This window comes from Bos indicus, chromosome 1, assembly GCF_029378745.1.
Source record: "Bos indicus isolate NIAB-ARS_2022 breed Sahiwal x Tharparkar chromosome 1, NIAB-ARS_B.indTharparkar_mat_pri_1.0, whole genome shotgun sequence".
Taxonomy (NCBI): domain Eukaryota; kingdom Metazoa; phylum Chordata; class Mammalia; order Artiodactyla; family Bovidae; genus Bos; species Bos indicus.
The window spans coordinates 85,604,987-85,749,165 of record NC_091760.1 but is presented as its reverse complement, the minus strand read 5'-3'; the positions used below and the strand labels follow the sequence as shown (position 1 = coordinate 85,749,165).

At 40.8% G+C, this 144,179-nt stretch overlaps 2 long non-coding RNA genes and 1 other non-coding gene across 4 annotated transcripts; 1 reads left to right on the top strand and 2 right to left on the bottom strand.

Moving 5' to 3' along the window:
* Nucleotides 1–16,146: 16,146 nt before the first annotated feature.
* TRNAR-UCU (transfer RNA arginine (anticodon UCU)) lies at nt 16,147–16,219 on the bottom strand. Its single transcript has one exon. It is a non-coding gene; the product is annotated as a tRNA-Arg (tRNA).
* An 8,309-nt stretch (nt 16,220–24,528) lies between these two features.
* LOC139183622 (uncharacterized) lies at nt 24,529–130,294 on the top strand. 2 transcript variants are annotated; one of them, XR_011567172.1, is made up of 4 exons: nt 24,529–24,635; nt 27,042–27,136; nt 120,031–120,148; nt 123,484–130,294. It is a non-coding gene; the product is annotated as an uncharacterized lncRNA (long non-coding RNA). The 2 variants fall into 2 exon arrangements; XR_011567171.1 differs by having other exon boundaries at nt 119,999–120,148.
* LOC139183621 (uncharacterized) lies at nt 85,781–97,069 on the bottom strand. Its single transcript, XR_011567170.1, has 3 exons — nt 96,931–97,069; nt 89,181–89,499; nt 85,781–85,901 (listed from the first exon to the last, which is right to left on the bottom strand). It is a non-coding gene; the product is annotated as an uncharacterized lncRNA (long non-coding RNA).
* Nucleotides 130,295–144,179: the final 13,885 nt, after the last annotated feature.

Sequence of the window (144,179 nt, the reverse complement as noted above, 5' to 3'; positions counted from 1 at the left end):
AGTCAGCTGCCCTACCAATACAGGTGGTCTCTCAGGCAGCTTTTTCTGTGTGAACAAATGAACAAGTGGAGGAATCTGACTGTTCCATTAGCGAATAAGCTGCTTTTGCGGAAAAATGCAAACCGGATTAAGGCTGGATTTTCTAAGAAAGAGGATAGGATCTAAGACCTGGAGATTGGTATTTGGTTTTGACATCCCCAATCCCCTTTTAGCAATTGGTCCAGTAGATGACAGTAGATCTGGAAAGGAAGTCTGGCCAACTCTCGTCTCCTTGAGAGAAGGCCCTGAACCTGGTACCAAGGGAAGCCTGGATAGGCTTGAGGGTTAAAAGGTTTGGCAGGGCTGGACCAGGGCAAAATTGTGAGAAGGGAAAGCTTGACTTTTCAGGTGCTCTATCACTCCCAACGCAGGCATCCAGGAACGTGGGGGAACCACAACTGTCATTTCCTACCTGAGCCTGAAGTACTTGGTTGAGATCCAGATTTCAAAAGACACAAGAAAATAGCAAAACAATGAAACTCAACAATTTATGTGCTTACTTGTTATTATAAAGATAGTAGAATTGCAGACAACTTGGAATATTCATTAAAGAATAAAGACAATGAATTACTCTCCATATGTCACTCAGAGATAAATTACTTACTAGCTTTTTTGATTACTGTATTTCTATTATATGTCACACACATTTTGGGTTGGGGAGGGGAGCATTACAGTTGACCATTAAGATTATTTTCTACCCTTCTACCCATCAAGATTTATTCATTCTAATCTTATTCCTTGAAGATCTTGTTGAATGTCAGAGGTACAGTCAGTTCTTTTATAATGTGATCTATATGCACACCTGAGAATATCCATGATCTGCATAAATGCACAATAAAAAGCATAGAACTTATGGGATAATGAGATTAAAGGGACAGGACTCAAAAGCTTTGTCAGTAAAGATGAGAACTTACAAAGATGAGAACTTTCAAAGATAAGAACTTAATAAAACTTCAGTTCAGTTCAGCCGCTCAGTCATGTCCGACTCTTTGTGACCGCATGAACTGCAACATGCCAGGCATTCCTGTCCATCACCAACTCCCGGAGTCCACCCAAACCCATGTCCATCGAGTCAGTGATGCCATCCAACCATCTCATTCTCTGTTTTCCCTTCTCCTCCTGCCCTCAATCTTTCCCAGCATCAGCGTCTTTTCAAATGAATCAGTTCTTTGCATCAGGTGGCCAAAGGATTGGCGTTTCAGCCTCAACATCAGTCCTTCCAATGAACACCCAGGACTTATCTCCTTTAGGATGGACTGGTTGGATATCCTTGCAGTCCAAGGGACTCTCAAGAGTCTTCTCCAACACCACAGTTCAAAAAAATTAATTCTTCAGCACTCAGCTTTCTTTATAGTCCAATTCTCACATCCATACATGACCACTGGAAAAACCATAGCCTTGGGGTTGTACCATGTCAAATGGTTATGACATTCATAAATATTAAAATACATATGGCACTTTAGTTTGAAAAATAATTGATGTTTACTTGAAGTGGGCATTGGGAGGGTTGCCTCTTGTGAGTTATTGTGAAGTGCCAGAAGGAGGTTTTTCTGAAATCCACAAAAAGTCGTAATAGTAGGATGTGAATGGCTGCAACTCATTGTCCTCAGTTTCTGATCCAAAGATTGCAGTTAAGTGATCATTCACAGCTTTAAATTATGGAGCATGGTTTTCTGTCTTTGACATGCAGATCTTTCCAAACATTTGTTTACAAAAAAATCTTCCATCAAAATTAAAAAATTGGATCTAATGTACAACTTTCTTCGATTAAATTTGTATGATGGTTAGAAATTCTTTTGTAGTTTTCTCATTTTCTTGCAGTTTCACTGGGCAGCTGAAAGCTTTGGAAAATTGTACTGATGTTTGAAGCAACTGAAGCAGCCACTACTAGCATAAAGTGGAGCCATTTTGCAGGGTCTGGGGTCTTCCGTTTGAGGTCCTCAAGTGTATGTGCCACTTTCCTTTGTGTGTGCACTGCTTGGTGTTTTGAATCAGGATTCTTAGGTTTGGGATGTTGAATGAGTATTTATACAGAAAAGCTCACAAGTGTGAAAGAACAGAAAGCACAACCTCATAGAATAGCACATGTGATGAATTCAGGTAGTTGATAGTTTGAGATATGTGTGTTTTGTGTATTCCTACCTTGTTGGTTCAGCTGGATGCAGTTTTCTATGTTCACCTAAGCTGAACACTGAAGAATTGATGCTTTTGAACTGTGATGTTGGAGAAGACTCTTGAGAGTCCCTTGGACTGCAAGGAGATCCAACCAGTCCATTCTGAAGGAGATCAGCCCTGGGATTTCTTTGGAAGGAATGATGCTAAAGCTGAAACTCCAGTCCTTTGGCCACCTTATGCGAAGAGTTGACTCCTTGGAAAAGACTCTGATTCTGGGGGGGATTGGGGGCAGGAGGGGAAGGGGACGACAGAGGATGAGATGGTTGGATGGCATTACCGACTCGATGGACATGAGTTTGGGTGAACTCCAGGAGTTGGTGATGGACAGGGTGGCCTGGCGTGCTGTAATTCATGGGGTTGCAAAGAGTCAGACACGACTGAGCGACTGAACTGAAGAATATGCAAAAATAAATGTGAAATTTGAGTTATGCTCAGACTGTTCCCTAGTATATCAATGGTATTAAAATAAATTGGTGTTGTCAAAACAAATGTTATAGCAAAATTAACTGTGGTCTGACAAACACATTCCATAGAAGGCATGATCAGGTGGCAGAGATCCATGAACTTTTATCTACAGTTTTGAAATCTTTAAAACTCTGAGAACTAAAGGGAAGTTTTATTTTATTTTATTTTTTGGTTGCTTTGCTTGTTTTTGTAACTCAGCTTAGGGTAAAAGTTAATTTAACTTAGCTTCATTTGTCACCTGGCTTAAACTGATACGAGACTATTTTCTTTATTTGTATTGCTCAGTATAAATATTTATACATTTTGTTGCAGAAGTATTTTTGTATCTGGCAATTAGATATTATCTCAGACCCCGATGGAGACTTAAATAATATATGGAATAAGCAGGCTTCTAATATCCTCCAAATTCTTTTTTTTTTTGGTTTGTTTTTGTTTTTTGACTGCATGTCCTGCGTCCTGCGGGATCTTAGTTCCTGACCGGAAGTCAGACTCGAGCCCTCTGCAGTGGTAGCGCAGTGTCCTAAACACTGGACTGCCAGGGAATTCCAGTACCTCCCAAATTTTGGATTTGCAAACACATATGGACCCAAGACTGTGGATCTGCAAGTACCAAAAAGGTATGACTCATTTTAGGTGACACATTCCCATTTTGACAGGACCTTCTGGGGTGTTACACTTAAGGGTGACCGGTGCAAGCAGGCTGATGGAGAGATGGTGGACAGGCCCCTCCCTCTCTTGTTGGAGCTGTCTTCTTTGCTCCACAACTAGTCCCTCTCCTTCCACTCCCGCTGCTCTTTCTTGGATTTCCCTGAGCATTTCTCTTCCCCTTCCCTTCTCTGAAATCAGTGTTTTTCAAGTATTGTTCCCAGTCCATCCACCTCAGAATCGTCCAATGAAATAAAAGGCCCCGGCTTCCCTGGCGGCTCAGTGGTAAAGAATTCACCTGCCAAAGCAGGAAACATGGGTTCCATCTCTCATCCGGGAAGATCTCCCTATCATGGAACCACCAATTCCGTGAGCCACAACTACCGAGCCTGTGCTCTGGAGCCGGCGAGCCACAACTACTGAAGCCTGAACGTTCTAGAGCCTGTGCTCTTCGGCAAGAGGGGCCACCGCAGCGAGAAGCCTGCGTACCACATCTAGAGAGTAGCCCCGGTTCGCAGCAACTAAAGAAAAGCCCGAGTAGAAATGAAGACCCAGCACAGCCCAAAATAAATAATAATGAAAAGCAAGGCCTCAGGTTAGACTTTCTAAATGAGAAACTCACAGGATGGGGCCCTGTATATTTTAACAATTTCCTCCATGATTCAGATACATTATTAAGTTTGGAGTCAGCTGCCTGAAATAAATGTATTCCTCAATATCCTTCATTATATTCACTTTCTAGTCTCACTCAATCAATGATCATGCATATGCTGACAACTTTACTGCATTATCACAGGTCAGTACATAATGTCTTTACTTCTACTTTTGGGCTTCAGACTCAATATGCAGCTGCTAACTCAGGTGTCCCCGGGGCATTACAAAATAAACGTATTAAAACCTGGGCTCATCCTTTTACATTTCAATGAATGGAACCACAGTCATCTCAGTTTCCCTGTCAAAACCCATGGCTCCTCTCTGATTGTTGTCTCACTCTCATCTTCCACATCTGACCTCCCCTTTCAAAATAGATGTCCAGTCTTTCCACTTTTCTCCTTCCCCTAGCCCAGCCACCATTCTTTCTTGCCTAGACTATTGCAGCTGTGTGAACTCCTCCAATCTGTTCTCCATAACAGAGCCCAATGGAACTTTCTAAAATGCAAACTAATCATGTCACTTCCAGTTGAAAACATTGAAGGTCTTCCTATTATCACTTACCAGAACCCAGACTCTTTACCCAGGCCTGAAGGCCCTCAATTTCATCTCGAAGGACCCTGTACTCTGGGATACTGTCTCTCCACTGTTTTATTTAGGTCTACCTGACATGTGCTCCTGGGGTTACCTCCTACTTTGCTCTCTGAGCACTCTTCCTGCTGTATGTAATTACTTCCTTAATTATCCATTTTCTCCATCATCAGACTCTAAGCTCCATGATAGCAGGACCCTGCCCATCTTGCTTATTATGGAGCACTCCCATGGAAAGCACTGACGAACCAGTGAATAAATGGGTTATTTCAGCATGTGTGGTTTTGGGGTTGGGGGTGGAGGCTTTCATGTTTCTCAAGTAATACCAGTGAGGATGGCTGGCCAGTTCAATTTAGTTCAAGACAACTCAATTTAACAAACAGTTATTATTGAGTATTTATTATGCTCTATTGGGCATGTCACAGGAGTTGGAGAAGACAAGCCTCTGCCCTCAAAGACGGCTGCCCTAACCTAACCTGTCACTTGCTGGCATCCTGCTGTTCCTGGGCAGATGGCTCAGAATCAGAATGCCACTGATGCCCTGACTTCAGGAACTGCCTGATGCCTCTGCTCCTCCCCTGGTCCTCTGTCTGCCGCCACTTCAGGTGTTTGCCTAGACTAGGCCTGAATTTGCCACATTCATTAGCATGAGAAAAGAACTGTGTAATGACTGAGTTCTCTAAAGGAATTCCAATCCCCCACTGCTACATGCCCTTGGTCCTGGGGAGACAAGCAATTTCCACATAAGATTACGTTTTATAACAGACGTTACAGCAGAAGCAGGAGTTGGGCAAAAATCTCAATTCCATCATTTGCCAGTTGATCTTGGACAAATCTTGATTTTTTTCATGCGTAAACAGAGATAATAGCAGATGCCTTATAGGTTTTTGTGATTATTAATGTTTTTAACAAAAAATAATAATGTCTAAGACTGAGTGCTGGCTACATGCTGGCCATTGTCCTAAGGGCTGACCTCATTTAATCTTTGCAACAATCCTAAGAGGTAGATACTAATATATTCATGTTACAGGTGAGGGTGGTGAGGCTTAAGTAACTTTCCCGTGCTAAGAGTGAGTAAGCGGAAGGGTTAGAATTTCATCCAGGCAGCCTGGCTCCAGGGTTCATGCCCTCACTCACTATACCACCTTCTCAAGGCTGAGGTTAATTGAACATATGGATAAAATTTCTATTCTCTTATTGTAAAAAAGAAATAACAAAATATTTTAAAGGAATTTATTTAATTTATCTTTAATTCTCTTGTTTTGAATTAAACAAGAATTTTTTTGAATTTCTTGTTGAATTTTTTTGAAATTTTTTTTGAATTTCTCTTGTTTTGAATGCCCTAAAAAACACATTTTCTTGTTCCATGGAATAAATAGGTACTATTAAAAAAACCCATGCCATCCTGCATGTTATTTTTTACTTTAGCTTTTTCTCCCTGCTTCTCTGATACATTAACAGTTGTGTGTATTTGGACCACATGTGGCTGGTCTCACAGATGTCCAGCCCTTTTGACAGTTGGGTGGTGTAATGGGCATATTGGGGAGGGGTGGGGGGCAAACGAACATCCTCTAGTTACTTATTAAAGGAGCTGGCTAGTTTAGCAGTCAAGATAGTTCTAAAGTCTAGTGGCTGTCTTCAATCCAAACTTTTTCTACTTAATATATTATCATTTTATAATATATTATTTATATATATTTAAAGTGATTCTAATATATCATTTCATAATATATTATCATGGTATAACTGAAGCAATTTTAAACCATGATAGCAGTTTTTTCTAAGTGCTTGCCGGCAGTGACTATAAAGGAATATGATAATTTAGAGGGTGGTCAAAAGGGAATTATATTGTTTTTTAAAAGATCATTTTATTCACAAACACACAGTATTGACTAGTTGCTAATAATATCTAGAGTCTAAGAATTTTAGGATAAAGAGAGTATATTACTGATTGAATGTGGCTTACATCCGTTAAGATGTTCCTGTAGCCTTACTTCTGTGGGCTTTGAGCTTTTTGGTACAAGTATAGCGTTCCACTGTGATGAGACACATCTGTTGTTGTTGTTCTTTAGTCACTCAGTCATGTCTGACTCTTTGTGACCCCATGGACTGTCCTCCAGGGGGATCTTCCCCACCCAGGGATCAAACCCAAGTCTCCTACATTGGTAGGCGGATTCTTTACTGCTGAGCCACCAGGAAAGCCCAAGACACACTTAAGGGAGAAAAATATTTGGTCCAGCGATTTATCTATAGCCTTTGTTTGACCTCACTGGAGGTCAAATAACCCAATTTCCTTAGTAACGCTTGGGTCAAGGCAACTGAGGTTATTTACCTACATAAATGGCACCCCACTCCAGTACTCTTGCCTGGAAAATCCCATGGATGGAGGAGTCTGGTAGGCTGCAGTCCATGGGGTCGCTAAGAGTCCGACACGACTGAGAGACTTCACTTTCACTTTTCACTTTCATGCATTGGAGAAGGAAATGGCAACCCACTCCAGTGTTCTTGCCTGGAGAATCCCAGGGACGGGGGAGCCTGGTGGGCTGCCGTCTATAGGGTCGCACAGAGTCGGACACAACTGAAGTGACTTAGCAGTAGCATTCATATTGTATGCTCTCAAGGAAAGATTGGGTGGAGTGGCAGAAATATAAGTAAATATGCTGTGAACTTATAAATTTTGTATATTTACATATTGATACTCATTTAAGCATAGATTAAAATATGATTTATGTAGTAATATTTACTACATATTACTTACATAATATTTACTACATATGACGAATACTACATATTCGTCCAACAGCGAAAGGTAACTTTTGTGAAATAACTGCAGAATTTAAAGAGGTTAAACACTTTAAGATTCACATTTGCACATCAACCCATTTGAAGGCAGATTCTAAAGTATAGATAGAAGTCCTTAAAAAAAAAGAATGTGAAAACACATGTGCATTAAATAAATAAGATTGCAAATCTGGTGAGATTAGAACTGAGCACTTAGAGAAACTGACATTAAAGGAACACAATCTATAATTCGGAATATGATAGAAATGTCTCAACTGGCATTGTGGGCTGATTGTTGTCAGTATGACAAGTGTCCTCATCTGAAGAGGAGATTATAATACAGACATGTACAGAGGAGAGAGCATGGGAAGACAAAGAGAGGAGGCCATCGATTAGCCAAGGAAAGAGGCCTCAGAAGACATCAACCCTTGACCTCAGATTTCTAGCCTCCAGAATTCTGAGAAACAAATGTCTAGTTTTTAAGCTACCAGTTTTTAAGTACCAGTCTGTGGTACTTTGCTATGGCAGCCCTAGCAAATTATTACTATTATACCCTTTGACACTCTTGCTTTGTGTTGGAAGACACGAGCGTTGTTTCAACTTCTTGTACTCAATTTGGCTCTGCAAATGACATGACTCAGAATAACTGACAAGCCACAAGAGCCTCATTTCTGTCTTTCAGTATGAGCTGAGTCAGGTTTGATGCTGAGAGACCTTGCATATATCTTGAAGTTTATCCTTGAGTGGGAAAAAAGAAAGGATGCTTATTATATTTAGATAGCAAGAGACCAGAGAGCACAGTCAATCCAAATCATCTTGATTAGTTGAACAAAGAGCTAAACTGAAGTAGAGGAAAATTCAAAAGATTTAACTATAAGTTCTTGAACTTGGACTTTAAAATGTCAATTGCACAAGTACAGGGGAGGCGAGAAGTTGTTAAACAGTGGTGTGTATTGAAAGCTCATAATGAGTCAACTGAATGGTGAGAATGCCCCCAAATTCAGTGTGTTTATAAGCCATCATTTATGGGATCCTTATTTTCAGGGGTTCCTGACAAGATAAAGAGCTGCCTCGTGAAGTAGTGAGTCTCCCATTGCTGAAGGTATCCAAGGAATGACCCAGTGACCAGTTTTCACTTATGTGGCAGAGGGCACATAGTTAACTTGAAGATACACAAGTGGTTGAAGTTAAAATCACACTAATGGTTGCCTGAGGAATTGAAGACCACATGCCCCCACATAATTCTGAGTTTTTACTGTAACTATCAGTGCTTAGGAAGATTCATGGAAGGAAATAGAGATAACCCTGAAAGCCAATTATGTCAATATTAATTTCTTTTTTTCTTTTTATCTCCATTTGTTTACATCTTCCTTTGGGAGAAATCATTTCTTTAGAGGGGGTTTGGAAACAGTGGTCTTTGGCTGTATTGAGAATCTGTCCAATTTGACAACTCCAGATATTGATTGAGTTTGCTTTATTCTGAAGTTAGTATCTTGAATGGGGAAATGTTGATCTTGGTTTTATCTCTAACCTCTGTTGCTTTCAAGATAACCAGAAAGAGATTAGTCTATAAAACATGCGTTTACCTGTGCAGACTAGTGAAATCTTATGCTGGGAAAAGTCCCCATTTTAATAAGCTTTAAACAAAAAATTCCACCTTAGGTGCTAATTAGAATCTAAATTCAGGTGTTAACCTCTTTGACTGAAAGTGCATGTTGAGTAATTGCAGGAAAGGGGCCAATTTCAGGCACAGCAGTAATTACTGAATTAGTAGAAAAGTTCAAGTAGGGCTTCAGATTTCAGATCATTACTGAGCTTTTTGAGGAACAGCTAATCCTGGAGTGATTGGGCTTCTCACACCTGTGTGTGTGTGCTTGTGTGTGTGTGAGTGTGAGTGAGTGTAAAGGGAGCCCACTTAAATTTCAAAGAAATAACCTTACAAATGACCACAGAATTAAGTACTAATATTTCTTGATATTTAAAAGTATAATTTTCAAATCCTCTGAAAAATCTTTAATACTTTTCATTTTTACTTCAAATAACGGGGATGGGGGAAAGCAGAATCTGTTTTATCTGACAAAACAGCTTCATCTTTAAAATTTAGTTTCTTGTATTATTTACTTCTTACTGTCCCGGCAATTAGCCTTTAGTGTGCCAGGGGGTGTGCTGTGTGTAGTTGTTCAGTTGTGTCCGACTCTTTGCAACCCCATGGACTGTATAGCCTGCCAGTCTCCTCTGTCCATGGGATTCTCCAGGCAAGAATACTGGAATGGGTTGCCATGCCCTCCTCTAGGTGATCTTCCCAACCTAGGGATCAAACCCAGGTCTCCGACATTGCAGGTGGATTCTTTACCGTCTGAGCCACCAGGGAACTCATAAATACTGGAGTGGGTAGCCTATCAGGGTCTTTCCGACTGAGGAATTGAACCGGGGTCTCCTGCATTGCAGGAGAATTCTTTACCAGCTGGACTACCAGGGAAGCCTGTGCCAGGGAGTATTCACCTCTAATATATATATACTACCTTCAGGGTCTCCCTGAATTTGGTAGTTGTTGAGGGTTTGCTAAGCTGTTGAACCAACTGCAGTGACAATCTCCAATGACATAGAAGAGGAAAACATGGGAGACTGCAGCTGCCTTGTTTGTTGTTACATGGTGTACTGTTCAATCACAGTGCTGTCTTCCTAACAAAATCTAATGGCTCTAAGGAGAAACAAAATCTACAGAGACAAAATCGACCCAAATCCTCGGGGTGTAAAGTAGCTTATGTCCTCTTCATTATGGCAACTGTTCACCTCTGAGTGTAATTTCAAGTATTAACTCTGATTTATAAAGCACTAAATGGTCTGTCCCGTAAAGAGTTTCTTGCTTCCTCTAGGAACAAAGATGAATTATTAAGTATCTGGTCACTGACCTCAAAAGTAAAGCTGTGGAAATTTAGAGTACTGAAACTCATTGTGGGCATTTTTCAAGGAGCCTTTCAAATGGAGGACCAAGTAGATGCATTGTGGAAGCAGTAGTTCGTACAGTGTGTCATTAAAGAAACGCAATAGGCTTTACACCTTAATGAAGAGTTCAGTCAATTAAGTTATAAATGTATAAAGTGAAACAGGAACACCAAATAGAAAAGATCATATAAAACTTCAATAAGCTTAGCTATTCATCAGTGTAGAACTAGATAAACCTGTTATGGATACTGTGTACCCATTCAGAAGAATTAGGGAATCTGGATATATTGGGATATAAAGAGCCTCAAAATACAGCTTTAGATTTTTTAAAATGCAAAATAATAGATATATAATTAGTTTACTCATAATTTCTTTTAGAAGAAATGGACATCTATAAATATATGTGTAAACTTAGATAAGCATACTTTTAAAAAATGTCCTACAAGGAATAGGATGAGTTCATGCTAAGTTGCTTCAGCTGTGTCTGGCTCTTTGCAACCGTATGGACTATAGCCCGACAGGCTCCTTTGTCCATGGGATCTCTAGGCAAGAATCCTGGAGTGGGTTACCATGTCCTCCTCCAGGGCATTTTCCCAATCCAGGGATCAAACCTGTGTCTCCTGCATTGCAGATGGACTCTTTACTCCTGAGCTACCTGGGAAGCCCACTGTCCTTACTGAAGATCAATTTATCCAGTCTTCAGCCAGTAGAAGCCTCCTGAAGTTGGCTTCTGAGTCCATCTGATACAACCTCAGTAATCCTTGATAGCATCTTTGCTTTCTAGTATGACATGATATTACAAGATCATCTTGTATATTTTTTGCCCCAGACCAAGAACTGAGAATCTCTAGAGAGCACTGGTCCATTTTAGTGGGAAATAGTATTTAGAGATGGAGAAGACAATGGCACCCCACTCCAGTACTCTTGCCTGGGAAATCCCATGGATGGAGGAGCCTCGTAGGCTACAGTCCATGGCATTGCTAAGAGTCGGACACGACTGAGCGACTTCACTTTAACTTTTCACTTTTCACTTTCACTTTTCACTTTTCACTTTCATGCATTGGAGGAGGAAATGGCAACCCACTCCAGTGTTCTTGCCTGGAGAATCCCAGGGACAGAGGAGCCTGGCAGGCTTTCGTCTATGGGGTCGCACAGAGTCAGACACTACTGACACGACTTAGCAGCAGCAGCAGTATTTAGAAAGCATGGTCTGGTCACTAGTGCTTATTGCTGCTGGGTTGGTCATTTTTTCTAGGCTTTTTCAGGATATATATATATATATAAATATATTTAAGATAAAATGTACATGTGTTGCAATTCAGATGTTTTTCTCAACCTCTTTGATCTTACGTATTTATCTCTTTTCATTGATACTGAAAATTTCAGTTTTCAAAACACTAGCATGATTATATAATAGTCTTGGAACAAAAATACCAACAGTGCTATTATACTGTTACTACTATAATATATGCTTACTATAATTAGCGAAAACTACTGTCCTTAGAGTCTATCCTGCTAAGAACATATAGTCAAACAACTGTGTTGTAAGAGTCATTTGAAATAGATCTGTAAGGTTATGCCATCAATTGGTTACATACTGAACTTCATTTGTTTCATTTAAATTTTGAGTTTTTTAGATTGTATTTTAAATTTTAATTTTGCTCGATGATTGTGTAAAATGTTAACTTGGATCCAAAGTCAAGTCTATAAAACAATGCCTGCGTGCATGCTCAGTCGCTTCACTTGTATCTGACTCTTTGTGACCCTATGGACTGTAGCCCGCCAGGCTCCTCTGTCTATGAGGATTCTCCAGGCAAGGATACTGAAGTAGGTTGCCATGCCCACCTCCAGGGGATCTTCCTTACCCAGGGATCGAACCTGAATCTCTTATGTCTTCTGTATTGGCAGGTGGGTTCTTAACCACTAGCGCCACCTGGGAAGCCCATAAATTCAAAAATCTCTAGCTATTATGTCACTTGCCCTACAGGTAATCTTAAAATTTTTATGTTATGATTTTTCTTTCCCGTTTTTGATTTTTAATATAATCAAATGTATATTCTTAGAGCAATGGAAGCATTTAACTTAATATATCAAGGAGATCACAAGTAGTAAGATCCTAGTAGTGAGTAAAGATATTCTTTATTTCTTTTCATAGCATCTTTCATAACTTTTTGTCTTCTCTGAAGCTGATAATAATTGCTTTTCATTTAGCTTTTTTTTTTTTTTTTTTTTGAAGTTTGGGTTACTTTTCTAGATTTTTGACACTAATTTATCTTCACATGCTCCCTGGTTGTCTAAATCTTTTGTCAGTATATTTAAGCACATTGGGTACTCAATCAAGTTCATATTCTTGGATTCATTCTTCTGGAATCTGCTGCCTGCTCTAATCTGGATGAATGATTCCCCTGTCCTGCTGCACAATGCTATCCCATTCTCTATAATCTCCCTTCTTCAGCATCCGAGAATTTTCTCTTTTTATGGAGCAAAATTGCCTGCTTACTAAGTCTCCTGTCACCTTCTTTCTTGCTTTACTCCCTCATTTTAACTCACAGTTGAACTCCATTAACTCATACTGTGATGAGGTTCATAATTCTTATTCACTGCTGCTGCTGCTACTGCTAAGTCACTTCAGTCGTGTCCGACTCTGTGTGACCCCATAGATGGCAGCCCACCAGGCCCTGCTGTCCCTGGGATTCTCCAGGCAAGAACACTGGAGTGGGTTGCCATTGCCTTCTCCAATTCATGAAAGTGAAAAGTGAAAGTGAAGTCGCTCAGTTGTGTCGGACTCTTAGCGACCCCATGGACTGCAGCCTACCAGGCTCCTCTGTCCATGGGATTTTCCAGGCAAGAGTACTGGAGTGGGGTGCCATCGCCTTCTCCCTTATTCACTCTACCATCATCCAAAGATGAGATTTCAATGGAGCATCATTTGGATGACTTGTTCTTCCCTGGTGTGTCCCATGATATGCTTTCACATGGCTCTAAGTCATGTAACATATAAATGCTCCACAACCTGATTTAGATTCCACCCTTAGTCAAAAAGGGCATGACTGAAGGCTGTCTTCATGACTTAATCAACTGGAGAATCATTTGCTCCACGTTCAGATAGCTCTTTGCCTACTATGGGCTTCCCTGATATCCCAGTTGGTCAAGAATCCACCTGCAATGCAGGAGACCCTTCCTGGGTTGGGAAGATCCCGTGGAAAAGGGAATGGCTACCCACTCCAGTATTCTTGGGCTTCCCTTGTGGCTCAGCTGGTAAAGAATCCATTGCAGTGTGGGAGATCTAGGTTTGATCTCTGGGTTGGGAAGATCCCCTGGAGAAGGGAAAGGCTACCCACTCCAGTATTCTGGCCTGGAGAAGTCCACGGATTGTATAGTTCCATGGGGTCGCAAAGAGTCGGACACGACTGGGCGACTTTCACTTTCACATTGCCTACTGCACAGTAGTTTCTGATATAACAGAAGCAAAGCCTTGCAACAGACTAGAAAAACTTGCAAGTTGTTTTATGTACATAGTAGAGGCATGAAATGCAGCCTAAACAAAGGCTTGACTGTGTCCTCAGAGCATGATTGTTTGCATCAGGTTATCAGTGCACTTGTGGGGAAGATGGGAGTCTATGAAAGTTATGATATCGATATCTTGATGCTGATGGAGCATGATTCTCTCATATAGGTAAATAAAATTCCCTGGATGAGTTTAAGATAATGAGGGGTACAAGCTACTTGCAATTATAGCAAGCAAGCAAACAAACAGTAACACTAACAAAATCGTTGTTAAGTGACAGATGCATACATGCATGGATGCAGCAGGAAGAAGAGAAAAGCAGTTCTCTGGCAGGCTTTTGGTTATATATTTCAGTAACGTATAGGGTTTGTGGTTTATAACATCATCAGAGTTGTACAATAGCATTATATCCCTGAGAGTTGTGCAGTTATCTCTCCCTTTCTCTTTCTTTTCTTTGCATACAATGGGGGATCTAAGCCTGGATCCATGCCCTACCCAGGACATTTCCTCTTTGTGGCATGTGAGCCGTTACCAAGGCTAAGATTTACTGCTTTGGGGATCGGTTCAGAACAAATGTTCCAAACAGCCTTCCGCCTCAGGCAAGGTAATTTTGGACCAATTCAACAAGACTTCAAAGGAAGCCACCTACTACAATGCCTAAGGAGGATAAAGACCTGATTTAAATGAATGTATTGCAATTAGTGGGTATTTACTTTATATGTTGCCAAGTTTTGATAGCTTTCTTTAACCCTCAGGGAAATAATATATATGTCTACTTCTGGTGAGCTGAAGAAATGGGATATGTGCTTCCCAGAGAGACAGGTGTTGAGAATATACACAGATCTAAAGGAGAGAAAAGACAAAAAGTTCATGAAAGCTGGGGACAAAGAATAGATTCAATGCTTGTTTTGGGGAAAAAAATGTTAGTGTAAGGGGTATTTTCCCAGCATCTCCTTCCCTGAAAAAGAGACATTCCTTCTTCTACAAAATTCTGTCTTCTTTGCAAATAGCTTGTATTAACTAAGGAAAATAAGAAGGAGGCAACATTTAACATAGATAAATATGGAAAAACCACTTATCAATTAAAGGAGTCTTGGACCACCAAGCTGATTGAGGTACATCCTGAAGTGCTGTGAGTTTAATCCAATCATTCAGCATGAAGCATTCCAGCAGAAGAGGAAATTAAGGATTAAATGGCGGTGGAAGAATGTGAAAGTAAGACTCTGGATGCAGAGTCTGAGTGGACTTTAATCAAATCAAGCCAGAAACAGACCAGAATGGAAATCTGATCACCCAGTGTTCTCATAACCATGCCTAGAGTTTCATTGGAGATCTTACACTTGAAAGTGAGGTTTAGTGTAAGAATTGTTACAGGGAAAGACTAGAGTGTTCTCTTAGCATTTCTCTTAGGAAGAATGAATGCTGAGAGAGACAGCCCCAAATTTAGTCAAGAAGTGTTGTCTGGAGACCTCTATATGGAGGTAAGGGGCAGGCAGAAGGAGCTACATGTCAGTTGTTCCCCAATCTGACTTATTTTGGCCCTAAAAAGATCTCAAAGAAAGGAAAAGCAAAATATACTCACTCTAATCTGTGTTCCTATGTATTTCCACAGTATCAGTTCAGTGCAGTTCAGTTCAGTCGCTCAACCATGTCCGACTCTTTGAGACACCATGAATCGAAGCACGCCAGACCTCTCTGTCCATCACCAACTCCCAGAGTTCACTCAAACTCAAGTCCATTGAGTCGGTGATGCCATCCAGCCATCTCATCCTCTGTCATCCCCTTCTCCTCCTGCCCCCAATCCCTCCCAGCATCAGGGTCTTTTCCAATGAGTCAACTCTTCGCATGAGGTGGCCAACGTACTGGAGTTTCAGCTTTAGCATCATTCCTTCCAAAGAACACCCAGGACTGATCTCCTTTAGAATGGACTGGTTGGATCTCCTTGCAGTCCAAGGGACTCTCACAGTATACAACTGAGCAAATAATCATTCACAGCAAAATGGAATCAAAGACACTGGTAAAAAACAGATCTAAAGTTAGTAGAAATCTGTTAATAACACCTTACTCAAAAATTTTTTAAACTAACTTTTTTTATGTGACTTTTTAATTAGAATATTCTTTCTACTGTAGTAGTCTGAAACAAAACCTACAGTCTCTTTGAGATATGCCTGTTCCCAACTCCAATCTAATCTAGCGATCCTGTTTCACCTGAGGGGTGAGAAAAACTGACTTTATTTTTTAAAAAATGTTTACTTAAATATCTGACTGCACTGGGTCTTAGTTGTGGCATGCAAGATCTTAAATCACTTGCCTGTGAACTCTCAGTTGCAGCATGTGGAATCTCGTTCCCTGACCAGTGATTGAACCTGGGCCCCCTGCATTAGAAGTGCAGAGTCTTAGCCACTGGACCACCAGGGAAGTCCCCCTTCTTCAGATTTAAAAATCTGATTTGTCTGGATAATTGCCAACCTTCCCTTCCATTGAAGTCAGAGCCATATACCACCATCATGTATAAAACCAACCTCTTCCTGAATTTTGGACTCAAACAAAATCATATTTTGATGTTTAAAATTTATCTGACAGATGAAAACACGTTCTAAAACTAGCCTGTACAAAAAAACTGCTCAAATCTCCTTTTGATAATGTTACTATCTTTTGCTATCTAAAACACATTTCCCCATCTTTATGACTGTGTTAGATATTCTGTGAGGCAGTTGATTGCTTTATGTTTGGTGGCACGTTTTCTCCTTGCTGTCCTGCAGCATTCTAGTTGGGACACTTTGCCATTGCCCCTGGATTTCTGGGATTTCTCAGACAATTGCTCTCTGGTTACCCATGTTTTGAGGAAGTGGGGAAAAGAAAGAGAAACTCATTCAGGGGATGGCGAGTGAGGCTTCTGATGGCATTAAGACTATCTTAATCGATCTTAAACCATCTTGACATGTGCTAATGTTTGAAATGTAGGTGTCTTTTAGGTGTGTGGCCTGGCCTGTTCTCCCCTGCTGTTTACTTTAGCAGCTTGTCTGTCTGAAAGTTGTGATACCACAAAGCCTCCTCAGGGTCTCAGGGCAAGATGCAGCACGCAGACTATGAGAAACAGCCCCCAGGGCCGGCCCTCTAAGCCACTGCAGGTAGAACCACCAGGGTGCTGGCAGGTAAGCCTCAAGGGAACAATGAAAGGGGTGGCTCAGGTGAATGGAGCCTGGCTTCACCTGGATGTCCTGGAACAATTAGACAACTTCCACCCTAAAATGCTCTCCTTAGGAAAGATAAAGGGACCTCTGTTGTTAAGTGACTACTGTCATGTTCTGAAACGCCGTGTGATGCAGAATTTTCATTTCCTGGACCTGCCATTCCACCTAAATCAGATTTTGCTCAGTATACTTGCTAGCGTCAATCCTGGTGATTGGTGGCTTTTAAGTAAGGAAACTTTCTAATTTTTAAAAACACATTAGCCATGGAATTTATTCTCAGATAAGGCAGAGTGAAGTGGCAGTGTAAACAGAATGAGCTAAAGGAAATCAGCTTTTAAAACACACACACACATACACACAGAGGAAAATAATGAATCTGAAATAATTTCTTTACTCTGTTGGTCATACTTTGGCAAATATGTTTTTGCCTAAATTATGTCTAAAATTACTTCTAACAAAATTTAAATTGTTTATTCCCCTTTGACAGTATATTTTTTATTATATAGATAATATACAACTATTATATTATTGTGAAAGGTTAAATGAATACTTTCATTCCCACCCCTCTGAGCTCTTTCATTTTACACGCAATCATGCACTCTGTCTTCCCCTCCCTAAAAGGTAAGTGGCGACTGACTGTCAGAAGTTTTCCCCATATTTTTTGAATTTCCTTTCATATTTACATACAAATATAAATTCTTTGGAGATTTTAAAAAATAAATAGAAATAGAAATACCTCTTTTTGAAACTTTTTTTTTTTTAATTTTAAAATGTTTCTTGGAGATTGTTCCAAGTTAGTGCATATTCGAGTCTGCATAGTATTTCTTAGTGTGGGGTTATACCAGCTCACCTACTCATTCCTCCATTGATGGACATTGAGGTTGTCTCTTTTTTTTTCCTATCACAGTTAAACTTCAAAAAGGGGAATGTATTTTCTAGCTGAAATTTCTATTCAGTCAAAGATGCCAATTTTGCTATCCTTTTCAAATTAATTAATTAATGCTAAATGACTTTTAATGCTTAAATAAATTTCTAGCATATGTTGTTTATCATAGGCTTCCCAAGTGGTGCAGTGGTAAAGAATCTGCCTGTCAATGCAGGGGGTGCAAGAGATGTATGCTTCATTCCTGGGTTGGGAAGATCCCCTGGAATTGGAAATGGCAACCCACTCCAGTGTTCTTGCCTGGAAGATTCCATGGACAGAGGAGCCTGGCGGGCTACAGTCCATGGGGTTGCAGAGATTGGACACGACTGAGCACGTGCACAGAGATTGTATACCTACTGTGTGCATGAGGCTTTAGCAAGACATAAACTTTACGCAAGTCTTAGTAAGAGATAGAGTAAATCCCATTTGGAACCTAGGCCTTTTCAGACAAAACTTTTAACTAATCTTGCTTTCTTTGTCACCAAAGTGTTCTCTAAAGTAATTAAAGGACATGGGCCTTTGCCATAAAGCTGATGGAGGCTACTTCATTATAACACAGTAATTTTCAGTTTAGGACTTTGCGCTACAATTGCAGTACAAGTTTGTGATTGACTTTTGGTGACGTGATTTCAAAGGACCTGTGGTTGTTTTTGCCTGGGGATTTCCAGCCTCTAAAGTATCCCTGATAAACCCTAGGCAGCCCCATCTTGAAAATGCCTAATGCTGCATCTCAGGGCTGGGGGACAGGACTCTGACAGCCCTGCCACAATGCCCAGCAGACTTTAGGGTGAGGGTGGCAGGCATGTCTGCTGGCTTCTCTCCAGGTCAGCCCAAAGTGACAGGACACCAACTCTGGGTGATGAAACTTGCTTGCAACTGGTGAGCAGTAGAGCAGGGACTTGAATTCAGGTTCTTTGACACCTGAGCCTGAGGATTTTAGTCACTAGGTTGTCCTGCAACTCTCACTACAACATTGCTGTCAGTACAAAAGGGATTCAGAGGAGGGAGTGTTTCCTATGGGCTAGGATTACCTGTAAGGGCTTTCAGGTAGGACCTGGGAATTAAATGATTTAGGTTTGGGCTATGAAGAAGAGGAAGGAAAAGGTATAAATAAAGATATGGGAAGGGAAAAGCAAAAAACAAAAGACAAACAACAGTCACAACCATAATAATAGCAATAAATTAACATTATAGATCATTTACTCTGGGCTGGGACCTTGCAAAGTGCTCCATAGGAAACATTTTATTTAATTCTTAATAAAGTCTGATGAGATAGGGACTTCCCTGGTGGTCCAGTGGTTAAGAACTCATCCTGCACTCTGTGGATATGAAGAAACTCAAAATGAGACAGATTTTTCTGAAATTTCTTTGCGAAAAGAGAAATTGTGCAGCCAGATCCTAAGCTCTAATATAAATACCAGATAAATAAATAAATCTATAAATAAATCTCTTTCTTAAAAAAGAAAATAATTCAATTTGCAGGGGATGGGGTTCCATTCCTGGTCAGGGAACTAAGATCCCATATGTCATGGAGCCTAAGGAGCTACTAAGCCTGGGAGTAGCAACTACTGAGTCCAGAGACTACAACTAGAGAGTCTGTGTGCTTCATGGAAAGGATCCCATGCGATATAACGAAGATCCTGCGTACAACAACTCAGACCCGACACAGCCAAATAAATATTTAAAAAATCCTGATGAGATACAATTCCTAGAGGGGTGGGATGGGGTGGGAGGTGGGAGGGAGGTTCAAGAGGGAGGAGACATACATATACATATGGCTGATTCATATTGATGTATGGCAGGAACCAACAGTATATTATAAAGCAATTATCCTCCAATTAAAAACAAATTAATTAAAAAAAGCATTTTGTAATGGGGAAATGGAATTTAATGATATTAAGTAAGCTGTCCAAAGCCATGGAGCTGATAAAGAGGTGTAGCTTAGTAAGTGGACTGATGCAGGGACATACTGGATGGGAGGGGGACTCACGGTTGGGATGGGGAGAAGGAGTATAGGGACAGTCAGGGGAGGACCTTGAATGACCATGCCTGTAGGCAATGGGCAACCCTTGAACAAATTTTGAGTATTAGAGTCACATGATGAAAATGGATGTATAGAAAAATTCTTTCACTTTTATTCATTCACTCTCCCCACCTCTGATGAAAGATGGAAACCCTGGGTGCAACGATGTGGGTGGTAATTGCAAAGGATGAATTAAAGATAAGAAAGCCTGAACTGTGCAGCCATACACCTTCCATGCCTGTTTTGGGGGCCCTAAAATAGTCTAATGTATCTTGAATCCATGCTTAGGAACCCCAGGGCTCTGTTGAAAAGAATCTGAGTCCTGAAAGCAGAAGGACCTGGGTACACATCCTGGCTCTGCCACTCTCCAGCTTTGAGCAAATCTGCCTCTTGAATGACCAGTCTGTGGGATCCTGACTGGGAGAGCAGAAACCTGGTCTCTCTATGACTGACTGACTCATGGGTGCTGTAAGCATCTTTTGAATAACAGGTGAATGGATTTTTCTAAGGCTTCCTCTCCATCTACACAATGAGGATCATGAAACCTATTTCATAAAGTCCTGCCTCCTGTAAACCAAGGACTTGCAAACACGTAAGGCCTACACTGGAGAAAGAGGCCAGTGTTTTTGCTGCCATAGTATCCTGCTTTCCTGTGAGTTTTGCCACTGGGAAGGGATAATAATTCCTTGTTTGTTGTTTCAAAAGGTAATTTATTTTTCTATTAAAGCAATGTGTGTTCATTTATAGAGAATTTGGAAAAATTCAGGGAAGTTAAAAATAGAAAATATTAATAGATTTTATAAGATAGTTGATATTGGTATTCCTGTTTTCACCAGTTTTTTTCTAGTCATTTATTTTTTCTCTCCATGTTTGTTTTATGTAATAAAACTGTGATCATACTAAATATAAAATTTGCTAACCTTTTTTTTTTCAAGTCCCATTTAATTATATGAACTTCCATAGCCCTTCAGTTCAGTTCAGTCACTCAGTTGTGTCTGACTCTTTGCGACCCCATGGACTGCAGCACGCCAGGCCTCCCTGTCCATCACCAACTCCCGGAGTCCACCCAAACCCATGTCCATTGAGTCGGTGATGCCATCCAACCATCTCATCCTCTGTCGTCCCCTTCTCCTCCTGCCCTCAATCTTTCCCAGCATCAGAGTCCTTTCAAATGAGTCAGCTTTTCGCATCAGGTGGCCAAAGTATTGGAGTTTCAGCTTCAACATAAGTCCTTCCAATGAACACCCAGGACTAATCTCCTTTAGGATGGACTGGTTGGATCTCCTTGCACTCAAAGGGACTCTCCAAGGGAAGTCCAAGAGTCTTCTCCAATACCACAGTTCAGAAGCATCAATTCTTCTGCGCTCAGCTTTCTTTATAGTTAGCTTGCAGTTTTTCAGAATTCAAAGGACATGGCAATGAACCACCTCACTAATAGTGCCCTGAGGCTAGTTCCAGGCTGATAATATCAGTCATCCATGCAGTTTTTAAGCCAAAGATTTCTGTCTTCCACCCTGGGGACCCTGAGCAGTAGGTTTAAGTGGAGGGAGGTAGCTTCTAAGAAATTTTAAAAAGGCCCTCTAGGTGATCCTGATGGAGATGAAGGACCTCTAATTTTGAGTTTCCCAAGGCCTGGCCTTGTGTATGACTGGGGTCCCACGCCTGGGTACCTGGCACATAGTGGGTGATCATTCAACATGTTTTAATCCTGGTTCCTCTGTCTGTAACACTGACTCTTGGGAGAAAAATTATTGGGCTAAAATTTTAATTAAAAAAAATCTTGATGGATATGTTTATAGTGCCTTCTTAAGAAATCAATGCACATTTGTTTTTTCATTAAAACAAATAATTTTCTCAAGAGCAATATAGATCCATAATAGAATAATGATAAAATGCTGATAAATTAAAAAACACTCCATGCTTCATTCCTTTTTATGAATGAGTAATATTCTGTTGTATATATAAACCAGAACTTTCATTGCTATGTTGCTTCCTCTGGGGAAGGCTCCAATCCTCTACCTGCTGAACTCTTCTTCCTTTTTGAAAGCCTAGTTCAAATGTCCTTTCCTCCGCAGAACCTTTTCCTCTTTCCCCTTCAATATTTCTAAACTGGCCAGGATTAGTTATTCTCATCTTTGTGCTCCCACAATGTTTTATTTATACCTCTGTTTTAATACATCTTTGTGGGTTTGTTTTTTGTTATTTTGGCCACACCATATGGCTTGCTGGATTTTAGTTCCCTGACCAGGGACTGAACCCAGGCTCTGGCAGTGAAAGGGCTGAGTCCTAACCATTGGACCACCAAAGCATTCCTCATCATTGTGCTTTTTCAGTGAAATGCCTGTCAAACCATCTGGGGTCCTATAACAAAATACCACAGACTGGGTCACTTGTAACAATGGACATTCATTTCTCATAGTTTTGGAGGCTGAAAGTCCAAGATCAGGGTGCCACCATGGTTGAGTGAGGGCCTTCTCCCGGGTGACTTCTCATTGTATCCTCACATGGTGGAAGGGAGGAAGGCAGCTCTCTGGGGCTTTTTTTTAAGGGCACCAATCCCATTCATAAGGGTTCCACCATCATGACCTAATTACTTCTCAAATACCCTACTTCATAACACCATCAGCTTGAGGGTTAGAATTCAATATATGAATTTTGGGGGGACTCAAGCATTAAATCTATACTAATGTATATGAGTCTATCTTCACCGCAAGGTGGAGTTTCCCAGGGGCTGGGGAGGCTTATTATTTACCTTTTCATTCTCAGTATCTGGTATAATACATGCTGTAGGGTAGGGACTCCTGATATTTGACATCTTCAGGGACCTTCTATTCAGCATCACCAGCTGTAAATACACTTAACATCTTTTTTTGTTCTCCGCGGATGCTAAGCTGCATCTGTGATGATACATAGCAAACTCAGGTTGTCCTTTGTGAATGGGCTCTATTGGCTGGGTGGTTCCCAGGCCTTCTCAGCCCATTGTCAAACTCATGAGAAGGCACTGTGGGTGGGGTGGGATGGGACTATGTAGGCAGATGCGGTACTCAAACTCTGGCTCCACACTGTTACTAAGCTGAGTGGCTTTCTTCTCACCCCATTGGTCTTCCAAACCCAAATGTATTTAATCACCTACAAGTACCACTTATTAACTGCCCCTAAAAACAATAATTAGGTACCACATTTTAATGAGAAGTGATCCATGTTACTATTGTTTCCTCCTCATAGTGACTCTCCCACTGCTGGTATTGTGACAGCTAAATAAAAAGGCCAGTAATATGTGGGTTTCTGTTTTTTGTTTTTTTACCTTGAGGAAACAAAGACTCCCCTGATGTAATGAGATACTAAGAATCTCAAAGGAGCTAAACAGAACAATATGGATTCTTTTTTTAAATATTATTATTATTATAAAGCCACGGAGAAGGAATTATTCAGCAATAATAAATGGGAGACTGGTTATTGTTAGAGCTTATATCCCATCACAGGGAGAGAAACAAAGCTGTTCAAGGCAACCTGTAAGGGGTGGGTGACCACAAATGCACACGAATTGTTAGAGTCAACACAGTGTCCCAAGTGAAGACAGACATTAAAAAACAACAGAAATACTAATAAGAATTGGCCAATGCACCTTTTCAACAAAGCTGTCTAGTATTAAAACAACTTTTTAAAAACTTTTCTTTACTATGGCTTTCTTCTTTGAGCTACTTTATTTTTATTTTTATGTAATTTTTAAAGGTTAATGTCCATTTACAGTGATTATAAAATATGTTGGCTGTATTCCCCATGTTGTAGAAGACATCCTTGAGCCTATTTTACACCCAATAGTTTGTACCTCCTACTTCCCCGGCACTATATTGCCCACCCCCACTCATAACCACTAGTCTGTTCTTTCCATCTTGAGTCTGCTTCTTTTATGTTAAATTTAGTTTGCTGTATTTTTTTAGATTTTACATATAAGTGATATAATTTATAGTGTTTATTTTTGTCTGACTTATTTCACTTAGCATAATGCTCGTCAAGTCCATCCATGTAGCTGCAAATGACAAACTTTCATTCTTTTTTTATGGCTGAGTAGTTTTCCATTATATATTTATATTCATTCTATATATTCTTTATCCATTTATCTGTTGATGGACACTTAGGCTGTTTCCATGTCTTAGCTACTGTAAATAGAGCTTCACTGAACATTGGGATGCATGTATCTTTTTGAATTAGTGTTGTTTTCTTTCAGATATATATTGGGTCACATGATTGTTTTCATTGTGCCAAATTTTTTAAAAGTAGCAAACTGCTTACTAAAAAAGCATTCTGTCAAGTATTGCTCAGTACAATGTGACTTTAGGAACCCCCACTGAAAACCTGTCTACCCTAATTTCTCAGGAACTTATTTCTTGGTTGGAAGGTTTGGAATAGGTCAGCACCAAGATTCTAATTCATTGGCTTGAGGGGTACCCTCCCCTCCTCAAAGGGACCTCCCTGTGCTGTAGGTGGAAAAGCCCTCGTCCTAATTGCCATGGAATACTCAGGGTTACACAGTGACCCTGTCACCATCTGATTGGCCTGGTGCCCAGGTGCACCATGGGAGAGAATTTGAATGCTCTTGGCAGTTGAAATTGAGACCTTGACGGTTGTAACTGATGGATTACTGGGGCACTGTTCAGGAATATCACACTCCTGAGAGAAAAATCACCCAAAGTAAGGAGCTTTGCATGATAGATTGGACTGAACTTCAAGAATTGTCACTAGAAAGATGGTGTTTCCAAGGACAGGCCTTTGAACCCACCTGGTCCCTATCCCCTAAGAGGGTTCTGTGCCTTGTGAATGAGAGGATTATGAAATAAAACTGAAAAACATGACAAATCAAATATCATTTGGGGTTCCAGCTGCCTGAGGGAGTTGGGAACTAGTAAAGGAAATGTTTGCGTAGAGAGAGGTGTTAGGGCTGGAGATTAAGAGGCAGGTGATGAAGTAGAGGCAGGGGTGAGAACTGACCCAGCAGGGTCATTAGAGGTCACAGGTGGGTCAGTGCTCCCCCATGGGGCTCTGAGTTGGTTCTGAGCATCACATTGGCAGACCCTGCTCTGAGAGTTGTGGGGATTTTTCAGAATCAAAAGAAGCTTTTTAATTTTAAAGAGAGAATAACCCACATAAAAGATGGGACATACCAACAATACAGTTGACATTTTGAAACTGTAGCAACAATAAGAGCACTAGGAGTTCAGAGGAAGGAGGGATTTCTGGGAAGGTGATTAGAGGAGCCTTAATAGAAAAGCTTTAAAAGAGAGACAACACTTAGGTAAGTTGGAGGAAGAAATAACTGGGAGCAAGAAACCTTCCTAAGAGCTGAGATGTACATTGAGTCTAAGCATCTTTGAATAACTTTGGTTTCCCACCTATTATAACTATACATTGTGCTTTCAGTTCAGTCGTTCATTGTGTCTGACTCTTTGCAACCCCATGGACTGCAGCATGGCAGGCTTCCCTGTCCATCACCAACTCCCGGAGCTTGCTCAATGTCCATCACGTTGGTGATGCCATCCAACAATCTTGTTCTCTGTCATCCCCTTCTCCTCCCACCTTCAATCTTTCCCAGCATCAAGGTCTTTTCCAGTGAGTGGCTCTTTGCATCAGGTGGCCAAAGTATTGGAGTTTCAGCATCAATCCTTCCAATGAATATTCAGGACTGATTTCCTTTAGGATGGACTGGTTGGATCTCCTTGCAGTCCAAGGGACTCTCAAGAGTCTTCTCCAATACCACAGTTCAAAAACATCAATTCTTCTCAACTTTCTTTATACTCCAACTCCCACATTCATAGATGACTACTGGAAAAACCATAGTTTTGAGTAGATGGACCTTTGTTGATAAAATAATGTCTCTGCTTTCTAATATGCTGTCTAGGTTCGTCATAGCTTTTCTTCCAAGAAGCAAGCATCTTTTAATTTCATGGCTACAGTCACCATCTGCAGTGATTTTGGAGGCCCCCCCCCCCCACAAAATAAAGTCTGTCACTGTTTCCATTGTTTCCCCATCTATTTGCCATGAAGTGATGGAGCCAGATGCTATGATCTTAGTTTTCTGAATGTTGAGTTTTAAGACAATTTTTTCACTCTCCCCTTTCACTTTCATCAAGAGGCTCTTTAGTTCTTTGCTTTCTGCCATAAGAGTGGATTTACTTACTTTGGATTTTTCAGTGTCTTCTCCATCTTTCTAAATGTTATTACTATGGGTCCTGACTAACTGGAGAGACTCATAATTCACAAGAGTGCACTTTACTATCTGAGATGAATACCTTTACTTGGTTCATGTTTGGTTCTTAGTATAGGTACAGAATCCTGTAAAATGGAATATACAAAATAATTATAAAGTTAAGAGAATTTTCAGATAGGTGCTCACCCCAACACTAGCCCCACTAGACAATTAAGATCAATACAGGGTGCACTGGAGAATGGATACTGTAGGCAGGCTAACTCTGTTCTATTCAACCCAGGAGAAGTGTTTACTATGCAATGAAAATAACTTTCCCCCAATGCCATCATTTCCCTTTGGCACCCAGTGAAGTTGGGTAAGAAGGAGGGGCCAGGTACGTCACTTGACAGATGCTCTGTTCGCATTCAGCTCATCTGGGTAGCCGTGTTGTCCTGTCTCCTGAATTATCCCCAGTGGCTGTCAGTGCCACATGAACTCACTGTTCTTTGCCAATCTTTCGGTTCCCTTGAAGGAGCAGATGGACAGAAGCCTGCTCCCTACTGCAAGCTCTGACATAACAGTGCGCCCCTCTTGGCTATGCTTCTAAATCTGGAGTTTTAGCAGCTAAACACCAGAGATGCTGCTGGTGGATAGTTTTGAATTTTGGCTTCATGTTTGGTTCAAATGTCATTTTTGAAAAGAAAATAATTCTTTGGTGTTGTTATTTACAATACCACTACTATCATTCCAACTCTACCATTCCCTATTAATGATCAGTCCCAAGCTGATACTGTTACTTTATTAACACCAATGACACTGCCAATATTCAAGTTATGTTCACTTATTTCATATTCTTCTTTCCTTCCTTTCCTCTTCCTTTCTTTTTTTAATTTTTACTTTTGTTTTTTAAACAGTCCACAGGAACATCATAACTGCATTCTCCTGGGCATTTTCCTGTGATCACCGAGCCAGAGGGGAGTACATCTCTATGACATCAAGACTTTTAGAGGTAGGTGTGGTCTGTCAGCTGGATTTCCTGGCCCTGGCTCAGTGATAAAGAATCTGTGTCTGCAGGAGACTTGCAGGAGACATGAGTTCAATTCCTGGGTCAGGAAGATCCCCTGGAGTAGGAAATGACAGCTTACTATAGTATTCTTGCCTGGGAAATCCCATGGACAGTGGAGCCTGGCAGGCTATAGTCCATGGGGTCACAGAAGCATCGGACATGATTTAGTGACTAAACAAAACCAATCAAATGAACTGTAGGTGTTAGAAGGATCTTTGCTTTTTTTACTCTAGTTGCTCTGTGACCTAACTTTTCACTTCCCCCCCAACTTTACCGCCCTTCAGACTTCTACATCCATTGTCTGATGGTCAAATGTGGAACCTCAGGGGTCAGAGAAGAATTAAACCCTTTTCTCCCCAATGTCCTTCTTCTTTAGGGAGACCATCAAAAAAGCTAGTGGAGAACTGTGTCCTAGGAATAACGTCAGACTTTATGAAAATCATGGGGATCAGGGACTTTAAGGAGGGTGACTGCTGATTTCTCTGGCACTCTTTTTCCTTCAGGACTTTTAGGAGATGGACTGAGTAGTATGTGCGGTTGTGTCTGCCAGGACATAGAGACTACAGCCACAAGCTACAAGCTCTGTAGAGAACCATTGACTGGGGAATTGGTTGTTAAAATATTAAGTGAAACAGGCAGTTGAACATGCAGTGAGTTCACTTACAAAAGGAGGAATATGTGTAGGTAAAAGATCTGAAATAAAATGAAGTATTCACAGCTGCATGTGAAATTATAGTTGATAGTTTTCTTCTTTGTTTTTTAACATTTGCCAACCCACAAAGAGCGTGGTAATTTTTATCAATAGAGGGTTAAAGAAAAAGCCTTTAAGAAGAAATAATGTAGAGGTAGGAATTGTGCTTCTTTCATTTCACCTTGTGGTTAATGAATCCTACAGTGGACATCTAGTCTTGCACCTGGGTTGTGATTTATCAGTGTGGAGTCTGGAGCCTGCTCTAGTGCTCCTGGGGCAGCAGAAATCAGGATATCTTGGAGACCTGGAAATGAATCCCTAACTTATGGAGTCCAGGGGCTTGTCATGGTAATCAAGTTAGTTAGCCCTCTTGCTCATTTCAGTAACAGGATCATAAAGTTTCAGACCTAGGAGGATCTTGAGGAATCAGCTATTTGGGTTTTTTTTTTTTTTTCATTTTTGTGGCAGAACCAGGATGAGAGTTTGATAGTAATAATGTCTACGCTTTAGTAATCATGTACCAGGAATGATACTAAGTACTTTACATAGATTACTCTTTAATCACAGCATCAAAGTAAGCATTATCCCTACCTTGATTTATAGACAAAGTAGCTGAGGCATATAGATTACTCCAAATTATCCAGTTAGAGGCCATGGCTGGTTTTGAACTCAAGTTTGTCTGGTTCTAAAATGGGCTCTTACTAGGCACAGTTCTGTCTCTTTATTTGTAGGATGAGCTACCGGATTCCCAGTCTTAGATCTTTACCTCTTGTCTCCACATAGAAAACGCAAGGTCTGTTTTAACCTGTGTGGAGCAGATCAACCCCCAAAAGGACATTGTCCTTGCTGCGGTAGCCTGTATGGTCACAAAGAAGCTCACTCTGTAGTTTAAAGGCCCATGTTTGCTATTCTTCAAAGCAGTGTGGCCTCAGGCCTTCAGCCTGAGCTCAGACTTGCTTTCCTTTACTCACGCAGTTCCCTTTCATTGTGAGAGCTCCCATTCACAGATGGTGGCAGTGACCAGCCAGAGTGAGGGTGTGGTGACCAGGAGATAGTCACCAGTGCCCCAGCTGGAGGGAGGGAGCTGGGAGAGAAGTCTTAAGGCTTCTTAAGGCTGTAGCACCCTGAGGCCTCTGCTGGTGGTGACTCAGGCCACCCCCTCCTGACCCCTTCTGTTCTCTGACTGTAGGAAGACTGAACTGACCCGGTCTTTGAGAGAAGACAGACTTGAGGGGGAAGAAATATCTTCTCTTTTAGAAGAAAGTAAAATAGTCTCAGATCATGAATGGGATCAACCTGAGAGTAAGTTCTCTATTTCACATATGGTAATGTATATGTCGGAGAAGGCAATGGCACCCAACTCCAGTACTCTTGCCTGGAAAATCCCATCAATGGAGGAGCCTGGTAGGCTGCAGTCCATGGGGTCGCTGAGAGTCGGACACGACTGAGCGACTTCACTTTCACTTTTCACTTTCATGCATTGGAGAAGGAAATGGCAACCCACTCCAAGTTCTTGCCTGGAGAATCCCAGGGATGGTGGAGCCTGATGGACTGCCATCTATGGTGTCGCACAGAGTCGGACACAACTGAAGCGACTTAGCAGCAGCAGCAGCAGCAATGTATATGTTTCAGTGTTAGGAGGGATAGGGTGGGGAGAGAGGGAGGAGGGGATTCAGGATGGAGGGGACACATGTATACCTATGGCTGATTCAAACTGATGTATGGCAAAAACCATCACAATATTGTAATTATCCTCCAATTAAAATAAATTAATTAATTAAAAAAGAATCCCAGTAAGTTCTCTGTTTTTCAGCCTGGCCAGAGGGGCCCTGTCAGCCACAGTCTTCAAACTAAGGGTGACGGTATGTGTTGTAGCGGCTGAAGACTTTTCCAGAGATTAAAACACAATAACATATGGGTAAAACCCCAACTGCACTAAATATAATTAAACCTTTCTTTGATGATTCAGAAGGCGTTTAGGATACTGTAGTGCCTGAGGGTCACCATTATGCTGATCATCATCCTTGATGAGGCAGGCAGCTGAATTAAAAGGCCAGTTTTAAAGTTAAGAGGCCTCACGCCCACTCTGCCTACCTGGGTGGGCTTGGGCAGATGACTTGACTCCTTGAGCTTCACAGTCCCCTCAAGATAGGGATGGTAGCATTGCATGGTCGTGGTGTCATAGTAGAAACCTTGTGCACAGAGAATCTTGCTGTCATTGTTATCATTTCTAGTAAGCTACCAGGACATCCACCTGCTTGCCAAAAGAGAAGTGATATTTAGTCAAGGGCCAGTAAAAAACATTTAGTGTTTTTAAACTGTAACAGTGGTACATACTTTGAAATTAAAAATGAAAAAGTTACAATATCACAGAAGAGAACTTATTAAATATAAAAGTCCCCTTCTACCCTCATTGTCTCAGTCTTCCCTGGGGTTCAGCCTGATGTAACTTTGTGTGTGGGTGCATTAGGTTTAAATTACACTAGTCATTATTGTTCTATGTCTTTTTTGTGTGTGTGTCACGTAGCATATTTTGGAGATCTTTTAATTCTTTTTTACAGCTGCATATCCATGGCCTTTCATAATGTAGATGAGTTTTTTGTTTGTTTGTTTGTTTAACCATTACCTTGTTGATGAACATTCGGTTATTTTTAGTTTTTCTATGGCCAACAATGGGGCAGTGAGTACAAGATGACAAGTTTATGGACCAATTCAGTTGTGGCCACCCAGTAATTTTTTATTGTCTCAGATTGTTTTAACCCATACTTCCTAAAACATATTCTTCTTGATCTATATGTGCCCCAAAAGAGATAGCGTCAAATGTTAATGAAGCAAGTGATCTTTTCTGGTGGTTTGGTGATTTCTAAATAAATTTATACACTTGTGCAGTTATCACCACAACCAAGATTTACAGCATTCATGTTACCCCCAAAGTTTCCTTTTGTACGTCCCTGAGATACACATCTGCTCCAGCTCTAGAACTGATCTGATTTCTAGCTCTAAAATTTTGCCTTTATCTGGAAATTTCATATGAATAAAATCACAGTATGTCGCCTTTTGTATCCGGAGTCTTTCACGTAGCAAACTATTTTTCTGAGGTTCGCGCGTGCTGATGGACCTATCAGTTAACACTGCGTAGTGTTCCATTACCCATAGGTGGACTCATTTCGTTTGTTCATTTGAACTGTTTCAGCTGGAGGCTATTTTCAGTATTTGCCTGTCACGAAAAAATGATACTATGAATATTTGCATATAAGTTTTTGTAGGGACATACATTTTTATTTCTCTTGGGTGAATACCTATGAGTGGAATCATAGGGTCTTATGATAGGTATATGTTTAACTTAAAAAAAAAAACTGCCAAATTATTCCTCAAAGTGCTTATTTCATTTTACATTTCTACCAGCAATATATGAGGGTTCCTGTTTCTCCACTTCCTCATTAACACTTGGTATTGTCAATCTTCTTTATTATAGCTCATCTAATGGTTGTGCAATGGTAGCACAGTGTCATTTTAACTTGCATTTTCCTAATAATTAATGATGCTGGGCACAACTAATGATGTTGGGCACAGTAAAGCCATTCTTATATGTTCCATGGTAAAATGTTTAATTAAATCTTTTGTCCATTTTTTAAAAAGCCAGGCCGTTTGCTTTTTATTACTGTAATCTTTTATAGATTCTGACTATAAACCATATATATATTTATATATAATATGATTTACAAATATTTTCTCCCAACTATGACTTATCTTTTCATGGTTTTTAGTTGTAACTTTTTTTCTAGATGTGACTTTCGAAGAACAAAAATATTTAATGTTGATGAAGTCTGAATTAGTCAACTTTTTCTATTATGGATTATGCTTTGGGTGTCATATCTAAGATATCTTTGCTTAACTTCCACTCACATAGATTTTATCTTCTGTTTTTTTCTAGAAGTTTGGTTAAAAAAAAACAAGGTGATTTTATAAGTTATTTAAAAGATAAGGTGAAGCTAATGTTCTATAAGCCCTTCCTAGGGTGAAATCAATGGGCCGATGGAGTTAAGTCTATATAGGGATCTTTCCTACATTTTCAGGACTGCTTTCAAAGGTTGGTTATATTGTGTACCCACAGAAGCAGCTAAGTGTTCCTTATTACTGATCCCTCAAAATCTTTTCCCAAGGAGAAAATGAGATCATGCTCATTTAAAGGGATCTGGAAAGGTTTTACTTTGAGGAGGTCATATTTATTTCCTATACCATAACTAAAATGTTCTTGGTGTGTTATTTCATTTAGCAAGTATAGGCCAATATCTTTCAAAACCAAAGCAGGAAAGAGTCATTTCCTATTACTAATGGTTTTGACATGGACTTAGTTTCACTTGCTTCTCTTTATTCCTGTGCTGTGCTTAGTTGCTCAATTGTGTCCGACTCTTTGCGACCCCATGCACTGAAGCCCGCCAGGGTCCTCTGTCCATGGGATTCTCCAGGCAAGAATACTGGGGTGGGCTGCCATGCCTTCCTCCATCTCTTTATTCCTAGTAACTCATTTTATTTCTCTAATAATGAGACGTTCTGTAATGTATTAGACATTGAAAAGTTATTTGAACTTGTGTGTGTGTGTGTTTGTGTGTACATGTGCACAATCAAGGGTTACATTGCTCTTGATTATTGGGGGAACTTACACCTCATTTCTTTCAAATCTTCATTGATCATAGCATATACAGGTCCTCATTCCTTATTTGAAACACTCAAAGTCAAAAATGGTTTCAAATGTGTAGGTTTTTAAACTTTAGAGAGACACTACAATGAATATTCTGAATGAATCTAATTTTTCCAGAGTCAAGATGACTAGTATTTCCTAATATGGACATATTCATATTTTGAAACATACTGAATATTTACAATATGTGAAATAATAAAGCCCATAAGAAGTGTCAATCAGTTCAGATTTTCTACCATTTGAGTTCAGTTCTGGGGGCAAATGAGTTGTAAAACCTTTCCATTTAGAGCATTTTTGGATCCTGAACTGAGAGTAAGGGCTAGTGGATTCATACTGCCTTTCTTAGGAGCACACTACAAGCTGCTCCTTGTGGGCTGCCGAGATCCTTAGTCTCAGTTGCCGAGTTCCTTGGTCTCAGTTGATCACTGCTGCCTCTGCATTTTCAATTGCTATGAGTGGCTGTCGCATTCCAGTAGACACAGTGAAGCATCGACTTTGGCGAGTCTTAGTGAGGCTTTCAGCTTGAAGGAGTTTTCTAAATGAACATTTTAAAGAGAGATCATTTCCACCATATACAGTGCTACAGTTTAGATTGCTTTCTAGGGAGAAGGTGTTTTACCGTTTAAAATCAATATATGCTTAAAAAAAATACTTCCTCATCCTCACTTATTTTAGGCACTAATTCTATCTGCCTCATGGCACAGGCTGTCAGAGGCAGATGCCCAATAAAGATCTGTTATCTAGGGGGCCTGGATTCCTGGCTTGGGGTGAAATTATATCCTATAAAATGGAATTGAATCAAGCTGTGATATATTTGAATCCCATTGAGAGCTAGATTATATGGTCAATGGCAGCTCAGAGGCACGTTTTAATCACTGAGCACTGTGGTGCTGACCTGACGGCACTTGTGGAAACCATTGGCCCACGTTCCTGGGGAAAGAGAGAGCCTCCTTGGTACCCAGAACTTCTTTTTTCATGAAAAGGAAGCAGCTTAGCAATTCGTCTAATGGCGCTTTATGGAAAAATTACAGTGGTAGTACACACTCGTCTTAAAATATTTACACAAGTAATTATATAGAAAGGTTTCCTAAGCATATAGAATGAAAATGCAAAAGCCCTTCCATGCTGCATTCCTATCCCATTCCTGCCACCCTCTTTAAGTGGTTGCCACTGATCATAATTAAGTGTGTGTCGCTCTAGACCTTTTCCTTTCTAGCCATGTACGGGCACACACGAATACACTTGCACAGTCACATTTAGAAACAAATTTACTCTTCAAATTGTCTTGTCACTTGCTTTTCTTAATTATATCAAGACATCTTTCCATGACACTACTATCCTTTTGATGGCTGCAGAGCATTACCAAGAATATATTTAACTGGGCCAATAGTGAAAAGCATGTAGGCAATCTTTTGGGGATGTTGCAAACTGTTTTAGTGAAATTTCTTATTTGTATATTTTTGTACACACGTATATTTGTATAAAGTAGATGGTTATGGTTCTTGGTTTATCTCCAAGGTCTCCCTCATTGCTTTAAGCCTGAATTTCAGCATTCTCCCCTGTCCATCTACTGTTTATCTAGAAATTCATTGGAGCACTGCTTTGCCATTGGGCAAAGTTGTCTTTGCTGGACACATGGGTGTCTCTTGGAGGGAGCATGGAGAGTTTCAAAGAGGAGGATTATGTATGTTACAACTTCTGATACTTCTGATTTTGCCTCCTAGCTTAAAGTCATTTAAAAAAATTTCCTCCCAAGTATAGGACAGTTTAGATAAAATAAAAGCTTGCCTTCAACTGTGTAAATTGTTATAAACTATTCACGGAGCTCTTGATAATGTCTCCTGAAATATAAAATTTTTCGAAGTAAAAATTTTTTCTCCCATGCATTTCCTCTAGTCACCTCTCGTCTCAGTTCAGCTCAGTTCAGTCACGCAATCGTGTCCGACTCTTTGCGACCCCATGGACTACAGCACACAGGCTTCCCTGTCCATCACCAACTCCCGGAGTTTACTCAAACTCATATCCATTTAGTCAGTGATACTATCCAACCATCTCATCCTCTGTCATCCCTTTCTCCTCAAGCTTTCAATCTTTCCAAGCTTCAGGGTCTTTTTAAATGAGTCAGCTCTTTGTATCAGAAGGCCAAAGTATAGGAGTTTCAGCTTCAACATCAGTCCTTCCAATGAACACCCAGGACTGATTTCCTTTAGGATGGATTGGTTGGATCTCCTTGCAGTCCAAGGGACTCTCAAGAGTCTTCTCCAACACCACACTTCAAAAGCATCAATTCTTTGGTGCTCAGCTTTCTTTATAGTCCAACTCTCACATCCACACATGACTACTGGAAAAACCATAGCTTTGACTAGTTGGACCTTTGTTGACAAAGTAATGTCTCTGCTTTTCAATATGCTGTTTAGTTTGGTCATAACTCTCCTTCCAAGGAGTAAGCATCTTTTCATTTCATGGCCGCGGTCACCATCTGCAGTGATTTGGGAGCCCCCCAAATAAAGTCTGCCACTGTTTCCACTGTTTCCCCATCTATTTGCCATGAAGTGATGGGACCAGATGCCATGATCTTTGTTTTCTGAATGTTGAGCTTTAAGCCAACTTTTTCCCTCTCCTCTTTCACTTTCATCAAGAAGCTCTTCAGTTCTTCTTCCCTTTCTGTCATAAGGGTGGTGTCAATTGCATATCTGAGGTAATTGATATTTCTCCCGGCAATTTGATTCCAGCTTGTGCTTCTTCCAGCCCAGCATTTCTCATGATTTACTCTGCATATAAGTTAAATAAGCAGGGTGACAATATACAGCCTTGATGTACTCCTTTTCCTATTTGGAACCAGTCTGTTGTTCCATGTCCAGTTCTAACTGTTGCTTCCTGACCTGCATACAGGTTTCTCAAGAGGCAGGTCAGGTGGTCTGGTATGCCCATCTCTTTCAGAATTTTCAACAGTTGATTGTGATCCACACAGTCAAAGGCTTTGGCATAGTCAATAAAAGCAGAAATAGATGTTTTTCTGGAACTCTCTTGCTTTTTTGATGATCCAACGGATGTTGGCAATTTGATCTCTGGTTCCTCTGCCTTTTCTAAAATCAGCTGGAACATCTGGAAGTTCCTGGTTCATGTATTATTGAAGCCTGGCTTGGAGAATTTTGAGCATTACTTTAGAGCGTGTGAGATGAGTGCAATTGTATGATAGTTTGAACATTCTTTGGCATTGCCTTTCTTTGGGATTGGAATGAAAACTGACCTTTTCCAGTCCCGTGGCCACTGCTGAGTTTTCCAAATTTGCTGGCATATAGAGTACTGCACTTTCACAGCATCATCTTTTAGGATTTGAAATAGCTCAACTGGAATTCCATCACCTCTACTAGTTTTGTTCATAGTGATGCTATCTAAGGCCCACTTAACTTCACATTCCAGAATGTCTGGCTCTAGGTGAATGATCAAACTATTGTGATTATCTGGGTCATGAAGATCTCTTTTTGTACAGCTCTTCTGTGTATTCTTGCCACCTTTTCTTAATATCTTCTGCTTCTGTTAGGTCCATACCATTTCTGTCCTTTATTGAGCCCATCTTTGCATGAAACGTTCCCTTGGTATCTCTAATTTTCATGAAGAGATCTCTGCTGCTGCTGCTGCTAAGTCGCTTCAGTTGTGTCCAACTCTGTGCGACCCCATAGACAGCAGCCCACCAGGCTCCACCATCCCTGGGACTCTCCAGGCAAGAATACTGGAGTGGGTTGCTATTTCCTTCTCCAATGCATGAAAGTAAAAGGGAAAGTGAAGTCACTCAGTCGTGTCTAACTCTTAGCGACCCCACGGACTGCAGCCTACCAGGCTCCTCCGACCATGGAATTTTCCAGGCAAGAGTAATGGAGTGGGGTGCCATTGCCTTCTCCAGAAGCGATCTCTAGTCTTTCCTATTTTATTGTTTTCCTCTATTTCTTTGCACTGATCACTGAGGAAGGCTTTCTTATCTCTCCTTGCTATTCTTGGGAACTCTGCATTCAAACTGATGTATCTTTCCTTTTCTGCTTTGTTTTTCACTTCTCTTCACAGCTATTTGTAAGGCCTCTTCAGACAGCCATTTTGCTTTTTTGCATTTCCTTTCTTGGGAATGGTCTTCATCCCTGTCTCCTGTACAATGTCACGAATCTCCATCTGTAGTTCATCAGGCACTCTGTCTATCAGATCTAGTTCCTTAAATCTATTTCTCACTTCCATTGTATAATCGTTAGGGATTTGATTTTGATCATATCTGAATGGTCTGGTGGTTTTCCCTACTTTCTTCAATTTAAGTCTGAATTTGGCAATAAGGTGTTCATGATTTGAGCCACAGTAAGCTCCTGGTCTTGTTTTTGCTTACTGTATATAGCTTCTTCATCTTTGGCTGCAAAGAATATAATCAACCTGATTTCAGTGTTGATCATTTGGTTATATCCATGTGTAGTCTTCTCTTGTGATATTGGAAGAGGGTGTTTGCTATGACCTGTGCATTCTCTTGGCAGAACTCTGTTAGCCTTTGCCCTGCTTCATTCTGTACTCCAAGGCCAAATTTGCCTGTTACTCCAGGTGTTTCTTGACTTTCTACTTTTGCATTCCAGTCCCCTATAATGAAAAGGACATCTCTTTTGGGTGTTAGTTCTAGAAGATCTTGTAGGTCTTCATAGAGCTGTTCAACTTCAGCTTCTTCAGCATTATTGGTCAGGGCATAGACTGGGATTACTGTGAAATTGAATGGTTTGCCTTGGAAACGAACAGAGATCATTCTGTCATTTTTGAGACTGCATCCAAGTACTGCATTTCAGACTCTTTGGTTGACTGTGATAGCTACTCCATTTCTTCTAAGGGATTCTTGCCCACAGTAGTAGATAAAATGGTCATCTGAGTTAAATTCACCCATTCCAGTCCATTTTAGTTCCCTGATTCCTAAAATATTGATGTTCACTCTTGCCTTCGCTTGTTTTACCACTTCCAATTCACCTTGATTCATGGGCTTAACATTCCAGGTTCCTATGCAATATTGCTCTTTACAGCACTGGACCTTGCTTCCATCACCAGTCTCATCCACAACTGGGTGTTGTTTTTGCTTTGACTCCGTCTCTTCATTCTTTCTGGAGTTATTTCTCCACTGATCGCCATTAGCATATTGGGCACCTACTGACCCAGGTGAGGAGCTACTCCATGCCCAAGGTCAGGGTCGGCAGCAGAGAGAAGCTACCCCATGCCTTTGACTGTGTGGATCACAATAAACTGTGGAAAATTCTGAAAGAGATGGGCATACCAGACCACCTGACCTGCCTCTTGAGAAACCTGTATGCAGGTCAGGAAGCAACAGTTAGAACTGGACATGGAACAACAGACTGGTTCCAAATAGGAAAAGGAGTGCATCAAGGCTGTATATTGTCACCCTGCTTATTTAACTTATATGCAGAGTACATCATGAGAAATGCTGGGCTGGAAGAAGCACAAGCTGGAATCAAGATTGCTGGGAGAAATATCAATAACCTCAGATATGCAGATGACACCACCCTTATGGCAGAAAGTGAAGAATGAAAGAGCTTCTTGATGAAAGTGAAAGAGGAGAGTGAAAAAGTTGGCTTAAAGCTCAACATTCAGAAAACAAAGATCATGGCATCTGGTCCCATCACTTCATGGCAAATAGAAGGGGAAAGCATGGAAACAGTGGCTGACTTTATTTTTCTGGGCTCCAAAATCACTGCAGATGGTAATTGCAGCCATGAAATTAAAAGACGCTTACTCCTTGGAAGGAAAGTTATGACCAACCTACACAGCATATTAAAAAGCAGAGACATTACTTTGTCAACATAGGTCCGTCTAGTCAAGGCTATGGTTTTTCCAGTGGTCATGTATGGATGTGTGAGTTGGACTATAAAGAAAGCTAAGCACCAAAGAATTGATGCTTTTGAAGTGTGGTGTTGGAGAAGACTCTTGAGAGTCCCTTGGACTGCAAGGAGATCCAGCCAGTTCATCCTAAAGGGGATCAGTCCTGGGTGTTCATTGGAAGGACTGATGTTGAAGCTGAAACTCAAATATTTTGGCTACCTGATGGGAAGAGCTGACTCATTTGAAAAGACGATGATGCTGGGAAAGATTGAGGGCAGGAGGAGAAAGGGATGACAGAGGATGAGATGGTTGGATGGCATCACTGACTCAATGGACATGGGTTTGGGTGAACTCTGGGAGTTGGTGATGGACAGGGAGGCCTGGTGTGCTGCGGTTCATGGGGTGGCAAAGAGTCGGACACGACTGAGTGTCTGAACTGAACTGAGCTGAACTGACCTGGGGAGTTCATCTTTCAGTGTCCTATCTTTTGCCTTTTCATACTGTTCATGGTGTCTCAAGGCAAGGATACTGAAGTGATTTGCCATTCCCTTCTCCAATGGACCACATTTTGTCAGAACTCTCCATCATGACCCGTCCATCTTGGGTGGCCCTACACGGCGTGGCTCATAGTTTCATTGAGTTAGACAAGGCTGTGGTCCATGTGATTAGGTTGGTTAGTTTTCTGTGATTGTGGTTTTCAGTCTACACTTTGCTGGAGCAGCCGTGAAGAGATATCCCATGTCCAAGGTCAGAGAAATCCCAGTAAGATGGTAAGCATTGGAGCAGCTGTGAGGAGATACCCCACATCCAAGGGCAAAGGAGAAGCTCTGGCAAGATGGTAGGAGGGGCGAATGTCTAGACAGATATTTTATATCTATTGACACAAATTTACTTCAGATTACAGTCAAAGAGAGCGTGTAGATAAACTTAAAAAGTTTTTAGCACTTTAGGCAAGGTCAAAGCAGACTGATTTGTTTAGGAGAAAACTTTTAATCTTGGTCTCATTAGTTTTATGTTCTAAATACTGAGCTTATTATCCTGGACAAGAGTTCCTGATTGTTCACAAACCAGCCAGCCTTCAGAGCTCTGCCTTAAAATATTTTAGCAGCATTTGAATCTGGTGGTTGGCTTCTGAGGGTGCTGTGACTATGCTGGGGACCTCCCCATGATGGTCCAGAAGTGAGTCAGAGCCAATGGCCAGGAGGTAGAGGTTGGGGGGGAGGGGCTGAAGCACCAGGAAACCAAGCACAAACACCCCAGGCTCCAGGCAGGTAAGCAACATGTGTCCATGTCCAGATTAGCTTAAAGGGTCAAAGGTTTATGGGAAAAATATACTCCCAACATTTAACTCAACCAGTGAAACAGCTAAGAGAACTCAAGTCCCTCTCAAGCAATAGAAAACCTGGGTACTTCTGTGTGACCAAAAAAACCTTTCAGGTTATAATAAAGCTTCTAGCTGATTTTATGTCATAATGTTCGAAAACTGATCCATAAGAAGAAGGATTGAGTGCAAAAAGTGAATGACATTCATGGTTTTCTTTCAGTGAACACTTTGTTATTCCTCTTTCTACATGATGTGATATTTTATTAATTGATGATTTCCCTCAGTTTTTTGATATACAATGAAAGTCTCTCAATCATGTCTGACTCTTTGTGACCCCATGGTCTGTAGCCCACTGGGTTCCTCTGTTCATGAGATTCTCCAGGCAAGAATACTGGAGGGGGTTGCCATTTCCTACTCCAGGGGATCTTTCCAGCCCAGGGATCAAACCAGTGTCTCTTGCATCTCCTGCATTGGCAGGCAGACTTTTTACCTCTACCACCACCTGGGAAGCCTGGGCCAGAGTCTAGAAGAAAGAAAAGGGATACTGGAAGTGACCACTCATTTGACACCGGCATGAATTGTGCAGCTTCCTGCCGTGAGTGGGGAAACATGGCGGGTGCTGTGAGCAAGACTGGGGTCCAGGGACCTGTGTGCCCAGGGGGTGGAGCTTGCTTGATGATGGAGATCCTGGGGTTGCTGTAGCAACAGAATGAAGTTCAGATTGAGGACAGGGTGAGAAGGGGTAGGGACAGTGCTTAGGAGACCAGAGCCATCATCAGACACCCTCTTTTAACTTCGAATCTCTTTCCCTTGTCCCACTGCCCCTCTCACCAGCACTTCTCAGAGGCATGCTCTGGCCCCACAGTCTCCTCTTTTATCCTTCTGGTCACCTCTTAACCTGTTCACGAAGGCTCCCAACACCTCCCATTCCAGGCCCTCAATACAGGGTTTTATTTTTAATTTTTTTCCAATGAAAGGTAGAGTACATGGTCTCTGCAGAATATTAAGACAGTACAGGAGGTATTAAAAAGCAAAGAAGATCATTCATAATCCCACCACTCTATTTCAAACACTGCTACCATTTTTTATTATTCCCTTCCAGTCTTCTCCATGTATTTTAACTGAGTTGAGAAGAGACCAAATGAGTCATTATAGGCTCTGTTTTTGCACATACAGAGAATTGGCTCCAGCATCTGTCCCTGCATTAATCACCAGGGTTGATTTGGCTGATCTAATTGGCTAGACCCCTTCCTCCCTCACTGCTCCCTGGGTGTTTCTCCATATGGAGTAATTTAATTAGACAGAGATAAAACTTCTCATTCATTCATTCAACAAATATTTATTAGTTGTCTGCCATGTGCACTGTGTTAGTTGCTGAAGGATGGAGCAGTGAAGCAGACAGACATTTATCATCTCCTCATATTTGAACAGTGTCATCTGCAGAGGGACTTGACTTCCTCCTACGGTAACAGGGACTGCATTCACCTGCTAGATCTTCAGACAAGCTTTCAATTCCATTTGTATAACTTTCTCACTTGATAACTCCTCCAACATTAAAAACTCTTCAGAATTGTTACTCTCAATGGCTGATGTTAAATACTCAGTTTTTCTTTTTCTCTTTCCCCATAACAATGCTGCTAGAAATATTTTTGAAACTAAGCTTGGTCCATATTTATTTTGTACTATTTTCCTGGAACTGATTCCTAGAGGAGGAATGTATCCGGTAAAAGATCTGAGCCTTTTTAAGGCACTTACATACCTTTTGCCAAATTGCTTTTCAGAAAGCACCTACTAATTCACCTGAGAGAGGGTTCATTTGTTTATATGAGTTGGATGAACCAATATGAAATGTTGAAGACAAGATGGAAAAAGGTCCCTGAGACGCAGTGTTGGTGAGATCTGGAGAAGATGCTAGGAGGTAGTTATGTAAAGGAAGAGAGAAAACTGTCCTGTTGGGACAGGAGTTAAGGAGGGTGCAGCTACAAGGAGTGTTTATGTATGTACTGAGAGAGTGGGATCTGATAGCCTCCATCTTCTTCACATGCCAGGAGGCAAGATCATCTTGGGGAAGATGACTGACATCTTAGGGGAGAATGAGGGGGTTCGGAAGGGCCATGTAGCAAGGGGAACACCAGCTACAAGGTACAAATGACCAGATAATGTAATGTCACATTTTGTTTATGATTGTAAGTGAAAACTTGATCATTGATACTAAGACCCTGTTTACCAGAGTATAGTGAAATTGAGGATTGGCAATTATTTGATTAATTGATGAATGTTCCAAATTAGAAACACCAGGTCGGAGTATGTTTCTGACCTAAATTATACAGTGCAGTTGTCTGCAGTGATCACATTAACTAGCTGATTGCCAAATCACTATTTCTCCCTGTCCCCTGTGGACACAGCTTAAAGAACTAATAAGTGAACTGGACTCTGCCCCAATCTATTTTGGGATAATTGATGTCTTTGTATTCGTATCCCAGCAGCTTGGTATTAAACACTGAAGCTTTGTGGAGATGATGTCAGGAGGCGATTTACTACTTCAAAAAGTGGTCTTTTGTAAAGCTTATCAATCAGAAGTTTGAAGGAAATTTTCCAACTCCCTAAGGAAAATTATATTTTATTGCTATGGAAAAATATTTGATTCTGTACATTTTGCTTTACAAAATGAATTTGTTTCAGATTCTGAATACTTTATGATTTTTGTTTCTGTTTTCATAAATTACTTTAAAGCAATTTCAGTTTTACATTTAAATGGTTTTGGTTCTTAAAACACATTGACTGAAAGTTGGATTTTTTTTTCCTAAATGAAAAGTATTGGTGATTTAACCTCTTAAAGCATAAGGAAAATCAATTATGGTAAAGAAATATTTCATTCCTTACTATTTAAATATTCCCATCCAAAATTGATGGTTGATGTAATGTAGTCTGTGAAATGAATGGAGGCAGTTACTGGCAGTTAGGGGTAAATTGGACTCTGAAACCTGTTTTGTGAAATAGCAATGTTAACTGGAATAATTTAGGAACTGACCTCAGTGCTTTGAGCTTCCTTTGTATGCTCTTAAACAATGCCCTGACATGTCATTTACTTAAATATGAAAGCAAAGGTAACCACTGTGTACTCCAGTTTTGACTTCTTTTTAACTTGTTTTTTTACTGAAGGATAATCGAGTTTCGACTCTTGCCTTCAGAGACTCAGCCCACCTTACTCATCAACCTGCAGGGCTGTGATGGGGTAAGATGATGGCATGAGAGGGCCTGACAAGAGTTCCCTCTTCTCAAAGAACTTAGAAACTGTTGAGGTTTACTAGCAGACCAAACTCTAACAAATTATAACCCAGTTTCAATCTGAATATTATTCAAATACTAACACAGATTAAAATGGTAAGAACGACTTTTGGCATTAGAGATTTGATTGTCATGTGCTTTTACTGATTGTAAAATGGATAAACAAGCTAAAGTTCAAAATGGCAGAATTACATTCTTTGCATCTAGATTTCAGTCTGTTCCAGACCTCTGAATTGGCAAGAAAGCCAGTCGGATTCAGCCTACTTACTTCCAAGCAGCTCCAAGGGACGGTATGCACATGAGGATCCCTGGGGCCATTGTGGCTTTTTCAGCTCCCACCTCCTACCCATAGAGGGGAACCTCTTAAATCAGAGGATCCCAGAACCCAGGTTTTTGGAGAAATTAGAAACCTAGATTTTTACACAACATTCATGATTTTTAAATGTCAGTATTTCATATATGCATGCTTGTCTGTGGCACTGCACCAGATTCAGCCTGAGGCTGTTGGTCTGTGACCTCTGACTGAAAGGTTTCCGAGCTCTGATTTCTAGGTAAAAACCCAGACTTCACCACTTGTTTTAGAAGTCATTGCTTATTTGTTTTTGAACCTTAATCTGCTCAGCCTTCCTTTTACATTTGAAGAAATAAGAAGAAACTTGTATTAGAATAAAACGATGGCAGAACTAAAATTAGACTGACTACCTTGTTTTCCTTGAAAGCTTCCATTTCAACTTTTCTGGCTGGATTATGCTTTACGAAAGCTTTTACTGCACATTCTATGGCATTTTCTTTCCAAAAAAATATGTTGTGATTTTTTATTTGCTAATTTTAAGAGTCAGATTTTGTCTGTTGGTTTAATTAAAAAGGAAAGGCAGTATCTTATTTTGGCTAGTCTCTATCTAAGGAGTTAACTTTGTGAAATGCCACAAAGTGAGGTCTTGATTTATCCTGGAAAGTGTAACACCTGCTAAGAAGGAAATGCTCTCCGATTTAGGTGTGAATGAAATGATTTTAGCAGTAGGATCAAGTCATGCTGGAAGGAGTTTGATGTGATTCTTCTCTCTGAACCATTCAGTTTCATAACTGATCTTGTCAGGGACACATCAATATACATATTTGTTTTAGGTGGTGAATACCTTGTAATGTTTGTTTCTTTCTTCATGAAGTAGTACCAAATAATGATGGTGTGAGTAATAAATTTCCATTTATGTTAGAATGATATGAGATTAGATCTACTGATAAATGAAATCTGCTTTACTGACTTTCATTCATCCATAAAATAAACATTTATTGTGAATGTTATTATATAGAGATGCAAAGATAAATCAACAAAATACTTTAAAGTTGTTCAATTTATAGCACATAGGTAGCAATTAAAATAACATTCTCTCTCTCTCCTCTTGCTGATAGCAAACTATATCTTTGAGTTGCAGAACTGGGGAGTAAGAGAGAGAGAAAAAGCATTTTTTCCAGGAAGCTCTTCTTTCCTTTCTAAACCTGCCAAGGTCTTTAAATAATGTTTTCCACCATCAGATAGGGCTCATTACAGGCTTTCAAGAGTGTCCTGAGGAAGCTTCATGAGAAGTTAGGAGAGGGTTATTGCAGAGTGTCAAATGAGTTCATTCTAGGTACAGAAATTCACATTACATAGATAACAGGGAAAATCATTGAATAAATTCTTATAATTAAGGTTAATAAAACCTTAATGTTCTATTGATTGAATTTTGAGTATTTGTCTAGAGTACTATGTGCTTTTTGATTGTCCAGTTAGCGTTTCAGCATGAATCCAGAAGACAAGATTAGTGGCAATCAAATACATGGAAGGAGAAAAAGGAGACAATGCTACATGACACAGGGGAAGACAGCAGGAGGAGAAATCCATGTTATGGATTTTTTCCAGGAGTCAAAAGCCATGTTATTCAAAGGGCACTGTAAGTCTTGCCTGTGACATTCTGTGTTAAAATGAATGTGTATGCTTACATGGCACTTAGTATGTGCCAAGCAGTTCTAAACCTTTATATATCATAAATCATAGATGATGTATAGAAAACAGATGCACAGATAGACAAGAGAAATTAATTTTATAAGGGTGTTTCTTTTTTTTTTTCCTGTAAACCCCATTTTAGGCATGGGTTGCTGCTGCTACTGCTAAGTTGCTTCAGTTGTGTCCGACTCTGTGCAACCCCATAGACGGCAGCCCACCAGGCTCCCCCGTCCTTGGAATTCTCCAGGCAAGAACACTGGAGTGGGTTGCCATTTCCTTCTCCAATGATTGAAAGTGAAAAGTGAAAGTGAAGTCGCTCAGTCGTGTCTGACTCTTAGCGACCCCATGGACTGCAGCCTACCAGGCTCCTCCGTCCATGGGATTTTCCAGGCAAGAGTACTGGAGTGGGGTGCCATTGCCTTCTCCAAGTGTGTGTTAGAGACCCCATTTAAATTTCATTGAGAAGAGAAACCTCAGGCCTCAGGGACCAATGTACATTTGGTCTCAAAGAGATGGCTTTCATAGAGTTAGCCAAGAAAGCATCCTTCAGGCAGGAGTTGCAGACTTTGACCTCGTTCAAATTGGTTCATCATGAAAACTATCCAGAAGTGATTAATCTTTGCTATGTATCATAAGAGACATTAATATTTTATACTATCTTAGGATCATTAATATGAATAATAATGAGCACAATGCTGTGCCATGAGAAAATGGTCATTTAGATTTTTAGACATCTGATACTAGAGACATGTTTCATTATCAGCTTTTATTACATGGGTATGCAAGGTGTAGGTGTGTGTGTTTCTTTATGTGTATATGTGTGTTAGCATGTACACTCATGCATATACCCACGTGTGCATGTTTGCATGTAATTGATGACTTTGCCAAAGAGACAAAGATGAGAAAACTGCTTTGTGGTCTTGAAGACTTGCTGCTGGCTTGTAGATAGAGCACTGAGAAGAGAGCTTCTGGAATTTGTTTAAGATCCCTGGGACAGAGGAGGGAGCCAAGTTTGCATGTAGGGATCTAGGTGGGGTGGAAAGAGAAATGAAGAGACAAAAAAAAAAAAAAAAAAAGCAAGGTGTGACACTTTGGGTGTAATAGTGAATGACAGTAGCAGGAGTCGGCAAAGAGTCTGAAAGGTGGAGGGGATAATATTGGGCAAGGAGAGGAAAAGAGGCTGTTGATAGCATGATCTCCCCATGAGTCAGATTTGCTTTCTGTTCCTGGCTCTTCTCTTATCCTATTCCTGGTATTGTTGGGGCTTGATTAAGTAGATACTGGCCCAAGTGATCCTAAGAACTCTCAAGTGTACGTTTTGAAACCAAACATTATTAGGCAGATGACTTTTATTAAGTAGACATTCACTACACATTGGATTAAACTTTTGGACATTTTGGACATAGGATATTCAACAATCCACTTTTCCTCTTTACTTTTACTTATGGACTGCTTTTTTTTTTTTTAAGAACTTTACTTCTTTTAATTTAATTTTTTAATTATTGAAGATCTTTTTATTCAGGATTTATAACTATGCCATCAAATAGCTGAGCAATATTCAGATGTAATAAGCCTGACATGAGAAACTTAAAGGAGGGCAAAGAACCAAAAACACTTTTACAAGCAGACCATGAAAACTTGGAAAATAGATTAGAGGCAAAAAAATGTCCCACCAAATTATTATAAGAGAGGGAACTGAGGCAATAGGCTATGGTTTTTCCAGTGGCCATGTATGGATGTGAGAGTTGGACTGTGAGGAAAGCTGAGCGCCGAAGAATTGATGCTTTTGAACTGTGGTGTTGGAGAAGACTCTTGAGAGTCCCTTGGACTGCAAGGAGATCCAACCAGTCCATTCTGAAGGAGATCAGCCCTGGGATTTCTTTGGAAGAAATGATGCTAAAGCTGAAACTCCAGTACTTTGGCCACCTCATGCAAAGAGTTGACTCATTGGAAAAGACTTTGATGCTGGGACGGATTGGGGGCAGGAGGAGAAGGGGACAACAGAGGATGAGATGGCTGGATGGCATCACTGACTCGATGGACGTGAGTCTGAGTGAACTCCGGGAGTTGGTGATGGACAGGGAGGTCTGGCGTGCTGCAATTCATGGGGTCGCAAAGAGTTGGACACGACTGAGTGACTGAACTGAACTGAACTGAGGCAATAGGGAGGACAAAATATTATTTACATATGAGTCAATGAAATCGCTGTGCTCCCAGGTAGCACAGTGGTAAATAATCCAGCTGCCAATGCAGGAGATGCAATAGACATTAGTTTGATTCCTGGTTCATGAAGGGTCCCCGGAGGAGGAAATGGCAACCCACTCCAGTATTCTTGTCTGGAAAATTCCATGGACAGAGAAGCCTGGTGAGCTACACAGTCCATGGGGTCACAAGGTTACTTATTGAGTAAGCAACAACAAGAAAAAAAATATAGCAGTTTCTGAAATCAAAGATTTTCTTGTCTCCAGCTACCCATTCTATATCCAAATCCTTATTTTTAAAAATCTTAGAGGAAGACACAGTTTGTATGAATTATTGGAAGACTGTTTCTATCTTCACTCAGTTAAAAATCTACATGTAATTATTACTGATTTTTAATCACAAAGTGAATTTTTCTGATAGTTCAAGGTGCTTTTGAGACAGATAATTTTCCAATCTTTGGAAGCCCCTTAATAGAAAAGGTTATAAGAGACCAACATGCCTTTCCCTAATTGTACCATACTTTCTCTTTATGTTCATGCCTGATTTTTAATGGCACATCTTTAAGGACCCTAAACATAATATACATTATGTTGATTTTTTTAACTGAGTTATAAGCTGTGGAATCTATTTCTAGATTTCTAGATTTCATTAGTTACTCTTAAAATTTTAACATCAATTTATATGCTTTTAGCTTTCTTTTTTTCATCCTGTTTCTTCCATCTGTGTTAATTTCTTTAAGTAGTTCTTTCAGATTCCTCTAGAAATTTCTTTCAGTGATTACTTCTGCATATTATGATCTCTCTAATCCTTATTTGTCTTTCATTTTCACATGACACTTTAGTTGATTATAGAATTCTAGAGTGACACGTATATTCTTTCAATATTTTGAAGATACTATTCAATGATTTTCTGGTCTCTTTTGCTACTGATGAGAAATCTATGTAGTTCTTTGTAGAAAAGATGTCTATTTTCTCTGATTGCTTTTGATATTTGATCTTTTTCTCTGAGATCCTACCCTTTTACTCTGAACTGTTCTGGGTGGATTTGATAATGTATTTATATTTTCAATAAAGTGTTATTCCATATTAACTGTTTTGACATTTACCTCATCAATAAATATTGATATGGAATATATTTCCATGTCAATAAATATGCATCCATTATGTCAATTTAAGTGATTGTATATCTGTATAGCTGGAGATTAGAGCATTTAATCTCACATTTTATTTGAACAAAATCATGAACACACATGCTAAGAAAAGGGGTCATAACCTACGCGTAAGTATTAGACACTGCTGATGTGCTCACTGGTGCTCGCACAGCTGCTCATACCCTTTCAGAGGGAGTCGGCTGTGTTCATCTCTTCCCAACTCCACATTCAGTGATGCCACTTTGGCCATAGTGGGAGTATTTACACTATGAAAACAGACTAAGGTTGCAAATCAGGAATTTTTATTTCCTTCCAAATTGGTTCTTAAACATTTCCTAGCATATTGCCAGTTATCTTCATTCTTTTGGACACTTGCTACTTCTTTCCAGCATCAACAATACCCATCTTCTGTACGCTCAGCTTCACCTGGGTCCAGAATCACTCTTGACTTTAGCAGTAAGTCTCTGGACAATCTCAAGTCCACTAACTAGTGGACCATAGAGTAATTCATTCATTAGTACATTTCTTTTTTTAAGGAATAATTTATTTATTTATTTAGTTTTGGCTCTGCTGGATCTTTATTACCAGCTTTCTCTAGTTGCAGCATGCAGGGGCTACTCTGTTGTGGTGCATGAGCTTCTCCTTGCAGTGACTTCTCTTGTTGCGTAGCACAGGCTCTAGGACACACTGGCTTCAATAGTTGTGGTTCCCGGGCTCTAGAGCTCAGGCTCAATAGCTGTGGCACACTGGCTTAGTTGCTCCATGGCATGTGGAATATCCCCAGATCAGGGATCAAACTCATGTTCCTGCATTGGCAGATGGATTCTCAACCACTGAGCCACAAGGGAAGCCCTATTAGGACATTTCTATAAAGAATGTTTATGAAGATCTTATATGGGCCAAGCATGAATGCGTGTTGGGCAGCCAAGAACACACAGATGACCAAGGACAGGATATCTACCAAGCCAAGTGTCAGCTTTAGTTCCCATTCTACCTTCTTCCTACTACTTTGAATGATCATTATTTGGGATATATTCCTGAGGCCCAGCGTACGTCGGTTTAATTTTTCTGTATTATGATATCTGTGTTAACTTAATGGGGAGATGTAGTCAGGAGCATGGTATGAGTTGATTGCTTTTGTTTATAGACATGAATTTTTAGCAAATACTGCTTTAGGCTTCTAAAGAGTAGCAGAACCCATTGTTTATCTGTAAGTTCTTAAACTCACCAAGTGTCTTTAAGTAAGCAATTTTAGTTAAGTTTTCATCTCTAAAATTATACATTTTGAAATAAATCTTAGATGTTCAGGAATTGATTCCTACTTACTATAGTTCTTAGAAAATGGCTTATAATTTAAATTCTGGAGACATCAAGTAGTTCTTCCAATACTATATTTTGATGAATTCAGGATAAATTAACAAAAAACAGATGAATGAAATCCTTTTCAGAGTTCACGTGGATTTAAAAATTAAGGCTAGGTATATTGAGAAAACATGTTTTGGTTTTTGCCAAGCCCTCAAATTTTTCAAGAGCTTGAAACATTTTGAGTTGAAAATGTTACTGAAACTACTAATGTACTATTTAATCAGTATAGTGTCTGTTAAAACAATATAAATATTTTAACTGAATTGATTATTCTTTTTATGTAAATATGATAAAGTTAGTATCTTTAAGTTTTGCTCAATTAATAATTATAAAGAATATGTATTCATAGATTAATTAAAAGTATCTGATAAGTAAAGCCATGTGTTAGGACCATGAACACATTTAAAAATAAGATCCAAATTCAGTTATTGATGAGATCTGATATACTCTTTTAAAAAATTCAGCACTTACATAAATTACGCAAATCAAGAAAGCATGCAAATTCTAGTATATGTGTTACAATAGTTCCCAAACATCCACAAGCCTGTGAGACAAATACATACTTTGTATCCATTGACAGCTGAGACAAAAACACAAGATTTTGCCCTAGAATCTTGAAGGAATCATTCAAAATATTAGAGGAAGTATCTGAAGAGAGAGATGTGATTGCCCAGGGAGTCCTTTGATGAACTCAAATGTTAAGGAGCATGGGACAATGGCCACATAAATGCAGATTCATGCAAAAGAATGATACAATCTTGTTTAAAGGGTGTAAGAGAGGTTAATTTTAATGTTCAATAGTCTGCATGAAACACCAAAGACCTCAAAAAAGGACATTCAGAGCAAGAAGAAAAAGACGCACAAATTTGGGAAAGAAAATGTAATAATAATAAAAGTTGGAAAGAAGCAAGATATATTCAACTCTTTTCATCTATTAAGGAACATGATCCCCAGATTCTGAAATGTAGGGTTAACACTGTAGACAAAGGTACATTTAACTAGGCTAGAATAAGAATTTTAAGTCCATAGCTTCAAATAGATTCCTGCCTCCATTTTTGAATGACATATGCAGGGAGCTTACAGGTCTACAGATATGACCACCAATCCACTGCTGATAATGAGTGAGACATTGAGTGAGACATCAAACTTAATGAAACATTGTTGACAATGTGAGCAGAGCCAGAAGATAGGAAATGGACATATGCTATTGCTGTCAACAAAGGAAAAACATTTGGACTACTAAACTGTAATGCTGGTCCTGGGCAATAATTGAAAACAAATCATAAAGCTAATGATTTCTAAGTACCTAAAAGAAAAAGAGAGCTATTCATAGTTATTGATTTGGTTGAAGAACCAAATGCATTGACAAACTGTATCTTCTTTTCAGCAAGATGATAGCTCTCATGAAAATCTAGATGATAGGAGAGTTGGATGGATTAACGGATGCCTCTGTGACCAGAGAGAGGGATTCTTTAGAAGAAAGAAGAGTCCTAATCTTAATCTTGTTCTGTTCAGTGTCTTTATTAATGACTTAAATGGGGCATATATTATGTTCATCAAATTTGCAGAGAGGTTCAGATTGTGATGGGGTGAGTTAATAGAAAGGTGTAAAAAGATTACTGATGCCTGGAATAATGGGCTTAAACTGACATGATGAAAACTAACAGAGATTACTATTAAGGTCTGGATTGAGGTAAACAAAATAAAAATCAAAGCATACAGGAAGGGGCTGGAAGTCCAGCACAGCAAAAGTTTATATGAAACACTGATAGAGCACCTCAGCTGCTCCATTTTCTGTCTCATGAGAAATAAAAAGTCATACTACACTATGTTGGTCAGAAAGCACATTTTGATTAGAATGTTCACTTTGGGAGCAAAGTGGTGAGGATGATTCTTACAGTTAACTAAAACTGCTGCCTGGTTGAATGGTTCGACCTAAATCTAACAGGCCAGCTTACCTGTGAAGTGTGGAACAGGCAAAGGTTTTTGAACACTGCAGTAAGATCCAGAAACAAATCCTTGCCACACTGTTGGGTGTCTGTGTTTTCAAAGAAATTTCATAAATTCCATGAGACTCAGTTTCCTTGGCTGAAAATTAAGGATAAAAATACCTCCTTTGCAGAGTTTTCTTGAAGACTGTAGATGTTTAAGGGACTTAGCCCAGGGCCTGTCACCTAGTATCTGCTTGGTCAGTGGTAGCTGTTAGTGTGATAATGACCATGTAACCAGTGCTTGCAGACAGAAGCATGTGTGTATTTTGCCCATTAAGATACTGGTCTCCAGGAACTGGATATTCATAACAAAATTAGGGAGAGTGTGAGGACACTGTCTTTATGAAAACTATGCTCAAAATTAGATGATTGCATTTTGATGAAAATGGTCTCTAACAGAAGCAAATGTTATTTGATATGTACATCTTGAAGGAAGATGACTCCCAAGCTCTGAGCTTTAAGATTGCAAATGAGAGAGACTGATTTGAGGCTAGGTGCTAATGCCAAGAGGATTTCTTAAGGACTGTTAATGTTTTTATTAATGTTCTGTTCCAAAGGTCTACAGCTGTGGAGTGGCCTGCCTTACCCCATTTCCCCTATAAATTTCTTTTAAAAAATATCTTTAGTTATTTTAATATTTTTGGTTGTGCTGGATCTTCCTTTGTTCGCAGGCTTTTCTCTAGTTGCAGCAAGCAGGGGCTATTCTCTAGTTAGAGTGTGCAGGCTTTTCACTGTGGTGGCTTTTCTTGTTGTGGAGCACAGGCTTTACAATTCACGGGCTTCAGTAGTTGTAGCACGTGGGCTCCGTAGTTGCAGTTCCCAGGCTCTAGAACACAGGCTCAAGAGCTGTGGTATAGCAGCTTAATCGCTGCAAAGCATGTAGGATCTTCCCCAATCAGGGATCAAACCCATGTCTCCTTCATTGGCAGGTGGATTCTTTACAACTGAGCCACCAGGGAAGCTCTCCCCATAAACTTGTATTTTTCATGTGCAATTTTGTAGAAGGCAAGGAATTTTTTAATAATGCATATGTTGTAGTATAGCAGAGATGCTGTAGATGGAACGTAAGAATATAAATGAAACCTTATATTTACTTGATAATCTTAAAATAATTCCATGAGCAACATGTAGTTAGGCATAAACATGGACAGAAAGTTGCAGTGGACAAGAGCCTTGGATTAGGCCTTTGGGGCTGCTGGACTCTAGTCCAAGTCCTTCACTCAGTAACTGTGTATTATGGGATGAATTGTGTGCACCAAACTGTAGTCCTAACCACCTACCCAGTGATTTATTTGTGACTATATTTGGAGATAGGGTCTTTAAAGGCTCTTTAGCCTCATTTAAAGCTAAATGAGGTCAGTGTCTGTGTATGTCTGCATGTGTGTTAAGTTACTTCAGCTGTGTCCAACTCCTTGCAGTGCTATGGACTGCATCCTGCCAGGCTCCTCTGTCCGTGGGACTCTTCAGACAAGAATACTGGAGTGGGTTGCCATGTCCTTTTCCGAGGAATCTTTCTGACCCAGGGTTCGAACCTGCATTTCTTAGGTCTCCTGCACTGACAGGTGGGTTCTTTACTACTAGCACCACCTGGGAAGCCCTAATGAGGTTACTGGGAGGCCCGAATTCAATATGACAGATGTCCTCAGAAGAGATTAGTACATATAGGCACGAAGGAACAAGAAGAAGATGGCCATCTGCAAACTCAGGAGAGAGGCCTCAGAAGAAGCCAACCCTGCCCACACCTCTGTCTTAGACTTCCAGCCTCCAGAACTGTAAGAAAATAAATGTCTATTCTTTAAGCTACCCAGCCTGTGGTACTCTGTGATGCCTGCCCCAGCAAACTAATACACGATTTAACTCTGATATATCTTCCCTCTGAATTTTCACTTACTTACATGTAAAATGGAGATTCTGATATAAAAGTGGATGGTATTTTAATGTAAACAGATAAAATAACCTATTTTTTATTGGGGAAAATATGGCAAGAAAGCACTATTGGATTATAGTAACTTTAATTTTTTTTTAAATTTAAAATTTTTATTTATTTCTCTAGAAGTCAGAGAGAGAAAGTATAGATATATCCTGCTGTGAAAAGATAAAAAAGTCTATTTTAAAACTAACTAAATGGATAATTATTACAGGAAAAATCTCCAGTAGCCTAATGCCATTGACTAGAGAGTGTTCAAAGGGATTTTCAAGTATAATTTGATCTCCTCTCCCCCAAAACTTCAGTCTATACCACCTTTCCATGGACATGAGTTTGAGCAAGCTCTGAGAGTTGAGGATGGACAGGGAAGCCTGGCATAATGCAGTCCATGGGGTCACAAAGAGTCAGACGCAATTGAGCACGGAACTGAACTTCCAGAAACATACCTGTTTCATAAATTAGGACATATCTGTACATGTTAGATACTTAAGGTTTGATTTAGTAAAAGATTTCAGGTTACTGAGAGCGGCTTAGCCCTTATTATTGTAATGCATGCATAGGCTGCAGATAATCAGAGCTGTGTTGGGCATTCCACTTTGCACCTCCTAGGGCACCAATTTTCAGAAACTGTTAGAACCCAATAGAAAAATCTCACCTAAGATTCATCTGTGAGCTAAATTACAGGGGAAGCCATTATCGTTCATTTCACATGCACTATTGGTCCAGGTCGTCAGCCAAGCACCTTAAGGATTTGGCTAGATTTAAGAATCCTGAGAATTGAAATGGTTAACTGAAGTATTTCATTGTTCTTCTGATCAAGAAATAATTCTTAACTGAGCCAAAAGGATTTATTGAGTTTCCACTAGATGCCCTGGCTGCCTATGTTCTGGAGTGAAAATGGAGGAGTAGAAATTTAAAATCTGGTTTGAAGAGACCAAACAAATACCAAACAATTAGAAATCAATGAAATATTAAGCTAAAACAGAAATAAGTGAAAAGGAATTTCCGCGAAGGGCAAGAACAATGTGAGTTTGAGGAAATGGGTAAAGCTCGGGTAGGAGGTGGGAAGGATTTGGAAATGGGAATTTAAAACAGAGGATACATTAACAGTTCTTCTGAGATGCGTGCCCCTTGACAGGAATGCTGCGTGTGTTCTTTGCGCATGCATGTTCAGCACCCCTTTCTTGGGGGCAGGGTTGAGAAGAGAGATGGCAGGAGCAAAGGCTTGAGTGGAAGAGCCTAGATGCTGTGTGTGTATAATGCATGGAGAGAGGTCAGGCTGTGAGAAAGAGATGTGTTACTCCTTCACATGTACTACCACGATTACACATGTGTTATTTTTCAATACTAAGAATAACTTACAAGGTTAAATATAACCAACTTCATTTTTCAGATAAAGGAACTGAGGTTTAGAAAAGTGAAGTGACTTGTCTTCAGTCACACATGATAAACGCACAAACCTCCAAAGTCTTCATGAGGTTGTTCGGGCATAGTGGGAGGTACAGATGTTCACAAGAGTACCACAAATTAATGAGCATCACTTTCTCTCTTCAGTTTCATTCAGTCCCAGGAGGATACACCCTCCAGACCTTGGCCAATGACCATTATGCATGGAATGTAAAAAGCTAGCCCTCTTGCTCAAGTGGGGGCTCACTTGGTGATATGTTTTGTTCTCCAGAGCTTCTCCCTGGGATCAGATGGAAGTTTGTCTGAAGCTGAGCTTACATTCCTGCTTCACTTCTCTTCCTTCTCCATATACTCTCTCCTGAGAGCCCTCCCCCAATAAATCAAATCCTACCTAAGACACAGTCCTTAGATCTGCCTCCAAATTGTGATCATGTGTACAGTGCACCGTTGTTACAAGTGAGGATGCTGTGCTGGGGAACTACCTGTTTGACAGCATTGTGCAGCACCAGCCATGGGAGCGGATAGTGATGGCCTCTGCCATTAGCTGTCTTGTGGATGTCAAACCCTTTCCTTCATCTTCTTACCCACAGTCAGGGCAGTAAATAGCTCTACTCAGTGTTGAAGGGAGAAACAAGTTATAATGGTGGATCCAATTTAATCTCTTAAATGGGTCACCATGAACACAAAATGATTTGAGAGCTACTGAGCATGAAAGACTAACAAGTTGGGCAGAGGGATTTGAAGTAGGTAGGAGATAGGGTGACCACATAATTATCCAAGTTGGAACACTGTTGAGGATAATAGGAGATGCCATCAGTAATTGCACCAGGATAACAAATGTAAGCCATACTATCTAGCAAACCAGGATGTACGATCACCATAACATTAGGGGGCAATGAGGAGCTTAGTAGGTTCTTGAGCAGGGGTGTGAAATAATTCTGTCAAGGGCATGCAACATGATTTAGAAGAAACCTTAGAGCTGAGAAAACAGCAGACAGGAGATTGTGATAGAGATAGTAGTTTGATTTGTTTGGGTTTCTGTCTTGGCTCCTGGTTTTTTCTCTAGTTCACTAGTTGAAATGGTTATCATTTCTGGACATTAGCATGCTTGCTGCTGCTGCTGCTGCGTCGCTTCAGTCGTGTCCAACCCTGTGCGACCCCATAGATGGCAGCCCACTAGGCTCCCCGTCCCTGGGATTCTCCAGGCAAGAACACTGGAGTGGGTTGCCATTTCCTTCTCCAATGATTGAAAGTGAAAAGTGAAAGTGAAGTCGCTCAGTTGTGTCTGACTCTTAGCAACCCCATGGACTGCAGCCCTCCAGGCTCCTCTGTCCATGGAATTTTCCAGGCAAGAGTAGTGGAGTGGGGTGCCATTGCCTTCTCCATTAGCATGCTTACCAGAGAGTAATTACAGTTCACAGTAACTGTAACTTTGTGCATTTCCACCAACAGTGTAGGAGGGTTCCCTTTTCCTCCATATCCTCGTGAACATTTATTATTTGCATTCTTTTTTTTTTAATGATAGCCATTTTAACAGATGTGAGGGGATATCTCATTGATTTGCACTTCCCTGATGATTACAATGTTGAGCATCCTTCATGTGCCTCTTGGCCATCTGCCTTTCAGAGGACCTGTTGTTACTGATGGAGAGCTCCTTTGTAAAAAGAAGACTATGGACTTGCAGTGTTGAAAGAAGTGGAAGAGAAAGAATATTGTCTCCAGTAAATTTCCAGGGTCTGGAGACATCCAAAAAAAAAATTAAATATGTAGTTTGTGTCTTTTGGAATTGAAACACAGGTACTCTCTTGAAGCTTTCTGTGCCCTAGTCCTCTGGAAAATACTGCTTGTATGAGGGAATGAAGAAAACAAAAAGCTGGGGAGTTAGTGAAATTTAGGGAAGAAACAAAACATTCACCATATGAATGTGGGAATTCATTTCTGAATTCAGGTTGAGTATCCTGTTGTAGTAAAGAACTGAAACCTATAAGATGGGCATAGAGTATATTTTTGCGACTTACAATGCAGTGAAAAACAGTCAGGCTTTGGAGTCACACAGACCTGGGCTCAAATCCTAGAGCTATCATGTAATAACTGTGGAACTTCAGGTAAACTCCCTACTGCTGACCTCTATCTTCTGCATCTATACAATGGCAGGGGGGCATAGCACCCACACCCTGAGGTTGTCATGGGATATAAATGAAGTATGTATGTATATCAAAGCGTGGAGCTTGGCATTCAGTGAGGAGAGCGGTTGCTATAATGGTTCTCATTCAGACAAAGTTGCCAATGGGTTGACTTCTGCCTCCTCTGTGCTCCTGTATCTCTTAGCATAGCCCACTCTTTTTTTTTTTTTTTTAATTGAAGTATAGATGATTGACAATGATGTGTTAATTTTTGCTGTACAGAAAAGTTATTCGGTTATATATTTGTACACATTCTTTTTTGTATTCTTTTCCACTATTGTTTATCATAGGACATTGCATACTTAGCATAGCCCACTCTTATGGCATGTGTTTATTGCTCAGTTATGTCTGACTCTTTGCAACACCATGGACTGTAGCCCACCTGTAGATTCCTCTGTCCATGGGATTCTCCAGGCAAGAATACTGGAGTGGGTTCCCATTCCCTTCTTCAGGGGATCTTCCAGACCCAGTGATTGAACCCAGGTCTCCCTCATTGTACACAGATTCTTTGCTGACTGAGCTACCAGGGAAGCCCACCCTCTTAAGGCATCTATCACACCATCTTACACTCATTTGTCTGTGTGCCTCCCCCAGCAGATTACCTGCTTCTCCTTATATTCCACAGCTTGATACACAAGTGCTCAGAATATGGTCAAAGGATAGAATTTCATTTTTTTTTTAGATTTTTGGTATTAGCAGTAACAGCCTCCTGTCAATATTCTCTTTCAAATGTTGAACTGACAGTTTGTGCTCACTTCCTCTCTCTCTCTCTCTCTTTTTTTAATTTTTTTTTTAATTTTTTATTTTTTTTTTTACGCAGCGCCTCGCGGCCCCCTCCCAGCTACTCACACACGCCGCCCCCCCCCCCGGGGCCGCGAGCTTCCAGGCAAGGGGGCCGCGCGCGAGCATCCCCGGCAGGCGCGAGCAGAGAGGAGGGAGGCGGGGAGGCCGACACCCGCCCAGCCAACCACCTTCCGTGAGGCGCCCGGCAGCCCGTCTCTCTTTTTTTTTAAAGAACAGACTACCTGAAACTATAATTGCACTTATAAATTTCTTAAGGACATACACTTCCAACTCTGTTTTCTCATCAAGAAAATGGAGAAACTCATAGAATTCCTTTCTTATGGGGTTGCTGTGAGAAGATAAACGACTCAGGGCTGAGGAGGGCTTTGCACACACAGGTGTTCAGTAAGCACTTGTGATGATTATGATCAACTTGCTATGTATTTGCTGTTATGGAAACATAGCATTTGAGGTCATTTATTTTGTAATTTCTATATTTTCAAATATGTTTATATTACTAAACTTAACATACTCACTGCTGAAAAAAAAAGGAAAATAAAGAAAATACCAACTGCTCAGCTTAATGACTGACTCCTTTCTCAGGTTTTTGTGGAATGAGTTTGTGGCGGGTGATACTCTTGGAAGATGTGACAGCATAGGAGACCAGAACTGGGATCCTCAGACAGACCTGTAGATGTAGAAATCCTCTGACCCTGGGCCTTGGCCCAGGCCTGGAGCACTTTTCCTGCTGGAGTTCCCAAATGGGTTTGGAGAGCATTATCAATGATTGGCCTGGCTACACGGCTTCTTTTATTCTAGTCTGTGTTTCTGAAGCCCTCTTAATGGCACTAGAGTCTGGAACCTCTTGCGTAATCCTGCTTGACCCACCTCTGTTAGAGTCCCCATCTGGATTCAGACTGCCCTGGCTGCCTGTCCAGCCTTCCAGAGCCTGATCCCTGGATTTGGAGAGGTTCGTTTAATATTGGCTTGTAAGAGCTTGTAGGGTCAAGTACGCTATGAGTTTGTTTGTGACCACATATTTGTCTCATCAGGTGCTTGAAATACATTCTCTAAATTTGAACCTCTCAACCACACAGGGACCCTAACCTTTCTCCCACTCATGAACTGACCTTTTAGTAGTGGATCCAGTGACTGCACATGGAAATGGTCCATAATAGCTGTGTGGCTGCAACACACACTCTCTGTCTTCCCATTCTTTCCACAAATGAGGAGCATCACCAGGGATATATCAACAATTACATTCTCTTGATTCAAGCTCAGGAAGAGCTTTTAAACTGGCCCTTCCTGTCCATCCCCATTGTCTAGTCTTCTTGAAGTCCTGAAAACGTGTTCAAGCCATGCTACAAAGTTCTGTCAACCTAGTCCCAACCCATATTTCCAGTCCCATTTCCTGGAAGAAGCTGTGGCCAAGACCCAGCTGCTCCAGACATTTTGCTGTTGCCCAGGAGTCCATCACAAGTGCCCAGAAGTCTGTGTCTTTTTAATGCTGTTCTCTTTGCTTAGACTATTCTCCTATGTTGGAAAAGTCCTGCTTATTCTTTTTTTTTTTTTTTTTTTGCCTTTTCTGAATGTCATTGCACTGACATCCTTTGTTTTCTTTTTAAAGTAAAAATACTTTTTTAAACTTTTTGTCTTGTATTGGGGTATCGTAATTAAAAAGCAATGCTATGGTTGTTTCAGGTGAATAGTGATGGGACTCAGCCATACATATACATGTATTCATTCTCCTCCAAACTCCCCTCCCATCCAGGTTGCCACATAACATTGAGAAGAGTTCCATGTGCTATACAGTAGATTGTTGTTGGTTATCCATTTTACATATAGCAGCATGTACATTGTTGTCATTCAATTGTTAAGTTGTGTCTGACTGTACGACCCTGTGGTCTACAGCACACCAGGCCTCCCCATCCCTCACTATTTCCTGGAGCTTGCCCAAGTTCATGTCCATTGAGTTGGTGATGCTATCCTACCAAGTACACAGTCCATCCCAAACTCCCTAACTGTCCCCTCCCCTCATTCTTCCCTCCTGGCAACCATAAGTTTGTTTTCTAAGTCTCTTTCTTTCTATTTTGTCATCTTTTGTTGATTCTGGAAAATAGACAGCTATCCACTTCCTTCCAATGCTCTCAGCAATCTCTGCATTCTCTCTTTCATGGCCCTTATGGTGTGCTGCAATTATCTATTTACACATCTATCTCCTCCCACTGGATCTGAGATTGTGGAAGACAGAGAGAGCTCATATTCAGTGGTGTGTCCCTAAAGCCTAATGCACAGTAGGTGTGCAAAGCTGGTAGAAGGAATAGCTAGTGACTGGATTAACGTTCTCCTGCTCTTCTGAAATGGCCTTTAGGCTGCTGTGCTATTGTGATCCAATGTAAAATGATAAACTTTAAAGGGGAAAACTTTCCTGACCTGTTGCAATATACAGCAAGAGATTTTATAGCTTATTTCTGTTCTCATCTGCCATATGGCTTTCCATTCACAAACTGCTCTAGTGAGAATTACTTTTGCAGGTAATTTTCTAATGATTGTCTTGGGATAAACAAATTTATCAGACTTGTTTGGCTAATGTATTCAAGGAGGTTCACAGGGGAAAAGATTAATCATCTAAGAAGCAGGCCGGTGTCTGTCATTAGGCGGAAGGGTCCAGAGATGATCAGAGCTGAGCGGGTGGTTGCTATGACTGCAGATACTTTCTCTCCCTTTGTGAGGTCAACAGCAGCTCCCAAGCTGATTGGCTAAAATTAGATTATCCTGCTGACCAAGCATGGGGAGTTAATTTCATCAGAAAGAGAAAAATGGTGGGAAATCCTGTCGTGATGCTACAAAGGAATTTTCTTTAGAAACCCACAGAGTCCAAGTTTGCTTTTATTGTAATTAGTATGTTCCTTCTAATAAAATAATCTAAGGGAAGCAGACAATAGCATTAGTCTATTATTTTATATATCCACGTAAGTTTAATCTGGTTTGTCCTCAAACCAACTCTCAAAGTTAAAGTAACCTTTATTTTCTAGTAATAGCTCCATAACTGAAGGTCATTGTGTACCACGTTTATATAATTGGAGATAAGCTAATTGTGAAAAATACAAAAAGAACTGGTGCAGTTCAATGTATTTGCTGGCAGTGCTCCTACTCCAGGGAAACAGTGGGTACAAAAAACTTTGAGTAGAACCACTTACCTTCGGATTGGGAGCATCATTTGTATTGAATTTGAAAGGTTTCCTGCCTTCCAAAGCATTCTTTCACAGAAGTCTTAAATGGCCTATCCTCTGGCATTCTGGCATTGTACTTAGTACACCATCCCTCCCCCGCCCCAGGAATTAATTATCACTGATCTCAATTATTGCATTTATTTCTGTATAGGAAAGATAAAGAATTAGTTAATCTGCAAGCTCTGCTGAGTTGTAAAATTAAGTTGATGTGAAATAAAAAGCCAAGGAAAACCAGGATTTGTTTCTTTAGCATGTATATGACTATAGAAATAAAATATGATTGAGGAAGAAATGGACAAAAAAGAGCTAATGTTGATTAATTATGGATAAAACCCACTCCAGGATTCTTGCCTGGAAAATCCCATGGACAGAGGAGCCTTTTAGGCTACAATCCATGGGGTCGCAAAAAGTTGGACATGACTGAACAACTTCACTTTCACTTTACATAACATCTTCTATCTATATGATCACCAAATAAATGTGTTTTAAAAATCAAAATAATTTGTGGTGATGCATTTGGTTAGACGCTTAGTCCTTGGCAGGAAAGTTGTGACCAACCTAGATAGCATATTAGAAAGCAGAGACATTCCTTTGCCAACAAAATCCATCTAGTCAAGGCTATGGTTTTTCCAGTAGTCATGTATGGATGTGAGAGTTGGACTATAAAGAAAGCTGAGCGCCAAAGAATTGATGTTTTTGAACTGTGGTGTTGGAGAAGACTCTTGAAGAGTCCCTTGGACTGCAAGGAGGTCAAACCAGTCCATTCTAAAGATCAGTCCTGGGTGTTCATTGGGAGGACTGATGTTGAAGCTGAAACTCCAATACTTTGGCCACCTGATGCAAACAACTGACTCATTTAAAAAGACCCTGATCCTGGGAAAGATTGAAGGCAGGAGGAGAAGAGGATGACAGAGGATGAGATGGTTGGATGGCATCACCAACTCAATGGAGATGAGTTTGGGTAAACTCTGGGAGTTGGTGACAGATAGGGAGGCCTGGCGTGCTGCAGTCCACGGGGTTGCAAAGAGTTGGACACAACTGAGCCATTGAACTGAACTGATGAAGGGCCGTGAAGAGGGATCCTAAGTGGCCCTTTCCTGAGAGCCATGTAGGGTAATTCAAGGATCAGTATGTACACAAAACAGTAATGATGAACTCCAGGCCACATGAAAGCACTGTCCAGCAGGATGCATCACAGGAGGTCCTAGGAGGAAGAAAACAGGAGCACCATGAGTGGAAGTGATCCAGACCCAGGCATTTCTCCCAGAGGAGGGGAAGAAAGATGAGAGCACATCATGACTTATGTACTGTTAGCCCATCACTGAGGATTTAGGGATTCTGCCTACAATGCCCCCCTGGGTTTGACTGCTGGGTCGGGAAGATCCCCTGGAGGAGGAAATAAATGGCAATCCACTCCAGTATTCTTGCCTGGGAAATGTCGTGGACAGAGGACCCTGGTGGGCTATAGTCCACGGGGGTCACAAAAGAGTCAGATGTGACTGAGCATGCACGCATGCAGGAGGATTTTGGAGATGAAGACAAAACTCCGTAGTTTCATCACCCTTATAGTTACACTGGAGTCAGCACATCTGCTGAGTGCTTACCCTCTTCAGTCACAGCACTCATTTCCCTCCTACTACACTCCTCAAGTCAGTGATTTAATTATTATTATTATCACATTATAGTTAATGTGAGGAAATTGGACCACAGAAATGAACCCACCTAAATTAACACAATCTGTGAACTGGGCAGACAGAGTTTAAATTTAGTTCCCCTTGGTAGCATTTTCTGCCTGAGTCTCTGTGTATTTTACATAGGTATTATCACAGTGCATGGTTTGTTACTTTTTCCCTATTATGTTACATATATTTAATAATCATTTTTTGATAACTACGTACTGTTTCATGAGTGGTTACATCACCATTTGCTTAACATTTTATTATTGTTAAACTTTAAACATTTTCAAATTTTGGAAAGATTTTTTTATGTGAACTTCCCCGTGTTCTTATGAGTCAATCCATAGGAGAAAAAGGATATGAAATCTCTTACAAGCTATGTTATTAAATTCTCTTTTGTCAAAGATATGAGGATACTTAATTTATCACATTCCTGTCAGCACTGGGGAAGAATTATCAAAGCAAACAAACAAATAAAAAAACCCAAACCCAAAAAACATAGATTTGTAGGCAATAGTAAGCTTCCTGTGTTAATATGTTTTGATCTTAAATTCGTTCGTTTGTTAAAAATATGTTTATTGAGTGCCTATTAATCTTGGGATGTATCAGTGGGCAAAATAGATAGTGATTATCTGTTTGACAATTTTACTCAAAGATTTTTATTATATATACCACTATAGCAACATGTAGAAGGCAGATTGATTAGAGGAGAGAAAGATTTGAGGAAGGGAGACCAGGTTCGGATGATATACTAATAGAATAAATAAAACAAATATTTAGCAACTTAGCCATTAAAAAAAGACAAAAGTGGATAGGACATGACAAAAGTAAAAAAAAAAAGTACAAAAGTAGGATATGTAGTGTCACAAGCTCCATGAGCTGTTTACATCCTTAGTAATAGTGGGATCTTCTTATAATGAAGATGTTGTATAAAGTGCCCATCCCAGGGAATTCCCTGGCAGCTTAGTGGTTAGGACTCTATGTTCTCACTGTTAAGGCCCCACCTTCAATCTCTGGTCAGGGAAGGAAGATCCCTTAAGTCTTTCGATGTGGCCAAAAAGAAAAAAAAGGTGCCCATACCAAATAGTGAAATTTAATAAGAACCTTGTAGGTTGAAGGGAGAGATTGTCAGAAGTCACTTTCACACATATTTCTCTTCCTACTTTTAATCCTGTGGCTCTTGGGTTGTCATGTTTTATAGCTTCAAATGAAGGTAGCATTTCAAGCAGGAGGGATTTGGTGGTGGTGAGAGATGTTGAAATTTGAGTTTGGTAGCCTAACAATAAAACTGAGACAGTATTGTCCCATGGCACCCTGAGGTAGGAGGGAAGGTGGTTATTCATCCACCCATTTCTGGCTACAGCGTAGCATCCTATAGCCAGAGAGTTGGTTCTTTATTTTTTGGCCATGCGGAATGTAGGATCCTAATTCCCTGACCAGGTAAGGAACCTGCGCCCCCTGCATTGGAAGCCTGGAGTGTTGGCAGAGAGGTGGTTCTTGAGTGTAAGTGTCGCACAGTTAAAGTCTGCTTGAAAGTGGTCATATGGTAACACAATCCACTATTGTCATCTTAGAGGGTGGGCTGCGAAGAAATCAACCATAGCCTGTGTTTCCACAGACCACTTATTATTTGAGACAAAAATAGCTTGCAAAACAGAAAAGGTGTTTATTCAGAGGTCACACCTGCTAGGTATTTAGCTCGGTCCTGAGTACAAAGTAAGTGCTCAATAAATATTTGCCACTTTTGTTACTTACTGTACATCATCACTATTTTATTATTAAACTTGCCGAACGCAATTTTTTTCTCTCTCCTATTCCAAAGGCACCTAGAAGCGAGAGGGAAAAAGGAATAACACCACAGATGAAAGAGCAGGCAGGATCAAGGGGGAAGCTATTTTTAGGACCAGGCCGTGGCTAGGAAGTGCGGAGGAAGGAGCAGGAAGAATAAAGAGGCTGATGAGGAGGGCAGAGGGGAGCTGAACAGTTAACTATGTGGAGTTGCGGGAGCAAATGAAAGGTCCTGGATGGGAAGAGCAGTTCATCGGAAAAACTAAAGAAGTGTTAGCAAGTCAGGGCTCTGAAATCCCTGAGGAATTTAGCTGCCTCGGGCTGAGCCCTGTTCTGTTTCTAAAAGCCGTGTAAGTACTGCAGGCCTGGCTCACTGCTGCAGGCAGGGGAGTGGGGATTTACAAATGAGAACAAATCGATCTGTTGCTACAGAGAAATTAAAGGCTGAAGTGCGCTCACTGATGACGGGTGGATGGACCTTTGTTTTGTTTTAAGCGAGATTAATAAATAAATGTTGAGATTTCAGTTGGTTAACTCCACAGAAGGCCCACACTGTTCTGCATGAGAACCAGACTGAAAGTTTCAAGATGGGGATACTGGTCTGAGGAGGTGGCCAGGACCAAGTGGAGTCAGTGACTGCTGAGCACATCCTCAGGTGTTTGCTGGGTTTTGCCTCAGCTGAGGAGGGAGGAGGCGGCATCTAAATGGTTCTTGAGCACACGGCTTGTTCAGGGCTTCCAAAGAGGACTGGCTCAGTGGCATCTCCACAGCCACTCCTGAGCACTGCCGAAGTGACCGGGTTTGTGGCGGTGGGAGGGACACCGTGGTGAGTTCAGACTTGGCGCACTGCCATCCACTTGTGTGCTTGCTTGCTAAGTCGCTCAGTCGCGTCCGACTCTTTGCGATCCTATAGACTGTGGCCCACCAGGCTCCTCTGTTCTTGGCATTCTCCAGGCAAGAATACTGGAGTGGGTTGCCATCCCCTCCTCCAAGGGATCTTCCCAACCCAGGTATCAAACTCGCGTCTGTTATGTTCCCTGCGTTGGCAGGTGGGTTCTTTACCACTAACGCCACCTGGGAAGCTTGAGGCAAATCCCTTCATCTGCTGCACCTCAGTTCCTCAGTCTGTAAAGCAAGGGGAAGAGCCCCCTGGATGCTGGATCATGAGTTAAATACAGCCTGAGGAGCAGGGGTCTGAAGAACCACTGGGCCCACGGATATATGGGCTCTTGTTGGAGGAATAACATCTAAGTCCTGTCTTCTCTGACCCAAGACCAAGTCTTTAACCCCTTCCTTGCCTTGGTGCTATAGCCTGTAAGATAGTTGTAATGACCTCTTGCCCATGGTAAGTGTGTTTGTCTCTGTTGGCTGTGAACTAGTCAAGGACAGAGACTACCTTTACATAGACTGAAGCCTGCTTCTCCCAGCCACCCATTTTCCCTCTCACATCAGCAACCAAATATTATTGTTCTCTTGGGTCTCTCCCCAGAGTTCTTTTATGCCTATACTAACACATACATACATATTTCCCTTCCCCAGCTCCCCATATCATTTGTTTCAAAATGGTAGTATAGTATAGTCCCTGTTCTGCATTTTCCACTTACTACTGTATTCTTTTTAACTTAGTTTATAATGTGTTTTCCCAGGCTTTGAAAAATAGCTTTATGGTATTTCATTTTATAATATGCCATAATTGATTTAAACAGCCCCACACTGATAAATATTTAGGTTATTTTCAGTCTCATGGTATGATAAATATTGCTGCATTGAATAATCTTACCTATAAGTGATTCTGCAGGTGTGTGGGTGTGTGATCTTGTGCTAATGAGACCAGCAGTGGATGTCATTTAGTGTGATTTGAAAAATTCTAATGAGGTGTCTCCCACTCAGATATCTATCCCACCAACTTAATTTGATTCTTCCAAATTCTACATCCAGAGTCATTCCTTTGCTTGTCTGTTATCAAAACGCCAACTGATTAAATCTTATCAGTCCTTTGCACTCTATCATGAGTGCTTAACCCCCTGAGCCATCTGGCTGAGGAAGAAGTCAGGGAGGAGATGGCAAGGAAAAGACTGTGAAAAGAGAGAGACCAGAGGGAAATAGTCAAATGTCACCTGTTTATTAATTTTGCCTACTTCAGCTCTATTATCAGAGAGACCTCCTCTAAAGCCCAGAGTTGGTCATAGCACACACCTGCTTAGTGTATTTCTGTGTCCTCTCCACCATCAGGATCAAAGGCACATTTGGCAGAGTGCCCATGCTCAAGTTGAGAGCTTCTTCTCTCTCAGCCTTCACTCTGCAAATCACAGCCGTTCCTCACCTCTGTCTCTGCTCATGTGGGCTATGCTTTCTCGTTTGGAGGCCTCTGCTCACAATACCTGTGTGCTGTGCACTCCCTTTGGACCAGCACCCCACTCCAGTACTCTTGCCTGGAAAATCCCATGGACGGAGGAGCCTGGTGGGCTGCAGTCCATGGGGTCGCTAAGAGTCCGACACGACTGAGCGACTTCACTTTCACTTTTCACCTTCATGCATTGGAGAAGGAAATGGCAACCCACTCCAGTGTTCTTGCCTGGAGAATCCCAGGGACGGGGGAGCCTGGTGGGCTGCCGTCTATGGGGTCGCACAGAGTCGGACACGACTGAAGCGACGCAGCAGCAGCAGCAGCAGCAGTGGTGCCTCAGCTCTACCAGGTGACCCAGTGGTCACCTGCCTCGGGTGTCCTTTGCCGTCTTGCCTGGTTTCAGCTCTGAGGGCCGTGCTGTGCACTTGTGCTTAACTTTCACCAAGCTGAAGTTTCATAACATGGCAATTGCCCTTAAAACTTCTTGGTTTTTTGAACTTACGGTTACCAGGGAGGAGGAACAGGGTTGGGGGTAGAGGTAGAGATAGAGCATTCAGGATTGACATGTACACACTGCTGTATTTAAAATGGATAACCAATAGGATCCTGCTGTATAGCAAAGGGAACTCTGCTTATTGTTATGTGGCAGCCTGGATGGGAGGGGAGTTTAGTTTGGGGGAGGATAGATCCATGTATACATGTGACTGAATCCCTTGCTGTCTACCTGAAACTATTACAGCATTGTTAATCAGCTATATCCTGATACAAAACAAAGAGTTTTATTAAAAAATAAAGTTTTAAAAAAAATCCTATATCTTAAAAGACCATAGCTCCTTTAGAGATAGAAACTCTTTCTTTTTCAGTCTTTTTTTAGCTCTAGTGCCCATAGAACAATAGGGACTCACAAAAAGTTTTTGCAGTGATAAATAAATGGAATGTCCTTTAGCCCAAGGGATGAATTTTTTAAAATGAATGTTTATTGGAATATAGTTGCTTTACAATGTTGCATTCGTTTCTGCTGTACAGGAAAATGAATCAGCCATACATGTACATACATACCCTCCCTTTTGGACTTCCTTCCCATTCAAGTCACTGCAATGCATTAAGTACCAAGGGATGAATTAATAGGCAACTAATCAAAATGGAATATTGGGTAGAAGGAACGAAAAATCGAATTAGATCACCATCTGGATTATTAGACCGAGTATTCAAAATCTGACTTTGTTTTTAAAAATAGATGCTGGCTGGAATCCCATACAAAGCTAGTGCAAGGAGGTTCTGTTTTGCCAGTTCCTGCAAAGAATCACCCGGTCACAACGATGGTCTCTGGCTTTCAAATCCCTTTAGTCACAGCTATTTTGGTTTGCATTGATGTGATGAAGATGCAGCCTGATCATTTTTTCCTTTGTAGTCATCTAGGGAAGGAGAAGGGAGTGGTGAGCAGACTTGTGCCTGACTCATCTGGCCTGGCAGAGACATGGCTGAATGAGGGATTCTGGTGTCTAGCTCAGCATATTTGGCTTTGAGAGGTGGGTTTGAATTCAGTCAGTTCAGTTCAGTTCAGTCACTCAGTCATGTCCGACTCTTTGCCACCCCATGGACTGCAGCACTCTAGGCCACCCTGTCCGTCACCAACTCTCGGAGTTCACTAAAGCTTATCTTCATTGAGTCGGTGATGCCATCCAACCGTCTCATCCTCTGTCGTCCCCTTCTCCTCCTGCCTTCAATCTTTCCCAGCATCAGGGTCTTTTTAAATGAGTCAGCTCTTCATATCAGGTGGTCATAGTATTGGAGTTTCAGCTTCAACATACGTCCTTCCAATGAACACCCGGGACTGATCTCCTTTAGGATGGACTGGTTGGATCTCCTTGCAGTCCAAGGGACTCTCAAGAGTCTTCTCCAACACCACAGTTCAAAAGCATCAATTCTTCGGCACTCAGCTTTCTTTATAGTCCAACTCTCACATCCATACATGACTACTGGAAAAACCATAGCCTTGACTAGATGGAACTTTGTTGGCAAAGGAATGTCTCTGCTTTTTAATATGCTCTCTGGGTTGGTCATAACTTTCCTTCCAAGGAGTAAGCGGCTTTTAATTTCATGGCTGCAATCACCATCTGCAGTGATTTTGGAGCCCACAAAAATAAGTCTGCCACTGTTTCCCCAACTATTTGCCATGAAGTGATGGAACCGGATACCATGATCTTCATTTTCTGAATGTTGAGCTTTAAGCCAACTTTTTCACTTTCCACTTTCACTTTCATCAAGAGGCTCTTTAGTTCTTCTTCACTTTCTGCCATAAGGGTCATGTCATCTGCCTATCTGAGGTTGTTGATATTTCTCCCGGCAATCTTGATTCCAGCTTGTGCTTCTTCCAGCCAAGTGTTTCTCATGGTGTACTCTGCATATAAGTTAAATAAGCAGGGTGACAATATACAGCCTTGACGTACTCCTTTTCCTGTTTGGAACAAGTCTGTTGTTCCATGTTCAGTTCTAACTGTGGCTTCCTGACCTGCATACAGATTTCTCAAGAGGCAGGTCAGGTGGTCTGGTATTCCCATCTCTTTCAGAATTTTCCACAGTTGATTGTGATGCACACAGTCAAAGGCTTTGATATAGTCAATAAAGCAGAAATAGATATTTTTCTAACTCTCTTGCTTTGTTGATGATCTAGTGGATGTTGGCAATTTGATCTCTGGTTCCTGTGCCTTTTCTAAAACCAGCTTGAACATCTGGAACTTCACGGTTCATGTATTGTTAAAGCCTGGCTTGGAGAATTTTGAACATTACCTTACCAGAATGTGAGATGAGTGCAACTGTGTGATAGTTTGAGCATTCTTTGGCATTGCCTTTCTTTGGGATTGGAATGAAAACTGGCCTTTTCCAGTCCCGTGACCATTACTGAGTTTTCCAAATTTGCTGGCAAATTGAGTGCAGCACTTTCACAGCATCATCTTTCAGGATTTGAAATAGCTCAACTGGAATTCCATCACCTCCACTAGCTTTGCTCATAGTGATGCTTCCTAAGGCCCACTTGACTTCACATCCCAGAACATCTGGCTTTAGGTGAGTGACCACACTATTGTGATTATCTGGGTTGTGAAGATCTTTTTTGGACAGTTCTTCTGTGTATTCTTGCCACCTTTTCTTAATGTCTTCTGCTTCTGTTAGGTCCATACCATTTCTATCCTTTATTGAGCCCAACTTTGCATGAAATTTTCCCGTGGTATCTCTAATTGTCTTGAAGAAATCTCTAGTCTTTCCCGTTCTGTTGTTTTCCTCTATTTCTTTGCATTGATCACTGAGGAAGGCTTTCTTATCTCTCCTTGCTATTCTTAGGAACTGTGCATTCAAATAAGTATATCTTTCCTTTTCTCCTTTGCTTTCACTTCTCTTCTTTTCACAGCTATTGTAAGGCCTCTCAGACAACCATTTTGCTTTTTTGCATTTCTTTTTCTTGGGGATGGTCTTGATCCCTGTCTCCTGTACAATGTCATGAACCTCCATTCATAGTTCATCAGGCACTCTATCAGATGTAGTCCCTTAAATCTATTTCTCACTTCCACTGTTTAATCATAAGGGATTTGATTTAGGTCATAACTGAATGGTCTAGTGGTTTTTCCTGCTTTCTTCAATTTAAGTCTGAATTTGGCAATAAGGAGTTCATGGTCTGAGCCACAGTCAGGTCCTGGTCTTGTTTTTGCTGACTGTATAGAGCTTCTCCATCTTTGGCTGCAAAGAATATAATCAATCTGATTTCAGTGTTGACCATCTGGTGATGTCCATGTGTAGAGTCTTGTCTTGTGTTGTTGGAAGAGGGTATTTGCTATGACCAGTGTGTTCTCTTGGCAAAACTCTATTAGCCTTTGCCCTGCTTCATTCTGTACTCCAAGGCCAAATTTGCCTGTTACTCCAGGTGTTTCTTGACTTCCTACTTTTGCATTCCAGTCCCCTATAATGAAAAGAACATCTTTTTAGGATGTTAGTTCTAAAATGTCTTTTAGGTCTTCATAGAATTGTTCATCTTCAGCTTCTTCAGCATTATTGTTTGGGGCATAGGCTTGGATTACCGTCATATTGAATGGTTTGCCTTGGAAAGGAATAGTGATCATTCCATCATTTTTGAGATTGCATCCAAGTACTGCATTTTGGAGTCTTTTCTTGACTATGACGGCTACTCTATTTCTTCTAAGGGATTCTTGCCCACAATAGTAGATATAATGGTCATCTGAGTTAAATTCACCCATTCCAGTCCATTTTAGTTCACTGATTCCTAAAATGCTGACGTTCACTCTTGCCATCTCCTGTTTGACTACTTCCAATTTTCCTTGATTCATGGACCTAACTAACATTCTAGGTTCCTATGCAATGTTGCTCTTTACAGCATTAGACTTTACTTCGATAAAGTTTGAATTGAGGGTGTTTAACTTTATAGACCTAGGCTATAATACACAAGTTCAGTTCAGTTCAGTTCAGTCGCTCAGTCGTGTCCGACTCTTTGCGACCCCAGGAATCGCAGCATGCCAGGCCTCCCTGTTCATCACCAACTCCCGGAGTTCACTCAAACTCATGTCCTTCGAGTCAGTGATGCCATCCAGCCATCTCATCCTCTGTCGTCCCCTTCTCCTCCTGGCCCCAATCCCTCCCAGCATCAGAGTCGTTTCCATTGAGTCAGTTCTTCACATGAGGTGGCCAAAGTACTGGAGTTTCAGCTTTAGCATCATTCCTTCCAAAGAACATCCAGGACTGATCTCCTTTAGAATGGACTGGTTGGGTCTCCTTGCAGTCCAAGGGACTCTCAAGAGTCTTCTTTAACACCACAGTTCAGTTCAGTTCAGTTCAGTCGCTCAGTCGTGTCCAACTCTTTGCCACCCCAGGAATCGCAGCATGCCAGGCCTCCCTGTCCATCACCAACTCCTGGAGTTCACTCAGACTCACGTCCATCGAGTCAGTGATGCCATCCAGCCATCTCATCCTCTGTCGTCCCCTTCTCCTCCTGCCCCCAATCCCTCCCAGCATCAGTCTTTTCCAATGAGTCAACTCTTCATATGAGGTGGCCAAAGTACTGGAGTTTCAGCTTTAGCATCATTTCTTCCAAAGAACACCCAGGACTAGAATGGACTGGTTGGATCTCCTTGCAGTCCAACGGACTCTCAAGAGTCTTCCTCAACACCACAGTTCAAAAGCATCAGAAAACGAAAATCATGGCATCTGGTCCCACCGCATCATGGGAAATAGATGGGGAAACAGTGGAAACAGTGTCAGACTTTATTTTTCTGAGCTCCAAAATCACTACAGATGGTGACTGCAGCCATGAAATTAAAAGACGCTTACTCCTTGGAAGGAAAGTTATGACCTACCTAGATAGCATATTCAAAAGCAGAGACATTACTTTGCCAACAAAGGTTCGTCTAGTCAAGGCTATGGTTTTTCCTGTGGTCATGTATGGATGTGAAAGTTGGACTGTGAAGAAAGCTGAGCGCCGAAGAATTGATGTTTTTGAACTGTGGTGTTGGAGAAGACTCTTGAGAGTCCCTTGGACTGCAAGGAGATCCAACCAGTCCATTCTGAAGGAGATCAGCCCTGGGATTTCTTTGGAAGGAATGATGCTAAAGCTGAAACTCCAGTACTTTGGCCACCTCATGAGAAGAGTTGATTCTTTGGAAAAGACCCTGATGCTGGGAGGGATTGAGGGCAGGAGGAGAAGGGGACAACAGAGGATGAGATGGCTGGATGGCATCACTGACTCAATGGACGTGAGTCTGAGTGAACTCCGGGAGTTGGTGATGGACAGGGAAGCCTGGCATGCTGCAATTCATGGGGTCGAAGAGAGTTGGACACGACTGAGCAACTGATGTGATCTGATCTGATCATAGTTTATTTAAGTGCCATAAGACCACCAACCATGTCACGTTGGTACTGGGATATGTTTCCCTCAATATCATAAAATATTAGTGAAATTTCTCTCTATACAAATTTCTATGTATTTCTCTAAATACAGCGTGTGTATTTGTGTGTATGTTCATGTGATATCTGTGACTTGAGTGCTGGCCAGAGTTCCTGATGAAGTTTACAGCCAGAGTATGTTTAGCTTGACATATAGTCCAGAATGCTTGGCTTTCAATCCTGGCTTCATACCAGCCTTACAACCCTTTGCAGATCATTTAACATTTTCATCACTTGTGTTGTCATCTGTAGAATAGGTTGATGATAATTCATGAAATATTTTGGGGATAAATGAATTAATATACATAAAGTATTTTGGCTGGCACTTGGTAAATGTTTGATACATGATAGTGATTATTATCAAGTCCCTCTACATGACATTGGGAGTGCTCAGTGGATGAAAAATAGTGGTTTGTATGAACCCTGGGTTGGGGTTTAGTGTTGAAAATATGTATCAGTTCTCATTTTTCTCCTCACCTCTTTACCTCCTCAGGGGAGCCTGAAGATAGAATAGCTAGATTGGGGTAACTTAGCTGTCCTTTGGAGGAGAGCAGACTGGGGAGGATGAACCCAGGCTGTGGAAGGAAGCTTGGCCAGGCAGCAAGTAGGTTTCATGAGAGTTCAGGTATGGGTGGAGCTTTCCAGGTGGCTCAGCAGTAAAGAATCCATCTGCCAATACAGGAGCCACTGGGGATGTGGTTTAGATCTCTTGGTCAGGAAGATCCCATTGAGGAGGAAATGGCAACCCACCCAGTATTTCCTGCAGGGATAATGTCACGGAGAGAACACCCTGGAGGGCTACAGTCCATGGGTTACAAAGAGTCCGACATGACTGAGCAACTGAGCACGCACGCATGCACACACATACGCATGCACGCATGCATGCAGGTACGGTTGGGTCACCATGGTGATGGATAGGCTGCTGGTGCTGGTGCCGCCATTGTGGGCTGGGCTTCTCAGTGGACACTGACAAGAGAAGGCAGATTGTCCGGCATGGAGAAACTGTGCAGCTCAGGTCTCAGACAAAAGTCTAGTTTCCATAATCTACAAATCAGTAAAAAAAAAAAGTTCCAAGCCCTACAAAAAAGTGAGCAAAGGATAGTTTGCAGAAAATAGAAATACAATACCTTAAGTACACGAAAGCTATTCAGCCATGCTCATAGGAAGAGAATGTAAATTGCAATGACAGTGAAATTTCATTTCTCACCTATCATAATGGCAAACAAAAAGAGTTTGATAACATTGAGAGATTGTTCTCTGCCAATTGATAAGACTTCTAGAGATAGATTTGTTAATATCTATTAAAATGAAATGCAATTTCATTGACTGAGCAATTCCACTTGTGGTAGTGAAACCCACATATATATTCTCAAATGTCTGAAATGATCCATGTAAAAGATTATTCACTGAGATATTGTTTATAGTAGTACAGTTTTCAGAACATCCCGAAAGTCCAGTAATAGGATTGGTTAAATAAATAATAATGCATCAATTTCATGAAATATTAACAGCAGTAAACAAAAATGATGGAGGACTTTATTTACAGATGTGAACTCCAAGATTTCTTGTTAAATGAGAGGGAGCAAAGTGTGGAAAAGCATTTCTAGTGGGCTACTATTTGTGTCTAAAAAAGGAAAAAAGACTATATACATATATATTATTGTTGTTCAGTCACTAAGTCATGTTCAACTGTGCACAAAATAGACAATAATTTGCTTATTGAAAAGGGAATTAGGCATTGAGGCTTGGAGGTTAAGTGAGAGAAAAACTTTCCACTTTATACCATTTTGTAGTGTTGGAATTCTGAATCATATTAATTCATTACCTATTCAGTGTTTTCAAAAATAGGAATATGGCCTCTGGCTCTCCAATATAACCATTGACTTTAACATGAAAAAGTGTGTTTTGACATACTAATCAATGCAATTACTTAATCCTATTCCACCCTACTTCTGGTATAGGGTGACACCAACCAATGTTTGAGTAAATCTGATGCCCAGGACACTATGGTGGATTTCTCCCATAGCTCCCTGGTGTCCACAGTCAAGTGGTGCTGGACATGCACCGCCCCAGAGGTAAGATGGTTGTAGTGGCAGGAACAAGACTGCTGAGTTGGAATACTGCCTCTAACACCCATTGGCCGTGTTAACCTGGTTGAGTTGCCTTACCTCTGTAAACCTCAGTTTCTTGAACTGTAAAATGGAAATAATAACTGCTCCCTGTTGCATCATGAAGTCAGCCTTGGCTACCCTGATATACTGTAAGATTTCAAGTATTCAAGACTTAAATTCATGAATAACAACATCTCTATTCTGGCCCACCACATCGTTGTCCCAGCTGACCTCTGTCAGAGTCACAGGAGAGCTGGCCAAACTCACCTCTGCACCTTGTTTCACTCACTCACTCGGAAATCCCTCGGGACCACAGTTCTCTGGCCCCTGCTGTGTCCCTGGACATGGTCTCTGTTCTTTCCAGGGCAGCCAGCTTTCCCTCTAAGGTACCCTTGACTTACCCCTAAGGATGCATCTCTTATTCTATTTTAAATCTAGACTCTAGCAGCTTTTTGGACAGTCTTCTCATTTTCTTATGATGGAGAGAAAGGGCATTCCTTCAGTATTGAGGTGAGGGCCAGTCTATGGTGTTTGAAGCCCCAGGGACATGGCAACAATGACACGTATCTTGGGGATATTTGTGCCAGGGCTACAGGGATAGGCCAATGTCTTCTCTCTCTTCTCCTCCAGCTCACCCCTCATCTGGGGCAAATGTCAGACCCCTATGCCACCTCTGCATCAGCTTGAGTTTGGCTTGGTGTGATTTGTAATCAACTGTATGTAAAATGTGTATGTGTCTTGCCAACTGTTGACTTAAGCAACTGCTGGGACCTGCTACCAAGTGACATCAAGGCTCTGAGGTGGTGGTTTTATAGTCTGCCTAAGAAGTGGTAGAAGCTTCAGGTTTATATGTGTTCATATGCTTTACTGGGAGAAAAATGCATATATGGTGAATAGCTTTGTTGCTATGGCGAGACAGAATGCTTTTTGAAAAAGTTTCTCTTTAAAGTCAACGATTAATCACTTGCAAGGCAGAGGGAAAACAGGAGGAGGAAAAAAACCCAGACTGTGGTAGGCTAGATTTCCCCCAGATATTATTGCCGCTTCTGTCTCTGCAGCCGAACATAACAGCTGGTGAGTAGGGAGAAACTGGAGAAAGATCTTTTTTGCCTTTAATCCAGTATGCTGTTTTCCTGTGCCCGTTTTACTGTAATTCTCAGCGGCCGCGGGACAAAAGCTGTTGACTGATACATGCAATTACCTCCTCTAATATTGCTCTCAACTGTCGGCCCTGACTGACAAAAGTGGATGAGGTTTAGTTAAGGTCTGGGAAAACACTCTTTTAATAAAAGCCAGTCTCATCTCTATGATCACCTCCCCCCGTCAGACCTTTTCATCTGTTTTCTGGAAAGATAAGGCCTGGTGATGGAAAGTTAAAAAGTGGTGCTGAACTTGGACGTTCTGGACGCCAGTATTTACCTCACAAAAAGATGCCACAGTATGTGTGTGTGTGTGTGTGTGTGTGTGTGTGTGTGTGTCTATGTGTGTGCTATTTGCATTGGAAATGAGAATCAGTTTGGGTCATTGGATAGGGTTTTCCCAGAAAGAATAAGAAGTTATTTTAGAAAGTTATAAACCAGCTCTTTGTTGATTTCAGCCCATGTTTGGTTTTGGTGGGCACGGGAAGCCTTAAGGAGGTGACCCTTTGAGTCCTTCTCTGGGTTGCTAGACTTGGGTGGCCCCATTCCTATGGAAGATATACACAGCGACAGCGGTAAGGAGCTGGAGATGGAAACCTCTCCCCTCCAATCCCCCACAGTGCTGTGTGTGCGCACTCACGGTGGCAAGAAAGGGGCTAAAATCCTAGTGGAGGGCCCTTTAGTAAGAAGATCACCACCGCCCCGGCCCCTGCTCCATGCCTTTGCTTCCAAGAACTCCTAGTTCACACAGAATAGGACGGGATCACAGAAGTGAGGACGATGGCCTATTTACAAGCATGGTTTGGAAGACTGAAGTGGAAACTGCAGGGAGATGTCCTCATAAGAGCCCCAAACTGTATGGATTGGACTGTGTCCCTGTCTGCTGAGAGGCCTGCCGGTTGCTGTGAGTGCAACTGCTGGCCCTGATGCCGACGGAGCCAGTTCTTCAGGTCAGCTGGGAGCACTTGGTAGTCGGTCCTCTGATGAGGGCAAGTTTGCAGAGGGGGCTGGGCCTGAAGAGGTCACAGTTTATTCACAGGCCCAGGAGGGAGCTAGCTTAGGTCTGAAGGAAGTCAGCTCTCTTATCGACAGAGCAGGTAGCTGAGTCTATCAGTTTTCCCCTGTGTTGGCACTCAATTTTCATAACACACTTTGTAATGTGATAAGGTCTGCACAGTATTAATAGTGGCAATGGCATGGCAAGGTTATTCCTGTGCAGTTTTAATAAAAAAGCAAGGGGCCACTCTGTTGATGGAGTGAATTATCTAGGATTTTAGAACCAGGACACAATCTCTCTCAAGTGTCTGCAGACTCTACTGAAAAAACTTCTTCCCACAGAGATAAGCCTGCCTTCCAACCTCCACCCCCAACTCCCCACTGATATGGAGACCAAGTTAACATCTCCCTTGCTTTCTTCAGGGGTTTCAGAGCATGTCAGCTGTGGAAGGGAATGGACTGAAATCTTGGAGTGTGTCACATGGGAAAAGACAAGAGTCATTGCCAAGGAGTCCTCCACCCGGGAGGAGAGACCGAATTTCAGTCTAAGGTGAAAAGCGCTGAAGTGTTCCAAGGGAGGTGAATGCATAAGCCCACGAGCAAGAGGAGATAGTCAGTCATGGCTGGTGGAGGAAGAAAGAGGTGCCCCAGCTGAACCATATGAAAGGACATCTGACTTCTGGGAGGGGATGGCAGTGGAAATTTTGACATGAGGCATACTGGGAAGGAGGACTCTTTCTTTTTTTTTTTTAACTGTGGAATTCTGCCCCCACTGCCACACACAACCACATATGCACTCACACCTACGCAAACCAGACACACACACTCATATTCACACTTCTTTCCCCTAGTCCCAACTCTGTCTTTGCATCAAAATCACCCAGAGCTTTAAGTAAAATACAGATGCTGAGGCTTCTCAGATATACTAAATAATCATCTCTGGGAGCAGGGTCTGAATTTTTTCATTTTTTAAAAATTTAGTAACATGCATGCCCAAAGTGAAAATTCATAGTACAGAAAAGAAAATCCTTTCACCTCTCAGTCCTACTCCCCAAAGGCAGACACATTTTTTTTTTTTTTTTTAAGACCACACCATGCAACACGTGGGATCTTAATTCTCCACGTCCCCTCTATTAGGAGCACAGAGTCTTAACCGCTGGACTACGAGGGAGGTCCTAAGGCAGACATTTCTAACAGTTCCTTGAAATCTGTTTTCTTCCAAACACTATGTTCATACATAGCCATCGGTTATTATTTTTAACCTCTGTCAAAGATTGTAATGAATAGTCAGGTGAGAATCTCCTATTTGGGTCCTGCTCTGTCCCCCTCGGAGATACATCTTTTGTGGGGAAAGGAGGGCTGGAAGAGGGAAGCTTAGGAAGTGGGGAGCTTTCTGAGTGGACAAGCAGACAGGACAGCCAAAGGACAGAGCCCAGAGAGGGGCTACTCAAGGAGGCAGAGTGCTTGAGAGTGAAAAGAGGCAGCAATTCCTCTTAATGCACATCAAGTCCCCAAGCGCTGAAAAAGGCAGAGTGGCAAGAGACAGAATCCAGTGGGGCTCAGTGAAGAATGCCTTCCAGAGGAGACTTGAAGAGTCTCAAAATGAGAGGAATGGGTATTCAGGGTGGCAAGACTGGCATGGGATGTGAATGCTCCTTCATCCTTTATTCCAGGCATCTTTTTCTTCAGTTCTTTAGGAGACAGGGGCAATTGTAAGAGTGTGCACTTTAGTGTCCAGCTGCCCTGGATTCCAGAGGTTGAATGCATAGTAAGCGTGTGGTGACAGATGTACAGGAGGCACTGGGGAGCGAAGGGTGAAGGAGACATGCCCTCGTATTCAGTCTTGCGGGTAGATAGACATGCAGAACCCCCAGTGCAATGTGATGAATGTTTTCCTAACAGCAGATCAGTGCAAGGTGTATTGGGGAGACTAGGACTGCTGCTAAGTCGCTTCAGTCATGTCTGACTCTGTGCGACCCCATAGATGGCGGCCCACCAGGCTCCCCCGTCCCTGGGATTCTCCAGGCAAGAACACTGGAGTGGGTTGCCATTTCCTTCTCCAATGCATGAAAGGGAAAAGTGAAAGTGAAGTCGCTCAGTTGTGTCCGACTCTTCGAGACCCCATGGTCTGCAGCCTACCAGGCTCCTCCGTCCATGGGATTTTCCAGGCAAGAATGCTGGAGTGGGGTGCCATTGCCTTCTCCAAGAATAGGACTAGGACTCATATTATTTCTTTTAAGAACTAAATAAGGACCTCATTAGCCAGAGTCTTCAAATAGGTCATATGTTTTTCTTGCCAGATTCTGGAAAGGTCCGTATTCATCTGTTTCAGACAAAATTGCGGGACAGCTGAGGCTGGGTTGACTTTGGCCAACCCTTGGTTATAGTTCTGTGGTCTGTTGGCTTTCCAGGGTCTCCACAAGTCACACAAGGGCACAAGTGGTTCCCTCATCCTTGTTTGATAGCTCTTGTTCTTCAAAATGCAGGCGAAGTCAGAGGTAGAAATCAAAGGCTTACTTGAGTTTTATTGCTTTCAGGACTTTTACAATTGCTTTACTGTCTTCCTGATAATACAATTACATTTTCTGTAGACAACATGTATCTGGAAAGGATCAGTATGTACTGAAGTCAGTCTTTTTTTTTTTTTGAAAAATGGGTCAGAAAGAAATATTCATGTTGTATCACAGACTAGCCCTGGGTTGAGTTCCAGACTTGTTTTTGTTTGTTTTTTTGCTGGTCATTCCTGTCATAGAACGGCCTGTGAATTTTTTTTCCTTTTTTTAAACTTGAAGGACTTTTGACAGTGACAGTTTTTCTTTTTCTATTAGAATTCCTGCCATGTGTCAGACGTGGCTGTTGGCATGGTGTCTCTGCAGCAGCGTTGCAAAGGGAGTATTTTGCTCTTGTCATCTTTTTTACAGATGAGGGAAATGAAGACACCAATACATGCAGAATCTTACCTGAGCTCCTGTTCTGTTGTGGCCAGGCTGGCATTTGAACTTGGATGACCCCACATGAAAATTAAGCCTCTCACTTTACAGATGAATCAACTGAAGTCCCTAGATCACCTGCCTCATCAGTTGCAGATTTTGGAACCCAGGGCTTCTGAATTTGTGACCAGTGTGCTTCGCATGACAAGAAGGTCGACTGTAAAGAGCAGACTCTGCCTTTGGTCTCTTCCCTTCTGAGGGCATCCTGCGTACTGTCACTCTACAACCTGCTCGAACTCCCAAGCCCTCAACACACACACACATCCATGTTTTGGTTTCCCCCTAACCACTGATGATGGTCCTAGACTCTGCCCATCCTGACCGCTAATATCTCTGGCGTGGATCCCACAGTCCAGCCGGACAGCCCCTCTGATGCCTGTAGGAACAAGATACATGCTTTCCTCACTCCATCTTTATTCACCATTTCCCACTAGTTGGCCTGCTCTCTTCCTGCCAGAGCTACAGGTCTAAATGATACCTGTCTTTCAGACCCATTGGAAATGCCACCACTTTGATGAAGCTTGTGAAGTTGTGTAGGATCTGTTGCTCTTGTTGAGGGTTAAGGGACAGGGGGGAAAGAAAATGGGGTGGAACTCAGGAAAATAGTTCTGAAGCTTGGAAATGGGTGTCGCATTGTATAACCCAAGGCCAGTCAACAGCCACAAGACCTGTGGCTTTTTGAGTTCTTGCTGTGTCTTGAAACAATGAGTGCCATGACACTTTCTGAAGTCTCCACAGCAAGTCATCATTTTGCTGGAGCTGGAATTCCAGCCAATCCTGCCTGAAGTCAAAGCTTGTGCTCTCCTTTACCATTGTATGATCTCCCAAGACAACAGGTCACGTGGCAAGAAAAGAATACAGCCATCCTTACGTGGAGGATTAAAGAGATGAAACAAAATTGGGTCATGGATGGAGACAAAGCAGCGAAGGGCCCTGGAATTGGAAGAGATGAAGGAACGGCCTGGAGTGGAACTCTTCAGGCTGTGGCCTTTGGGTCTCTGGAGCCTCTATCATTAACAGTGACCATCTGGACACCAGGAATTGTGCTCACAGCTTGTGTCTTTTGCTTTGTGTCTTAGGGCTTTGAGGCCCAAGCTCCCTGAAGGCAGAGACTACATCTATATCTTTGTGGGGTGGAGACATAGTGTGGCCAAGCAGCCACATGGGAAGTGCCGAGGGGCAGGCATCTTGATCTGCCCAGGGATGTGGGGAGGCTTCACAGAGAGATGAAGTTCCAGGCAGAGAAGGGAACAGGGTGAGGGAATCAAGGTGGAGGGTGGGGCACACATTCAGGCAGGAAGGCCAGGAGAGGTAGCAGGCTGCATTGAGGGGCACGCCCAGACTATTAGTCAAGGCTGGAGAAGCAGCTCAAGGCTGTGCATAGATGTAAAAGCTGAAACCTCCCACCTCCACTTATATGCTTCAATGCCCCCTGCAACAGACATGCCCAGCACCCTACCACTTGAAACGCTGCCTTATTTCTGAGAGGGATCAGGGTATCCATCCTTACTCATCTAGAGAATTCTATTCATCTTTTAAGACACTTTAAACATGTGTCTTGTGAGGCTTGCCTTACAGTCTCAAGTAGAATTCCCTGTTTCCTCAGAAGTATCTTTTCTACCTCTCTGTTCTAGCACTGGGCACCCTGTTTTGTCTCTCTTCCCTGTTATCGCGGGAGCTCCTCCCAGGGGAGAAACTGTGTCCTGTCTTTGTGTCCCCAGAACAAGCAGATAGTCGGTACTCAGTACATTCTGATGATGGAGCAGCTTCAGCCCAGCATTCTGTGTTTTTCAGGGAGACAGAGTGAGCAGCCAGTGGGGACTCGTGAGGCTGGGAAGAGGAGATGGGAATTTGCAAGTTTGGTCTGTAAAGTCTGCTGGGGACTTCTTACTGTGATGGCAGGAGGCACCTGCTCCCCCTGACTCCTATTAGCCTCTGCTAACTGCCAACCAGGCCTGTGATGTCTCTGCATTTTTCCCCTTTGTCACTTTTTTTTTTCTTTCCTGCGAGGAGTTTAGCAGCCCCTCAGGAGTTTGATTATATTGCAAGATGAATAAGATATTTGAATTGCGCTATTTAAATGAGTCATCTCAACCCTAGTGTAATTGTTCACCCCCTGTCACACTCAACGTGACTACATTTCCAAACGAGTGCTTTGGCCTGAATAGGGCATTGCTGAAATTGTTTGGTTCCAGTTCTCAACAGCTTTATCGTTTGCATCACAGGGTGTGTCTTTTGTTTCACATCTGGGCAGATGTGGACTTTTACAGTCACCCACCAGAGCTATTGGAACAAGCAATGTAGCTTTACAGAAGGAAGTTGAACCGATTTTCTAGATGTTTGCACATGTGTGTGGTGTGTGTTGGGGGCAGGGTGGGAGCTAGGGAGGAGTGGCAGAGTGCAGAGTGTCATAGAAGGTGATGTCTGATTGCAACTGAGCAGCTTCTCAACATAGAATAGGACTCAAGCTGAATAGATTTAGATTTTGGATTTGTGGTCTGAAATCTCCTTGATTCATATTTCTGTTTTGAGAGTTTTTGTCACTTTTACAACTAAGCCTTCACTGATGGTCTCAGGATGGTTGGCCCAGGGGCCCAGGGTGCCTTAGCATTTCTTCATCTTGGAACTGAGCCAGAGAACAGGACGGTGACCACTGCCCACAGGGAGTTGGGCACCTCTCTCTTCTTTGTTCATTTCTTCTAATGAAGAGAACATGATTGAAGGTCAGACTGTCAAACACAACTCCAAAGCTGCCTCTCCACATCTGGGAAGGTCTCAGTAAGGAACTGGTGGAGAAGTTGCCACAGGGTGGCAAGGCCCATACTGAGATAAAAAAGATTTAAACTTTCCAAATTAGGGGTATGCAGTATTCCTAAAGTGATAAAGTCAGGTGTTAAGATTCATTCAGTAGATGTTGCTTGTGTGCCCATGAATCAAGCCCGTGCTCAGGGGATGGTGGTACAAGAGAAAGAGGCCCTTGAGACCCTGTCTTCAAGAAGTTCACAGCCTAGTGTGGTTGATGGGCATGCAAATGATCATAACAGAGTAGAGGCGTGTCAGAGTGCTGTGGAAAATTAGGACAGCAGGGTCTGCCCAAGGAGATTGGCCAAAGTTTTTGAAAAGTAGGAGGTACTTTTGTTAGAACTTGAAGGTTCTAACCTTCAAGTTAGAATGAATAGTAAATGGCATTTACTATTAATAAACTGGACAATTTTGGGGATGGTATTTTAGGCAAAGTTTAAGGTAGCTAGAAACTCATGTATGGTGTTGGAGATGAGATGGTTAAAACATGAAGAACACAGTGTCTGTTAATTTTACACTGTAGATGTATTAGTATGTGTTCAGTTGCAAGGTCAGAAATCCCTAACACAAAGGGGTTAAACTCTAAAGAAGATCCGTCAACATATATAATATGCTCAAAGGCAGGGATATTTCAAGAAGGCTGAATTCAGTAGCTCAACTCTATCATTAAGGACCTAGATTCCTTCCACCTTTCTGCTCTGCCATCCTTGGTATGATGGTTTATCCTCAGACTTGCTCTTCTCCTGAGCAGAAGATGATTGAAAAGAAGGAGAGGTTTGTTTGTTTGCTTTCTTTCTTGATGTGTATCTTTTTAATCAGTGAGGAAAAGCTTTCTTAAGAAGCTCCCATCAACTCATCCTCATGGCTCAGTGGCTAAAACTGCATGACATACCCAATCCTAAACCATTCACTGGCAAGGGGAATGCGACCACCATGACTGGCTCACCCTAACCTTGACTTTCCCCCTGGAGGGGGAAAGACCCACTTCTTCTGAAATACATGGCCAGATAGAGGAAAGTGGAGCAAAATCGGGCCTGAGAGAAAGTAGGGGAAAGGGGACAAATGACTGCAGAGTTGGCAATCAAGTGTTTGCTACAGTAGGTGATAAACAATTATGATAGATGTTTGAGCAGGAGTTGGCATGATTAGCTCTTCATGTTAAAAAAAAAATCCTGTCACTAGTGTAGAGTTTATTTTTGTAGACAGAACAAATGGAATAATTCTATGAGAAGTCAAGCTACCAATCTATACATATATACACACACACACACACACACACATATATATGTGTATATGTGTGTATATATACACACATATATGTATACACACATGTATGTATATATATGTATATACACACATATATGTATATATACACACATATATGTGTATATACACACACGTATATACATATACACACATATACATATACACATATACATATGTGTATATATGTGTAAATATGCACATATATGTGTGTGTGTATACACACACACACACACACACACTTATATGGAATTGGAGCTAAATTTTTCCTTGGGCCATTCTCTCCTCTCTATCTTCAGGGATAAAGGGGAGCTGAGGGGTTGGGGAGGTTCCAGAACAGAGTAGAAGGTTTTCACTCAGGATTTGCCAGGAAGTCTTTCATGGTACTGTGACAAGCATGCAACTTCTTCAAAATCCAGATGATCATATGGTCCACTCTGAAGGGCTGCTGTCTTCACAGAATCCCAGCTTGCTGGAGCTGGATGTGACTTTGAAGTCAACTAGTTCAAGACTTTTATTTTACAAATGAGGAAACTGGGACCCAGACAAGAGAAGTGACTGGTTAAGTTCCTGTGTTTGTACACGGCTGAGTGGCAACCAAACCAGACTTTCTTCACTCCTGGCCCTGTGCTCTTTATAATGGGTTCTCTGGGCCAGCTTTTTAGGGTGCTTATGTGTATATTCAGGGGTACTGGAAAGGTTCTGTAGGCCCTCTTCCTATGTTTCTATTATCCTTGACAATAAATCTATTGTTGGAATTGAAAAGCAATAATGCTTTGGTTTCTTTTAAAGGTAAACAATACTGACAGGTATAATGCCTCAGCTCTCTTATTCATTTTTAATATAATTCTTAGATTTTTTTCTTTGAAGCAGTTTAGTGGGGAATGAGGATGAGATCTCAGGGGCACTGGGAGCCTGAGAGAGTTGAAAGAAGGCCCTAAGCTGTGGAATCGGAGACTTGAAGCCTCTTTGCTTTGTTGAGGTCTTTTCCTATCTCACCCCGTCAAAAATAAACTAAATAAGAGCCTTGGTGACTGAGGCATTAATGAGTGGCAACTGGTGCGCTTCTGTGAGGTGGAACCTCTGACCCATTTTTCCTGGGGACTCAAACATCCTTCAGAGTGACTCACACACTCTGTTTCCACTCTTTCCTTTGACTTTTGCTGTCTGTATATGTGCCTGGTCTACCTAGAACATACACGCATCTTGGCCAAAACTTTTCCCCAGAAACTTCTGAAAGTTTGCCACTGTAGATAAATAGTGCTTCAAACAGCAGCCACCAAAAAGAAAAAAAAAAAAAGCTTTCTAAATACTAGAAATGGTTTTAAAATCAGAATTGAATTTTACTGAAAAAGCGCTATGTGCAAATCACCAAGTTAACTACAGAGCGCTCGATAAAATCCATTTATTTCATCCTTACTTTTGAAAATATCTTTAAAGTATGTTAGTTGATTTTTCTAGTAGTAGGCCAAACATTATAAAGCTGCTAGTTTTAGATGTGTAATGTAGATAAAGATTGGGCTGAATCTGAATAACCATTCTTGGAGGTTGTGTAAAGATGGTTCCATTTCTGTAAAACAAACAAACAAAAACAGCCCTATGTAAGTGTGTGTCTGTCATAGGGTTACCTCATCCTAGAGAAACATAAATGGATATATATGAAGTTGTTAACAAGGGTTACTTTGCTGGGCAGTGCTGATATGGGTGAGCGAGCATAGCTGGGGCAAGTCAAACAAAATGTAAGAGGAAAAAGGGCATTGAAGGGGCATGTATATGAATTTACATAAATGTATCTTTATTTATAGGTAGACGCACAACAATTTGAGTAAGATACTTTCAAAAAGTGATCTGAGAAATGAGAAAATGGAAGTGACTCTAATTCTCATGTACACCTAAAGGTAGAACACGCTTTGGCTCTCTGGCTAGATTGCATGTTCATTGAGGGGCCTTCAAACTTGAAATGTTAAGGTTCTCTACAGTTCTGTTAAAGAATCTGTCTGCCAGTGCAGGAGATGCAATTAGACGGGTTCGATCCCTGGGTTGGGAAGATCCCCTGGAAGAAGAAATGGCAATCCATTCCAGTAGTCTTAGAAAATTCTGAGGACAGACGAGCCTGGTGGGCTACAGTATGGGGTTGCACAGAGTTGGATACCACTGAGATTACACACACACACACACACACACACACACACAGTTCTCTAAATTAAATTTGTCTGGGAATGCTGTTCTACTTTAATTAGCATTTTGTTCTACTATCATCTACTTGTTATGTATTGATAGTTTTTCATCTCATTTCATTTTTTGCCATCTTTTATCAGTAAAGGCTGATTATAATAGACAAAAATGTATTATATATTATTGTATACATAATTAGATCTAAGTTTATTTCACTGTTGCATACAGTTTGCTCTACAGTAGGAATTTGGTCCATCTTAAAAAATCCTCTCGTATTTCTATGATGTCCCATTTTAAAGGAAGCCCTCAAAGTATTAGGAAGTGATCCCTGAATAAGCTGGTATCACCTGAGATTTTCAATCGAGATCTTGTATCTCCTTTCAGAAAGTGTGCCTGAAGTGGACTGTAACTTTGGGGGGTCACCCAGCACATTCATGTGGCCCTCTTCCCATTTAGAGGCTAGAGGCATGCATCCAGCTCTTTTGGTACACACACACAGCACATGCAGGACGGCAGACAGCTTTTCCTAAGCACTTACCATTTGTCAGATACTTTCCTCACAGTAAATCAGCAAAGGCAAATATTTCACATCCATTTAATAAATCAGGAGCCTGAGGCCCACAGGGCTCAAGTAATCTATTCAAGAATGAGTAAACTGAGCCAATTTTGAAATTCTGGTTTCTTTGATTCAGTAGGACAGGGTATTATTTGTTTTTTTCTTTCTCTTCCACTACACAAACTCAGCCACATCAGAAGGAAAACTGGAAGGGTTTTCTTAACTCTGAGGACTTTCCTTCCTTTGATTCTTTCCCCAGCCACTGCTTTTGAGTGTGGGACAGGGGATGGAAGAGAAAGATCAGGAGAGGGAAGACAAGTATATTCATTCAAACGCCAGGTTTCCCGGGAGAAAGGACTGTTGGGGAATAGTTCAGATTGGGAAAACCTCCTTCTAAGAATCTCATCTACCCACTCACTTGGCTATCAGAGTATTCTGATCTTCTTAAGGTGGGAGGAACTGAGCTTGGGAGTGTTTAAAGATATAGAAAGTGAGAACAGGTCGGGGAGGGGATCAATGATGTGAGCAGACTAAACTTCTTTCCCAAATCTTGAACTCCCCGAGGATAAGCTTCCTTTTGTTAAGTAGCAAGGGTTGAAAGAAACTTCCAGTAAAAGAAACTGTAATGGCCTATGGCCTACAATAAAATGGAAACAATGCAATGTGGGTTTGTTTTCTCCATTACTTTGGACTCTCCACCGGCTCTCAGATTCAATTCAGTGCAAATGTATTTGTTGTGTTTATTCCCCTCTGACATACGCACTTTCAAATTGAACTACCATTTGAGTCTGTTAAGGGGGGAGAATCTAGGGTGCCTATTTGACATTTGAAGTCATTAATTATTGCGTAGGTTTCATCAGTTGTTTTAGCAGAAGGCTTTTGTTTGCTTCCCTTAAGTTTTCTTTTTTTAACTTTCTAATAGGACAAAATAGCAGAGGACTGATTTTTGCTTCTTGTTGGCTAAAGCAGGAAACATGAGCCAGCCTTTGATTCCTCTATGTTTGATTGATAATTTTGAGAGTGTCTAGCCAGGTATTCTGAGTGTGATCCAGCAGGTAACAGCTGGAGAGCGTGTGGCAAGAGAAACCACACAGCAAGGGGCCAAATCACATTTTTCATTTATTACTGAACAGTTTTAGAATAAGTTGATGCTTAACACACGGCAATCTGATGCTTGATACAGTGTGTAATGTATGTTACTGTGTGTGCAGTCATACAATTATGTTCTGCATAATTGCTCATACAGTCTATTATAAGCTTGGAATATATATATTTTAAATGTATTTCTCTTGAATTTTTTAGCAGAAAAATTATATTTTTACATAGGTTAATACAGATTATACGTAAGATTAAGCTACGTGTAGTTGTTTGGTGTATACGACCCTCAGGGTCCTGCATCCCTCTCTGAATTGTGGGTTTCCCCCCGGCACCGAGCAGTGCTCCGACAACAACTGCGTATCCTGCAATTCAACTCAATATATTTCTGACGCTGTCTACCTGGAGACAGCATCAGATTTTACAGATTAAAGGTTCAGTCCCATAACACTGCCCTCCACTTCTGAAAGCGGCCAGTGAGTCTAGATCCTCATCTTTGCTTCTGACTGACTGGTTACTATAGATCAGAGATTCCTATGATCTCCTCCTTGGGTTCAATTAATTTGCTAAACGTGCTCGAAGAACTCAGAGAAATCTTTTTCTTATTAGATTTCCAGTTTATTGTAAAAGGATAGAACTCAGGAACAGCCAGATGGAAGAGACACATAGGACAAGATAGGGGGAAAGAGGCACAGAGCTTCCATGCCTCTTTCAGAGCAGGCTACCTCCCCAAACCTCCACGTGTTCACCAGGAAGCTCCCTGAACCCGTCTTTTGGATTTTCACAGAGGCTTCCTTTCATAAGCATGATTGACTAAGTCATTTGCCATTGGTTCTTGAACTCAATCTCCAGCCCTCTCTCTTCACAGGACAGGGAGTGGGACTAAAAGCTCCAAACCCTCTAATCTTGTGGTTCCTTCCCCCAATCAAAGATTCCCCCCACACTTCCAGGGAACCCCATCCCATCCTTAGGTGTGGCCCAAAGTCATTAACAAAACACAAACAGCACTTCTATTGCTCTTACCACGTAGTAAATTCCAAGGGCTTAGAAGGCAATGGCACCCCACTCCAGTACCCTTGCCTGGAAAATCCCAAGGACGGGGGAGCCTGGTGGGCTGCTGACTATGGGGTCGCACAGAGTCGGACCCGACTGAGCAACTTCACTTTCACTTTCCACTTTCATGCATTGGAGAAGGAAATGGCAACCCACTCCAGTGTTCTTGCCTGGAGAATCCCAGGGACAGGGGAGCCTGGTGGGCTGCCGTCTATGGGGTCGCACAGAGTCGGACATGACTGAAGTGACTTAGCAGCAGCAGCAGCATCAAGGAACTCTGTGCCTAAAACTGGACAAAGATCAAATATGTATTTTTTAATTATAAATCACAATATGACAGATACTGTACCCACTGTATGCCCACTTGATACTGAAATAAATTCTCCAGAAATACTCAGGTATTTTGAAGGACAAGAGAAAAATCATCTAAGCATTTCAAAGGGCAGCACCAGAAGAAACAAGAGACAGTCAATATGTAACTGGTAGTGTTTCCTCTTGTAGTTGCCTTCTTTTGCCTTTTGACTGGTTGGTTAGGGGATCCTAAAAGGCATCTCTGCTGTCTTTGCCCAGGGAATCATCAGCCCTCCTGTGAGTAATAACCAGGCTTTGTGATCTGCTGCTCACTAGTTATAAATATGCTCTCAACAGCTTTTTAGACACTGTTAAACATTAAACAGACCCAGGATAATTGAAAACAGTAATTCTTATACCATTTAAATTCAAGGAAACTAATAGCTAATTTAGGATAGGAAAGGATAACAAGAGATGTTCACATTTTCTTCTTGATGAAGGGGGCAACTGGTACCAAAGTTTATTCCACCAAGCCCATAATTTCTGAATTTGGGGCTCAATTACATGCAAAAATGGAAAATTGGAGACTGAATGAATTCCCTATTTAATCTTGCTTCAGAATTTCCTTAATTGGCATGGATTCTAAATTAAGGACCACAGAAAATAACATAGGTCCTATTTTGAGCTTCCCTGGTGGCTCAGTGGTAAAGAATCTGCCTGCCAATGCAAGAGATTTGGGTTCGATCCCTGGGTCAGGAAGATCCTCTGGAGAAGGAAATGGCTACCCATTGCAGTATTCTTGCCTGGTAAATCCCATGGACAGAGAAGTCTGGTGGGCTATAGTCCATAGGGTCACAAAAGAGTAGGACATGACTTAGCAACTAAACAATGAAACAAATACATACAGCATAAAATTCACCTTTTAAAATGTACAATTCAGTGGTGGTTAGTATATTTACAAAGTAGTACAACCATCACCAGTATCAAATTTTAAGAATATTTTTATCATCCCCAAAGAAACCCCATACCCATTAGCAGTTACTTGCATTTCCTGCCTTCCTCGAGCCGTGGCAATAACTGACATACTTTCTTTCGCTATGGGTTTGTCTGGCCTAATCACTCCTGCCTTAATCAGATGAACTAAGTTGTAGTGTTTATTTTTGTCCCGTGTCTTCTGTAAGAGTCCTTTGCACTCTCCTTGTATGTGCTATTTCTACACTGAAGGCCTCCTGTGTGGTAATACCCATATAAAGAACTTACTACAATTTTATCATGTTTTTTTGTCTCATCCAGGTTATTAATTCCAGAACATCAGGGAGATCTTAAAATTTGCCATTTATTGAGCACTTCTTGTGTTATTGGGACTTGATTGAGGTCACATATTTATTGGGTGCCTACTCCTGACTAGGCACAGTGCTACGTGCTGGGGGTGCAATTTCTATTTCTGAATTATTTGATTTTTCTACCACCTTGGATGCTTTATATCATTATTACAATTGCATATACATTGAATGTAAGGTCCAGATTTTTCCAGCTAGTAAGTGGGAGAGGAAGGATATGAACCCAAGGTTGGACAGTCCAAGTCCTAGTACACTCAGTATGATCCCCATAATAACCTTCACAGAAATATTCCCGCATATACCTAATTCAATACCCAACACTCACAGTGCGCCTGGTCCATATTTCGTTTTGGACTGATGCTCTTCACATACCCCTATTGTACAAAATTAAGAGTAGTAAGTGTGTTTTAAAAAGTACGAGAAAATGTTTAACCTCACAAGTTATCAGAGGAATGCAAAGCTGAAAGAAAAAGGAGGCTTTTTTTTTTTTTTTTAATCTTCTGGCCACATCGCACAGCATGTGGGATCTTGTTCCTCACCCAAGGATTGAACCTGTGTCCCCTGCATTGGAACTGCAGAATCTAAACCACTAGACCACCAGGGAAGTTCTGAGGCATTATTTTATATTTGCTAACAGGCATTTATAAAGTGACAATATTTAAGTGTTTGCAAAATTTTGGTGTATCCTTAAATTTCAGATGAAAAGTATGGAATGTAAGAACTGTCCAAAAAAAGTTCAATTCCCCAGACTTACTGAAGGAATTTAACATAAAGAAATAATCCAAAGACAGAGAAGAGCATTTTCTGTAGAAAAATGTTCAATTACAACATTATTTCTACCGCCAGTGAATTATTTAAATGCCCAAGAACAGTTTAATGTTACAGTGTGGTAGATATTCTTAAATAGAACGTTATGCAGCAACCAAAAGTGGTAATTACGAAGACCTAAAAAATGTTTGAAAACAATGAAAAAATTTGAATGTGGACTTAAATTTAAGCCTTGAGTATAACCATGTAACGATTACATGTGAAAACAAGTTTTAAAAACTTAACAACACTTGGCACAGAGTAAACAGTAATGGTTGAATGAAAGGGTGACTGAACAGAAATGGAAAACATCCTGCTTGGTATGTAATCTCATCTCCAGACGTTACAGGATTTAACTAATATACTATGGTTGAAGCAAGATATTTTTAATCATGCTAAAGCTTTCATAGTGACCCAGGAAATGTCAATCGTTATGAGATCATTGCAGGTCTAGAAAAATTTTAACATTTTTGATGATACATGCATGCGAATGATATATAACAAAACCTTAGAACATTTAGAGAATGGTAGGACAGAGGAGCCTGGTAGGCTGCAGTCCATGGGGTCGCTAAGAGTCAGACACGACTGAGCGACTTCACTTTCCCTTTTCACGTTCATGTATTGGAGAAGGAAACGGCAACCCACTCCAGTGTTCTTGCCTGGAGAATCCCAGACGGGGGGGCCTGGTGGGCTGCCGTCTATGGGGTCGCACAGAGTCGGACACAACTGAAGCGACTTAGCAGCAGCAGCAGCAGTGATTATATCAACAATCATAATAGCCTTATTAGGGCCCAGGAGCTTAAGCTTCCTTAGCTTCAGGACTAATGAGCCTTTGAGTGTTGCATTTCCAATGGAAAGGTTCCACTTTCTATCTTTTGATTATGTACCCAAGGTTTAAACATGATGGGTATATTACAGTGTAATAAGAGCTTACATATATATTCATATTTACCTAGGAATTATATATAAGACATATAAAGTAATACTTGTAACTCTGAATGGTATAATCTATATTTTATTATACCTGTAAGAAGACATGTACATGTGCATATTATTTTCATGGGACTGGAATGGTGTTATAGCACATTAACTAGCTCTGGCAGAAGGAGACATTTATTAATCATCATAGCCTCTGTTTATTCTTCTTTTCTAAAAATTTTTATTTATTTAATTTTGCTCGTACTGGGTCTTTATTGCTGAGCTTGGGCTCTCTCCAGCTGTGGCGAGTGGGAGCCATTTTCCAGTTGCAGATGAACTTCTCATGGCAGTGGCCCCCTTTGTTGCGGAGCATGGGCTCTAAGTTATTCGGGCTTCCATAGTTGTAGGGCATGGGCTCAGTTGCTGTGGCACATGGCCTTTAGTTGCCCCACGGCATGTGAAGTCTTCCCATACCAGGGATCAAACTCCTGTCCCCTGCATTGGCAGGCGGGCTCCTAACCACTGGACCACGGAGGAAATCCTGGTTCTTCTTTTATGTCTTGGAGGCCCACTCCTGAGCCCCTCCCCACTGTCACCATTGAGGAACATGTCTCCAGGTCTCTCCAATTCTTCATCTGCCTCTGCCCGAATGCTCAGCGCCCAGTGATGCCTTGGTCACTGGAAACAGCCACCAACAGGATCTGCCTTGCTTAGCCATCCCTCTTTTACTTGCCCAGTTCTATCTCAGTCCATGGCTCTACTTAGGCTCCTTTGCTCCTTTTTTTTTCTGAGTAGAAATTAACTCAAGTTGTTAGAGGGGGAAGAACTGTAAATTGTAGCACAAAAATCTGCTGTTAAAGAAAAAGGAAGCTGTTCTAATTTTGGGCACTGCAAATACATTAAACCACTTATTGAAGTCTTCTTGGTGCCTCAATATTACATGGCCTTATGGCCTTCACTCCAGGGACCTGAGATTAATCAGCTTTTAAGGAAGACAGTCTTAAACAACTAAACAGGAAATAGGACATCCCAAATCTGAGGATAGTCACTGTGGGACTAGAACATAACAGAGCATATCTGAATTTTGTAAGGTCACAGAAGAGATGGTTTCTATTCAGGAATCCTTTAGTGAGAAAAGAAGGCTGCTCGTGGCAAGTGGAGGGGGAGGATAAAGTGGGTACGACTCGTGGCTTACATTAATTGGCAAGATACATGGACTCTGGAGTAGGATACAGCTGCAGGAGCATTTGAGGGGGATAGTTACCTCTCTGAAGTCATGGCTTTGGGAATAGATCAGCAGGAAGTTTTGGCTAAGTTATTAATGACCAAGTGGCAGTTAATTATGGCATTTCTAACATCCAGATAGTTGCTTTTAGACTGGATAGTCTAACATTTGAACAGTCACTTTAGACTGAATTTTACTTGTGCTTAGTTATTCTTAAATGCATATATTCTTGTGCCCTTCTCAATCTTGGAGGTAGAATGAAAAATCAGATATCAACTTCTTCTTTTTAATTTTAATCACATATTTGAAAATTCTGCATGAAAATGTCACCCATCAAAATAATGAGGTTTTCTGATCACAGTGTAACATTTCACCCTAGCTCTCACCACCCTCAGGATTTTACCACTGTATGAGAGCTCATGATTTGGGGGAAACAAACAGAAGGTTCTCATAGCAGAGCTAAGGCAGGGGTTGCTGCATTGACAAAGGAGAAACCATGTGTGGGAATATGGTGGAAGGAGGACAGTTATCCCACTAATGTGTGGTCAAAACCTTGGGAGAAAACACATAGTTCCTATTTGGTCCTGAATTTATACCATGTTTAGTTGAAAGAACATCGGCTCTTAAATCAGAGTGAATCTTTATTTCATTACTCAAAAGCTGTGTAACATTGAGCAAGTTGATTTATCTAGTTGTACGCAAGCTTTGGGCTTCCCTGGTGGCTCAGTGGTGAAAGAGTCACTTGCAACTCAAGAGATATGGGTTTGATCCCTAGGTTGGGAAGATCCCCTGGAGGAGGAAATGGCCACCCACTCCAGTATTCCTGTCCAGGAAATCCCACAGTCCATGGAGTCACAAAGAGTTGGACACAAATTAGTGACTAAGCACACACTCAAATTTTAGCATGCATCCTTAGAATCCCCTAGAGGGCTAGATTTACACAGATTGCAGAGGTCTATCCCAAAGTTTCAGATTCAGTAGTGCTGGGTGAGGCTCGAGAATTTGCATTTCCAAGTTTGCAGGGACCAGACTTCAAGAACCATCAGATTAACCCAATTTGAGTCTCAATCTTCTCACCTATAAAATGGTGCTAATATTACCTTCTATTAGCAGGTATAGGTGCTATATTATAGGTGCTAATTTCACCTATAAAATGGTGCTAATATTACACACAGAATTGTGTGACAGTAATATCCAGCTTGTATTAAGCACTTAAGCAGTATGCCAGCCAAACACTATCTTAAGCATGTTACATTCATTTAATTCTCACAGATGGGACTTCCCTGGAGGTCCAATGGCTAAGACTCCACACTTCCGGGGGTGGGCATGGGTTCCAACCCTGGTCAGGGGACTAAGATCCCGCATCCTGCATGCTGCGTGGCACAGCCAAAAATAGTGGAGGAAGTTCTCAGAAACCTCTTGAGAAAGGATTTTCTATCACAGAAGGGGTAACTGAGACAAGGAAAGTTTTCTTAAGGTCAAACAGCTAAGAAGCATAATTTTGATCCAGGCAGTCTTGGGACCAGAGCCATGCTCTTAACCATGCCCTGATGCCATCTTTTGAAATTAAAGGAGATTATGTGTAAGGTATTGTTATGGTGTCTGGCCCATGGCTAATTAATATATGTAGCAACTGGTAGTAAATTTGAGTTGTTCTTTCTCAAAAGGACCTGGGGCAGGAAAAAAAAAAAGGGAAACAAGATACAGGAAGGTGATGTGCATGCGTTCTCAGTGGCTTCATCTGTCAAATGGTGTCAGGCTGGTGGTTTGGCTCCCTGAGCCTCTTTGCTTCCTCATCTTAATAAAAAGATATGTGGAGAAAGGGTGTAGTGATGGGAGCATCAGTCTTCAGAAGTTACACCCAGCCACTTTGTCTAGTGTTAAGCCCTAGATTTCACTCTCTCAGGGTGAGACGAACCTCAACCCCAAAGCACATTTACACATCATCCAGGTTGGCTCAGGACTTGGCCAAAAGAGAGAGTGTTTCCTAGAGCCAAGCTTTAGTATTCTCATTGGAACTTGAATCCACTCAAGTTCAAATATGTCCCCCAAGCCAACTTTGACTATCTGCCTAATATAATGATGATACTCTACATATAACACTAGATAGGGTATATAACTTCTCTGAAGAGAAAAATAGGAAAAGGACATGAGAAGACCCTAGTTATTCATTGCATCATTCTGTCTTTAATGAAAGTCTGTGGAATGATTTTCTTGGGGAGTGGAAGTCACTTCCAGGACAGCTGCTTAGAGTTGTCACTAACATGTCCTGAGAAGAAGTCAGAGCCTTAATGTTTATAAGCTCATCAAGCCACAAACTAAATCTTAAATTAGAAAAACAAAATTCTCCTGGTTCAATTCTTTAATAAGTAGCAGCAGGAAAAATGGTGACTTATTATGTAAGATATTGTGATGGATATCTTTTATATTTAGCTCTATCTGGAAAATAATGTCTTTAAACTTAACACCTTCAACTCTGTCCTTCGGATATTTCTTCTTTTACACCTTGAAAAATAGTCACATACCTTGAACAAATTCAGTGAAATTTCTGTTGCAAAAGTCTGACACTTAGAAAAGTCAGAGGGAATTTTTCCCCAAAGAAGGAAATAAACCAAAATCCAATTATTTATGGTTGTAACTGGAATTATTCCAGTTGCTCAGGGTTTGACTATTATTCCCTTGAGAAAGCAAAATACCAAAAGTACTAAGGATGAGGGTAATATGATAAATGGGGATATGGCTTACTTCTGTGCCTATTATCATTAATAAAACAAATATGTACATATATACTTCATACATATATTTATAAATATCTACACCATTCCTTTTCTATTAGTTACTACATATTGAAAACTAGGACACGGTAGAAATTCAGAAGCAAGTTGTCCTATCCTTGCATGCATTGCATTTTTCCATCCACACCCCTTGCCTCCAGAAGGGAATGCCATGAGGATTATCAGGACAATGTTAGCAAATGTGTCTAGAATTTGCTGGTAGGAGGCAACACTGAAAATCAAAGCACAACAATGTTTGGCACTTTTGATAATCTAGGGTCTAACTTCTCTGACTAAAGCTTACTCTGCATAGAAACACAAATATCAAATCCTGGCCTGTAACAATTCCATCGCCAGTTACTTACTCATTCGCTGGGGACCTTTGATGTTTTCCATCTACGAAGTTTCTAATCTTTCTGAAAAGTAGAGGAAGCACTCACTGGTTTACGTTTACATTTGGCGTTTTAATTTTGTAATTCCACCTTTCCCTTCCCCCTTTCTTTCCACTTTGCGGATCTCACAGGTGTCTGGTCCGACCTGTCAGGTGGGTCTCTGTTTGCCTGTCATTTGGGAAGCTGATGGTCTTACCTGGGCATGGCTGATTGCACAAAGCGGAACAGGGGTTAGTTTGAATTGCAGGTGTGAGCAATCAGTGTAGATCAGCACTAATCCATCAGATATTAGAACTGCCAAGCTGCAGCAGACATGGCAGAGAGAGCCAAATGCTGAGAGTGACGGTAGCTCTGTGTGTGTGTGTGTGTGTGTGTGTGTGTATAACCAGCAGTTCCAGTGCTAAAGGATTTTGTGTTTGCAGAACGTGGTCTCCCTGATGCTGACCATGACACTTCCTTATTGAGGACCCACGCTGACTGTGGCTGTATAAAACCTCATGGTGATAAGGGGCAAATAAGAAACTGGTCACATCTTCAGGTAGCTTATACCCCAGAAGAGACGTTGATGTACAGCCTAAAGAATGCTTAGCTCACATTATGTAATGATATATACCTCAGCCTATAGAATTCTAAGTTTAAGTAGCCATTCTGTCATTTACTGTCTATTTGATCTTGGGAAAGTTTCTTATTTTCACTGAACTTCACATTCCCTCATGTATAAAACATGGATAATCCCTACTTGGAAAAATTATTGTCTCTGGCATATCAGTTCAGTTCAGTCGCTCAGTCGTGTCCGACTCCTTGCGACCCCATGAATTGCAGCATGCCAGGCCTCCCTGTCCATCACCAACTCGCAGAGTTCACTCAAACTCGTATCCATCGAGTCAGTGATGCCATCCAGCCATCTCATCCTCTGTTGTCCTCTTCTCCTCCTGCCCCAAATCCCTCCCAGCATCAGAGTCTTTTCCAATGAGTCAACTCTTCGCATGAGGTGGCCAAAGTATCGGAGTTTCAGCTTTAGCATCATTCCTTCCAAAGAACACCCAGGACTGATCTCCTTTAGAATGGACTGGTTGGGTCTCCTTGCAGTCCAAGGGACTCTCAAGAGTCTTCTCCAACACCACACTTCAAAAGCATCAATTCTTTGGTGCTCAGCTTTCTTCACAGTCCAACTCTCATATCCATACATGACCACAGGAAAAACCATAGCCTTGACTAGACGGACCTAATGTCTCTGCTTTTGAATATGCTATCTAGGTTGGTCATAACTTTCCTTCCAAGGAGTAAGCGTCTTTTAATTTCATGGCTGCAGTCACCATTTGCAGTGATTTTGGAGCCCCCCAAAATAAAGCCTGACACTGTTTCCACTGTTTCCCCATCTATTTCCCACGAAATGATGGGACCAGATGCCATGAACTTTGTTTTCTGAATGTTGAGCTTTAAGCCAACTTTTTCACTCTCCTCTTTCACTTTCATCAAGAGGCTTTTTAGTTCCTCTTCACTTTCTGCCATAAGGGTGGTGTCATCTGCATATCTGAGGTTATTGATATTTCTCCCAGCAATTTTGATTCCAGCTTGTGCTTCTTCCAGCCCAGTGTTTCTCATGATGTACTCTGCATAGAAGTAAAATAAGCAGGGTGACAATATACAGCCTTGACGTACTCCTTTTCCTATTTGGAACCAGTCTGTCATTCCATGTCCTGTTCTAACTGTTGCTTCCTGACCTGCATATAGGTTTCTCAATAGGCCGGTCAGGTAGTCTGGTATTCCCATCTCTTTAAGAATTTCCAGTTTATTGTGATCCACACAGTCAAAGGCTTTGGCATAGTCAATAAAGCAGAAATAGATGTTTTTCTGGAACTCTCTTGCTTTTTCCATGATCCAGCGGATGTTGGCAATTTGATCTCTGGTTCCTCTGCCTTTTCTAAAACCAGCTTGAACATCTGGAAGTTCACGGTTCACGTATTGCTGAAGCCTGGCTTGGAGAATTTTGAGCATTACTTTACTAGCGTGTGAGATGAGTGCAATTGTACAGTAGTTTGAGCATTCTTTGGCATTGCCTTTCTTTGGGATTGGAATGAAAACTGACCTTTTCCAGTCCTGTGGCCATTGCTGAGTTTTCCAAATTTGCTGGCATATTGAGTGCAGAGCTTTCACAGCATCATCTTTCATGATTTGAAAGAGCTCAACTGGAATTCCATCACCTCCACTAGCTTTGTTTGTAGTGATGTTTTCTAAGGCCCACTTGACTTCACATTCCAGGATGTCTGGCTCTAGGTGAGTGATCACATCATCGTGATTAACTTGGTCGTGAAGATCTCTTTTGTACAGTTCTTCTGTGTATTCTTGCCACCTCTTAATATTTTCTGCTTCTGTTAGGTCCATACCATTTCTGTCCTTTATCGAGCCCATCTAGGCATGAAATATTCCCTGGGTATCTCTAATTTTCTTGAAGAGATCTCTAGTCTTTCCCATTCTATTGTTTTCCTCTATTTCTTTGCATTGATTACTGAGGAAGGCTTTCTTATCTCTTCTTGCTATTCTTTGGAACTCTGCATTCAGATGCTTATATCTTTCCTTGTATCCTTTGCTTTTCACTTCTCTTTTTCTCACAGCTCTGGCATATAGTAGGTGCTAAATACATGTTTTTTTCCTTCTTTTTTTGAACTATTATCTTTAGACAGTAGTATTGTCTGAGTGTTAATGTGAGTCATGAATGCCCTGAGTGGTCCATGTGGAATGAGAACCAGGAGACCACACTCGTGATCCAGGAGGTCAACAAAGCTTTCAGGATGGGCAGGATGTGATGAACCTGAGCCTCGAAGATTCAGATGGGTTCACACAGAAGTGCCATACACACAGGCTGGCAGGTGGGCTCTGGGACAGCAACAAGTCCGTTTGGGTTAAACCATTCAGACCTAAAAGTCTGAAGGATCCAGGTTGTCAAGGACAGTGCTCTTAATAGGTTTGTCCTTCTAAAACAAATTCTGAGATCTGAAGCCCTGTCAGCCGCTTGTCAAGGTTCTGGTGTAAATACATCACTGTCATCCACTGGTACAAGAAGCCCGGTGACACAGGAGGCACATTTTCCTTCTTGCCAGAGAGTCTGATTGACTGAATGTACCTTCCTCAGTCAAAGAATGTCTTGGCAGTATATGTTACATCAGGGAGCATCGACCTTTGGTTAACTTCAGTACCACAAACATGAGGGAGGCGCCTCCTCCTCACATGAGGAGAATCCCCTGCTGCATTGATGCTTTGGATCTAAACATGGGTCCATAAGCCTGTGAGGCCCAAGAGGCTGCAGTAGGACTGAGGTACACCATAAAAGGTTGTGGGTGTTCACTTCATATGGCGATCATTTCACAGTTCAGATAAGTCAAGTTGTTACGCTGGCCAGCTTGCACTTATACAGTGCTGCAGTCAATTTATCTCAATAAAAGTGGAAAAATATTAAAATCTTAAAAAGGCTGAAACACACAAAAAAAGTGACTTATGAGCAAAACACTCCATCATATAGGCAGGTGGAAAGTAATAGATGAAGTCAGGAAACCTCTGTCATCTATTAGTGGGGAGACCCTGGAACATACCACTTCATCTTCTAGGGTCTCAGTTGCCCCAGGTATAAAATTAGGGTGTCACACTAATCATGAGTGCAAATCAATTTTGTTAATTCTAAGTCTCTCCTGTGTGTGCTCAGTCCCTCAGGCATGTCTGATTTTTTGCAACCCCATGGACTGTAGCCCGACAGGCTCCTCTATCCATTAAATTTTCCAGGCAAGAATACTGGAGTGGATAGTTCTTCAGGGGATCTTCCCCACCCAGGAATCAAATCTGGGTCTCCTGCACTGGAGGAGGATTCTTTACTGTGTGAGCCACCAGTTTCTTAGGTGACAACAAAAGCTCTTTTATGCCAATAAATCTAGTGTAGAATCACAACCTGTAAATAAAAGCAGAGCACCTCCAGCCAGTGGGCACAGGTCCTGCCAAGGCCTCAATGTCCTCTCTCTCCTCCCCATCCTCAGAGTTAGGTGGAGAAGGTCACCTTGTCCTCTTCAGGGCATGATGTCCAGGCCGATAGACTACAAAGTTGCTGAGATTTCTCATACTTCCCACAAGTTCCAGTCCTATCACAGCTTGAATTAATGTAGTTTTCAATTTTTTCTTTAAGTTGACTGAAACATTTTAGAAAATAAACTCATCTCCCTAGGCCTCTCTTTTACCAGATTGCATAATTTTTCTCTCTGCGACGGTTTTTATTCTCAAGACAAATTTCATTTCACTAATGATCGTCAGAGCTCCAGTACTAAGATCCCTGATAGAAAGGGCATTGAAAGATTATATCTCATTCTGAGTCAGAGGTATTCTTATTCATACAGGAAGCTAGCTTTGTTAGGAAAGATACCCAAGTGTTCACAGTAAAAAATCTTGTTTGGCATTGAAACAGAGGTGAGGAAACTTACAGAGAATTTTCTCAGTAGCAGAAGAGGCTTCCCCTGGAATCGGTTGATGCTTGTCTATTGATGTCTAGCCCAAACGAGAGCAGCACAGTCATACTGAAAGGCAAATGCCCTGGCCCTGAGAAATTTGAGCAAAAGGAAAGCAGCTGAAAGATGCTGAGATCTTAACCCTTCAAAAGTTTCCCAGTCCACCTCCACCCTTGTTAGAACGGTCAGTGCAACCTGGAGAAGATACCTTAAAACATGGGCTTTCTGTGCTTCCTAGCACTGTCATTCCCCTGCAGCAGACTCAATGGAGAAGAAAGTCAGGCTTTGATTATCTCTAAGGATACAAAAACTCAGACCACACTGTAAGCATAATGATTATGCATATGTTGTTGTTCAGTGGCCCAGTAATGTCCTACTCTCTGCGACTCCGTGGACTGCAGTGTGCCAGGCCTCTCTGTCCCTCACCATCTCCTGGAGTTTGCCCAAGTTCATGTCCATTGCATTGGTGATGCCATCCAGCCATCTCACCCTCTGATGGCCTCTTCTCCTTCTGCCCTCAATCTTTCCCAGCATCAGGGATTTTTCCAATGAGTCAGCTCTTCACATCAGGTGACCAGAATACTGGAGCTTCAGTATCAATCCTTCCGATCAAAATTCAGGGTTGATTTCCTTTAAGATTGACTGGTTTGATCTCCTTGCTGTTCAAGAGACTTTCAGGAGTCTTCTCCAGCACCATAGTTTGAAGGCATCAATTCTTTGGAGTTCTGCTTTCTTTACAGTCCAGCTTTCACTACCATACGTGACCACTGGGAAGATCATATGGGATTATGCACATACCCCAGGATGAATGCATTGCAAACTTAGAAATCACATCCTATATACAGTCACCGTTTGCTGTCATGAAATACCTGTGGCCAGTTGACACGCTTCATCTCAGAGGAGCAGCTGCACAGGCCAAAGGGTTCTCATGACCTTCTTGAGCCGCTCAAACTTCACCTTTGCAGCTAGTGAGCCCCATGGCTAGCCAAGGAGTGTGTATTCTCTTCTCTGCCTCATTTCTGTCCTGTATTCAGTGAAAGGGTTCTGTCCTGGAACTGTAATCTGAAGAAAGTCCCAGGTTCATCAATAATTCTTGAGAGTTGTGCTTGAAATTCTATGCTAATTTAAAATTCTATGCTAATATTGAATTGCTATGCTAATTTTTTCACACACCTAAATGTACATTATTATACACATTATAATAAAAGGAAAACAAAGAAGCAAATCCTGGCAAACAGAAAAGCCAATAGCAAGCTGAATGTTGTGTATTGGCCCAACCAGAAGTATGCTGCTGCTGCTGCTAAGTTTCTTCAGTCATGTCCGACTCTGTGCGACCCCAGAGACAGCAGCCCACAAGGCTCCCCTGTCCCTAGGATTCTCCAGGCAAGAACACTGGAGTGGGTTGCCATTTCCTTCTCCAGTGTCTGGCCCATAGGGAGGGATAAATAGCAATTGCATTATTGTCATTTTTAGTCTCTATTTGTTAATTGGTTAACCTTGTTGAGGTCTGTGTCTGAACCATGAACTCATCACACACAAACTACTTGTTTGAAATTCTCTAAAAGATTTCTCCTATTTAAGACTGGATATTAAACAGCAGTGTTCATACCAAAAGGACACAAGAGAGATGGCCCATGTTCAACCACCCAATGATATATTAACATCCTATAAATTTGGAATTATAAATTCATTACAAATCAACTCATTATAAGTCTTAAAAACTGAATAAATTATTATAATAAATAGTTAAAGATGCTCCTGAGGTGTGACTTAGCCTTTTCGGAGCAATTCCAATGCAATTTGGTTCAGACCAATTTCTAAAACACATGGGATTAATATTAAGTAAACAAATTGGCAAAGTGATATGAATTAAGTCACTCTCCAGCCTTGCTAGCTTAATGCTAATGTGGACAAAGCTTAAATGGCTAATTCTACCTAGAAAGGAAGGTTTGAAGAGAGATCTCTTTTCTATTCTTTGACTCCTTTGCTGGTTAAGGTGTTTTTGTTAGCTTGTGTGGAAAAAAAATACCCAGAAAAAGACTGCTAGGCATTTCTTTCCTTTGGTTTATTTTTTTTCAGCCAAAGTGTAAGACCTGACTTAGATGAATAGCAATTAAGGAATTTTTGTGGTTTATTTCCTGATCTAACTGCTTACTACTGAAGAAAGCAATTCTGACAAGCCTGTGTTAACCTGGGTCTTAACCAAAACTGTAGAGCCAGAAACATTTTTGAAAGATTTAGATAGGATAGTCAAGCTAGAATTTTAACAATAAGTGCCTCTTAGGGTAGTTTTTCCTAGATCACATGGACTTAATATTTTTCCCCTTGGATACTGATTTTGTAGAAAATAAACCACTTTTCTATGCATTAGCTTCATATTTCAACAACATTGCAGACCTGCAGCTGAACAAGAAGGAAGATGAGTAATCAAGTCAACGCTGATAATTCCACTTACAGTAATACTTTGAATTAATAAAACCCTTCACTTATAAAGATAGCAACATTTGTTTTCATAAATTTGACCTGTAAGCATTAGTTGAATATGGATTTGAATTTTATTTATTTTTCAAAGCATTATTGTGATGAAGAAGAGAACTTTTAAAGATCTATTTTCTGGGAGGAAAAGCTCAGAGATGTCACACTAATTGTCAAGATGCCCAAATATCTCTTCCTGATTATCTTTACTGCTGGGTAGTGCTGGTGTCAAGCGAGGCATGATTCAGCAGCTAGAGAATGCCCCAAGGACAAGATATTTTCATGTCTCTCTTTGCTGTGGATTTGCTGGCTTCATCTTACCAGATTTTGCTTATTGTTGCAATATGACTGCTGGCACCTCCTACGGTGGTTTGCTGCCTGGTTGACCCCTTGTAGCTCAGTCGGTAAAGAATCTCCCTGCTGTGCAGGAGACTGGGTTCGATCCCTGGGTTGGGAAGATCCCCTGCAGAAGGAAATGGCAACTCACTCCATTATCCTTGCCTGGAAAAATCTCATGGACAGAGGAGCCTGGTGGACTGCAGTCCATGGGGTCACAACGAGTTGGGCACAACTGAGCGACTAACACTAACTAACTGACCCAGCAGAGAAGCGTGGCCATCTTTGCTCTACTCCTCCCTGAGGAAGTCCTGAAATTCACTCTGATTGGACTGGCGGAGTCATGGCTTGGGGAGGCCCAGGGACCATGGCCATTGGCTGGGAGAATGCAGGGTGCTCACTGGCTTCTTAGGCTTCCTATTTGAGGTCCTAGGCCAGAATCTGCTTCACCCAAAGGATGAGATCCAAGAGAAGAACTTCCCCTAGAGTGAAATTAGAGGGGCTGCCAGGCAGAAAACCCCCAACTGAGACATAGAAATGTCCATGAGACTGACAATCAATTCACATAGCCATGCTCTAGGAAGTATTGTTGAAGGTGGAAGAGTGGGTGACAGTGTGGAGGTACTGGGGACTTTTGAGCAGGAATATGACAAAGTGGCGATTTAGGCATTTAATAATAACAGTAATACTAATATCTTGCATGACTAGTTCCTTATATTTTCCAAGGTGCTTTCACTTAACTGAGCCCTTTGGATCTATCCTATTATGAAGTAGGAGGGTTAGGTGTTATACCTATTTTGCAAATTAAATTGGGGTGCAGAGAAATTACTTATAGCTAATGGCAGAGCTAGGATGATGATAATCCAGGTCTCTTTTGATACATTTCTTTTTTCACTATTATCATTTATAATATAAATTATTACTAGATCAACTTCATCAAGTTGAAGTTTTGAAGGTTTTCCTAATTCATTCACAGAGTGTTTATTTAATGACAGCTATGTGCCAAGCATCATGTTAGGTGTTGGGAACTCAAGGAATTTGTTAAAAGTAATAACAAAAAACCCATGATTTTGAGTCATTAGCTAAGTGAAAGCATAGGGTGATATGACATGAATCTAGTCCTAAGAGAGGAGGAGGGGCTGTCAGAGAAGGCTTCTGGAGTAGATAATGTCTCAGACAAAACCATAAAGACAAGTGTGAGTAAGCTAGATAAAATGATAGAAGGCCAAGAGTTGGCAGGAAGTAAAGCTTTCAAATAGAGGGGACAGCATGTGCAAAGGCTCTGGGGTGAGGGCATGGCTTGCAGGAAAGTTGTAGAGTTGAATATGACTGGAGCACTAAGTGCCAGAAGTTGGCGTTGTGGAGATGGAGGAGGTTGGAGAGACTGGCTGTGGGCACATAATGAAGTATTCTGAATGCTTTGGGCTTTATCCTGAGGGGATGGGTGGGGGGATACAGAAGGTTTTAGAAAGGTCAGCTTATAGAATGGAAAAAGAATGGGAGGAGGAGTGGGGCAGTGTCGGGGGGCGGTTGGTTGGGCAGAAATGGGGCAGGAAGCCCATTATGCATGTTTCAGTCACTGAGAAGTGAGGTGAAGATGGCCTGAATTAAAAGTGTCAGAGGAAAGAAGAAATAAGCATTTGGATTTGCATGATATTAAAATTGCAAATTTATAAAACATTATTTTGCCCCCCCCCAAAATAATAACATAGGTGATATTAATTTTATGTCTTCATCCAAGTTTTACTTTAAAAAAATTCCACTAGGCTTGTTTCATTCAGCAAGCATTTATTGAGAGCCTATTACAAATCAGATGTTCTAATACTGCCAGATTTGGCATTCTGTCAGTTTAAATTACTTAAAATATATATGTTTGCATCTTTTAGATATACCACAAAGTCATTTATTTTACTTCATTTGGAGCTATTCTGAATTCATATTGTTTTGAGTGTAGGAGAAAAGGTTTTCCAAGAGAGGTGTGGGATAACTTGTTTTTCCTAGCCAAAAAGGATCTTGTTTATTTTTGTGATAATATCTGGGAAAAAGGTCAAGAAATGTATTGAACATATCACTTTACTGAATTATGTAACTATTTAAAATTTACTGAGATCACTCCCAATGCATTTTGTGGGCTTGCTCAAAATGAGGACAATTCAATATTCTCACAGATGCAAATGGGGAAAGGTATTTAGCTTCTCAGGGAATAAAGCGTTGCGGCAAACATGCAGCATGTGTTTACTAATTAATTCAGCTAAATTTTCATGAAGTCTGATGCTTAAAAACATTCTATTTATTTATGGAATTAAAAGTCAGTACACTCCTTCATTATCAGCAGACTGGGTATATTCTTCACTCAGGTATCAGCTTTTCTAGTAATCTCTAGGCTGTTACAGTGCTTTACAACTCTGACTGATAAAGGAATTCTAATTTAGTGCTCACATTAATTATCAGTAATATTAAATGAATATATTGGAGCTATTTACATGTGTCATTCATAGTTGCCGTATTCTAAAGAAAATGATTATAATTGTTCTTATTAGTTATCATATTTCATGCTTCTGCAGTGAAATTCATTTTTTCCCCTTTGGTTTTGTTTTGGGAATATCTTAATGAAGAAAAAGGCTTACAGTATTTTGAAATGTTCACAAGGCACTGGATAGCACTTTCTGATTCATTAGTCATATTTTATTGGAAAATGCTTTTGTGTTACTTTATTTGTTTCTGAGTATGAATAAACCAGATGAAGAAGGAAAAATGGAGCAGCCAATCTTCTTTAATAGCTAGCAAGAATTATAATACAGAACAAAAAACAGAATACCTCGGATTTGAAAAAGTTTACATTTCTCTGCATCTTAGTTCGGTTAGGGACTGAAATATGAAAACATGTAGTATACCTTTTGTTGCCTAAATAATATCCAATAGAATCCTGACTCATTGTAAATCCTGACTCACTGTACGATAACCTGTTTTTATAGTACCTTTTCCCTTAACTGAAAACATCTCCATCTATCCTATGTTGAATAAAAATTTACATTCCTGATATGTGGATTATCTGCCTGCTGTGGATACCTGATTAAGCTTCAGAATTGATTCAAAATTCAAAACGTTGCTGAGACAATGAAAACTGCCAGATGTCCACTTGAATTGACTTCTATAGAATAATGTCTGTTACTTAGTATAATGAGGGTGCAAGGTGTTTCAAAAAGTGGATTGCTTTGTAAATAGATGAAATTCAAATCTTTAAATCATTTTCACTCTGAACGTCCCTCTTCAGCATCCAGGGCTCAACTCAACGTTGACTTTTTCGAAAATCTTTCCCTGATCTCTGTGTCAGTCCTGGTCAGATTTTATGCTACTCTCCCCGCTGTTTTTTTTTTTTTTCCTTTTGTATTTTGTATTATAAGCATCTGTTTTACTCATTTGTTCTCATCAGCATCACACCCAGCCCCCCAGCTGTTGAGGAGTTGGGACTGCCATGCTCACCTTTGTACTTTCAATGTCTTAACTACTCCATGTCTCATACATAGCAGATAAGAGTCCCACCATGTAACTGTCTGCAATGCAGGAGATCCAGATTCAATCCCTGGGTCAGGAAGATCTCCTGGAGCAGGAAATGGTAACCCACTCCAGTATTCTTGCCTGGAGAATCCCATGGTCAGAGGATCCTGGCAGGCTACAGTCCATGGGGTCGCAAAGAGTTGGACATGACTGAGCAACTGACATTCATTCATTGACCATGTAATAACAGCTATTTGAAAACAGGCCATATGCTTCTCTACCTTTTTAAATACAATTCACCAAAAAATAATAAAAATATTGATAATTTAGACTTGTCACTAAGAGCCACAGAGTTTTTAAAACTCTCTGAATTTGTCCATCTCCTTGTACATGGCTGAGCTGCCTAAGGTTTGTGTGGATTTTAATAAGCTCCTGAAAGGAGGTGGGCTCTTGGCATTTGATTCTAGAACTGTTGCAGAATCTTGTGGGATTCATTGAGCTGACTCCCAAATCAGGTGTCTGCTCCTTGGTACTGTAATTGACTTTAATCTCTGTGTTGTCTATTTATTAATAGTGATGCTATCAGCAAGAAATGTCTGGGGCATTCCCCAATTCCACATTACTTGTAGTGAGCCTTGCAAACATTTCCACAATGGGTCAATATTGTGGCTGGACTGACCCCATGATTCCTATTATGACTGCATGAAGTTCTTCAGCAAAATCCATCAGGGAATTTTGAGCAACAGGGTTTATTATTTACAGATCCTGGAGGGAACAAGGCATACCCGAGGGCCACAGAGCCAGTTTGTGGGTAGAGAGAGAGAAATATCAGGTCTGGGGCTCTCCATTTATGGTCAGAGGGTGGGGTGTCTAGGGTTTCACGCTTCACTCTTTATTGTTAGTTTAAAGCATAAGAATGGAATTAGGGCACAGGAAGGGAGAAGAGTGGTCACTTAAGTCATCTATTATCTAGGTTACTCAGATGAAAGAGACATCTTCATGGGTGGGGGCAGTTTAACTCCTTATCTGGTTCCTTTGCTAGTAGCTGGCACTTGCACTAAACTCTGCCACTTCCAATGGTCTCCATTCCTTTTCTCTTCTCTTTTCCTTTTAGTTTAAGGAACTTAAACCAAATGCCTGATTTTCTGAGCTAATACCATCTTCTTTCCCAATACATAAGCCAACTGCTCCCAACACATATTATGGCATCTTTTTGACTAGTTACATTACTGTTTTTTTTTTTCCCTGTTCAAGTATTTCCTTCCTTTTTTTCTATCTACTGACAGGAAAGTCTTAATTAAAAAAAAAAAAACAAATAAACAATAGAGAAAAACCATAGACTCAATTTCACTCTGAATGTTTAATGTTTACTAAAAACCACTTTCTAGAAGATGGACATGTTGCTCTAATTGATTCTCATGTCAAATGATTCCTTAAAGTTTAATTTTTAGAAACATAGGGCTGGAGGAAGCACAAGCTGGAATCAAGATTGCTGGGAGAAATATCAGTAACCTTAGATATACAGATGACACCACCCTTATGACAGAAAGGGAAGAACTAAAGAGCCCCTTGATGAAAGTGAAAGAGGAGAGTAAAAAAGTTGGCTTAAAGCTCAACATTCAGAAAACTAAGATCATGGCATCCAGTCCCATCACTTCATGGCAAATAGATGGGGAAACAGTGGAAAAAGTGGCTGATTTTATTTCTTTAGGGTCCAAAATCACTGCAGATGATGACTGAAGCCATGAAATTAAAAGATGCCTACTCCTTGGGAGGAAAGTTATGACCAACCTAGATAGCATAATAAAAAGCAGAGACTACTTTGCCAACAAAGGTCCGTCTAGTCAAGGCTATGGTTTTTCCAGTGGTCATGTATGGATGTGAGAGTTGGACTATAAGGAAAGCTGAGCACCGAAGAATTGATGTTTTTGAACTGTGGTGTTGGAGAAGACTCTTGAGCGTCCCTTGGACTGCAAGGAGATTCAATCAGTCCATCCTAAAGGAGATCAGTCCTGGGTGTTCACTGGAAGGACTGATGTTGAAGCTGAAACTCCAATACTTTGGCCACCTGATGGGAAGAGCTGACTCATTGGAAAAGACCCTGATGCTGGGAAAGATTGAGGGCAGGAGGAGAAGGGGATGACAGAGGATGAGATGGTTGGATGGCATCACCAACTCAATGGACATGGGTTTAGGTGGACTCCAGGAGTTGGTGATGGACAGGGAGGCCTGGCATGCTGCAGTTCATGGGGTCTCAAAGAGTCAGACATGACTGAGCAACTGAACTGAACCGAAAAGGAAAACTAAATATAGTTCAATTTTGCAAAGGGAAGAATACAATGTTTTAAAGGTATGAGATTCTATGAACTAAGTAATTCTATAATTTTTTTTTTTTTTGCTTTAAATAATCCTAGGATGAGATCTTTGTCCATTTCCTTTAAGTTCTTCCAAGAGTCTCAGTGATTTTTATTTTAATTTCTCATGACTCTTACATTAGAACATGCTTCTGAAAGTTAACACAGTTTCCTATTTTTGCCTCTTCTTAATTGCACAATTTGCAGTGAAAAATGAAGATTCCTCATTAATACCAATTATAGTTCATCACCTTAAAAACTTGGTGACTCCTGTAGTCTATTCTTTTTTGAGCTAAAAAAAAAAAAAAACAAAAAAAAACAACACCTCATTAGTGTTTTAACCTTCACGTTTGGAACTTATATACTAACCTGCTATTTTTTCCCTTTAATTGTTGCTCCTTTCCAAGATACACATTAGAGAAGCCTTTCTTATAGAAAGATTCTTGGACCACATGCATTAGAACTGACTTATCCAGTATTTACTGAAAAAGGGAAGTGACTCAAAATTGTACTTCATATATTCATTATATAGTATCTCACTTTGTATAAAAATAAAAGTAACATCAATAATAAGGTGTTCAGTTCAGTTCAATTCATTTACTCAGTCATGTCTGACTCTTTGCAACCCCATGAACCGCAGCACGCCAGGCCTCCCTGTCTATCACCAACTCCTGGAGTCCACCCAAACCCATGTCCATTGAGTTGGTGATGCCATCCAACCATCTCATCCCCTGTCATGCCCTTCTCCTCCTGCCCTCAATCTTTCCCAGTATCAGGGTCTTTTCCAATGAGTCAGCTCTTCGCATCAGGTGGCCAAAGTATTGGAGTTTCAGCTTCAACATCGGTCCTTCCAATGAACACCCAGGACTGATCTCCTTTAGGATGGACTGGTTGAATCTCCTTGCAGTCCAAGGGATGCTCAAGAGTCTTCTCCAACACCACAGTTCAAAAGCATCAATTCTTCAGCGCTCAGCTTTCCTTATAGTCCAACTCTCACATCCATACATGACCACTGGAAAAACCATAGCCTTGACTAGACGGACCTTTGTTGGCAAAGTAATGTCTCTGCTTTTTATTATGCTATCTAGGTTGGTCATAACTTTCCTTCTAAGGAGTAAGCGTCTTTTAATTTCATGGCTGCAATCACCATCTGCCATGATTTTGGAGCCCAGAAAAATAAAATCAGCCACTGTTTCCCCATCTATTTGCCATGAAGTGATGGGACTGGATGCCATGATCTTATTTTTCTGAATGTTGAGCTTTAAGCCAACTTTTTCACTCTCCTCTTTCACTTTCTTCAAGAGGCTCTTTAGTTCTTCTTCACTTTCTGCCATATCTGAGATTATTGATATTTCTCCCAGCAATCTTGATTCCAGCTTGTGCTTCATCCAGCCCAGCGTTTCTCATGATGTACTCTGCATAGAAGTAAAATAAGCAGGGTGACAATATACAGCCTTGACGTACTCCTTTTCCTATTTGGAACCAGTCTGTTGTTCCATATCCAGTTCTAACTGTTGCTTCCTGACCTGCATACAGGTTTCTCAAGAGGCAGGTCAGGTGGTCTGGATTTCTCATCTCTTTCAGAATTTTCCACAGTTTATTGTGATCCACACAGTCAAAGGCTTTGGCATAGTCAATAAAGCAGAAATAGATGTTTTTCTGGAACTCTCCTGTTTTTTCAATAATCCAGCAGATTTTGGCAATTTGATCTCTGGTTCCTCTGCCTTTTCTAAAACCAGCTTGAACATCAGGAAGTTCATGGTTCACATATTGCTGATGCCTGGCTTGGAGAATTTTGAGCATTACTTTACTAGCGTGTGAGATGAGTGCAATTGTGTGGTCATTTGAGCATTCTTTAGCATTTCCTTTGTTTGGGATAGGAATGAAAACTGACCTTTTCCAGTCCTATGGCCACTGCTGAATTTTCCAAATTTGCTGGCATATTGAGTGTAGCACTTTGACAGCATCATCTTTCAGGATTTGAAATAGCTCAACTGGAATTTCATCACCTCCACTAGTTTTGTTCATAGTGATGCTTCCTAAGGTCCACTTGACTTCACATTCCAGGATGTCTGGTTCTAGGTGAGTGACCACACCATAGTGATTATCTGGGTCGTGAAGATCTTTTTTGTACAGTTCTTCTGTGTATTCTTGCCACCTCTTAATATCTTCTGCTTCTGTTAGGTCCATCCCATTTCTGTCCTTTATTGAGCCCATCTTTGTATGAAATGTTCCCTTGGTATCTCTAATTTTCTTGAAGATATCTCTAGTCTTTTCCATTCTATTGTTTTCTTCTATTTCTTTGAATTGATTGCTGAGGATGGCTTTCTTATCTTTCCTTGCTATTCTTTGGAACTGCATTCAAATGGGTATATCTTTCCTTTTCTCCTTTGCTTTTCGCTTCCCTTCTTTTCACAGCTATTTGTAAAGCCTCCTCAGACAGCTATTTTGCTTTTTTGCATTTCTTTTTCTTGGGGATGGTCTTGATTCCTATCTCCTGTACAGTGTCACAAACCTCCATCCATAGTTCATCAGGCACTCTATCTATCAGATCTAGGCCCTTAAATCTATTTCTCACTTCCACTGTATAGTCATAAGGGATTTGATTTAGGTCATACCTGGATGGTCTAAGGGTTTTCTCCACTTTCTTCAATTTCAGTCTGAATTTGGTGATAAGGAGTTCATGATCTGAGCTACAGTCAGCTCCCAGTCTTGTTTTTGCTGACTGTATAGAGCTTCTCCATCTTTGGCTGCAAAGAATATAATCAATCTGATTTCAGTGTCGACCATCTGGTGATGTCCATGTGTAGAGTCTTGTCTTGTGTTGTTGGAAGAGGGTGTTTGCTATGACCAGTGCATTCTCTTGGCAGAACTCAATTAGCCTTTGCCCTGCTTCATTCTGTACTCCAAGACCAAATTTGCTTGTTACTCCAGGTGTTTCTTTACTTCCTACTTTTGCATTCCAGTCCCCTATAATGAAATGGACATCTTTTTAGGGTGTTAGTTCTAGAAGGTCTTGTAGGTCTTCATAGAACCATTCGACTTCAGCTTCTTCAGCATTACTGGTTGGGGCACAGGCTTGGATTACTGTGATATTGAATGGTTTGCCTCGGGAACAAACAGAGATCATTCTGTTGTTTTTGAGATTGCATCCAAGTACTGCATTTTGGACTGTTCTGTTGACTATGATGGCTACTCCATTTCTTCTAAGGGATTCCTGCCTGCAGTAGTAGATATAATGGTCATCTGAGTTAAATTCATCCATTCCAGTCCATCTTAGTTCACTGATTTCTAGAATGTCAATGTTCACTCTTGCCATCTCCTGTTTGACCACTTCCAATTTGTCTTGATTCATGGACCTAACATTCCAAGTTCCTATGCAATATTGCTCTTTACAGCATCATACCCTGCTTCCATCACCAGTCCCATTCACAACTGGGTGTTGTTTTTGCTTTGGCTCCATCCCTTCATTCTTTCTGGAGTTATTTCTCCACTGAAATCCAGTAGCATATTAGTATTCTATTAATAATTAAATTTAAATTGTGGTCTACTCTAAGCCCCTGATTTTACCCTCTTACCTGTCCAAAGTCAGTCTGTTTGACTATGAGTTGTTGTATTGAAACAGCCTTATACAGTCAAGTAATATTTCTCGGTTACTTTTGAGGAATTCTCTTTTCAAATCTCAGTTTGGAGTCTCTTTTCTCTCCATATTTTCTCTGGATAGATGCACCTAGTCTCATGGGTTTATATAAGTTGGTAGCTTCCAAATTAAAAATTTACAACTCTCGCCTGACCTCTCCTTTGGATTCAGATCTGTTATCCAACTACCTTTTTGTCATCCCCATTTGAACATCTAATGGGCATCTCAAATTAAGCATGACTGAAATTTAATTTTTGATTTCCATCCCAACATCCAAAACACATACTCTTCAAGTCTTCCCCATTCCAGTGAGTGGCATTACATTTCATATTCTTCTCTTTCATTTCATATTCTTCTCTTTCTGTCTTCCATTGTATCTAATCCCTTGACAAGTCCTGTTGATACCCCATTTAATATATATCTTGAATCTGACCACTTCTCATTCCCTTCACTACTACCAGTGGTCCAAGCCACAGTTATCTCTTGGTTAGTTCTATCAGCCTCATCCCTCTTCCTGTGGTTTTTGCTCCTACCCTCCACCTATAGCAGAGTCACTTTTTTGTAACTTTAGTCAGATTGCATTATGCTACTACTCAACCTTCCTCTCCCTACCCACCAAGGGCTCCTGGTCATACTTAAAACAAAATCTAAGATTTATACCATAGCCTACAAGGCTTGCATGATGTAGTCTGCCTCCTTTTCCCACCTTACCTCCTTCCACTCTGTCCTAGAATGTTCCTAACTTCATATCTATGATTGATGCAATTTCTGTCTGGAATGAAATATCCTACATATCCACCTGAATTTCTCCATCACTTCTTTCAGGTCTCTGCCCACATGCCATCTTAATTGAGGGGCATTCATATCCAAACAGCCACCTTTCCATCAACTCCTATTTCTTTACTCTGTGTGACTTTTCTTCAAAGTGTACATACTACCTGGCATTATAGTATTACCGAATTATTTTTGACGTGTTTGTTATCTGCATTCTTCCTGTCTGTGTTCTTCTACTGGATGTACGACTTCTGTTCACTACTGTTCTCCAGTGCCTAGAGCAGCACCAGCACATAGTATCTGTTGAATGAATAAATTTAATCTAGGCCTCTTCTTCATTTGATCCTTCAGTTAAGCAAATGTTGAGAGTTTGAAAGAAAGCATGGTGAAAATTTTCCATGACCTAAAATGACAGGCAGATGGCTCAGTGCTGGATGATCACTAAAACTGCACATTAGCCATTCTTCTCTTCTTGGAAAGTGCTTCCTTAAGTCTGATGAGCTTTATTCTCTTTTGGAGACTCCTTTCCTCATACTGACTGAGTCTTTCTACAGTCTCTAAGCTGGGCTCTCTGCCAATCTAACCCCAGTGCTAAAGTATGACCCAGTCATAATTGTTTTCATTATTTGATATCACTGTGAATCTGTGGGTAAGAGTTATCTACAGAACTTCTTCTAAGGCATTTTTTGATCTCTTTCTGATTTATAGGTTAGACATATTTTAGACATGTTTTGTCATAGTTTTACTCCCTGAGTAGCAAGGAAATATTTTAACTTGGATATCAGGAGGGATATAAAAGCTCCTTTTTTTCTTAGTTCAGCATTATCAGCCATGCTTATATACATAGTTGAATATGTTATGCCCAGAATTTAGTATATGCATTAAATATGATAGAGTTCACCAGGAAATGTAAAAATAGAATAAAATACAACACTTTACTTGCAGATTGGAGGTAAGGTGATTGGTATGTTAATTAAAGGTGACCTCAGCACTCTTAATATTAACCTCCTGATTTTCTCCAGTGTTTCAGGTAGGAAAAAAAAATTATTCTTCAATATTCCTAAGAATGAGATTGGATAAAGGACACAAATGAAGTCCAGACCAAGTACAAAAACATGAGCTCCTTCTCCTGGCTGCTCAACTAATGCAGACTTAGTCTGGGGTTGAGATAACTATCTCAGCCATTCCATCGCTCAGACTTCAAATTATAGTAATTATGACAATTTGTACCAATAGCCATGAGGTGGGATTTTTGATGTGGTTAAAAATAACATCTGTAAAATCCAATAAAAATTACATTTTGCTAATTTTCTGATAAGATACTGTTTTAACTATACTGTGTCTTCTGCCGCTGCCAGTTTTCAATTAGAGCATTCCTCTAAGAAAAAAATTTTTTAACCCATTTTGTCTCCTGGATCCAATTCCACCCTCAGCAATGCATTTGTTTTAATGCTCTTAATTAATTGTTTTGTGTGAATTTTGCCTTTCAAACCGATGCTAATCTTCGAGACATGATTAATTTGCTGATTGCTAAATCTTGATACAAAAGGACCAATAGTAGTTACTCAGTTTGTTCTTTCTGGCTTAAAAACCAGAGTTCCCAGAGAGGCCTGCTCAGCCGAATTAGTGCAGAAAAGGACAATGATGAAATAAATAATGGGGCTACTAAGAGAAGTTGGGTCTATCCAGCTTGGTAATTGCTTGCTCACCCTAGGGACACAGTCACTGGTGATAGCTCACAAAAACTTCTCTAAGTGTGTTTTAACAGAGCCTCCTATGTCTTCCAATGCTGTGTTTTCTTAAAGCTCTTTCATCTTGTTTAATTTTTGATTAAAAAAAACCCACATATTTTTATATGTTTTTACTGCAGAGATGGTAAAATTGACGTTCGAAGCACTCAAGCCACCTCCCCAAGCTCACTAAGGAAATGAATGAGGGCCAAAGGCAGGGCGAGCACCTTTGATTCTCCTTGTATTGCTCTTTCGGTCAAGTCACGTGGCCTCTAAGCCAATCCAACTGTGCGGGTAGGACCCACCCCTAGCTCCTCAGGAATCCTCTCCTTTATTTTTGCCCTTTTGTCTACTCCCATTTTGCCTTGAAACAAAGTCTCCCCTGATCCAGCAGCCCCCTCCAGCCACTACCTCAGCTTTTTCCTTTTCTTTCCTTCAAATCTATAGTTTTTAAAAGAATTGACTACTCGCATTGAGTCCATATTCTCACATTCACTCCACAACACACTCCTTCTCAGCTAAGACTAGTTGCTGATGATATTTCTCAATTCCCATCTTTCCTCTTCATTCTTACCTTCATTGCATCATTTCTTGCTCTTATCATCTATCCTCTGAAAAAGCGAACCTTATGGTGAGATGGGAAAGAATTTATATTCATCAACTGCTGAGGGCATGAAAGTTATCAAGACAAACATGACTCCTGTCCTCACAGAACTTATGGTATCTTGTGCCTGCTTGTTTGAGGTGAATGACTAAATCTCCTTCTCACTTCCTGGATTTCCTCTGTCTCTCTCCCTCAGTTATGAGTACATAATCATCTCACTCAAAAATAAAATTCTATTTTACTATATACACTATAGGTCAATAATATGACCTTTTACACATATGAACTTCTGAAACACAACAGTTAAAGTAATAACCTTGCTTTTAAGTATCAAAATACAATTCATATAATTCTCTAACAGCATTTTTTGACCTCTAAGACTGGTGTTTTCTCAGTGCACATGCATGATCAGTGTTATATTTATATTACCATCATCATATTTTATATGATGTTTCTCCGATTGATCTTTATCTATGAAGACATTTTCTTACTTTGCCATTATTGACTAGTTTCAAACACTCATAAGCTTGTTTTTAAAAAGTCAGCATTCAAGGATTCAACTTTTGATCTATTTTCTCTCATTCACAGTAAAGAATCTCTCCCTGGCTGTGCAAAACATTGATTTTAATATGTAACATTATCATGTAATTGCTCAGCATTGCTTTTCTGTCAACTAATCCATTCTTCTAATTATCTTAAACTTTCTTGTTGGAAACGGCCTAGACATTTCCAGTTTATTTTAGTTTAAGTCAAAAATTCAAACATTCCCGCTAGAGTCTTTTTTTAGTTTTATTTCCTTTATGCTTTTGCTTACTCTTCTTAGAGCTTGAAGACTCAGACATGCTAAGAAATCAGCCCTTGCTGAACATTTGAATGACTTGTTAGGAAACCTGGCTCTGTCTGTGCCTGCAACATGAATAAACATGACATGAATAGTCCTGGGAAGCATAGGAACCCCCAGAGTCCTAAGTGAGCCTTCCATATCAGTCATTAAGGGATCTGAAAAAAAAATAGCCATTTTCAGTTATTATCTCAATGACCTGTCAGAGGTTTCATTTCAGGAAGAACAGTGGACAAGGCCCATGTTTTTCAACCTCGTTCAAGCCATGGCTCACCTGTCCTTGCAGGAGTAGAGATGAGTGAATGAAGGAGACAGTGATGGGCAGTAGGAAGAGAGTGCTGAGTCTTTCACTCTCTTCCCCCCATATCCAGCCAGGAGATCCAGACTTACGGTCTCAGAGCCGTGAGGGCAGGGCCATGTCTGTTTTGTTTCCCATCATGATCACTTCACTTGATGAATGCTCATCAGTGAGAGTGGTTTTAGACAAACATTTTTGCTCCACTTGCTTTGAGTTGCAAAGTAAATGGGAATTGAAAAGATGAAGACAAATGTGGGCTTTTCTTTCAAGAACTTGGGTTGAGTGAGGATGGGGTGATGGCTAGAGAAACTGTGGAATTAGATGAGGTGGGTGTTTTGGCAGTGTCCTAAATGTGTTTATAGGAATAGCAAAGAGGTGGGAGAGAGCTTGAAGATAAGGAAGGAATGTTGACAGATTGGGATCCAATAGGAACAACATAGGACACACACACACACTTTCCCACCCCCTCAACAGACATGTGAGTCTCTTTACCATGTAAAGGAAGAGCATTAGACTCCTTTTGACCCTCACAGGAAAGTCTTATCTCTTGCTTCTGTTTCTCAAAACTTCCTTGTATAAAATTATTAATTCTGGAAAAAAAGATTTCCATTAAAAGCACCAAGCAGAACAGATAAATAGATACATGCACATATATAAAATATATGAATACTTATGGTTATATATGTGATTCATAAATAAATATACATTATATATTATATATATAAAATATGTATCCATAGGCATGAATCTCTATGGGCCAAGATACATAATAAAATATGATTTGTGTGGATTTTTAAAAAAATAATCTAGGTTGTGAGAGATTGAAAAGAACACAGATGAAACAAGATTGATCATGAATCCTTTTCATGTTTGCATATATTTGAAATCTTAGTTAATAAACAATATTTTATAAAGCACCAAAGAGTTGCTAAAGTTTTCCATTATTTACTCATTCCTTGAGTTTTATTTTTAATATATCCATATTTTTTCTGAAGCAAGTGAACCTTGGCCAGGCTGCAATGATGGTTGACTGGGAACCTTAATGTCTTCAATGAAAATTGCAACAAGGGACTTTAAAAAAATTCTCCATCTCTTTAATTTCTGTGATCTTGTAGGCAACGAATAAGGTAACTACTTTTTAAAATTGACAGTTTTTAAAATTACTAACATTGAACATCTTTCATGTGCTTATTGGCTATTTATATTTCTTCTTCTGTCATTGATGCTTTTATTTTCTCTAACAATTGCATCAGTTTCCTGTGGCTGCTGTAACAAATGACCATAAACTTGGTGGTTTAGAACAAGAGAAATTTATTCTCTCACATTCTGGAGGCCAGAAGTTAAAAATCAGTGTCATTGGACAGAAATCAAGGAGTCAGCAGGGATGCCCTCCCTCTGGAGATTCTAAGGGTAAAAATATTCCTTGCCTCTTCAAGTTTCTATGGCACCAGGTGGATCATTCTGACCTTCAGGATCATCTTCTTCAGATAGCTCTCTGCTCTATCTTCATATTATCTTATTTTCTCTCTGCCTGTAAAATTCCTTTGCCTTCTTTTTGTAAGGATACATGTGAGTGCATCTAGGGACCATTCAGATAGTCCTGAATAATCTCCCCATCTCAATATCCTTAAATTTATTCTTGCCTTCCAAGAGGTTCCCCCTCCCCCCAAAAAATAAAATAATATTCACAAATTTCAAAGATTAGGCTGTGGATATCTTTTGGAGAGCCATTTTTCAGTCTACGACACTCATTCTTTATTGCTTTTTCTTTTAAGAGTGTTTTACTTTGGAATACTTTTAGATTTAGGACATGATTCAGAAGTAGTACAGAATGTTTCCATATACTCTTCTCCAAGTTTCCCTAAGATGACTTTTTTACATGCTTTTTTTTCTCAGCAATTTTATTTCAATTGCTAATAAGGTTGGATATGATATTTATTTCTAGAACAAAATATGTTGAAAAAAGCCTATGTTGTATTTTTTTTTTTTGTTATTTAAAACAAGATCTCCATTATCTATATACTACTTTTCTAAAGCAAAGAGGGAGAAGAGGACTGTGATTGTGGATAACAAATGAACTGACTGATAACAAGCATGGATTCACATGTTTCCAGTTGAAACAACACCTGGAAAGAATCAAGACTGACAATATGGGTAAGAGTTCTAGTAATTTTTGATAATTCTCCAAATTTACTTTTTACCTTGCCAATATACTTCCATAGACTAGATTTTCTTTCATGTACCCTTAAGAACAGCTTGGGTTACAACAGAAATTAACATGATATTGTAGGTACTTCAATAATGATTTAGAAAAAAGAACAGCTTGGGATACTTTAAGATTTTTATCAGAAGAAAAGATTGAAAGCAATGAATTCATTTTGTGAGTCAGTGTACACTGAGAAATGTGACAGCTTGTGTATCCCATTTACTAAACCCATGATGTGCCATAGAATTACACATCAAACATACTGAATTGGTTACATATTGTTTATTGAAAATTATCCAATGTGATTTGATCCAAAGTCTAAACAATGTCAGTACATCTATGGGTTCAGATAAGTAAGCCTAAAGTCCATTCAATTTCAGGCATTTGGTGGTGTGGGCAAATGATCAATAGGTTTGACATTCATTTTTATTTGATTTCTGAGGTCAAAACTCATCACCATATAGATCTGGCTTTCCTGGTGGCTCAGTGGTGAAGAATCCACTTGCCAATGCAGGAAATGCATTCAATCTCTGGGTCTGGAAGATCCCCTGGAGAAGGAAAAGGCAACCTACTACAGTATTTTTGCCTGGAAAATCCCATGGACAGAGGAAACTGGTGGACCACTGTCCGTGGGATTGCCGAGAGTCTGACAAGAGTTAGCAACTAAGCAACAACAACAACATAGAGATCTGTGGACTGATTCGATAGAATCAGGTAACAGAAGGTAGCATGCTACCTGAAGACTGAAATTTGGGGGTGATAAAATACTTTCAGCTTCTTTAAAACCATGGAGAATCATGCCAGTGCTCTTAGTGTAGGTAGCAGAACAAGCATATTTCCCACTGGGCTATTGGTTTAATGGTTTTATATATGATATAAGTAGTAGTGTTAGTCAATGGTTTTATATATGATATAAGTAGTAGTGTTAGTCACTCATGTTCAGCTCTTTGCAATCCCAGGGACTATGGCCTGCCAGGCTCCTCTGTCCGTAGGATTTTCCAGGCAAGAATACTGGAGTGGGTTGCTATTTCCTCCTCCAGGGGATCTTCCTGACTCACGGATCAAACCCACATCTCTTACTTCTTCTACATTGGCAGGCAGGTTCTTTACCACTAGGCCATGATGTACAAGAGACAAATGGAAAAGCAAACGTTTTATTCAAGTTTGAAATCTCAGAGCTCCTTGGGTCACCACCATCTTCACATATTGTTTTCTTAATGACTTTGGGCCAATTACTTAGTCTCTATACCTCAGCTTCTCAATTGGTGAAAAGGAAACTGTTACAGTGTGATTAATTTATCTCCTAAGGGGGTTGTTTATATTCATTAACTGCTATTAAGAGCTTGGAAGATGAAAAGAGCTAACTGCTTATGCCATGATTAGCCATGGAATAGTGGAATATGATAACTACTTCACGAGATAAATGACTAAACCTGATATGCACAAACTGTGAAATCTGTGGGAGGAGTAAAGACCTAGGGCAACAAGACAGCTGAGAAATCAATCTCATCAAAAACTATATTAGTTACACTTGAGTCCCGGCTTAACGGTTTCAACTGCCTTCTGAAATGTTTGAAATGTCACAGCACTAGCACCACATTTTGCTTTGTCACTACCCATAGTGACATTTTTTTTCCTGGACATATTTTCCCCATAAACCCAGCTAATCTACCTTGACAAATATTCTAAAGAGTTATCAATTATTCTCAGTTACCCTTTGCATGTGCATTTACATACACCTACAGACAACACACAAACTGCTGTGGCTGACAGGGCAGAACATTCTGCTTTTTATTTGTATTATTTGAAGCAAACTAAACACATTAGTGGAATATAAATGGCCACTGCTTTGAGCCAGTGAATATTTAAGGATATTAACTTACTTCCTCTAATAGTCTTTAAGACATTTTAAAAAAGTAAACATATAGAAAAGAATAAAATATCAGACTTTAAGTTTGAGCTCTTGTTGAGGGCTGTTTTATAGTTGAGGGTATCATTACTTATCTAGCTATGAGGTCATATTTTTGCAGAGTTCATTAGAATTTACCTTTAATTCTATAGCAAACTATAACTGCAAAGCCAGAATGTCTTGATCAGCATTTATTGCACTGGCATATTTATTTCACATGTTAAAACTAAAGCGACAAGGTCTCTCCAAAGTTTTTTGAATTAGGATTCTTGGTAAAGCTTTAATGTGATATTTCATTCATGATACCATTCTGGGAACCTCTGCTAGCATTCTAATGATTCACAGATAATGTGCAGTTCCATTTTGTTTTGAGACAATTCACAAACTTAAACTTTTTTTTTTCAGTTTTTATTTCTATGTTTTTTATGTATGTGCATTTTTATTTTTAAAAAAAGATTTAGGGCAGACTCCTTTAAGAAGGAAAATACATACTTTATATGTATTTATATGTATATAAATTATGTATATTGCACTTTGGTCCTTAACACTTTTATTTGGAGTGGAGTATGAGAAAGAACAAATTTAAATTAATTCTCATTTCCAGAACAACCACTGAATACTTAATATTCAAGCTTAAGAGGTGTTAAGTAGTGAAAAGAATGCCAAATTTAGAGGTAGAAAACCTGATTTTACATCCTCTGAAACTTTCATGGCAGTAAAACTCTGACAAATCATTCAGCCTCAGTATTTCCATTTATGAACTGAGAATAATAATACCTTCCTTATAGATTTACTCTAAGGATTAAATGACCAGAGTTTATGACAGAGTCCCTGTTATCTGGTAGCCACTACACACCTAGTTTTTATAGCAAACAATTTTATAGTTTGCTATAAAATTAAAGGTAAATTCTAATGAACTGGGCAGAAATATGACCTTTATTTATCCTCTTTGGTCAGTAGAATCCACTAGAGATCCCTGCCAAAGTGCCGTTACAGATTTTCTAAAAGCTCAGGTTTGCATCACTTCTATGTTTCTAAGAATAGTTCATTCTTGAATAATTTCCACAACTATAACGTGCCTATAGTTTTTTTGTGCTGTGAATCATAACATTCATATTAAAAGTGAATTTGTTTTTAAAGAATTTAATCTTAAGGGGGAAAAAAGTTCATTGCAAATGTTCCTCCAGTTGAGAAAGATTTCAGTGATACAAAATCTGATTGGGTATTTTATTATTGCTTTTTTAAAAATGGTAAGTTAAAAAAAAAGATAAGGTTGCAGAATGGTGAGCTGAGGGTATGACTGTAAGATATGGTTTGTTTCATGACTTAAACTTTTATGTTTAATTTGTGTGTCTCTGAATCCACCATTTTCAGGCTCCAGCTACTATTTCAAGGAAGAAAACACCAGTCCTTTAGAACAAATGACAAGGAACTCCTCATCTAACCTTCAAAAGAGAGAGAAAGGAATGGGGAAGTGCATAAACCTAACAGAGGAATAAGTCTTTCTGGAATACAAGCTCAAATAAATATTTGAACAGGAATGGTATCCTCATGTGTGTGGTGAAAAGTCCGTCTGTTTCAGGCAGCACATTTTGGCAGCCTGACCTGTTGACTTTATCACCTTGGGATCACTGGGCCTTCAGCCGCCTTCCAGCAGGCATCACCCCATACATGTGCATACTCATACCCCAGTGGGGAGGCAGCAGGCCAAGGCCTGTGAATGTCGCTCAGGAGCATCCCGGAGCCCAGCCCTCCCTTGCCCAGACACATTCTTGGACCTCCCTCTTCAACTCTCCAACCTGGTTTTGAATCACTCTCCATCAAATGCCATTTTAGATGCCTCTATTATTAATACTGGCTTTTGGTAGCTCAGATGTTAAAGAATCCTCCTGCCATACAGAAGACCCAGATTTGATCCGGGTTGGGAAGATCCCCTGGAGGAGGAAATGGCAACCCACTCCAGTATTCTTTCCTGGAGAATCCCATGGACAGAGGAGCCTGGCGGGCTACAGTCCACGGGGTCGCAAGAGTCAGACATGACAGAACAACTAATACACATACATTATTAATACATCCCTGGAAGTCAGAATTCTCTTCAGAACACATAGAACTGACAATATTTTCTTCACCAGATTGAATTCTGCTCTCCTCATTTTAGTTTTATGCTAAAACTCCACACATTTGGATTGAGAGAAAAGGAAAGAGGCCAATTCAAGTTTTTGAGAGTTTGGATTGCAGGCTATATGGAAAAGAAGAGTGGACTGACTGCTTGGTAAGTACAGATCTTTAACAAGTTCCATTCATATTCTTCATGGGGCAGGTTAAAATGCCATTTTGGAGATACCTTAACAATCACAAGAGCCTCTTGATGAAAGTGAAAGAGGAGAGTGAAAAGTTGGCTTAAAGCTCAACATTCAGAAAACTAAGATCATGGCTTCTGGTCTATCACTTCATGGCAAATAGATGGGAAAATAGTGGAAACAGTGACAGACTTTATTTTTTGGGGCTCCAAAATCACTGCAGATGGTGACTGCAGCCATGAAATTAAAAGACACTTGCTCCTTGGTAGGAAAGTTATGACCAACCTAGACAGCATATTAAAAAGCAGAGATATTACTTTTCCAACAAAGTGTGGCTCAGACAGTAAAGTGTCTGCCTGCAATGTGGGAAACATGGATTCAACCCCTGGGTCAGGAAGATTCCCTGGAGAAGGAAATGACAACCCATTCCAGTACTCTGGCCTGGAAAATCCCATGGACAGAGGAGCCTGGTAAGCTATAGTCCATGGGGTCGCAAAGAGTCGGACACGACTGAGTAACTTCACTTTCACTTTCAACAAAGGTCCATCTAGTCAAAGCTATGGTTTTTCCAGGAGTCATGTATGGATGTGAGAGTTGGACTATAAAGAAAGCTGAGCACTGAAGAATTGCTGATTTTGAACTGTGGTGTTGGAGAAAACTCTGAGAGTCCCTTGGACTGCAAGGAGATCCAAGGACTGCAAGAAGTCCATCCTAAAGGAAATCAGTCCTGAATATTCATTGGAAGGACTGATGTTGAAGCTGAAACTCCAATACCTTGGCTACCCGATGCAAAGAACTGACTTATTTGAAAAGACCCTGATGCTGGGAAAGATTGAAGGCAGGAGGAGAAGGGGACAACAGAGGATGAGATGGTTGGATGGCATCATCAACTCAATGGACATGAGTTTGAGTGAACTCCAAGAGTTGGTGATGGACAGGGAGGCCTGGAGTGCTGCAGTCCATGGGGTCACAAAGGGTTGGACATGACTGAGTGACTGAACTGAACTAACAGTCACAAAGGTGGACACTGCCTAGGTTGCCCTCTGATTGGTTGGTGAGTTCAAGAAGGAAGGAGGTGGTTTCAAGAGATGATTTCTGAAGGCAGAAGATTCTGCTTGGTACCCAGAATAAGAGTCCCACCACCAGTGGCCCCACTACCATGATCTGATATGACAAATGCCCAAAAGTTACCTTAAAAAATGTCATTATACTCTCATATGAAATAAAAATGCCAGAAACAAATTACCATCTAAATGGGAACCATCTGTTGTTTATAGGTATTTTTAGATATTTGCAATGTTTTCAGAAAATACTTTTTGCTGCTTTTTGAAAGTCACTCTACAATGAAAATGTTTATGTTGTATGTTTCACTTTATCTCACCTTCCTCAGCCTTTTAACTTTTAATAATTCTAGTTATTATTATTTTTTAAATAAAAGTAACAAATCACTGTGTATTATTCACACTTTGATCTGCTTGCCTTCCTGAACTGAATCACTATACTCAACATATACTTTATTCTTCCAGGTTAACTTTGGGAGAGTTTATTTTCAATGGTCAAGAGTTTTAAAAGTAATGAGTACAATGTTTATACTAATAACCAGTACTCAGGTAATTAGTCAGAGTAAAGGTTGGATAAATAAGCAATTTTAATATGAGAAGAATAGTTTTATTCTTGCAAGGCATTCACCCAAATTTGCAAAAGTAGGATCAATGAATCTGTCCTTGACTTCATGGATGAATTGTGAGCTTTTCATCAGGTTTATGGGATTATATGAGATAACATCTGTAAGTGCTGAATTAGTCTGGCACACAGGAAGCCCAAGAGGCTTCCCAGGTGGCTCAGTGGTAAAGAATCCCTGCCAAGTAGGAGATGTGGGTGCAATCCCTGGGTTGGGAAGATCCTTTGGTGGAAGAAATGGCAACCCATTCCAGTATTCTTGCCTGGGAAATGTCATGGACAGAGAAATCTGGTGGGCTACAGTCACACAAAGAGTCGCACAAATGGGGTCACAAAGAGTTGGACACAAAAATAACAAATAAAAACAGTTATAACAGTGTTAAAACAATCCTCTGGGTTTCATCCTGATCAAAAGGAGGGAGAAGTTGAAGACGGTGTCAACCACTGCCCCCATAGCTTTTTTGCTGTGTTCCAGTGTGCGATGCATATTACTCTGGAACTGCTTGGATCACTAGGGAAAGTTCTCCCTCCTTACTACTCACATTTACTGTGGAGGGATGGTCTAACACAGTACTTCTCAGAGGCCATTGACTTGCCTTGTTCACCAACCATATGCCAATAAGAATTGTGTGAGCTTAAAGGCTTCCCTGGTGGCTCAGTGGTAAAGAATCTGCCTGGCAATGCAGGAGACATGGGAGACTCAGGTTCGACCCCTGGGTAGGTAAGATCCCTTGGAGGAAGAAACAGCAACCCATTCTAGTATTCTTCCCTGGAGAATCCCATGGACAGAGGAGCTTGGTGGGCTGCCGTCCATGGGGTTGCAAATGACTGAGCAACTGAGCATGCATGCACTGACAGAAGGGTGAATTCTGGGGGTATGTCATCATTTTGGTCCCCCCAAAATCCAGAGCAGTCTTGCTGATGGCTTCCCTCCATCCAGGCTTAAGGTTTTCCAAGATATTGTCATAGTTCACAACTCACTTCACTGCCCTGACTCTCTTCTTAAGAACCACAGGTTCCAGTGGTTGCCCTAGACTGGCAGATGGGCTAAACTCTGAAATGATGTTTTACAAGAAGGCGGTTCTTGCTGTGGCTGGATTTATATTACAGAAGCTTCATTGGGGAGGCACATTGTTCAAACTTGTGTGTTGGAAGGAATAGGTAGAGGAGGCAGTAATATGGCTGCCCAGCCTGAAGCTGGCCCATATCCTAGACTGTCAATAACTTTTCCAAAAGTGAGCTCCAATAGCCAACAACCTCAAGCTGACCTTGAGGACTTAGCAGCAATATCAGGTCCCATTAGGGTCTGAAACATCTCCAGAGGCATTTGGTCTGCAAACTCAGTGAGCAGCCATCCACCTCACATTTGTGGCCATTCTGATTTTAGCAAACAGCAAACTGTGAAATTCCAGGACCCCTATGTCAAGGTCTTAGGAAGCCAGATGCCCCCAACAGTCTCTTCAGAGAATAGCAGCAAGAGAACCAACTGTCATCTGTATGTTTGGTTTTCTGTCTTCACGGGTTGCCACAGGGCAGGCGTAGGTGAGTGTGTGTGGCATGGGGTTGCAAATGGGGAGTGGGGGTGGGAGAACAGAGATTAGACATGGAGAAAATGAGCTTAAATGGAGAGCATGGATTTCATGACTATAAACCAAGACCAGTGACCTAGGGGAGACTGATATTGCAGCCTTCCAGAGGAGTATTCAGCATCCTGGCTACAGCCTCAGGCTGAGGCTGAGAGCATGTTGGTAGGTGTGACTTTTGCACCCCTTTTCCTGAACCTTCCTTCCTTCCTGCCTCACTTCCTCCAGTTCCACCATTCTATTTCTCTTGTGACTTTAAAAAAACAAAAGATATGGGCTAGGCTGTTAATACTGGCTAGTCTAGGAGGGAGTGGGCAGGATATTATTCACTTTAAAATCTCTGTATATTTTTGGATTATATTGCTTGTTGCTATAAGCATTTACTCCTTTTGAAATGAAAAATAAAAAGTTGATAAACACATTTTCTTTCCCCTACTGCTCCCCTCCGCCAAGTCTTCTGGTTCCTTCCATTCCAGCCCAGTAAAAATTTCTATTTCCCAAATAGTAGCCTCCTCAGCAAGATAATGATCAAACTAGTTGGCTAAAGTAATTCCACTAATGCGTGTGTGAGAAGTGTTGTTGGGTGATGTTGACATTGATGATTACCCAAAAAGTGGCTGCAGGGCATTTGAAGAGCAGTTGGCCTGGGTGGTAATCCTGCTACCACTGTTAGCTTCATTCAGGACTTTGAGCATGTCATTTCAAATGTCTGTATCTTGGCCCCAATTCTTTATCTTACATGCAAAACTAAGAAAACAATACTACCACTCTTGCTAACCTCATAAGACTCTGAAAGTTTTTGAAACTTTCAAAATGTACTTAGAATGCAATTGCTCACTACATTTTCTCCTAGGTCTGATGGCAATGGTGGCGGCGGCAATGATGTGCAGGAAAATGGTGAGAAGGGAATATCATTTCCACCCCACCCCGCAATGGGGCAAAGATGTGTCCCCATTGACTAGATATCATGACTATTTTTTCTTAAATGGATATGCAGGTTCAAGAAGTACCTTGTAGTTTATACCCACTAAAACCTAAAACACAAATTACTTTGCTTTGTACTCTTTATAGACTGATATGACCTCAAGATGGTTCTCTTAGTATAATTCCACTTTTTGTAGAACACTATGGTGGAGAATTGGCCTCCTCAAGAACACTCTTTCTTTGTCACATCAAGTACCTACTTTGTCCTTTGACTCTACTGTTCTTGTACTGGGCTCTTAAAATGAGAGAAAATCAAATGCTCATTTAAAAAGTGAAATGAGAATAAAATTTCAGTCACAAGGAAAATCTTTATTATTTTTAAAAGCAATGGATAAAACAAGGGAAATTAAATCATAACCTTTACCTGAACCAGTTCCTCCTTTTTTTTTTAACTTAATTCCCCTCATAGGAAAATAATTCATCCAGTCTGACTGTGTTCATTACCACATAGCTGGCATGGTTGTCTCACGCAAGCACCAAGAAGATATGAAGCTAAATCAACAGACCCTGATTTGTTGGCTCAACCAAGTATAAACTAGCCACTGGAAAATCAAGTTGAAAACCTAGGACAAATATATGAAAGGGACAAGCCACAGCTTGCAGGAAAGAAAATGTTTGCAGAAAACTCCAGTGCTACAGGTTTATCTAAGGTGTGGTCTCAAGTAAGCTGCAGTAATTACCCAGGATACCACAGTTAGTGGCTGAAAACTGAGGTGTTTCATGGACTTAACCCTTTCATCCCACCCCCAAATTCTTCGAAGAAATTACAGTTTAGCCAGGTTAGAGTAAACTAGAGGAATTGTTTTTATTGTAACCAAAATTGTTTTTAATTCATTTCTACCACTGTCTACCAAAGATATCTCTTAACCATGGCTTTTAGGGCCTTCTTTCTAAATATAGAATTATGAATAGATAGGCCTTCTTGTATATTTGTGTTATTTCCTGTCCCAGCCCTAAAATCAATCATTTCTCCAAGGAGCCCTGGTTCCTTTAATTGAAAAGTGGTATTAGAACTCACTTCTAATACCACTTTTAGAAGTGGGGACTTCCCTGGTGATCCAGTGACTAAGACCATCTCCCAATGCAGGGAGCCCAGGTTCAATCCCTGATCAGGGAACTAGATCCCACATGCTGCAACTAAAGATCCCGCATGATACAACTAAGACCCAACACAGCCAAATAAATATTTAAAAAGAAAAAAAATCAAGATATGAGTACTGGTGTTCTCATTGCTTCTGGGGTGTAATTGCTTCTAGGTCCTCTCCGTGGATAGAGTGAGGAAATGTGTCTATACTAACCTCTGGATACACGTATCTGTAATTATTTCTGTATATATCCATCTATATCTTTGTGTGCTGAAGATAAGTTTATACTGATGTCTCTGAATCTGACCAGTACCACATGATTCTTTCTAGCTTTTCCTCTTTATTTGTAACTTCCTACTCCATCTATGAGAAATCTGGTCCCCATCATGCACTAACCATTTACTTACTTATTCAGTCTTAGTATACAAGTATAGCAATCTCAGAATTAACAAACATTCCCATGGTTATTGCAACAGAGTCTACCATTTATTCATGAATACCTCTTGCTGAGAACTTCACTGAGACATGCAACTGCTATGATATACTTCGTACATCTACCTCTCATAAAAAAAAATTCTTTCACATATACAAGACCCTGCATTGTGGTCATGATATAATTCTGGTGGTGAGAAATTGAGGTTCAGAGAAATTAAATAATGTGTATCAGATAGCACAGTTTACCAGTGGTAGATGGGATTCTTCTCTTAGCCACTAGATCTCCCTGCGGATGAGCAAAGGTATCTGGAATTCATGGGGTACCAGTAAGAATGGCACTGATAGAGTGAAACCAGACACAGTAACCAGGGCCCTGAGGCACCCTCTCCCCTCAACACTCACAGAGACAACCTCACCCACTCATCAGGAAGAACCTGTGTCACTAGGACAGAAGGAGCATGACTATAAAGAGTAAATTCATGTCTTTGATATAATTCATCTCTCAATAGTGGCAAATATGTTTGTGATCAGAAAAGATATAACTGTAAAAAATTCCACGTCTCTTAGCCATTATCACTGGGAATCACTCCAGAGCAATTCTCCATAAACGCACACAACTTCGCCATCTTCTCTTCTAGGCAGATGAGAAAGTATAAGCTGGGCCCGGATGATCTCTTTAGGGGCTGTCACGAGGCAGATTTGTTCAGAAAGGGCATAGAGAGATCAAGTGATCTCAAGGGGGCTTTACTTTCAAGGACTGTTCGTGAGCTCTTTTGTTTGGAGAGCATCATCAGGGAGTAACTGGTGGGATGTTGCCTGGAGGTATATATTCAGATACGTGTCATGATAGATTATCTTGTCAAGCATATTGATTAATAAATATGACTTTGTTCAGACTCCCAATATGTAAATAGTTGAATGATATTTTATCAACTCCATTATGCATGTGTTTTCTTTAAAAGCTCTGTTTGCAAATTAAATGGTATCCTTCTAACTTACACAACACCCCTTTAAATAGGTTTTAATCAATGCCTTTAAATAGGTTTTAAAATATTATATATTAATACATTTAGAAGGATTCCCTGGGTCATCTAGTCTTGGTTCAGAGTTGTTGAGGTCTTGACAAAGGTTGGACAGTTGACTTTGACCAAAATAAGCTGCCTAGTTTCTTGAGTAGCCTTCTTTGGTTTTCTTCTCTTCAAGTGATATGAATGGTCATTATTTACCTGCTAGAAGTGGCTGTAATGAGAGAAACTGGAATAATATAATTACACATTGTAATCTATTAACTATGCACATACCCCAAATTTCTTTGGCAGAGGCAGGAAGGTTGGGATTAGAGTTAAAGGAGAAAGATGAGAAAGAAGATGAAGAATTGCTGTTTGTCTCTGAGTCTTGAAATATTAGCTATCTATAGCTGCCAAACAAATTGCACCCCCCGCCCCTCCAAACGTAGCAGCTTGAAATGATACATATTTATATCAGGGTATCTGTGAGTCCAGAATTCAGGAACAGCTTATCTGGTTGGTCTCTTATGAGGCTGTAGCCAAGATGTTGGCCAGGACTGCTGTCATCTGAAGGATTGATTGGGGCTGGAGAATCAGCTTTAAAGACTGCTCACTTCCATGGCTTATATGTTGGACTGGGCTGGTGGCAGGTGGCCTCAATTCCTCCCATGCAATTCATAGGCTCAAGTGTCCTTCTTAAGCAGCAATTGGTTTCCTTCAATGTGGGTAATTCAAGAATGTGAGGCAGAACCTAAATATCTTTATGATCTGGCCTCACAAGTTACACTCATCATTTTTCCATCACCCCATTGGTTATACATACCAGCACTCAGTAGTGGTGGAGGAGACTACACCAGGATGGGGATTCTAGGAGCCTTATCTCACTTCGTTTCTCTATTTATAAATGTAAGGTAACATTTTCCTGGTTTGTCTCATGATATTATTGTGAGACTCACATGGCACAGTGTATATAAAAATCAGACATGAAAGAACATAGAAATATAATTCATAAGTGTCATTTTCAAATTATTTTGAGGAAAATATTTCCTGGACACCTGCCATATCCCATGCCCTGGGAAACAGTAGTGAGCAAGATGCACATGGTCCTGCCTTTAGACTTTATCTTCTAGCAGAAAAAAACCGAAAAGAGGCCACAAAAAGTAGAATAATTATGAAATTGTTTTGTTTCCATGTAAGAAAAAACAGCATCCTCTGATGGAGAGAAATAGGTGCTGAAGCTAATAGGAGGATTATGAAATGCCCTCTCAGCATTCAACTTATCAGGTGAGATCTGAAGAACAAGACGGACAGTCACATGATGAGACTCAGACCACACTGGGCCAGGGATCCCTGCTGAACAGTTTGGTGGCGCTCATAGGCTGAACTCTGCAAAACACCAAACTATTGTAAAAGCCCAAAGGAGCATGGCTAGCCTGTGATACTTACTGTTAGTCATTGTCTCAGACATTATAAAGTGTGTTCATTGTGCTTCCCATTCAGGGAAAATTGTCTATTGACCTTCAGCTAGAGGTGTGGCACCTGAAAGAAGCAACCAGAGAGATAGTATTTGCAGGGCTTAAGATGCATCTGAGGATCCAAAAAGCCTCCCCCAACCCCCTCTCACTGCCCCAGCCCCCCCAACTCCTCCCCACCCCCCGCTCCACAATGTGGTAGCCTTGAAATTTGCCAAAAAATAAATCAAGCCCTGTGCAGGGGGGCTGAAGAGAAAACAATGGAGGATTATCTGCTCCTCTCACTCTGTTCCAGGTCTTCATGGAACCAGCTGAGGACTGGGTGAAGGAGATTAGAAGATGGGAAATGGAAATTAAACTTCATGGCCAGCTTCCTGGCTATCTATTCCAGGTCAGCCTCTTTCCTAGATTTTTGTGTCACTCCATACCTTTAAAATCTCTTTCATATCCAACAGAATCACTGGACACAGGGCAGGCTTACCCTAATTGTGTTGGTTTCTGAGTTTGTTTTTAGTTGATTTAAAAAAAAATGCTCTTACTTTAATTGTTTCATTATTTTTGGCTCAGAGCAATAGAAACCATTCTTCCAATATTCAGTCTCTCTAAGTAAGCATAGACCTGAATGGAGAGAGGTAAGCCACCCTTAGTTTGTGGGAGAGTAAAAGATACAGTAAAGTATCTCCATCAAATCCTAGCTCAGAATCCTTTTGTCTGAAGTCTAGCAGAAGTGTCCTTTACATGAGAGGGCTTTACAAACGGATCGCTGAAAGCAGAGACATTGCGGGGTCCCTCGTGAATGTGTATCCCTTCCCATTCACCCCACCTGTATCAGAACAAGCAGAAGGATAATACAATACAACACCTGAGCAGCTGGCACAGGCACGTTTAGGCCCACAGAGGCTTTAAAAGGAAACCCAGAAGCCCACAAACTCCCCCAAACAATTTTGCTTTAAATATGGTTTTTATGTTAATCTCCATCACAATAGATGATCAGAATCAAAGGAGCGCCCTATGGAAAATTACTGTAAAGCACAATGCTCGCGACAGGGTGCTTCTTGGCCAAGAAACATACTTGACAAATTGCTGCAGGATCATGCTGGATGAAGCCTCATTGTGGTTATTAGATATATGACTTAGGGCCATGTACCTCTTTTGATCTAGCCCACTGCTGCCAGTGTTTGCAAACAGAAACCCAGGTTACTACCGCATCCATCCCGGAGCTCACTCTCTCCAGAACCCTGGCCGTCCGGCATCGTGGTTCTAGCCATGGACATTGACGTCAAATGGATCTGAATCTTAGCTTTGCTGTTTCCTGTCTCTAGAATCCTGGGTAATTTGCATCTGTCTGAGACTCTGTTTTTTTTTTTTTTTAATTGATTTTTAAATTAGATGATATACATGGTCATTCTTTAAATTCAGAGTATGCATGTAGACAGAAATAAGATAGCAATGTATCTCAGTGGATACAAAGCAAATATTTCTTTTTTAATTTTTATTTTATATTTGAGTATAGTTGATTAACAATGCTGTGTTAGTTTTAGGTCTACAGCAAAGTGATTCAGTTATACACATACATATATCTATTCTTTTTCAGATTCCATTCCCATTTAGGTTATTACAGAACATTAAGCAGAGTTCCCTCTGTGTACAGTAGGTCCTTGTTTAATTATTTTCAATATAGCAACGTGTACATGTCAGAGACTCTCTTTCCAATGGGAATAAAAATAATGTGTACTTTCTAAGCTCGTTGAGGATTCAATAAGATAATGTTGAGAAAACATCTTTCATAGTAAGTGCTCAGAAAATATTTGTTATTTTTATTGTTTGTTATGCTGCTCAGTCGCTTCAGTCGTGTCCGACTCTATGCGACCCCATAGACAGCAGCCCACCAGGCTCCCCCGTCCCTGGGATTCTCCAGGCAAGAACAATGGAGTGGGTTGCCATTTCCTTCTTCAATGCTTGAAAGTGAAAAGTGAAAGTGAAGTTGCTCAGTCGTGTCCGACTCTTAGCAACCCCATGGACTGCAGCCCACCAGGCTCCTCTGTCCGTGGGATTTTCCAGGCAAGAGTACTGGAGTGGGGTGCCATTGCCTTCTCCGATTGTTTTTTATATAATATTATTAATCAAACTTCCCAGGTAGCACAGTGATAAAGAATCTGCCTGTGAATTCAGGAGACTCAGAGATGCGGTTTTGATTCCTGGATAGGGAAGATCCCCGGGAGAAGGAAATGTCCACTCACTCCAGTATTCTTGCCTGAGAAAATCTCATGAACAGAGGAGTCTGGTAGGCTACAGTCCAAATGATTGCAGAGAGTCAGGCACAACTGAGTGACCGAGCACAGCACTGTTCACCTTTCTACATTTCAGAGTAAGGTATGGCTTGTGGGCAAGGTCTTCCCTGTAGCTCAAATGGTAAAGAATCTGCCTGCAATGCAGGAGACCAGGGTTTGACCCCTGGGTCAGGAAGTTCCTCTGGAGAAGGGAATGGCAATCCACTCCAATATTCTTGCCTGGAGAATCCCATGGACAGAGGAGCCTGGAGGGCTTCTGTCCACGGGATCACAAAGAGTTGGATACAACTGAGCGACTAACAGTACCATTACTACTATGGCTTGTGGGCAGGTAGAGTCTACATCCATTATCAGTTGCATCTCTAACACTCTTTCTCTATATGGGTTTCATGGTTTTCTTTTTGCAGCTATTAATAACAAATCTAGCCAGCATGAGACTATAGTATGTTCTCTATAAGCCAGAGTTCTGGGATTATACTGTTACTGTGCATTTGGGCCTCAATAATGCTGTTAATGCATGAACATGGATCAAAGCTGAAGTTAAGTTCCAAGGGTTTCAGTTTAGTGAAATGTTTTTCAGGCAACTACTATACACTTTGGAGAAGTCTTTTCAGCCATATAACAATCTTCCTATGAGCCATTGTACTGGTTTGGGTATCCCTTTTAGTAACATTAGCTAAAGGTTTTGTATTATTTAAAATTCACCTTAGAAGATCTGGGAATAGTTGAGCTGACTGGAAAAAGGCAGTGGGCACTTCAAGTTCAATGTAAATTTTCAATGTGGTTTAAACAAATTAAAGTCCTCTTTAACTCACAGTGCTTAATATGAAAAGCATCCAGACTAACACAATAGGTCACACTTAAATGATTCTCTCCTTAAGAATTAAACTGTCTTTGCACCATGCATTGGTGGCAGAAGATAATAAGATGCAGCTCTCTTAACCGAATCTTTCTTAAAGGAACTGACCAGGTAAAAGAATGGAGTTACTGTGCATGAAAAAAGAAAAATACAAAAATAATTTGGCCTGTTAAAAGAATCAATTTTTCTGTGTACTGGAGCAAGACGCTAACAAGCATGACAGTGAGCCCTTCGGCTATTGAAACACTCTGTAAAGTCTTTGCTTCAGCATGGAAGGCATCCATGGACGAGGTTTCAGTGCGGGGTGAGTCTAGCTGCCCAGGTCTGAATTCATAAAGAGTTTCAGATAGGATATGTCTGTGACTACAGGGAGTTGGGATTCGTTACAAGATTGTATGTATGGGGGAGGTGAGATTAATAGGATATTGAGGATTTAACCCTCTAGAGAAACAGAATATTACTTCTGAGTCTGCTAACCAACACTGAACCCTATGGCTCAACTTTCGTGTTTGTATAAAGTGGTCACTTGTGTTAGTACTGGCATAGAAAGGGCAGAAGACTAAATGGGGTTAAGACATTCAATTTCTTCTGATGTAGCAGGTGAAGATGGAGTTGGGAAGAGGCTCCATTTTTGTACTGAGATTGCATAAAGCTGACTGAAAAGTTCTGTCATATTCTTTTTGAATAGGCCTTTTAAATTCTTCATAAATTTGAAATTCTTTCATCCCAGCAAGTGAAATATAGCTCTAAGTTTGCACTGACTGTATGAGAGACACTGTTCTTTACATCCGTTTTCTTATTCAGTGTTCATAGTAACCCCCTGAGGCATGGGTAGGTATTCCCAATTAAGAGACCCACAAACTAAGGCTCAGAGAGTAAGTAACAAGGCCAAGTTCACATAGTAGTAAGTGGAAAAGTGGGGATTTGAACCCAGGTCTTTCTGTCCAATTCTAAGATGTTTTTATGATGCCCCTAAGTGTTATGTGATTATCTTTGCTTCTATTTGGGCTTCCTTGTCCCACGGGGAACAGCAGGACCGCTCCCCCCCACCCCAGAAGGCCAGGGGACAAGTCCTAAGTCACTCCTCTAGGGAGAGGACTTTTTCATGTTAGAACTCTATTCAATTTCAAGAGCTAAAGGGTGCCTATTTTTTGTGTTTTGACATATTAATCATAAATGTACTTATGGAGACACAATAAAATATTTTAAATTGGAACTATCAGACAGTATGGAATGCTGGTCACCCTAATTACAAGACGCACAACATAAAAAAATGGTACTGCAGTCCCTGGGCCCTGACAGCTGCCTCGCGGGGGTGGGTGGTTAAGGGTATTCTGACTATCTAGATGACTCTCTCCTTTTATACAGCAAAAGAATGTAAGCACCACTTAAAACACCAATATGGATCAAGTGATTCTGATCTTTAGTCAATCTCCATCTACCCTCTGGGCTTCCCGGGTGGCGTTAGTGGCAAAGAACCCACCTGCCAGTGCAGAAAACGTAAGATGTGGGTTGGATCACTGGGTCAAGAAGATGCCCTGGAGGAGGGCACGGCAACCCACTCCAGATTCTTTTCAGGATGATCCCATGAATAGAGGAGCCTGGGCTACAGTCCATAGGGTCCCGCAGAGTCAGACATGACTGAAGTGACTTAGCAGACATGCACATACATCTGCCCTCCAAGACCTTTTGACAGGTTGAGGCATCCCTCTGGCTTCTTGAAGAATGTTGAGATTGGTTTTAATGGCAGTGTGTGAGAGAAACCTGGTAATGGGAAAATGCTAACACACATGCGCGCGCACACACAATGAACAATGTGAGCAGAACAGAGAAACTGCTAGAGCCACAAGGTGACTACAGTTGCTGAAAACGTGCTGTCTCTAGCTCCTCTGCATCACCACCTGTGGACTCTGCTCTCTGGGCAAAGTTCTCCCATTCCCCATTCCTGGATGAAACATCCTGGAAACCCGTTCTACTTGATCTGGTTAGCTAGCTCCATCTGAAAAAATAAATTCATGCCAAGGCTATTTGATTGTCTGCTTTTACTTCTAGTTTTATTGAGATACAACTGATATAACAAGACTGTATAAGTTTGAGATGTACAGCATAATGATTTGCCTACATACATCATGAAATGATTATCACAATAAGATTAGTGAACATTCATCATCTCATAGAGATATAAAGTCCAAGAAACAGAAAATTTCCTTGTGATTAGAACTCTCTTAATTTCATATGTAACATCACATACAACAGTATTAATTATATTTATCATGCTGTACATCACATCTCTAGTACTTCTTTATCTTATACCTGGAAGTTTGTGTCCTTTGGCTGCCCTCATTTCTTCACTCCTGCTTCTGATGAACACAGATCTCTTTTTCTATGAGTTTGTTTTTGAGATATCAATGACCTACTACACTATGTTAGTTCCTGTTAAACAATATAATGATTTGATATTTCTGGACATTTCAAAATGATTACCACAGTGAGCCGAGTTACAATATGTCAGCATGCTAAGATATTGCACAGTTACTGACTACATTCCCCACACTGTACATTTCATACCTGTGACTCATTTATTTTGCAACTGGAAGTTTGTGCCTAATCTTCCTTACCTATGTCTTTCCTCCCTCCACCCACTTCCCTCTCTGCCAAGGATATTTTAAATCCAAGTTCAAGTGGCCCCAAAGTCACCTCACAAAAAGAATGTATGAAAGCATGTATTTATTTAAAATCTTTCACATGCAGGCTGAGTGCCACAAAGCAGAGAAATCAGAGACCAAGGTGAACACTGTTGGGCACAGTTCTTCAACATAACATTTGTTCTGAAAAGCACAGTTGATTATGAGAAGAGTCTAGACAGGGATAATGACCTTTTACTTGGACTTGCAAAAAAATGGAGGAGGGAGGGAGGAGAGGAAAGAAGGAAGGAGGAAAGAAAGTAAGGGAGGGAGGAAGGAGAAAGAAAAAATGTTAACATGATAGGTGCCTGAGCCAAGTACTTTCAGCCAGTCTACACAAAATGTGCACTCAGTTAAATCTAGGTTGGCAGCTAAAAATGTGATATCACAGTACATTCAAATGCCTTCAGAATTTGTGAGCTTCATGACAGAATCTTGGGAGGGAGAAGGAAATTAACCAAAGTTGTTATTGTCATTTACAGAAAGTCAGATGTTAGAGCCCAGCACAAATCTCTCAAAATAGACTGGATTTGCTTAAAAGCAAATGGTTTTTGTTAGGGGTTTATTTTTCTTGTGTCAAAAACATAAAGTTACACTGTAAAAGGAAGTGGTAAAACCTACATCACTCAAAGCATTGGAGATGTATCCACGTGTTCCCACATGCTCAACAGTTATTTAAAGTGTGATTCTCATTTTACCTGTTAATCCAATACTTGGAAGTATTCAACAAGGAGCTTAGCCTTTTTCTCAGTTCTGATTTCTGAGCAATTGCAGAGAACACATTCTACTGGGGGAAAAACCCTGAAATGTTTACATTCCAGAATCCATTTTCAGATCAACAGTATTTTATGAGGTTGATTAAAGGTGTTTACCTTCAGAATGAAGCACCAATTTCAGTATAAGAACTATGTTCTTTTCAACATAAGAACTATGGGCTGAGGTTTGTAACATTGTACAGGAGGCAGTGATCAAGACCATTCACAAGAGAAAGAAGTGCAAAGAGGCAAAATGGCTGTCTGAGGAGGCCTTACAAATAGCTGAAAAGAAGAGAAGCAAAAGGCAAAGGAGAAAAGGAATGATATACCCATTTGAATGCAGAGTTTCAAAGAATAGCAAGGAGAGATAAGAAAGCCTTCCTCACTGATCAATGCAAAGAAACAGAGGAAAACAACAGAATGGGAAAGACTAGAGATCTCTTAAAGATAATTAGAGAAACCAAGGGAACATTTCATGCAAAGATGGGCACAACAGAAGCAGAAGATATTAAGAAGAAGTGGCAAGAATACACAGAACTATACAAAAAAGATCTTCATGACCCAGATAATCACGATGGTGTGATCACTCACCTAGAGCCAGATGTCCTGGAATGTAAAGTCAAGTGGGCCTTAGAAAGCATCACTACGAACAAAGCCTAGTGGAGGTGATGGAATTCCAGTTGAGCTATTTCAAATCCTGAAAGATGATGCTGTGAAAGTGCTGTACGCCAGCAAATTTGGAAAACTCAGCAGTGGCCACAGAAGGGGAAAAGATCAGTTTTCATTCCAATCCCAAAGAAAGGCAATGCCAAAAATACTCAAACTACCGCACAATTGCACTCATCTCACACGCTAGTAAAGTAATGCTCAAAATTCTCCAAGCCAGGCTTTAGCAGTATGTGAACTGTGAACTTCCAGATGTTCAAGCTGGATTTAGAAAAGGCAGAGGGGACCAGAGATCAAATTGCCAACATCCGTTGGATCATTGAAAAAGGAAGAGAGTTCCAGAAAAATATCTACTTCTGCTCTATTTACTATGCCAAAGCCTTTGACTGTGTGGATCACAACAAACTGTGGAAAATTCTGAAAGAGATGGGAATACCAGACCACCTGATCTGCCTCTTGAGAAATTTGTATGCAGGTCAGGAAGCAACAGTTAGAACTAGACATGGAACAACAGACTGATTCCAAGTGGGGAAAGGAGTACATCAAGGCTGTATATTGTCATGCTTCTTATTTAACTTATATGCAGAGAACATCATGAGAAATGCTGGGCTGGAAGAAGCACAAGCTGGAATCAAGATTGCTGGGAGAAATATCAATAACCTCAGATATGCAGATGACACCACCTGTATGGCAGAAAGTGAAGAACAACTTGATGAAAGTGAAAGAGGAGAGTGAAAAAGTTGGCTTAAAACTCAACATTCAAAAAACTAAGATCATGGCATCTGGTCCCATCACTTCATGGCAAATAGATGGGGCAACAAAGGAAGCAGTGACAGAACAGACTTTATTTTTGGGGCTCCAAAATCACTGAAGATGGTGGCTGCAGCCATGAAATTAAAAGACACTTGCTCCTTGGAAGAAAAGTTATGACCAACCTGCTGCTGCTAAGTCGCTTCAGTCGTGTCCAACTCTGTGTGACCCCATGGACTGCAGTCCACCAGGCTTCCCTGTCCCTGGGATTCTCCAGGCAAGAACACTGGAGTGGGTTTCCATTTCCTTCTCCAATGACCAACCTAGACAGCATATTAAAAAGCAGAGACATTACTTTGCCAACAAAGGTCCGTCTAGTCAAAGCTATGGTTTTTCCAGTAGTCATGTATGGCTGTGAAAGTTGGACTATAGAAAAAGCTGAAGTGAAGTCGCTCAGTTGTGTCCAACTCTTTGCGACCCCATGGACTGTAGCCCACCAGGCTCCTCCATCCATGGGATTCTCCAGGCAAGAATACTAGAGTGGATTGCCATTTTCTTCTTCAGGGGATCTTCTTGACCCACGGATCGAACCCAGGTCTCCCACATTACAGGCAGATGCTTTAACCTCTGAGCCACCAAGAAAAAGCTGAGTGCCACAGAATTGATGCTTTTAAACTGTGGTGTTGGAGAAGGCTCTTGAGAGTCCCTTGGACTGCAAGGAGATCCAACCAGTCCATCCTAAAGGTAATAAGTCCTGAATATTCATTGGAAGGACTGATGTTGAAGCTGAAATTCCAATACTTTGGCCACCTGATACAAAGACCTGACTCATTTGAAAAGACCCTGATGCTGGGAAAGGTTGAGAGCAGGAGGAGAAGGGGACAACAGTGATGGTTGGATGGCATCACTAACTCAATGGACATGAGTTTGAGTAAACTCCAGAAGTTGTTGATGGACAGAGAGGTCTGGGGTGCTGCAGTCCATGATGTCACAAAGAGTCGGACATGACTGAGCAACTGAACTGCACTGAACGTAAGATTTTTCTGAATGACATTCAAGAAATACCTAATGAATGTATATATTTTATCTATATATTTAGGAGAGGTTCTGTGACATATAATAATAAGGAAAAAAGGTTTTTCTAGATTGAATATATGCATAATGGGAAAAGTTCCAAGAATTGAGAGAAAAGCAACTTTGGCCTGAACTTTTCGAGATAACTGGTTCAATTATGTCATTCCTCTCCCTCTGTAATCTCATACAGCTTTAAATTTGAGGGGAGAAACAGGTACATTTTCATTGCAGTATAAATAATCTCAAAAGAGAAGTTGAAATCTAATTTTTATGATACTCTTTAAAAAGTTTAAATGTCTTAGAATTTTTAGAATATTTAAACAAAATATAATATTAATAACTTCTGAGTATAAAGAGAGGAATAACATTAAGTTACTTTTTGTTAAGCCACTTTTAACATTGTATATACTAACCTCGGACATGGGGTAGCCCAGAGGAGCTACCCCATGCCCGAGGCCAGGGACGGCAGCCTAGATGAGCAACCCCACATCCAAGGAGCGGTGGCTGCGTGGGTGCAGGAGGGCGTAGAGGAGCTATTCCACTTTCAAGGGCAGGAGGGGTGGTGGTAAGGCGATACCCCTCATCCAAGGTAAGGAGCAGCAGGTGCGCTTTGCTGGAGCAGCCGTGAAGAGATACCCCACCTCCAAGGTAAGAGAAACCCAAGTAAGACGGTAGGTGTTGCAAGAGGGCATCAGGGCAGACACACCGAAACCATACTCACAGAAAACTATTCCATCTAATCACACTAGGACCACAGCCTTGTCTAACTCAATGAAACTAAGCCATGCCCATGGGACCACCCAAGATGGGTGGGTCACGATGGAGAGGTCTGACAGAATGTGGTCCACTGGAGAAGGGAATGGCAAACCACTTCAGTATTCTTGCCTTGAGAACCCCATGAACAGTAGAAAAGGCAAAATGATAGGATACTGAAAGAGGAACTCCCCAGGTCAGTAGGTGCCCAATATGCTACTGGAGATCAGTGGAGAAATAACTCCAGAAAGAATGAAGGGATGGAGCCAAAGCAAAAACAATACCCAGTTGTAGATCTGACTGGTGATAGAAGCAAGGTCCGATGCTGTAAAGAGCAATATTGCATAGGAACCTGGAATGTCAGGTCCATGAATCAAGGCAAATTCGAAGTGGTCAAACAAGAGATGGCACGAGTGAACATCGACATTCTAGGAATCAGCGAACTAAAATGGACTGGAATGGGTGAATTTAACTCAGATGACCATTATATCTACTACTGCAGGCAGGATTCCCTTAGAAAAAATGGAGTAGCCATCATGGTCAACAAAAGAGTCCAAAATGCAGTACTTGGATGCAATCTCAAAAATGACAGAATGATCTCTGTTCGTTTCCAAGGCAAACCATTCAATATCACAGTAATCCAAGTCTATGGTCCAACCAGTAATGCTGAAGAAGCTGAAGTTGAACGGTTCTATGAAGACTTACAAGACCTTTTAGAACTAACACCGAAAAAAGATGTCATTTTCATTATAGGGGACTGGAATGCAAAAGTAGCAAGTCAAGAAACACCTGGAGTAACAGGCAAATTTGGCCTTGGAATACGGAATGAAGCAGGGCAAAGACTAATAGAGTTTTGCCAAGAAAATGCACTGGTCATAACAAACACCCTCTTCCAACAACACAAAAGAAGACTCTACACATGGACATCACCAGATGGTCAACACTGAAATCAGATTGATTATATTCTTTGCAGCCAAAGATGGAGAAGCTCTATACAGTCAACAAAAACAAGACCAGGAGCTGACCGTGGCTCAGATCATGAACTCCTTATTGCCAAATTCAGACTGAAATTGAAGAAAGTAGGGAAAACCACTAGACCATTCAGGTATGACCTAAATCAAATCCCTTATGATTATACAGTGGAGGTGAGAAATAGATTTAAGGGCCTAGATCTGATAGATAGAGTGCCTGATGAATTATGGACTGAGGTTCGTGACATTGTACAGGAGACAGGGATCAAGACCATCCCCATGGAAAAGAAATGCAAAAAAGCAAAATGGCTGTCTGAGGAGGCCTTACAAATAGCTGTGAAAAGAAGAGAAGTGAAAAGCAAAGGAGAAAAGGAAAGATATAAGCATCTGAATACAGAGTTCCAAAGAATAGCAAGAAGAGATAAGAAAGCCTTCCTCAGTGACCAATGAAAAGACATAGAGGAAAACAATAGAATGGGAAAGACTAGAGATCTCTTCAAGAAAATTAGAGATACCAAGGGAACATTTCATGCAAAGATGGGCTCAATAAAGGACAGAAATGGGATGGACCTAACAGAAGCAGAAGATAGTAAGAGGTGGCAAGAATACACAGCAGAACTGTACAAAAAAGATCTTCACAACCAAGATAATACGATGCTGTGATCACTCACCTAGAGCCAGATGTCCTGGAATGTGAAGTCAAGTGGGCCTTAGAAAGCAT